At 41.8% G+C, this 118,090-nt stretch overlaps 2 protein-coding genes across 4 annotated transcripts; one reads left to right on the forward strand and one right to left on the reverse strand.

Annotated features, from left to right (window-relative positions):
- The first annotated feature begins 239 nt into the window (after positions 1-239).
- cep152 (centrosomal protein 152) lies at positions 240-70,729 on the forward strand. 3 transcript variants are annotated; one of them, XM_080214312.1, is made up of 28 exons: positions 240-390; positions 8,672-8,737; positions 13,501-13,612; positions 19,466-19,569; positions 21,428-21,539; positions 22,166-22,294; positions 28,269-28,437; positions 30,260-30,400; positions 31,284-31,423; positions 35,651-35,851; positions 36,832-36,979; positions 37,696-37,787; positions 38,323-38,486; positions 41,794-42,001; positions 42,938-43,066; positions 43,182-43,312; positions 43,739-43,867; positions 44,448-44,583; positions 46,104-46,295; positions 47,538-47,828; positions 50,322-50,453; positions 50,863-51,504; positions 54,169-54,307; positions 57,626-57,725; positions 59,334-59,437; positions 66,233-66,389; positions 66,663-66,769; positions 69,363-70,729. In XM_080214312.1, the coding sequence occupies exons 3-28, from the start codon at positions 13,526-13,528 to the stop codon at positions 70,526-70,528; spliced, it is 5,250 nt and encodes a 1,749-aa protein (XP_080070438.1). In that variant the 5' UTR covers positions 240-390; positions 8,672-8,737; positions 13,501-13,525; the 3' UTR covers positions 70,529-70,729. The 3 variants fall into 3 exon arrangements, with proteins under 3 accessions (XP_080070438.1, XP_080070439.1, XP_080070440.1); XM_080214313.1 differs by lacking the exon at positions 8,672-8,737; XM_080214314.1 differs by lacking the exons at positions 240-390; positions 8,672-8,737 and adding an exon at positions 11,517-11,599.
- A 2,752-nt stretch (positions 70,730-73,481) lies between these two features.
- LOC145359435 (protein FAM81A-like) lies at positions 73,482-116,614 on the reverse strand. The gene is made up of 8 exons (XM_080213983.1): positions 116,514-116,614; positions 102,669-102,909; positions 90,419-90,537; positions 86,591-86,720; positions 78,679-78,785; positions 77,432-77,567; positions 76,351-76,546; positions 73,482-75,507 (listed from the first exon to the last, which is right to left on the reverse strand). Exons 1-8 carry the CDS (start codon positions 116,612-116,614, stop codon positions 75,368-75,370), a joined length of 1,170 nt encoding a protein of 389 aa, XP_080070109.1. The 3' UTR covers positions 73,482-75,367.
- Positions 116,615-118,090: the final 1,476 nt, after the last annotated feature.

Here is a 118,090-nt window from a genome sequence, read left to right on the forward strand (position 1 = left end):
GGGGCCACGTGACGGCCAACGGGGCGGCCGCGCTCTTCCCGCCTTGCTCGAGCGCCAGCTTTGAAAAAACCGCCCTCGCGCCTGTAACGGACAGGTCGGACTGTCGCCGGATGTCCCGCCTCCCAGCCTCTCCATTGGAGGGTGGCCTCATTCGGATCCCACTTCCGGTCTCTCTATGGTTGCGTCGCCTGCCATTCAACATACGTCACCCGGTTTACCTTATAAGGCTAGGTGGGATCAGTGGCGGTTGCTCCTATGGTGGGCCGTTGAAGGGAACGGGTAAGCTAGTGGAGTCGGTTATCGGATTCGTTATAGCATCTACACACCAGGGCAGCTGCTTAAGTATCAGTATGAAACGGACACAGGTTCCGGCGTTAATTGCAACATTTGGTAAGTTACAGTTATTTGCAGTTTTCCAACTTCCTACTGTACCCAAAACCAACCACCATCACCTCCAAATCAGCTGGAAAATAAGTGCTCGTTACTTGAGAGCGTCTTCATCAACAATTTAGGCGCCATTTCACTATTGCGATTCGTTCTGTTTCTTAGCACCATCGTTAGAATGTAAAACGAGGTTATTCGGCCCATTCTATTCGCGCTAGCTCTCCAAAAGAGCAACTCCCAGAGTCCCACTTCTCTTACCTTTTCCTGTAATCCCAGATGTACTGTAGGAAATCATCAAGCACCTTACGCAGCACCTTCCAAACTCAACCATTATCTTCTAGAAAGATGAGGTAATCTTCTACGGTGGCACAGTGATCAGCACTGTTGCCTCAGTGCCAGGGACCCAGGTTCAACTGTGGCCTTGGGCCACTGTCTGTGGTGTTTGCACATTTTCCCTGTGTCTGTGTGGGTTTCTTCTGGGTGCTCCAGTTTCCTCCCACAGTCCTACAGTTGGTTGATAGACCATGCTAAATTGACACTAGTGTCAGGGGGATTAGCAGAGTAAATATGTGGGTTTATGGGACTGTGGCAGGTACAGACCTGATGGACTGAATGGCCTCCTGCGCTCTAGGGATTCTATTGACAGGGGCAGCAGATATCTGGGAATACTACCACCTGGAGATTCTCCTCCAAGTCTCTCACCATACTGACTTAGAAATATACGACTGGTCATTCACTGTTGCTGCATTAAAACCCTGGATCCCTAACAGTATAGTGGGTATACCTACATCTCGGGGATTGCAGCCGTTCAAGAAGGCAGCTCATCGCCACTTCCTCAAAGGCAATCAGCGATAGATAAATAAATGCTAGCCTCGATAGCAACATCCGTTGAATGAATTTTTAAAAACTCACCATCCCACTCCTCAGCCTTTTCTTGCATTTTTTTACACATTGAATCTGCACTGATATGTGAAACAACTGACAAACCACCTAACCCATTTACCAGCATTTTAATCTTGAATATTGTGATATGCCAAGTGCTCATCCAGGTATTTTTAAAAGGATGTGAAGCAACCTTCCAGCACTCGTCCAGGCAGCACATTCCAGACTATCACCACCCTTTGGGTAGAAAGATTTTTCCTCTCATCCCCTAAACCTCTTGCCCCTCACCTCGGACTTGTTACCACATGACTGTTCAACTGAGGGGAACAACTGTTCCTTTCCACTCTACCCATGCCCCTCATAATCTTGTACACCTTGATCAGCCCCAACCCCCCCCACCCCGGCACCGTCTGCTTCAATGAAAATGACCCAAGCCTATCTAACTTCTCTTCGTGACTTGGATGTTCCATCCCAGACAACATCTCCTATGCCCCCTCTCCAATGCAATCATACCCTTCCTATAATGTGGCAACCAGAACTGCACACTGTACTCCAGCTGTGGCCTCACCAACATTCTGTAGAACTTCAACATGACCTCCCTGGTTTTGTAATCTATGCCTCGATTGATAAAGGCAAGTGTGCCATACTCCCTTTTCACCACCCCACTCATACCCTTCTGCCATCGGAAACTTATGAACAAACACACCAAGGTCCCTTTGTTCCTCAGAACTTCTAAGTGTCATTCCATTCATTGAATACTTCCTTGTCATATTACATCCTTCCAAAGTCTATCACTTCACTCTTTAGGTTAAATTCCACCTGTCATTTACCTGCCCATTTGACCATCCTGTCTTTTTCTTCCTGTAGCCCAAGACAATCAACCTCATTTAGCCACCTGGCCAATCTTTGTTATCTGCAAACCTACTATACCTACCCCGACTCTCCCCTCCCCATAGTGATCTATATCGTTTATATAAACAACGAACAATAGGGGACGCAGCGTAGATCCCTGTGATAAACAAAGAACAACCCAGCACGGAAACAGGCCCTTCGGCCCAACGAGCCCGCGCCGCCGCATCACCCTACACCTATTCTACCCTGTGTGTCTACGAATGGAACCCCTAACTTAGCCAGATTCAGGGGACAATAGTGTCAATTTGGTAAAACCAATCAGCCTAAGAGCACATCTTTGGGGTGTGGGAGGAAACCGGAGCGCCTGGAGGAAACCCATGCAACCACAGGGAGAATGCACAAACTCCCACAGACACAGGCCCAAATCCACGTATCTGCACAGCTAGCAGTGCTAGTCACCGAGCTGTTGCGGCGCCCGTCTACCGGTCCAGGATCAAGCACACGCACCGACACGAAGTACTAGGCCACTCCCGGAACCTCCAAGAGCAGCCCACGCACGACCCACTGTGTGCATGCCCCTCGTTTGACACGAGGTGGACCTCCACCTGCGGAATAAAAAGACAAAAACGTTAATCTTACAAGTCTGCTTTTCCGGTGTCTCCCGAGGTTCTAACCTTATTTAATAGCCCCTACCATAACCTCCATCCTCGTTTCACTCATGTGTCTATGTGATATGCCATTGAACACTGGCTTCCAGTCACTAAAGCAGTGATCTGTCATCACACTCTGTTTTAGGCCTCCCCACTCTTCTGTAGATTTCTTCACAAGTAGCTGTTTCCACCTTGGCCAGATCCTGCCTTATTTTACTAAAATTGGCTCCCCCCACCCCACCCCAATCCAAAATTTTTCTTTTGAAACTTGTCTATTTCTTTGTCCACAACCAGCTTAAATTGCACCATATTCTTGTGGTCACTATTGCTAAAATACTTCCCCAAAACCACCTCAACCTTCTGTCTAAGTTCATTCCCCAGAATTAGGTCCAGCACTGCGCAGTCCCCTGTTGGACCCTTCACAGATTGACCTAAAAAGTTCTCCTGTGCAACTTTCAAGAAATCCACTCCATTCAAGCCCTTACCACCATGTCTATCCCAGTTAATGTTGGGAAAGCTGAAATTGTCTAAAATAAATTACCCTATTGTTGTTTTTACACACCCCTGCGAATTGTGACCGTAATTGTTCTTCAATTTCCTGTTGACTATCTTGGGTCTATAATAACACCTAGCAATGTGACTACACATTTTTTTATTCCTAAGCTCTACCCACAAAGCTTTATTCAATGCCCCCTCAAAGATATTGGCTGCGATTCTACCATCCTACTGCGCTAATTTTCAAATGCAGCTGGCCAGGAGAATCCTGCAGCAGCCACTCGCAGTGTTTGTGCAAGTGTTAATGCCCAGCTTGCATCTCCCAGCACAGGATTTCTGGTAGCGCCTGCTCCTTGCTGGAAATCAGTGCTGGGATGATTTAACTGGTCATTTTAATATTATTTGAATATGTTTAATGAGGTCTGTGGGCCCGCTAGCGTCTCCCAACCTGCCCGTGTTTCAGTCCAGTGGACATTACACTAGAACCATAGAAAATTACAGCACAGAAACAGACCACTTGGCACTTCTTGTCTGTTGCAAACCACTTTTTGCCTAGTCTCACTGACCTGCACTTGGACCATACCCCTCCGCACCCCTCATCCATGAACCTGTCCAAGTTTTTCTTAAATGTTAAAAGTGACTCTGCATTTACCACTTCATTCAGCAGCTCATTCCACACTCCCACCACTCTCTGCGTGAAAAAGCCCCCCCCCCCTAATATTCCCTTTAAACTTTTTTCATTTCACCCTTAACCCATGCCCTCTGGTTTTTTTCTTTCCTAGCCTCAGGCTAGACCTGCTTGCATTCACTCTATCTATACCCATCAAAATCTTACATAACTCTGTCAAATCTCCCCTCATTCTTCTACGCTCCAAGGAATAAAGTCCTAATCTATTCAATCTCTCTCTAACTCAGCTTCTCAAGTCCTGGCAACATGATTGTGAACCTTCTCTGCACTCTTTCAACCTTATTTACATCCTTCCTGTAACTAGGTGACCAAAACTGTACACAGTACTCTAAATTTGGCCTCACCAATGCCTTATACAACCTTACCATAACACTCCAACTTTTATACTCGATACTCCGATTTATAAAGGCCGATGTACCAAAAGCACTCTTTGTGACCCTATCCACCTGTGATGTCACTTTTAGGGAATTCTGTACCTGTATTCCCAGATCCCTCTGTTCAACTGCACTCTTCAGAGTCCTACCATTTACCCTGTACGTTCTACTTTGGTTTGTTCTTCCAAAGTGCAATACCTCACACTTGTCTGCGTTAAATTCCATTTGCCATTTTTCAGCCCATTTTTCTAGTTGGTCCAAATCCCTCTGCAAGCTTTGAAAACCTTCCTCGCTGTCCACTACACCTCCAATCTTTGTGTCAGCAGCAAATTTGCTGATCCAGTTTACCACATTATCATCCAGATCATTGATATAGATGACAAACAACAATGGACCCAACACTGATCCTGTGGCACACGACTAGTCATGATGTGGAGATGCTGGCATTGGATTGGGGTAAACACAGTAAGAAGTCTGACAACACCAGGTTTAAGTCCAACCAATTTATTTGATAGTAAACTGTCAAGCTTTTGGGGTTTGCCTCTTCGTCAGGTGGATGGAGAGTTCTGGCCTCAGACAGAGCATATAACAGCACAGACAGTTTACAGATTACTGATTAAAATGTGAGTCTTTACAACTAACCTGCTATTCAAGTCTTAAAGATACCGACAATGTGAGTGGATGTATCTGTAACCCCCATGACTTGCCTGGGTTTGCAAAACCTCACTTACTGTACTGTCTGGAGGCAATACACATCTCTTTAACCTACGCATAATGCTCTTTCCACTCACATTGTCGGCATCTTTAAGACTTGAACAACAGGTTAGTTGTAGGGACTCGCATTCTAATCAGTAATCTGTAAACTGTGCTGTTATATGCTCTGTCTGAGGCCAGAACACTCCATTTACCTGACAAAGAGACAAACCCTGAAAGCTTGTGAGTTTACTACCAAATAAATTGGTTGGACTTAAACCTGGTGTTGTCAGACTTCTTACTGTGCACACCACTAGTCACAGGCCTCCACTCAGAAGCAATCCTCCAAAACCACTCTCTGGCTTCTTCCATTGAGACAGTGTCTAATCCAATTTACTACCTAGCGACTGAACCCTCCTAACTAACCTCCCATGAGGGACTTTGTCAAAGGCCTGCTGAAATCCAGGTAGACAACATCCACCGTCTTCCCTTCATCCACTTTCCTGGTAACCTCCTCGAAAAACTCTAATATGGATTGGTCAAACATGACCTACCACGCACAAAGCCATGTTGACCCTCCCTAATAAGTCCCTGTCTATCCAAATATTTGTAGACCCTATCCCTTATCACACCTTCCAATAACTTGCCCACCACCGACGTCAAACTTACTGGCCTATAATTTCCCGGATTTCTTTTGGAACCTTTTTTAAACAACGGAACAACATGAGACACCCTCCAATCATCCGGCACCTCCCCTGTGAATACTGACATTTTAAATATGTCTGTCAGGGCCCCTGCAAGTTCAACACTAGCCCCCCTCACGGTCTGTGGGAATACCCTGTCCAGTCCTGGGGTTTTATCCACTCTGATTTGCCTCAAGACAGCCAGCACCTCCTCCCCTTTAACCTGTAAAGGTTCCATGACCTCCCTATCTGTTTGGCCTATTTCCGTATACTCCATGCCCATTTCCTCAGCAAATACGGACGCAAAAGACCAATTAAGTATCTCCATTTCTTTTTGTTCCATACACAGTCTACCACTCTGGTCTTCCAGAGGACCAATTTTATCCCTCACTGTCCTTTTGCTCCTTACATACCTATAGAAGCTCTTTGGATTTTCCTTCACTCTGTCTGCCAAAGCAACCTCATGTCTTTTAGCCCTCCTGATTTCCCTCCTAAGTAGCTTCCTGCACTTTTATATTCCTCGGGCATCTAATCTGTTCCTTGCTGCCTATACATTTCATACAATTCTCTCTTCCTCTTAATCAGTGTTACAATCTCCCTCAAACCAAGGTTCCTTACTTGTATATACTTTGCCTTTAATCCTGACAGGAACATACAAACTCTGCACTCTCAAAATTTCTCCTTTGAAGACCTCCCACTTTCCATTTACGTCCTCACCAGAGAACAGTCTGCTAATCCACACTTCCCAGATCCCTTCTTATTTCATCAAATTTGGCCTTTTTCCAGTTCAGAACTTCAACCTGAGGACCAGATCTATCCTTATCCATGATCAGGTTGAAACTAATGGCATTATGAGCACTGGGTCCAAAGTGTTCCCTCACACTCACAGCCATCACCTGCCCTAACTCATTTCCCAATAGGAGATCCAATATTGCATCCTCTCTAGTTGGCACCTCTGTATACTGATGTAGAAAATTCTCCTGAACACATTTTACAAGTGCTACCCCGTCTAAACCTTTAACAGTATGCGAGTCCCAATCTATGTGTGAAAAATAAAATTCCCTACTATCACAACTTTGTGTTTCTTGCAGTTGTCAGCTATCTCTCTGTTGATTTGCTCCTCCAATTCTCGCTGACTATTGGGTGGTCTATAATACAACCCCATTAATGTGGTCATACTTCTCCTGTTTCTCAGCTCCACCCATAAGGCCTGTGTAGACAAGTTCCCTAATCTTTCCTGCCTGAGTACCACTAACATTTTCCCTGAACAACAATGCCAACCCCTTCTTCCCCCGCACCCCCCCCCACCCTTACTCTTTATCCCTCTGCCTCTATAACGCCTGAAACATTGGAACCGTGGGACATTGAGCTGCCAGTCCTGTCCCTCCTGTAGCCAAGTTTCACTAATGGCTATAATGTCATATTTCCACGTGTCAATCCACGCCTTCAGCTTATCTGCCTTCCCCACAATACTCCTGGCATTGAAATACACACATCAAAAGATTATTTCTACCACACTCCATTTGTGATTTTGCTTGAACTAACCTATCTTTTTTACCCCTGCTCCACTATCTGCTCTGGCACTCTCATTCCCATCCCCCTGCAAATCTAGTTTTCCTGAATTAGACGGAGGTCATCAAGCTCCTTCTCCAGTTCCCTAACACACTTTGCTAGCAGCTGCAGCTGGATGCATCTTTTCTGATGTCATCCGGGATACTGGAGGTCTCCCTGATCTCCCAGATCCTGCAAAAGGAGCATTCCAACATCTTGCCTGGCATTTTTTTTGTTATTTTACTCTGGGGGAAAAACAAGAATAAACTTTCTGAAAAGGAAAAAAAATACCTACTTGCCTCTGCCTGTTCTCGCCAAAGCCCGTTTTGAGCCAAAGCCCTTCAGCCTTCACTTTGCTCCCTCTCACTCTGCAGCTTTTGGGGAGCCAGTGTCCTGACCCCACTGGACTGAAATGGACCATTGGGGCCCGCAGGGGGTTGTTGCCTCAGGGCATTTACACCCTGGCAGTGCCAGCCTGGGTCCCCTGTCACTGGGAGCACTTTGGTACTGTCCATTGGGAGCTGGCGATGCGATGGTCGCTAAGCTGGCCAGCAATCAGGAGGTTGGCAGTGCGGGGCCACTGCATGCGCCAATCTCAGCACTGACAGATCGGCATATGCACAATGACCCATTCAGTGTGCTGATTTCAGCCTCTCCCGTGGGAATAGGTCCCACCCTCTGAAATCTAATGATATTCACACTGCTGGCCTCTGCAGTGCAGAGTATGGGAGATTCTTCTCTGAACTCTCACTGAAAAGTCAACGCAAATTACTCCAGTTTTTATGTGAATTCGACACTTAGAATTTTTGGGGGCGAATTCTGCCCAACGTGTCTCCTTATTGCAGTAACTGACTCCTTAACTAATAAAACACTGACTCCTCCCCTTTAACCTCCTCCCTTGTAACCTCCTTCCCTGTCTAGCCTGAAGATTGTATATCTCACTGTTGAGCTACCCACAACCACATCTCTGCTGTTCCTTTTATTCCATTGCCTTTAACTTTGCTGACAAGCCTGATCTGTGGCATTTGATCAAAATACTTTATCTAATGATATTAAAATCCTAATAATAAGTGTGATATTGGCAATTAGTTCCATGCTGGTGGTTGAATGTACTCAAATTTATAAATATTCTGGCAATCAAGTTGCAAAATTCAGCGACATAAGCATTTTGGAAACAAACCCGTGAGCTATTGATTCATTTATAGTTCTCATTTTGGTTTCAAATGTTATTTAGATGTATGGCAGCCTAAAAAAATAAAAGTAACCCCATGTTTGTGACATGATTATAATTTGAAGAGTATTAAGTGTTGCATTTTAAACCAAGTTTACAGTGGTCACTTCAGACTGAGTATCATAAGTATCAAATCTAACATTTTCCCAATGTTTACACCTCTCATTTTAATTGTTGTACCTCATCAGCCACAATTGAAGACCATTGCTCGTGCAGAAAAAAACCTGTGACTGCAATCTGAACAGTGACCACCAGTAAGTGGAATAGAACAGCTTGGTGTTACTTTTCTGGGACTGGTATCCTGTTAGGTAGTACTGATCTGGCAGCACTGCTCTATGCAGGTTATAATTTGTGACGATTTGAATAGTTCCATATGGTAAATATTCAAAAAATGTACTGGTGGTTTATTGATTCAAGTGGCATCACCCAAGCTTGGCTCCCTTTCTGACAACCTTGAACCACCATTCACACCACTTCCACAAAAATTACCCGAAATGGTGAATGAATATCAAAAGGCAAGACAGCAGTCCCTGTAACAAAATTCCTTAAAGCTGACATGCCAAGCATGGAGACTCAGATCATGTGTAAATGCCTGAACAAGTATTTAAGATGGATTTTTTAAATAACCTTTATTGGGATGCAAGCGCTGCTAGCAAGACGAGCATTTATTGCCATTCGCGATTGCCTTTAAGGTGCTGGTGAGACACTGCTACTTTGTTACAGAGCTTTAATGCAATTGAATAGCTTGCTGGGCCATTTCAGAGAGCAGTTAAGAGTCAACCAACCACATTGCTACAGATCTGGAGTCATGTGTAGTCGGCCAGACCAGCTAAGGATGGCAGATTGATTTCCCTGAAGCCAATTTTCTTTTTAATGACAATCTTAGTTTCATGATAATTACTAGCATCATGAGAAATAGACACAAGAGTTCACCAAAAAAGCCATAGAAAAGCTAGTGTGCAGGATGAGGCTTTCAATCCATCTTGTCCACACTGGCCATAGCTTGGTCCACAGCCTAGCAGGTGCAGCACTTCAGATGCAGATCCAGGTACCTTTCAAATGAGTTGAGCATTACAGCCTCAACCACCAGCTTAGACATTGAATTCCAGATGCTCACCACCATCTGGGTGAAAAAGATTTTCCTCGTGTAGGGTCTAAACATTTTACCAATCACCTTATATCTCTGTCCTGGCAATTGATCCCTCTGCTAGGGGAAGCCAGTGTTTCCTAGGGTCTATCCTAACTAATTGTCCACCTCAGTTAGGGACTCCTTAACCTCCTCTGCTCTAAAGAAAACAGCCCTAGCCTATTGAATCACTCCTCATAGCTGCGTTTTCAAACCCTGGCAATATTTTTGTAAATCTCTGCACTTTCTCCAGAACAATCCTGTTATCTCTCTAATATAGTATTTAAAATTTCAACAATGGCCTGACCAATTTTTTGTACAGTTCCATCATTGCATCCTTGCTTTTGTTCACAATACTTTGTTCAATAAAGGAAAGCAGTCTCCATGCTTTCTTGACCACCCTGTCCACCTGTCCTGCCAACATCAAGAACCTGTAAAGTGTCTCACTTTCTCAACCTTTCCCAATAGCTTCCTGTTTATTGAGTATTCCCAGGTTTTGTTTACTCTTACCAAATGCATAACCTCTCTCTTTTCTGGATTGAATTCAATTTGCTGCTTCTCCACCCATTCAGCCAAGCCATTAATATCATTCTGGAGTTGATGACTATCCTGTTCACTATCAACTACACAGCCAGTTTTTGCCATCTGCAAATTTCTCAATCATGCATCCCATACTTAAGTCTAAGTTAGTAATATGTACAACAAAGGCCCTGTGGAACACCACTGTAAACCATTTTCCTTTTGTGAAAACATCCATCGACCATTACCCTTTGTTTCCTGCCACTAAATTTGGATCTATCCTGCCACCTTCACCTGTATCCCATGAGATCTCACTTTCCAGGGCAATCTGCCATTTGCCATCTTGTCAAATGTCTTTTAGAAATCCACGTAGACAACATCCACTGAATGACCCCCATCCATCTTTGCTTGTTCAAGAAGTTCTATTAAGCCATTAAGATGTGATCTTCCCCTTAAAAAAAAAAGTGCTGGGTATCCCTTATCAATCTGTGCTTTAAGTGACGGTTTATCCTGTCTGTCAGAATTGTTTCCAATAATTTGCCCACCACCAGAGTCAGACTAACTGACCTATAATTTTCTAGCCTATTCCTTGTACTCTTTTTAAACAATAGTATAACATCCAGAGACCTCCAATCCTCAGGGGCTTCACCGCTATCAAGTGAGGATTACAAAATGATCCTTCGAGCATTCGTTATTTCCTCTCTGACTTGTGTCCCTGGGGCACAATCCTTCTGACCGTGTTGATTTATTTACCTTTCAAAGATGCCATTTCTTCCAGTACTTGCTCTCTCTCTGTTTATTTCACATTGCTCTTTAACCAGAATGTCATCCCTCACAAAGTGAGGGCCTCAAGCAAAGTGCTGATTGAGAACCCTGCCCACATCTGCATCAAGTTGCAATGTACATCCAATAGGCCTTACCTCTTCCTTTGTTATTCCTTTGCTCTGAACATACTGCTAAAATATCTTGGGATTTTCTTTGGTTTTTAATTGTCAATATCTTTTCATATCCTGTCTTTGCCTTCCTAATTACAGGTTGAGGTTGGAAAGATAGATTCTGTCACAGTTATTATTAACAATGTGTACCGTTACACTATTACATCATTGTGAAATAGTTTGATTTTGCTGAAATATTTTAATTGCAGCTTAATTTGAGTTAGTGCAATCTGCCACCAGTGTGAGGTAAAGTGAGACTCAACTATTACTTGCATTTATATAGTTAAGACGAGCAACAATTTTTCTGATAGGGATTCTAATGCTAGAGAAGGTGACAGAGATAAAGTAGTGAGGCAATGGATAAATTAAATTCAAAAATGCTAATTAAAAATTTGAGAATTGGACAGTGCAGAAAGAGTTATTTAATTGAGACTGTTTGCAGGATCGAATATGGGTAATAGTAATTGGACAAGCTGAGGATTATGGAGAGTGGAACACAAAAGACTGGCTGTACAAGCATTGAAGTTGTGACCAAGGTATGGATGGTTTCATTGGATGGGCTGAGATAGTGACGGAATTGGCCTATGACGCACAAATGATTCTAGGCACTTTGTGATGGAGGAGATCATAGAATCATAAACCCTACAGTGCAGAAAGAGGCCCTTCAGCCCATCAAATCTGCACCGAGCACAATCCCACCCAGACTCTACCCCCATATCTCTACATATTTTACCCACTAACCTATGCATCTCGGGGGCAATTTTTAGCATAGCCAATCAACCTAACCTGCACATCTTTGGACTCTAGATGTTGGGTGAGATCCTCATTTCCAGACTGAATGGAAACAGTATTGGTAAGACTGAGGTGGCTGATGGAAAGGGTAATGCAGTTTATAAAGGGAATATGGAATTTGCATTGTGAGCTAAAATAGTTAATTTTCCTAATGATTACTTGAAGAAAAAAATCCAATTCATCAAGGGCTGAATTTTAGACAAAATGTTAGCAACTTTGAGAGAAATGATGGGAGAAGTTGGAGCTAGATATTATCGTGATCTCATGCCTGCAGATGTTATGTCAAGAAGTACGTAAATGAGAAAGATGGAAGTGAATGGTAATGATGGATTCTTTGAGGGAATTTCTTTGTGATGTGGAAGCTGGAAAAACTATGGCTGATGAGGCATGTTAATGATTTGAGTAGATCAACTGAGGGCCTCTGAGGCTTTGGAAAAGGAGGATGTCTTTAACCATATCAACTTCAGGGGTTGTGCTATGGGAGCACAGGAAACCCAACTAAAGAGATTCAAACAGAGTTTCCTTCCTCCCTGCTTTGAATTCTACTTGGGTCTTTTAATTTGTGACTTGCACTGCATAAGCTTTGCATGAAGCCCACTTTGCACTGACAAATCTATGATAAAACAAGAAAAAATTTAAAGGGATACATTTATATAGCATTTTTCCATCAAACATCTCGAGTGCTTTGTGCTTTACAACTGATAGAGTTATAATGTGGGAACCCAGGCATAAACAAGTGTGATAAAGACCAGGTAATCTGTTTTTTATGGCTTTAATTGACTAATATGAAATAAAAGTGGAAAATATTAAACAGATTACTTGGGATAAATATCCTGTTCTTTGAAATACGAACATACAAATTAGATGGAAGAGTAGGCCACTTGCCACTTCGGCCTGCTGTGCCATTCAGTAAGATCATAATTGATCTAATTGTAACTTTTGCCTACTCCTGATTACCTAGTACCATGGAATTTTTTACATCCATGCCCGCAAGCAGGCAGAGGGGGCCTCAGACTACTTCCATTGACTGGTGGTGTAGTAGAGTCCAGAGACCCCGGTCAGTGCTTTGAGGACCTGGCTTCAAATTCCACCACGGTTGATGGCAAATTTTGTATTCGATATAGACCTGGAATTAAAAGTCCATGAAACCGTTATCAATTATCATAAAAACCCACCAAGTTCACCAAATCTGCCATCCTTACCTAGCCTGGCCTATTTGTGACTCCAGATCCACAACAGTACCCTCTAAAATTCCCACTCCATTGAAGAGCAATTCAGGATAGGCAATAGATGCTCAGCCAGCAGTGCTCATATCCCATGAATGAATAAAAATATTAAATTAACAAAAGACAGCACCTCCAGTGTACACTACTCCTCAATGCATCGCTAGAGTGTTAGCTTCAATTTTTGTGCTCAAGTCCTGATGTGGGACTTGAACCAGAGGTGAAAATGCTACCAATGTGCAACAGGAGTTCAAGTCCAAATAACTGTTTTTTGTAATAATTTACAACATTTTGTAATAAAGTTGTAATCAAAGTGTTAATATTACCATAATTTTAAAAGTTGAAATTGTTCCCAAGAAGTCAATGATGTAATTATAGTTTGAATTTTAAATAACAATTTAAATTTATCGCATTTCTGTTAGGGTTGTTTCTCTAAATCCTCTGAAGATGTCCATGAACTTTGACAATGTGGCTTTGCCAACCCAAGACGAAGATGAGGAGTATGACAGGGAAGATTATGAAAGAGAGCAAGAGGTAATGCCAATTTCCTTCTCTCCCACCGTTCCTTTTTTTGTGTGCTGAGAAAAAGAAAAATGTTGGCCAGGTCAGAGGTTGTCCCCCTTTTGATGAGTTTTTAGATTAGCTGGCATTTCCTTCTGCATAAATTGTATAAACTTGATTGTGTGTTAGACTGGGTGTTGTACTGCAATGTTTGGTGTAGAGTTGTTTTTTTTGTGCTGTGACAAAAGCCTTTAATTAGTAGAAGTTCTTCCTTTATACCCACATTATACACAAGGGCGCCATAGGATAGGAGTAGGGATTTAGCTGCACAATTTGTTTTGGTAACAAATTAGTAATTAAGAAAATACTGTCTGTAATCCAGCATTTACAATATCATAGGAATGTTTTATTAGAAGGATGGTAAGTTGCTTCAGGTATGGGACTAGTATCGTGAATTTCATCTTAAGAGGACTTTTGGCACAGTTTAGTGTTTGTTTATTAAGTGCTCATTTTGCTTTGCAAACAGTTTTTAGTTTCATTTGGAAGTCATCATTCATCTTGTACCTCCTTCTCACAGCATTTTCTATATTTGGGATATTAATGGGTGAGCAAGATGAAGTTCCTTCACAACAGAGCAGGTGTTTTGAATCTATTTCTCATACAAATCTTTTCTCTGTTTTGCATTTTCTTCTCTCATTTTGGTTTTTTATTTGTTTTATTGAAGAATGACAGGATTGTCACTTGCTGCTGATTTTAAAAAAAGGTACTGAAAATCAATTTCAATTTATTATTAAGGTTCATCTTGGCCTTATGGCCATTTTTACGTTGCTGTTGCAAAGAGAAGCATCAGTAAACAAATGACATCTCAGGACATTTCACCTGGTGTGGTGAGATTGACTGCCCTTGACATCAAAGCAGCATTTGACCAAGTATGGCATCAAGAAATCTTAGCAAAACTGGAGTCAATGAGGATAGGGAGATAACTTTGAGCTGGTTGGAATCATTCCGAACACAAAAGAAGATAATTATGGTTGTTGGCGGTCAGTTAGCTCAGTTCCAGGACATTGCTTCAGGATTTCCTCAGGGTATTGTCCTCGTCATTGCTGTTTTCAGTTACTTCATCAATGACCTTCCTTCCATCATAAAGTCAGAAATAGGAATGTACGATGAACAATGTTTAACACCATTCATAACAGCTTAAGTATTGAAGTAGTACATGTCCAAATGTAGCAAGACCTGGACAATATTTAGGTTTGGGCTGATGAGCATTTTTTGTACCATACATGTGCCAGGCAATGCCTCCAACAAGACAATCTAATTATTGCTCCATTGACTGCTGAGACTCAGGAAGGTAACGCACCACCACCTTCTTGAGGGCAATTCAGGATGGGCAATAAATGCTTGCCGAGCCAAAGACGCCCTCATCCCATGAATGACTTTAAAACAAAACCTGGACAACAGATCAACACATACATGATTTACTATTCAAAATGAATTCAAAGACTGTACAGTTCTGTTAAGGTATATAATGAGATGTTACATTCGGGTACTAAATTAACTGCAATATTACATTGTAAAAATTATTTAACTCTTGTTCGGACACGGTGGGGTTATTCTTATCAAAGGGTGTAAACAGGCACTAACTGGGTGATGTGCTATTAAGACATTCCTGTTTGAAACTCTGGCGGATGGGGAGTGGGTGGTGGGAAAGGTGTACGACTAGCAGGGAGAAGAACACCACCTGATCCTCTTTCTTTTATTTTCCTGCTGGCGTTGCAATGTTTGACCTCAATTCCTGCTCTAGAAATAATTGCTGAACCAGAAAATTATGTGCATAATGAGATGGAGTGGCGAACGCAGGTTTCATGTAGACAATCTTGTGGAAAATTTAAATACTGTCACACCATCTGACATGTGGCTGACACTAAAGTCGGAGGAGTTGTAGACTGTGGATGAATATTACAGTTTACAGAGGGACATAGGTAAGCTGCAGAGCTGGGCTGAGAGGTGGCAAATGGAGTTTAATGCAGAAAAGTGTGAGGTGATTCACTTTAGAAGGAGTAACAGGATTGCAGAGTATTGGACTAATGGAAAAACTCTTGGTAGTGTGGATGAGCAGAGAGATCTCGGTGTACATGTGCATAGATCCGTGAAAGTTGGCACCCAGGTTGATAGGGTTGTTATGAAGGCGTACGGTGTATTAGCTTTTATTGGTAGAGGAATTGAGTTTCGGAGCTGTGAGATCATGTTGCAGCTGTGGAAAACTCTGGTGCGGCTGCACTTGGAGTATTGCGTACAGGTCTGGTCGCTGCATTATAAGAAAGATGTGGAAGCATTGGAAAGGATGCAGAGGAGATTTACCAGGATGTTGCCTGGTATGGTGGGAAGGTCTTATGAGAAAAGGCTGAGGGACTTGAGGTTGTTTTCGTTAGAGAGAAAAGAGTTAAGAGGTGACTTAATTGAGGCATACAAGATGATCAGAGGATTAGATAGGGTGGACAGTGAGAGCCTTTTTCCTCGGATGGTGATGGCTAACATGAGGGGACGTAGCTTTAAATTGAGGGGTGATAAATATAGGACGGATGTCAGAGTTAGGTTCTTTACTCAGACGGTAGTAAGGGTGTAGAATGCCCTGCCTGCAGTAGTGGACTCGCCAACTTTAAGGGCATTCAAATGGTCATTGGATAGGCATATGGATAATATTGGAATAGTTTAGGTTAGAGGGCCATTAGATTGGTTCCACTGGTCGGCGCAACATCGAGGGCTGAAGGGCCTGTACTGCGCTGTAATGTTCTCTGTTCTGTGTTTGCCAAGATTCCAATTGTCTGCACTCAAAGTTGGTGACTAGTTATTGGCTAAGATTGACCACAGGGGCAAGTGCAAACATATTACCACTGTGAATTTGGAAAGACATATATCCACGGCCATAGAAATCCATGGTAAAATCTACAGCGGCTCACTAATTCTGTGTGCAAGTTCCATAGTCCTGGAGTGCAAGTACAGTCAGTCTTCCAAGATATAGAGGCTCAACTTCATTGGGAGCAAAAGGCCTGGTGATTGCAGGTACTTAGCTCTTTGAAAGTGGAGTCACAGGTGGACAGAGTGGTGAAGAAAGCATTCAGTGTGCTTGGTTTCATTGGTCAGAACGTTGAATACAGGAGTTGGGATGTCTTGTTGAAGTTGTACAAGACGTTGATAAGGCCAGACTTGGTATACTGTTAACAGTTCTGATCACCCTGTTATAGAAAGGATATTATTAAACTAGAAAGCGTGCAGAAGAGATTTACTGAGATGCTACTGGGACTTGATGGTTTGAGTTATAAGGAGAGACTGGATGAACTGGGAGTTTTTTCTTTGGAGCATAGAAGGTTGAGGGGTGATCTTATAGAAATCTTATAAAATAATGAGTGGCATAGATCAGCTAGATAGTCAATATCTTTTCCCAAAGGTAGGGGAGTCTAAAACTCAAGAGCATTGGTTTAAGATGAACGGGAGAGATACAAAAGAGTCTAGAGGGTGGTGAGTGTCTGGAACAAGCTGCCAGAGATGATAGTAGAGGTGGGTACAATTTCGTCTTTTAAAAAGTATTTAGACAGTTACATGGGTAAGATGGGTATAGAGGGATTTGGGCCAAATGCAGGCAATTGGGACTAGCTTAGGGGTTTTAAAAAACGGGTGGCATGGACAAGTTGGGCTGAAGGGCCTGTTTCCATGCTGTAAACCTCTGACTCTACAATTACTGGTATGCCATGATCGTGCACTACTGTCAATCCAAGGAATCAGTTAGATTTCATATCGGGCAGATCAACCTCAATTACGACTTCAACTGTTTCAGTTCATGACCTAAAGTGAAATGTCCAGAATGTTTCAGAAATTGGCAATCTCAAGGAAGCTGAAATGTTTCACTTGCAGGTGAATGCAAGTTCATCAACTGATCTGGTACATTTCCACAACAAAAGTGCCAGCAGCTTTAAGAAGAAACAGTAAAAGATTCCACGCTATGGAAGTTGTGGAAAAACTATCATTGAAGGATGGGCTGATGCAATTCAGCATGTCCACGAACAAGTGAGACTATTTTATCTTTAACCAGGACATTAATAAGGAGTCGTTTTTAAAGACAGGCAGGTCATCATGCCAGAATCTTTGCGACCTGACGTTCTTCAACATTTTTTATCACTCTCGTGAGAAAACACTTAGAAGAAACATCGAAGCCGCCGTCTAGAGGTTTAAGGCATTCCAAGAACATATGTCAAGTCAGCACAAAGCATCACTGATAGCCATATGAAGTGCCTATCTTTCTTTGGCAACGGTAGCCTGGAAAGAGTTCATAAAAGTGCATACGGGACAGTTTCTTGGATCGATGCGTTATCGAACCAAACAAGAAGCAGGCAGATCTAGACCTAATAGTGATCAATGAGACGTGATTACTCATTAGTGTCTGTGGTAAAGGAGTCTTTAGATGACAGCAGTCATAACATGGTTGAAATGTTGGTCTAAATGTTGATGTTTTAAACCTGAGCAACAGTAATTGTAAGGGTGTGAAAGCAGAGCTAGCTAAAGTGAACTTTCTCTTATGAGAGAGTAGGAATGAAGGGCATAGTTTAAGAATAAGGACTCTCCCTTTAAAGGTGAAGATGAGATTTTTCATCTGAAACGGTTGTTATTCTGTTGAATTGTCTTTGACAGAGAGGAGTGGAAGCTGGGTTATTGCATTTGTTCAAGGCAGATTTAGACATTTTTGAGTTAAAGGCTATAGGGGGCAGTTGAAACCTTGAGGAGAACAGCCATGGCTGAGCAGGCTGATGGGCTGAATGGTCTGCTAATAAACCCCATGTTCCTTGGCTTGAAATCCACATTAGTGTTGGATTTAGTCCAAACAGTTGGCTGTTTTTAGAGGGCATTACGACATGGGATAGCTACCAAAATGCTGTGCAGCTTCCTTATTACTGAGCACTAGTAGACGTTTTAAGTGACAATCAACTCCTTAACCTCTGAACAATGTTCCTAAGTTAAACTCTTGCCCAAAATGTCAAGTTCAATTCAGAATCCAATCTTTGCCACCTTGGAGGACCGTTAGTGCTGTTGAAAATTACCTCCTGTTTTTTGAAATCCAGATAGAATAAATTGGGAGATTGGGTGCTTCAGTTTTCACAACATGCTATAATGCTAAACAAATTAACCTATTTCAAAATTTCAATTTGTGCCCCTTCCTGTAGAGGGGAAAGATTACAAATGGGGTTTATATCTGAACCCCTTCCTACACTCTAATGTTTATTTAGTCAAACATGAGAAGTCGCAAATGTACACAATGTAAAGATAAGTAAAATTGTTCCTTAAAATCATTGTATCTGAAAGTAATAATTGTAGTTGATGTTAGGCTGTTCCTGACAAATGACTGGAACCTACGAAGGAAACCATGTATCATCTTCAAATGGGGAAAATCTCTTTAATCTCCATTTCAGGACTGTTTCTTATACTTGAAAAGAAAATATGCTAATCAATTGCACCAGCCTGTTTTGAAGAATTTCAGTTTCTCCCAACAAATCTAACTAAGCACAGCTGATGTGCAAAGTACACAAAACCCAGTGTCAGTTTATAGTGTCAGAGGAACGTGCAAGTTGAGGCCGTGATTTTGTTGGCATTTTGGAGGAAACTTTGCGTATCACTGTACTATTGGTTAATAAAGCTTTATGGGGACAACAGATGCAAATTAGAAAAAAATTCCACTCTAAACATTGATCTTTCTAAATTAACAGAATAAGTTAGAAATCTGTTTTTATTTGGAGGGAGGTGCGAGAGAGAGAATTGATGGTGTATTCTTTGGTGGAAATTAGAAATGGTGTCTGATTGTAGTAACACTATTATTTGGTGATTCTTTATTTTCAGCTGCACCAATTACTGTTGACTGGACTTCCAGATGACATGCTGGAGGACAGCAGAGACGTTTCTTCTCCAGAATTGAATTACTCTCGCTGTAATGTCATTAATGGGTATGAAGTTATTTTTGTAAACTTCACATGCTATTTGGTGTAATTGATAGGACTAGTAGTACAATAGACAGTATTTTACTAGGTAAAAAAAAGTATGAAGGGGAGGAGAGGAAATAAGTAATAATTGTCAAGGAATGTAATGATCATAAATGAAACCTTCAGAAATTAATTCTGACATCAACATAAAAATCAATCAGTCTCTGAGTATGTGACTACTTGCTCAATCCTTAGAGAATGAAATGTAATCCTGTAGGAACATGTCAATTTTGGCAAAAAGACCCCTTTTAGTGTCCTCTTCACTTTGTAAATAGCCAAATCCTGTCAAACTCCCACCACTTAAAAAAAATCCATCTCTTAATTAGGTTTGTTACAATACTACATAAGCATTAATACCTGGGCAGGGCTTCTGATAAATACACATGCACACTAATTGTAATTTGGTTGATAGCTCAAGAGCAGTGAATTGTTAAATTTGATCCTTACGCTGTTGTATTGCACAGAATATAGGGTGGGAAGTTTTAAAGCAGATGCCCCATAAAGTATATATTTTTCCTGATTACAAGGTACAGAGAGGAACGGCTTGGTGAAGGAGAGAGGTAGAGGGACTAGAAAACACCATTGGCTTATCCAGGCTGAAATTAGTCAACACCTCTTGTCTAGATTGAGAGATTGGTTGAAGATTCATCTCTGGAGACTGTTTCTGATGACCATTAATTGTTAACTCCACTCATCTTCAAAGCCTCTTCATTTTTGTCTGTTCAATTAAGTGTCAAATTGATAACCCACCTTGTCAGGCCTGGGATTTTGCCCTGATCCTGCAGTATCTTGGCCCTTATCTTCTGGTCCCCAGATAGTCAGTGACCCCGCAAAGCCCCTGCACAATGACTTTGTGGGAGTAGCCTGAAAAGTTTGAAGTTCTAATAGACAATCCCCCTGCTCTCTGAGATCCTCCAAAAATGTCCCCAACTCTTGATTTAGAGTCAGAGACTTCAGACAGTTCTAAATTGCTTAACTGGATAGTTATCCAATAATTGTTAGACAAATGAAAATCCTAATCTATCTTCTAACAACCCCTCCAGTCACCACCAGTCCTGACTATCCTACCTTTCAACCACCTTTACTCCTTAATTCATCTCCTCCCTTGGCTACCCTTACATACTATCTGTAGGTTTTCAGCTAAGCATTGGGACATGTAAATTATGAACATGGCAAGAAACTGTTGTATCTCACGTAACCCCCACGTTTCTAGAGAATCCAAGATTGGAAGTTCTAGCTAGAAATGCAGAGCTCTGGCATGGTTCAAAAAAAGTAGGAACGTGAATTTCTTAGACAATTCAGGCTCTTATGTAAACTCAGTTACCGAATTTGCATCATGACACAAGCATACTACTGTACAAACCATTTTATCTAAATTGTTTGAGACACTGATATTTAATAAATTGCTTGAATGCACATTTATAGCTAGCAAAGCTAATATGTGTTCCCTGCAGCATCAGTCTTTTAAGTTTTGTTTGAAAAGAAATTTCTCTGAAGAAGTCATATGGTCACAAAACATTAAACTGTTTCTTGATCCACAGTTGCTGCCTGTCCTGCTGACTTTTTCCAGCATTCTTTTTTTTTCAGACTTCAGCATCCACAGTATTTTGCTTTCATTTTATAATTTTGTGTTATTACACTCCTAGAAAGATAGTCTGTTCTTAATACAGCTGTTCTACCAGTAACACTTTGATGTCTCCATGCATTGTTGCTGTAACATATGTATGCTGCACAACTAAATAATAGGGGATGAAGCTTTATTATTTTGGCTGAAAATATTAATTAAACTTGTTGTATTTAACTAATTATTACCTTGTCCTAGTCAACAAACCTGGGAACAGAAGGATGATTGGACTGAACAGGAAGGAAGCAACAGGCCAAGGGATAAAGATAGTTATTCCACTGAATATCCCTTACAAATTGGGCAGAATGGAGTAAGTTGTTTATTTTCAGTAGATTTGTATGTATTTTAATGTACTAAATTAAACAAATCTTCAACTAATTATAAAAGCCTTTATTCTTTGTAGAATCGATGTTATGCGTTGGCACCATACAAATCTGCAATACTTAATGTGCTTAAAAAGGTTGCAGCAAGTTTCTGCCTTATGTTCGAGAGTGCAAGTATTTTTCTGGTGTGAATTAGTTGCTGAGGAATAATAATACTGAGATGCTCTGTGTGTATTACGGGTGATTTCAAGTGTGTGTTATCAGAGTCCAACACTCTGATTTCCCTCATAATGATTGATATTTGTTAAAAATGGCAATAGAAATTCTGTACTTGAATCTAACTACCTAATTGTCCATAGAATTACAGTGAAGATTTTGTCTGTAATATCAAAGGGACTATATGTACAAAGCTGACGATCAACAAATGAAAGATCAGGCTGAGAACAAATCACATCTCAATGGGTGGAATCAAAACTGCATGAGCATCTGTGCATGAAAATTAGGGCTATTGGTTCCCCTGTGTGCAGGCTGTTGAGGGTGTTATTAATGTGAATTATATTAATAAGAAAATATTTGATTCAGACCATTATCAACTGCTAATTCTTCCACTCAGCCAGCAAGCTATCGTGGTTACATTAGTGGACTGACTAATTGTAATGGACAAAATGAAGAGTTCCGTGACCAACTGGGGAAAATGCCAGATTACTCTCCTAGTAAAAGGGACCAACGAGAACATTTACAGGTAGCTTATTTCTCAAATATTTTGTTCATTAACTTGGTGCTTTAGATGATTTGATTTGCAACTAAGATCCAGCCATATCTTAATAAATTTAAATCTAATAGTCCATTTTGTTTGCATGCTTCTTTCAATATTTCCAAATAAAGTGAAACAGTGAGTGAGAGCATACATATATACAAATTAGAAGCAGGAGTAAGCTATTTGGTTCTTTGAGCCAGCTCTACCGTTTAGTAAGATTATGGCTGAACATCAACATTGTCCCAACTCCTCCTCAACCTGAATTTGAATCATGCCCAAGAATGATGGGTCATCAGTATTCCTTCTAAAATAGTTTGTTTTTTTCAGTCAAGCCCCTCGTTGGCACAAGACTGCAACCTTGTTTGCTGGAGCAGACGAGGAAGGAGCATCAGAGAGAAAGCTAAGACTTTACCTGTTAAAAACCTGTTTAAAATAAGTTTAAAGCACTTTGTTCTTTGTAGGACTGTTTAAAGCATTTACTTATTGTATTTACTGCTTTAAGAATTGTGAGGGAGTGATTATCAGGCAGTTGTGGCCCATCAGCTTTAAATCAGCGCCAAGTTTAAAAGGAGGCCTGGTGTAGATAGCGGGCAGCGTCGGAGCGGGCAGCGGAGTGAGAGGGAAGCAGAGTGAGCTATTAGGGCTTAATATCAAAAAGGGCTGGAAGGTAAAAAGGCCAGGTGGAAAGAACAAGGAAAAAAAAAAAAATTTTTTTTTTTTTCAAAACTACTACAGCAAAAAACAAGGAAAATATTTTTTTCCCACAACAAATTATATTGAATAATGGAGGGGCATGTGATGTGCGGTTCCTGTATGATGTGGGAACTGGTGGACCCCAGGGTCCTTCCCAGTGCCCATGTCTGCAGTAAGTGCAGGTTGCTGGAGGAGCTCCAGCTCAAGGTGGATGAGCTGGCCTCTGAGCTACAGACACTGAGGCTCATCAGGGGGAGAGAGGGTGTCATTGTCAATGGGGTGCAAGTGACATCCACCCCCCCTAGACTGTCTAAATCTAAGGGTCAGGAACAAAAGGGGGCTGCTGGGAGGAGGAAGGGGGGTGAGGAGCGGAGGCCTCAGCCTCTTAATCTGCATAACAGGTTTGAGGTTCTTGCTTCCAGTCTGGAAGAGGACGAGGCAGGTGAGGTTGGTGAGCAAACTGCACACGGTACAGTGATGCAGCAGGACATAGGCAAAGAGAAGGGGAAAAGGAACGTAGTAGTGATTGGAGATAGTGGGGTGAAGGGTATTGACACTGTCCTTTGTCACAATGACAAAGTGCACAGAAGGGTGTGTTGTCTGCCTGGTGCTCGGGTACAGGATGTCGCAGCTGGGCTGCAGAGGAATCTGGAGTGGGAGGGTGAGAACCCAGTTGTGGTGGTACACGTGGGTGCCAGCGACGTAGGCAAAGTGCGGACTGAGGATCTGGGGAGGGAGTATGAGAAGCTGGGAATGGAATTAAAAAGTAGAACCGACAAGGTGGTCTTCTCTGGGCTACTGCCTGAACCGAGTGCAGACGGGCGTAGGGTTGACAGGATAAAGGAAGTGAATGGGTGGCTCAGAGATTGGTGTGGGAGGAATGGGATCGAATTTATGGGGCATTGGCACCAGTATTGGGGTAGGTGGGACTTGTTCGGGCGGGATGGGGTTGGTCTGAATCGTGCTGGGACCAGAGTGCTGGCGAATCGAGTAAAGAGAACTGTAGACAGGGCTTTAAACTAATTAGGGGGGGGGAGGGTGCGAGGGTAGGTGATGTTAGGAGGTCTACAGTTAAGGATAGGGTACAGGTAAGGGAAGAGGCTGAGGATGTCCCAAGTGGTGGCGTTACGGCAAATAGGGTCCAGAAGAAGGCTGGGATGAAAGCGCTTTATCTGAATGCACGAAGCATTCGGAATAAAGTGGATGAGCTGGTGGCGCAGATCGACACAAATGGATACGATCTGGTGGCCATTACAGAGACGTGGCTGCAAGGTGACAGGGACTGGGAGATGAATGTACAGGGCTATCAAGTGTTTAGGAAGGATAGGCAGGAGGAAAGAGGGGGTGGCGTAGCTCTGCTGATTAAGGACAGCATCAAGGTGGTAGCAAGGGATGATATCGGAGCCAAAGAGCAGAAAGTGGAATCGTTGTGGGTGGAGATTAGGAACAGCAAAGGGAGGAAGACGCTGGTGGGTGTCGTCTATAGGCCCCCGAATAATGATCTGGAGGTGGGGCGGGCTGTTAACGCGCAAATAAGTGCGGCGTGCAGGAATGGGACGGCAGTAGTTATGGGGGATTTCAATCTGCATATTGATTGGTCGACCCATGTTGGACGAGGTGGGCTCGAGGAGGAGTTCTTGGAATGCTGCCGGGATAGTTTCCTGGAACAGTGTGTGTTGGAGCCGACGAGGGAGCGAGCTATCTTGGATCTGGTGCTATGTAATGAGGCGGGTAGAATTAGGGACCTTGAGGTGAAGGATCCTCTTGGAGAGAGTGATCATTGTATGGTGGAGTTTCTGTTGCAGATGGAGGAGGAGAAAGTGGGTTCCCGGACACGTGTCCTTTGTTTGAATAGAGGGGAGTATGGTAGGATGAGAGAAGAATTGGCGAATGTGGACTGGGGGAGCGCGTTGGAAGGTAGGTCTGCTGAGGAGCAGTGGAGGATCTTTAAGGAGATCTTTCTTGGTGCTCAGCAGAAATTTATTCCGATGGTTAAAAAGGACAGTAGGAAGAGAGGTAATAAGCCGTGGATAACGAAGGAGGTGAAGGAAAGTGTTAAATTAAAAGCGGAGGAATTTAGAGTAGCTAAGAGCAGTGGGCGAGAAGAGGATTGGGAAAGGTTTAAATGTCAACAAAGATTGACAAAAAAGTTGATAAAGGAGGGTAGAAGAAGCTATGAAGCTGGGCTAGCACTTAATATAAAAAAGGATAGCAAGAGTTTTTATAAATATATAAAAAGGAAGAGGCTGGCTAGGGTGAACGTTGGTCCCTTAGCGGATGAGAAAGGGGACCTAGTGGTAGGGGATGGGGATATGGCTAAGGTCTTGAATAACTTTTTTGTTTCTGTCTTCACGGAGGAGGACGTGAATAATTTGCCGGGTGTTAGCGATGGAAAGGTGGTAGGACTGGAGGGTCTTAATGACATTACTGTTACTAGAGAGGTGGTGCGCGACAGACTGGAGGGGCTGATTGTGGACAAGTCCCCAGGACCGGATGGAATGCATCCGAGGGTTCTGAAAGAAATGGCGGAGGTGATAGTGGATGCCTTGGTGGTTATTTTCCAGACGTCGCTGGATTCCGGGGAAGTGCCGGAGGATTGGAAAACGGCTAATGTTACGCCGTTGTTTAAGAAGGGTGCCAGGCAAAAGGCGGGGAATTACAGGCCGGTTAGTTTAACGTCTGTGGTAGGTAAAATGTTAGAATCCGTCATTAAGGAGGAAATTGCGAGGCATCTTGAAGGGAATTGCTTGATAGGGCAGACGCAACACGGTTTCATTAAAGGGAAGTCGTGTCTGACCAATTTACTGGAGTTCTATGAGGATGTGTCTAGGGCGGTGGATAGAGGAGAGCCGGTGGATGTGGTCTTTCTGGATTTTCAGAAGGCGTTTGATAAGGTACCTCACAAGAGGTTACTGCAGAAGGTCAGAGGACATGGAGTTGGGGGTAGGGTGTTAGCGTGGATAGAGGATTGGTTGTCAAATAGGAGGCAGAGAGTGGGGGTCAATGGGTGCTATTCGGATTGGCGGTTGGTGACTAGTGGGGTGCCCCAGGGGTCGGTGCTGGGGCCTCAGCTATTTACCATTTATATAGATGATCTGGAGGAGGGAACCGAGTGTAGGGTGTCGAAATTTGCTGATGACACCAAGATTGGGGGAAAGGCAAATTGTGCGGAGGGTGTGGAGAGTCTGCAGAAGGATCTAGATAGGCTGGGCGAATGGGCCAGGAAATGGCAAATGGAATTTAATGTTGGCAAGTGTGAGGTGGTCCACTTTGGTAGGAAGAATGGTAGGAAGGACTATTACTTACGTGGCGAAAAACTGCAGCAGGCGACGGTGCAGAGGGACCTCGGGGTCCTTGTGCATGAGTCGCAAAAACCCAGCCTGCAGGTGCAGCAGGTGGTCAGGAAGGTGAATGGGATGCTGGCCTTCATAGCGAGGGGGATTGAATATAAAAGTAGGGAGGTCTTGCTGCAGCTGTATAGGGCATTGGTGAGGCCGCAGCTGGAGTACTGTGTGCAGTTTTGGGCGCCGCACCTGCGCAAGGATATTTTGGCCTTGGAGGGAGTGCAGAGGAGGTTTACTAGGCTGATACCGGAGTTGAGGGGGTTGAGCTATGAGGAGAGGCTGAATAAACTAGGCTTGTACTCGTTAGAGTTTAGAAGAATGAGGGGAGATCTCATTGAGACGTATAAGATGATGAATGGGATGGATAGGATAGAGGTGGAAAGACTCTTCCCGCTCAAAAAAGACAGTAGGACTAGGGGGCACAGCCTCAAGATAAAGGGGGGGCAGTTCAGAACGGAGTTGAGGAGGAACTTCTTCACTCAAAGGGTGGTGAATCTCTGGAATTCTCTGCCCGTTGAAGTGGTGGAGGCTACCTCGCTAAATATTTTTAAGAAGCGGGTTGATGGGTTTTTGATAAGAGAGGGGATTAAGGGTTATGGGGAGAGGGCGGGAAAGTGGAACTGAGCCACGACAGATCAGCCATGATCTTATTGAATGGCGGGGCAGGCTCGAAGGGCCAGATGGCCTACTCCTGCTCCTATTTCTTATGTTCTTATGTTCTTATAACAGCATCAATACCATTAACTCAGCACTAGTAGCCAGTTTCATTTCATGTTGAGAATGACTAGCTGATTTAGAAATAGAATTGATAGACTAATGTAGAACAAATCTCCTCAAATGGTGCAATTATATTGTCAAAACAGCTTAAATCAAACTTTGATCCTACATCTGATATTTTAAGTTTTGTAGCACGGACTATGTCACTGTCTAAGTATTGGCAAACCTTGCATTCAGCAATCATTAATAGAATTCTCAAAAATTTAAAACTGGAGGAAAAATTGCAAAAGCTAAGTTGCAGATAAGGAACGTCTTTCAAGATTGTAAGTATAATAAAAGTCATCATTTTATATATTATTTAATGAAATATGGGTGTTGCTGGCTAGGCCAGCATCTATTGCCCATTCCTAGTTGTGGTAGTGAACTGCTGCTCAAACCACTACAGTCTACGTGAACTATTGCAGTTTAAGGAGGCATCTCGTCATCACCTTCTCAAGGGCAACTGGGGATGGGTAATAAATGTTGACTTAACCAGCGATTCCTGCATCCTGCAACTGAACAAAGAAAGAATGAAGATACATTCACAACGCTGTTAGGGAAGGAATTCAGGATTTCGACCCAGTGACTGTGAAAGAATGTAATATAATTCCAAGTCAGGATTACATTTGGTTTGGACTGTTACTTGAAGGGATTGTGTTCACAAGCATCTGCCGTCCGTGATCTTCCGGGTGGTAGTGGTCACAGATTTGACAGGTGCTTTCGAAGGAGCCTTGGTGAGTTCCTGCAGTGCATCCAGTAGGTGGGATACACTGTTGCCACTGTGCATTAGTGGCCGAGGGAGTGAATGTTATGGCTGGCGGATGGGATTCCAGTCAAGTGGGCTTCTTTGCCCTGAATAGCGTCAAGCTTGAATGTTGGAGCTGCATTTATCCATGCAAGTGTAGTGTATTCCATCACAGTCCTGAATTGAGCCTTGTGGATGGTGGACAGACTAGCGCAGCTGATTGGGAGTATTCCCCCCAACCTGGTTTCTAGCATGCTGTCCACTTGAACCACAGTTGTTATTTCTGGCATTCTCTAAGTGCTTTGAATGAGTTCAATTTTGTTCAAATGTAGTCAACTTTGTGTACTAATATTTATATAATCAGTTTTTATAATGAAAAATTATTGATTATTTCATTATTTTTCCTATTTGCCTCCTGCAGCATTTTAGTGCGAATGAACATATTTCTAATGATGCTGTGGAACTATACAAAGTGAAGTATAACCCTTATTCAGCTACTCATCCACCTAAAGGGCCTTTTAAAGCAGATGAAACAAGTTTGGACAACAGATTTGAACAAATGCAAAGCGAGTTCCTGGATAGCGGTGAAGGTAAGTAATATTTTTGGGTTCATATTATCTCCGCATTTTATTTAATGATTGTAGGGCTTAATGCATTGAATTATGAATCAGAGTATACCCAGTATTGGCAGTTAGGTTCTTGCAAATGAATTCTGATAAGGACAATGGGGCATGTAGGGATTTATTTATTTTACACGGTTCTATTTGATGTGAATAAGAGGAAAACAATTTACCAAGGAACGTTCAAAAGCCAATTGTTTCACTACCTTTGTAGAAACTTTTGCAAATATATTTCCTTTCAATGGAATTGCATGCTTCCAATAGTGTAACATTCAACCCATCATCAAGGATTTGTTATAGAGTGGAACCTTGTCAGCAACAAAATACAGGTACATGCTGCTGACCTGGAAGAAAGCTACCTAGCAATCTCTGGTGGAAATTTCTACTTTCCCGATTGCAGTTTAAATTTTACACAAAGTCAAGGGGATGCCTTGTTTTTCAGCAAGCAATCTGACAAGCAAGCAAATTGAAGTATTCACCCACAGAAAATCTGGAAGTTTAAGTTATTTAAACTTTTAACAAGCTTGAAAATTAAATTATTTCTTTTAGAGCAGTTGTTAAAATAAAGTTAGAAGAGGTGATTCTCCCAGCCCGCTGTGCTGCTAGAGCCGGGGGACATCAGCTGTGTTACGGGCTTCCCGCTGGGTGCTAGCGTGGAGCGAAATAAATTATTTAAATGGAATGTTTCATTCCACCACTTACAAAGGTTCCCCACTAATGGGGAACTGGCAGCCTGACCCTGCTGGAGTGAAGGGGGGCCATGAAAGCCTCCAGGAGACTGGGGGTAAAGAGGGTGGTGTCCCTTGGCCCTGCCCAAGGGGCAAAGTGGCAATGCCCAGGGTGCATTTTGACACTGCTAACTGGGCATTGGGCTGTGCCAGGAGAGTGGGCAGTGGATATTGTCTACATGGACTTCAGTAAGGCCTTTGACAAGCTCTGTCATGGCACACTGGTGTAGAAGGTGAAGTCACTTGGGATCAGAGGTGAGCTAGCAAGATGGATGCGAACTGACTCATCCCCACTCTGTGCCCAGTGCCCCTTGGGCATTGTCACTTTGATTTTCCAGTGACAGGGGGCTTAGCTGGCAGTGCCAGGGGCACCCTCTACCCCCTGTAGGGCCTTGATGGCCCTCCTTCACTCCAGCAGGGTCTGCCACTAGCTTCCCACAGTTGAGGAGCTTTGGAAAACACCACTGGAGTGAAACACTCCTGCCAGGGTGAGTATGTTGTGGGGAGGGGATGGCCAGCAGGTTATGAAGACTTCAGTCCAACATCCACTAATGACATGGAAACCATAATTTAAATATATTGTAGAGCTCCACTCTGATTTCTGGCATGGAGTTGATGGCGCTGGAAACCTGGTGGCCAGTGACTTGCGGTGGCCACAGAATTCAGTGGGAAACCTGCTAAATGGCCTCCGTTTGAGTCTCCCGGCCTGCTGCTGAAACAGCGCAGCAGGCTGAGAGAAACTCCACCCTGCTATTCGTTTATACTTGTACTAGGTCCCAAGAGTCGTTGTTGTACCATTCATTTTCTGTTCCTTGTGTTGTTTTTTGTGATATTCTTAGCTATGATATATCTTGTTATCCTATAAATATTTGCGCAGCACTGCAACTAACATTTGTTGTAGACATTACATTGCCTGGAAAAATATTCAATATATTCCATTATTAATGGATATAATTTTATTTAATTAATAAGCCATTGCAATACATATTTGCAAAAAGCCAACAAACTTATTCAGCTTTGTCTTATTTATTTTTAATTGTTAGAATATTATTTTTGTTCTGCAGCTTCTACAGAAGCTCATCAGTTTGCCCAGTTACAAATACTTTACAATGCACGAGGAAGGCAGTTGGAGGAAATGCAACACAAACAGGAGGAGTTTGCCCGTGAGATCAGATATTTGAATCACCAACTTGCCATGACCAAAGGTAAGAGTAACCTTATATTTCAGCAGATGTAAGTTACGACTGTTACTACTTTATTTAAGAAGAGATTAAGTGATATTCTTGATTAATTGGTGATATTTTGTTAATGATTTAATATTTCATGGACATGCTGTATCTTAGCCTGTTGTTTCTGAAATAACTTGAAATTTGATCCTGAATGTTAGTAATCAATTTGAGTGCTGTCAGTATTTGCTAATTTTACTACAAGTGTCTTTACTCAAAATTGGTGAGGAGAATGTTACATGAGCAGTTTATATATTTGTGTATGGAGCCACAAGTAAAATAGTATTTCTGTGAAATGTAATTGTGCAAGACAAATTTGTCAAAATAAGATTTTTGCTTTGCGCTACTGTAAAGAAAATGAAGAATGTTGGGTGTGTCTGTGTGGACTGAGTGAGTGTCTGTGTCTATTTCTATATGGTACTTATCTGCATCATCAGCACATTCAAAAATTTGCTATCAATTAATTACTCCTGAAGTGGTATAACTTATTTATGAAATAGTGACCAATGCACCAGCCAATTTTCATGTGGTAAGTTATCACAGATCAGTGACGTAAGTTTTTTTTTGTTGCTGGTGTTGGTTGAAGGATAAATTTTTGCCAGAACACTGGAAGAAATGCCTACCTCTATGAATAGAAGTATAGGAGCTCATTTGCTCACTAGAATAGGTACAGCATCAATTTAACATCTCAAAACATTTCCACAATACTGCACAAAAGTGAATAGATTATGTACTCAAGCTCTGGGGTTAAGCTGTTGATCTGTTTGCTTTATAGTTTGAGGTCAGTTGCCACGCATGCTACAAATTGTAATGTAAATAGCTAAGAAGTAAAACATTTTCACTGAGCTGTGTTGCTTTACAGGAGAAAAGGATGGTATGGCTATCAGTTGTCAGGAGTTGCAGAAGTTACTTCAAGATGCAAAAGAGCATGAAGTTCATCTGGAAGGCCAAATTAAAGCATTGGAGTCCAGGGTTCAGGATCTGAGTGTCAGCGAAGAAGAGGCGAGCATAAAAGAATATTGATTTTCCTTAGAACCACAAATCTGTACACCCTTCAGGATTTCAAATGAAATTTAGCACTCACTGTAGACATCAAATCTGTTTAACTGACTAATTATAGAATTGCACATTTTGCCGACTTTAGTTTTTTTAATGCATAAAAGCATTTTTTGGCACGTTGAAGGAACATATGCTTTACCTCAAGGCAATGGGACTCATCAAATAATGTAGCATAAAGGCTTGACTCAATATTTACACCAGAAATTAGGTCTAGAGATGTTGTAAGATCCTTGGCATAATGAAGCTTTACCCATATCCCATACCCATATCAAGAAGGAATCTGCCTTTTTTTTTTCATTTTTATGAATTCAGATTGTTGCCCAACAAGTATGTGCTCCAACCTTTTATATTTTCTGCACCCAGATGATCAAGTATGGCTGGACACAACTAGGAAAATTTCCCATGATGTTTAAAAGAATGCATTAAACGATGCAATTAATGTAATAATACAGTCATGCTGCTTGTTACAAAACTCAATTATATAATTGTGTAAATGGAATTCATTGATTTCTTGAATGTTGTATGAGCTATCCAAACAGCTAAGAAGTGCAAAATAATTTAATTCCATTGCGTTAATAATTGGCCTTGCTTATTCAGAAGCATTGTAGTTTCTGTTTGTGTTCAAGTCTCACTCCAGGACTTGAGTACATAATGAGGGAATGTTACATTGTCTGAAATTTTTTGAGAAGTGACATTAGGCTGAAGCTCTGACTTGTTCATGTGGATGTTAAAAATCCCATTACACTATGCAAAGAGCAGGCAGTTCTAGCAACCTTATCGTCCATTAAAAAAATTGGTTTTCTTAGCTATTAATTTCATTGCAACAGAAGAATCCAGTAAACAGCAAAGTAATTGCTCCTTTCACCTACTTGGCAATAATATCAATGCTCCTTTCACCTACATGGCAATAATATCTGTATTACACGGTAGTTAATTGTTTCCTGGTGCATTTTCCTTGGCAATGCCTGTACCAATCAATCAGTAGTCTCTTTTCCTGCAGTATAAATTGTTGTTCACTTTGCTACTGGCACTCTTGTGAACTGTCCTGATGCAAGATGAAAAGCTTCTACGGCATGTCTTTTTTTTCCAGCTATAGCAAAATGAAAATTAGGGCATATGTGTGAGATTATTGTGGAAGCTGAAAGATCATAAACTTGTATTAAAGGCCGTGATAGGAAAAAACTTTATCCCAGTATAGAATTGTTTTTCAGGATTAGAGCAGCTGTTCAGCAGCCTTGACACTGTTAATAAGCCCAGCTATAGCTCTTTCAATGAGACTTTACTTTTTCAAGGATTTATAACATACAGGTTCTTGTCATTTTAGTAGTCACAATAGATCATGAGCTATACGGAGTTCCACTGCGTAGCCTATGGAGAAGCATAGAATCATGTACAGCAACTTGTGGACTTCTGCATTTGTCCTCTTGTGCAGTTCCAGAAGTTGCTCTTCCAAGGAGTAATGATGGCAAATGCTGACAGCACCATTGCTATCATTGTAAAATCAGACCACTTAATCGTATAAAGTTAGATGAATTTTTGTCTTTGGTTCACAGATGTCATGTAATTACCACATAGTGCTCACAACTCTTTGCATTAATTTAATTCTATTGAGTGAGGTTTGTTAGTGCTGGGGAGTGGAACATTTTTCATTGTATTTTTCATGTTGTTAATTTATTAAATATTAGCGACACAAGTAGTCTTACATTAACATTGAGGTGAAGATACTGTGAAAATCCCCTAGTCGCCATACGCTGGCACCTGTTCGGGCACTCTAAGGGAGAATTTAGCATGGCCAATGCACTTAACCAGCACGTCTTTCGGATTAATGACATAAGAAATAGGAGCAGGAGTAGGCCATCTAGCCCTTTGAGCCTGCCCTGCCATTCAATAAGATCATGGCTGACCTGAAGTGGATCAGTTCCACTTTCCTGCTTTCTCCCCATAACCCTTAATTCCCCTGTCTATCAAAACTTATCTACCCGTGACTTAAATATATTTAGCGAGGTAGCCTCCGCCACTTCAACGGGCAGAGAATTCCAGAGATTCACCACCCTTTGAGTGAAGAAGTTCCTCCTCAACTCCGATCTAAATTGGCCCCCCCCCCCCTAATCTTGAGGCTGTGTCCTCTAGTCCTGCTATCCTTTCTAAGCCGGAAGAATCTGTCTACCTCTACCCTATCCATCCCCTTCATTATCTTATACGTCTCTATAACATCCCCCCTCATCCTTCTAAGCTCCGAGTACAGACCTAATCTATTTAGTCTGTCTTCATAGGCCAACCCCCTCATCTCCGGTATCAGCCTGGTGAACCTCCAATGCCAATATATCCTTCTGCAAGTGAGGCAACCAAAACTGCACACAGTACTCCAGCTGCGGCCTCACCAGTACCCTGTACAGCTGTACACCTCCTACTTTTATATTCGATCCCCCACGCTATAAAGGCCAACATTCCATTCGCCTTCTTGATCACCTGCTGTACCTGCAGACTGGGTTTTTGCGACTCGTGCACAAGGACCCCCAGGTCCCCCTGCACCGTAGCATGTTGCAGCTTTTCGCCTTTTAAATAATAATCCCTCCTACCGTTATTTCTGTCAAAGTGGACAACCTCACACTTGCCAACGTTATATTCCCATCTGCCAGGTCCTCGCCCACTCACTCAGCCTATCCAGATCTCTCTGCAGACTTTCCACACCCTCCACGCAATTTGCTTTTCCACTCATCTTCGTGTCATCAGCAAATTTCGTCACTCTACAGTCAACCCCTTCTTCCAGATCATCTATATAAATGGTAAACAGTTGAGGCCCCAGCACCAATCCCTGCGGCACTCCACTAGTCACCAATAGCACCATTGATACCAACTCTTTGCTTCCTATTAGACAGCCAATCCTCTATCCGTGCTAACACCTTACCCCCAACTCCGTGCACCCTAATCTTCTATAGCAACCTTTTGTGGGTTGAGAGAAAACTGGAACTCCCAAAGGAAACTCAGGCAGACAGTGGGCAAGCATGCAGACTGCACAGACAGTGACCTAAGCTACGAATTGAACCTGGGTCCCAGGTGCTGAAAGGCAGCAGTGCTAACCACTGTGCCACTATGCCATCAGTATGATACTTCAAGAAAGACGCTAGATTTAGTGCATCATTTTGTGCATCAGCTCACCCTCTGGACAGCAGCCTTTACTATGCTAGTAAGAGGTTTCTTTCCATTTACTACGTCACTATGCTTTTAGAAGGCTTTTCTAGGTGAGACTGCCAACAAATATTAATTGAGGTAATTTTTGCTATACTCCTATGTCCCCAAGAAACAGGATTGAGTTTGATAAAATCCATTCTACATGGAACCCTTGCACCTGACTTTTGAAGCTGACAAGTTGAGCCAAGATTCTGCAGTTGAAAATTCTTAACCCCATATGCCACTCTGAACAGTACACTTTGGAAATATTTTGTATGCTTTTATTAATTTGCTGATATTGCTAGTACTGATTTCTCTATTGCTTGCAAAATGGTTGCATGTGAAGCAGTCGTTTTTAATGGACTATTACTTGGCCAATTATTTGGTCCACTTGCAATTGTTTATCTTACTTGAAGTGGAATGGACATAATTGGGGCGGGGCGGGGGGCGGTGTGGTGATTCTCCCATCCTGCTGCGCTGATTTTTTAACACAGCAGGCTAGGAGATTAAAGCGCTGGCCAATACACACTGGCTGTCCTGCCCTGAGTGCACCTGATGTGGGTATGCCGGCGTTGGATTGGCGTAAACACAGTAAAAAGTCTGACAACACCAGGTTTTAGTCCAACCTATTTATTTGATAATATACTCACTAGCTTTCGGGTTAGCCCCTTCGTCAGGTGAATGGAGAGTTCTGGCCTCAGACAGAGCATATAAAGCATATGCTCTGTCTGAGGCCAGAACTCTCCATTCACCTGACGAAGGGGCTAACCCGAAAGCTAGTGAGTATATTATCAAATAAATAGGTTGGACTAAAACCTGGTGTTGTCAGACTTTTTACCGAGTGCACCTACCAGCCCTGACGCAGAGCTGCATCCCATGTGCAGAAGCTGATTTTCATATCATTTAAATCCAGTTTGCAGACCTGGGACTGAAATCTCTGGGACTGTTAGCCTCTTCTACATTCAATTTAATTATACATGTTTGTGGGTTTCTGTGCAGGCATTGAAGAACCAGAAGATTGCTGAAGCAGCCATGGAAAGTATGCAGCAGCAACTGTCAGAACTCTGTCGCTCAGAATCTCTCACTCGTGCCAGAGAACAGCATGAAACTGTCATTAATGCACTTAAACAAAAGCATGAGGAATCACTGTTAGTTATGCAGCAGACTCTTGATGCAGCTAGCATTGCTTTGGAAGAACAGGTTAGAATCTGGTATTTTTAATTATGAATAGTATTGATTTTTTTATACTGCATTGATGCTGCAGTTATTGTTCTGCCGGATGTACCTGTTGGCTACTTAAAATTATGTAGGGTGGAATTCTCCCAAAAAAAACTCTGTGCCAAATTCGCATAAAGACTGGAGTAAATCCCACTGGTTTTTTTCAGCGGACTTTCAAAACAAATCTCCCACACTCTATGCATCACGGAGTGCCCAGCATGAATCCTATTTAATGTGTGGGCGAGCCTCCTCAATCTCCCAATTTTCCCCTTCCCTCTGCTAGTGATCCGACTGCACAGTGGCAGTGGGGTCCCCCTTAGCACTGCCTGGTGTCTGGTCAGCAGTGCCAAGGTGCCTCTGGCATTGCCACTTTCCCCTTGGACACTGCCAAGCTGACAGTGCTTGGGGGGGCACCCCCTGACTCTCTGGAGACCTCCATGGCCTCCTTTCATTACAACACATTAGTGCTGTAAACACTTGTGGCAGTGGGGGTGGGGCTAGTGGGCTTGAAGATTTCAGTCCTGGGCTCACTAATGAGATTGAAATGATAAATAATTTATTCAGCTCTGTGCCAGATCCCAGTAAGAAGCTCGCTAAATGGCCTCCATTCATGTCCCCTGGCCTGCAATGCTGCTAGAGCACTGCAATGGGCTGGGAGAATCATCACCTTATTCTTTGGAGTAATATGTACATACAATTGCATAAAACAATTGAAGGAAATACATTCCTGTATAAGGCCTATGGCAAAAGAGACCATTTTGGCAAACCTGAATGATGTCAACTAAAGCATAATGAAGTCTTTAATTTCAAAAGATTGCATTATTTTTGGAAAGTTTAAAAAATTGTTTTAAACAAATACTTTTTATGTATTGTGTAAATCACCAGCACGGTTCAAAATGCAAAATGGCGAATAAACTTGTTTCTTTCTCCCCTTTTTCTTTCTCCTTATCCTCTTCTGTCAGAAAGACAATTCTAAGCGACTTGAAGCGCAGGTTAAACAGTTGCAAAGGCAACAGGAAGAAACCAAAGTAGAGAAAGCGGAAATAATTAATGGGCTAACGAAAAGTTTAGAAGCAAGTCAGCAGCAGTGCAGGGATTTACTGCAAACAGGTTAGAAATCTACTTAAGTACAAGATTAAAGTTGCATTATGATTTTTTTACTTAGAAAGGAAGACACACTCCTTCATATCAGCTGCAACTTTTGATTATTCGTATAACCAGACCACATTTCCTAGTCGTAGAAAAATGTAATACCTTTATCATAGAAAAATACATAGAAAAATGTAATACCTTTATCATCACAAGTATGCCAAGCCTGACCCAGAAATGATGTGAAGTTTGTTTGGGATAATTAAGTCTCACGAAGCTCAGACATGTTTTTACTTGGTGCCACTATAATCTTATAGATCCTAACCTCTAGCTCATTATAGAGTAAGTACTTGCTCAATGTTAAATTCTAGCACCATAAACCTGTAAGTGGGTTGGCATGGTAGTTAGTACTGCCGTCTCACAGCGCCAAGGACCCCAGATTCAATTCCCAGCTTGGGTCACTGTCTCTGTAGAGTTTGCACATTCTCCCTGTGTCTGCATGGGCTTCCTCCAGGTGCTCCGGTTCCCTCCCACAGTCCAAAGATGTGCAGGTTAGTTGGATTGGCTATGCTAAATTGCACCTTAGTGTCAGGAGGAGTAGCTGGGATAAATGCATGTGGTAATGAGCTTAGGGCCTGGGTGGGATTGTGATCAGTGCAAACTCGATGGGCTAAATGGCCTCCTTCTGCACTATAGGGTTCAATGATTCTAAACTATATTATGTGTGTGTGTTTCAGGTTCAATGCAGGAGATCACACAACTTCAGATCCAACTTCAACAAGTCCAATCTGCCAAGAACATCAGTGACAGCATGAACAAAGCTTTACAGGTCATTGCTATATTAAGTACAAGTAACGATGTGATGCTTTCTAGAATGCTTGAGAATGTTTTCGATTACTAGTGCTTTGGGTAAGCTTTTACATCAATAGCATCAATTTGGTTTTCGATATTTGACTGATCAAATTGAACAAAATTTCAGGAAATGAGAGACTGATGGAGTAAAGGATGATACTGATGAGTAAAAATATAAAGAAATTAATAACATGAGAAAAATTGTATCTGATAATTGTACTTGTTTCTTTCTACTTGAAAAGCCCACATGGTTACACTTCGGCTTGAAAGCATGGCAAGAACACAGTGCCCTTCATTGATGTAACCATGAAATATAACTTCCTGATATTCAATTTAGGCTATTTTGGAATACTTTTGTTTCCATGCTGAAACATGACAATTTTTAATTAATCTTTGCTTTATTTCTGCTTTGGACTATATTCTTCCCCTGTACCTGCTTTACTATCCTCTTTAATGCAAAATCTCTCCCCTCAAATTCTGTAAATTGAAATAACTTAATTTATTTTTTTCAGGAAGAGCTGACTGACTTGAAGGAACAGATTACTTTTTATGAATCTGCTGCTAAGATTGATGCTCTTACTAAAGATGTGCAGGGAGAATCTGAACTTCCCATGTCAGATTCTTACATGGACCTTGGTATCAGGAATGGGAACTGGAAAATTCTCAGGTTCCAAAGGTAGAAATTGCAATGAACCCTAATTATAGCAACTGTGAAATTCTTATTGCAGACATTATACGTCATTATCCATTTTTAAAATCTTTTTCCACAATATGTTTCAAATTTCTTGTTTAACCTCTGAAGGATTCATTTTTCTATGGAGTGTAACAGTGTAAAGATATGATGTTTATTGAACTTGTTTATTTGCTCCTTTTTCAAATGGTGCATTTGCCTTACCTTGTGTTATGAAGGCAATGTGTTGCCATCTTTACAATGAACAAAGGCTTATTAATGGTCTGTAAAATTTGGTTCCTCGCATCCTTTTTTCTGGTGCTATAGATGTCACTTTAGCTTCGTAGTAGCATTTAACATATGAACAAAGGGCCTCCTCTCGTTTAATAAGATGTGATAGTAAACTTAAATCTGTGTCCTGCCTATCCCTATTAACTTATCACCCTCCTTACCAAGAATCTATCCACCTCTGCCTTAAAAATACTTTAAAATATTCACCCTGAAACCAGAAAATCCCACCAAGGTCAACAGACCTTTCCATGGTCCGCCGCTCGTCTGCTACAATTCCTGTGGCAGGTTTAACAGAAAATTTCGTCCCTCTGCTTTCACCCCCTTTTTGAGGAAGTGTTCCAAAGACTCATGATCCTCAGAGAAAACATTTTGTTTTAAATGGATGGCCCCTTATTTTTAAACAGTGACCTGTAGTTTTAGACTAAGTCTTGTAAACCTTCTCTGAATCCAACGCATTTACATCTTTATGGCACCAATTATGCAGTTCTCCAAATGTGGTCTCCATAATACCCTGTACAACTGAAACACAACCTCACTACATTTGTGTTCAATTCCCCTTGCAATACTGATAATGTTCAATTAGCTTTCTGAAGTACATGCAGTATCTGCACGTTAACCTTTGTCAATTCATGTACTAGGACACTTGGGTCTGTCTGCACCTCAAGAGCTTTGCAATCTTTCACCACTTGGATAATATGCTTTTTTACACTTCCTGCCAAAATGGACAATTTCACATTTTCCTTTATTATACTCCATTTGCTAGATCTTTGTCCATTCGTTTATCCTATCCATGTTTTTTGTAGCCTCTTTGTCTTCTTCACAACTTGCATTCCTGCCTGTCTTTATGTCATCAGCAAATTTGACAACCATCTCTGCTCTTTATATCAAGGAAGTGTTTGATGTGTGTTGTCAAGGAGATCTAGTAAAACTGAAGTCAGTGGAAATTGTGGGGTGCAGGACCTAGGGATGCAGAATTGGAGGGGTGATGGAGGTGAAATGCTCCATCTAGAGTCGTAACTATCGCAAAGAAAAATGGTTATAGGAGATGATCATTTTGGCCCTAGCAAGAGTCTGTACATCCACTCATTTCAGCTGCTTTGTCATTGACCTTGCCATCATCATAAGGGCAGAAATGAGATGTTCACTGATGATTGCAGTGTTCAATTCCATTTAGAACTCTTCAAATGCTGAAGTAGTCCAGGCCTGCATGCAGCAAGACATGAACAATATTCAGGTGTGGGCTGGTAAGTGGCAAGTAACGTTAATGCCACACAGCAAGGAAATTACCATCTCCAACAAGAGCGTCTAACCACCTCCCCTTGACATGCAACTGCATTACAAACCCTGTATTCTCTACAATCAATACCCAGGAGGTCACCAGAAATCGAACTGGACTGCTCACATGGCTATAACAACAAAAGTGCTGAGAAAACATAGGTCTGGCAGAACTGTGGAGAGAGAAACAGTGTTCGAGTCCAAGGTGAAGTCAAGTTAGAGTCATGTTGGATTTGAGATGTTGCTTCTGTTTCTCTCGCCGCAGATGCTGTCAGACTTACTGAGATTTTTCAGCACTGTTTTCATTTCAAATTCCCAGCATTCACAGTATTTTGCTTTTTTCTTGCCGCATGAATGCTGTGACTATAGGACTAGGCCAAAAGCTGGGTTTCCTGTGATGTAAAGCTTCTAAAAGCCTTTTCACGTCTACAAAGTGCAAGCCTGATGCACTTGCCTGGATGAGATTTCCAATAGCACTCAACTCTACACCATTCAGGACAGAACAGCCCACTTCACTGAGACCCAGTCCACTACCTTAAGCATTCATTCCCTCCACCAATGGCACACTGACTGCAGTGTTTCTCGTTTACAAAATGGACTGCAGCAACATGTAAAGCTGCCTTCTACAGCACCACCCAAAAAGGATACGTTGGCTCTCATAACTTGGGTTATCTGCTGAGATATGTGTCCATTCAAAAGCACATGTAGAGCTGACTGGGTGTTAGCAGTCAGCAGAAATTTGAAGCATGGTGTCTGGATTCATTGCGCATCATAATCCCTGTTCCTGTTTTCAGGCGCAGTCAAATCCTGCTCCCTTATGCTGTTTATTCTCCCTTGCAGTGACAAGAATTGTAGAGTCCCTACAGTGCAGAAGGAGGCCATCCAGCCCATTGAGTCTTTACTGACTTCAGTGGAGTACCTTCCAAGTCCATTCCCTCTCCATCCCCGTAACTCCACATAGGAAGTTAAGGAGTAAGGAGTGTGACATGTTTGAGATAGATCTACTCTGTGGGTGATTACTGGGTTCTAATGACCATTGTGACGGTAGATTTTGTTTCAGAAAAGGTTGAGGTCAACAATACAGATCTATTAGATTAGAAACTTCTAGCTATGAGATTTGGACATGCCTAATAAGACCCTTGTCAGGCCTCATTTGGAGTACTGTGCGCAGTTCTGGTCGCCTCACTATAGGAAAGACGTAGAAGCTATTGAAAGGGTACAGAGGAGATTTACAAGGATGTTGCCTGGACTGGGAGGCATGCCTTATGAAGTTAGGTTGAGGGAGCTGGGACTCTTTTCCCTGGAGAGACGAAGGTTGAGAGGCGACCTGATAGAAGTTTATAAAATGTTGAGAGGAATAGATAGGGTGGATTCTCAGAGGCTATTTCCCCGGGTTGAAATGGTCGCTACGAGAGGACACAGATTTAAGGTGCGGGGAGGAAAGTACAGAAGTGATGTTAGGGGTAAGTTTTTCACTCAGAGGGTGGTGAGTGAATGGAATCGGCTGCCGTCAGTGGAGGTGGAGGCGAACTCGCTGGGGTCTTTTAAAAGACTTCTGGATGAGTATATGGGGTTTAATGGGATTGGGGGTTATAGATAGGTCTCTAGATTGGTAGGTGTTGATGTGATCGGCGCAACTCGTGGGCCGAAGGGCCTGTTTGTGCTGTAATGTTCTATGTTCTAATCAAGATACCTGGGTGTGTCTTTTTTAAACTTGCCTTTTCTTCTCTGCTTCCATCCCTTGAAGTACAATGCGACATGGTTGTTCTGATAAGATGTCTAAGGATGAGATGATAATGGAACTGAAGGCTGAACTCGAGCGATCACTGAGCAGCATCAGAACAAAACGTCATCAAGTTACTCAGCTTCAGAATGAAACTAAAGAATGTCAAAAACAAATTGCTGAGCTAAAGGAGCAATTACAAAATGCAGAAAAAATGGCAAGAAGTCATGAGGTCAGCTATACAATTAACTATTTTAAATGTTATGTTTTATGAAGTAGTGTTGAAAATAAATCCTTATGCACTTAATTTAGTTGACCTACTTTGAACACAATGAGGAAAGTGTAATCACTTCAATCCACTGGCCACCAACTCTGCATTGGCACTTCTGTGACTAAATGCATATGTTGGTTAACATTTAAATTGTTTTTTCCATTAGTTCATAAAAGGGGTTAGATATCTTCAGTGTACTGATTCCCTTGTGAGCTCAGTTGTGGCAGAAGACTCCCTGCAGGACAAAGCAATCACCTTAGAGATTCCTGAAAGCATTGCTGAGGTGGTCAGATATCACCTCAGACTCTCAAGTCCCTGGATTGTAACCTACCAAAATGGGGAAAGTTCATTTGGGAAGGCATCAAACCGACAGAGACTCTTAATCGGGAACATACAGGGACAAAGTCAAGGCATCCAAACAAATGTGCAAACCTCCCAAAGTTCATCCATTTGGCCCTTCAGTGCTACCTGCCCTACTTGTGCTAAAGTCTTCAGATCACTTATTGGTCATCTCCTAAACATTGAACCAGAGTGAAAGCAAGTCAATCCTGAGGGACTACCTGAAAAGAGTCAGATGGCTATATGCACTTCACACAGAAAACTGATTTCTTATGACTGCTTGAATTATTTACTTTCATTTTTCTCTTCAGCATTCTGTTATGGCAACTTAAAGTATTTCTGTTTTGCTCTTCAGCATTATTGAGTAATAAAGTTTTTCCTCTGTAAAGGTCAATTAGACCAGTTGAGGGCACAGAAGGATGTAATTTCAATTGGAAACAAATTAATTGTGAAATATTAGTGTATTAAAAGTGAGATTTTTAAAAATTTTTGTTTTCTCAATCAGCTGCTGTATGAAGACTTAAAGCTGCATAATTGAATTTATTTCTTTGTATTCAGGTGAGAGCCAGCACATTAGAAAAGCAGCTGGAAGCAGCAGGACCCTGCTCATCAACCTGTGAAAAGGCACTCAGAGAAGAAGTTGAGAAGCTCCAATGCAAGATGCAGGTTCTACTCAAAGAAATTGAGGTGAAAATTGAATTCTAGCTCAAAATATAACTCTTCAATGGGTGCAAAACAAGATAATGGCATTTCTTGATTTAATATTTACTTTAAAAGCAAAAGCTTCTGCTTTCTTATTTAGGATAAACAGCAGCAGATTGAAAAACTAACTGATAGTGAGAAGCAGTTTAAAGAAGCAAACCAGGAGTTATACAGTGAAATGCGTCAGATGATTCAGGACTTTGACCAGGATAAGCAAGAGGCGATTGACAGGTACAATGTAAAACTATTGATTAAATGAAGTGGACATTGGCATACAAGATGAAGTACAGTAAGAAGTCTCTCAACACCAGGCTAGAATCCAGCAGGTTTATTTGGTAGCAAATGCCACTAGCTTTCGGAGCACTGCTCCTTCATCAGGTCAGCTCCTTATCTGACGAAGGAACAGTGCTCCGAAAGCTAGTGGCGTTTGCTACCAAGTAAACCTGTTGACTTTAACCTGGTGTTGAGATTTCTCACCATGCTTACCCCAGTCCAATGCCAGCATCTCCACATATAAGATGAAAGCATTTAATAGCACGCTTCAGGTCGATTTCAAAGAGAATTTGTGCATCTGTCTAATACATTGATGTGAATGGTAACAATAAAAAAAAACTTGTTCTTGTATGTTTGCTTCTTTTATGTGATACATCACTGCAGATGTGAGCGAATTCATCAGCAACATCATGAAGATTCCAAACGCCGGCTTCAACATGATCTGCTGGAACAGCACGAATTGGAGAAAGCTCAACTAACTGAATTTTATAAACAGCAAATCTCACAAGTAAAGTGAGTTTGTGATAGAATTAACTCCGTAAAATCTTTGACTAATTAAATTGAGTTAGGACTCCATCAAATGTTGTTCAGTTGTATGAACCAGTGTTGACCAATAAAGTTTGTTAACAGGTGTGGCTGTGGCAAAGCATTTTAGTCACTTGCACTAATTTAGTGTAAAGTGCTTTACATACACTGGCACAATACAGATAAATATACTGCACCAGCATTTTACATCATTTTGTAACCAAGGAGCAGAGCACTTAATGATCAAAAGACATGCATACACTGCTTCATTCTTGCCATTTTGCAGCTCACTAAGTTTGAAGTACACATACAAACACCATCCAAATAGGTGTATTGAGATCACCAACATCATTGCTTTTTTCATTTGCTATTGCAAGGACATGTAGCATATATTCATATTGGTTCATTCAGGTTTTGTGTCTGAGCAACACAATATAACTAGAACTGGCTGTGGGTGGTTTTGTGCCTAATGAAATGATACTCAAATTTCTTAATGGATTAAGGTATGATGAAATTGTATTATTTTTCTGGACCAATATTTTCCCCTAAATCCTTTTTCATGCATTAGTAATCATCTGGAGCAGCTGAATCATGAGATGTCCGGAGTGCAGGAGTGCTACATTACCATCTGTAAGGAAAAAGACTCCCTGGAGAGCAAATTGAGAGAAGAAATGTCCCTCAAGTTATCAACAACTGAGCAGGAAGTTAGTATTTAACATGAAAAAATATTTATCATTCATGTTCAATAGATGTTTTCAATGTCATAATTTTGGATGAGAAATCATAAGGTGCCTACTCATTTTGTGTTTCGTAATGTTCGTCATCCTACTTTTACATTTACAAGCCTCATACTTGTGCCACTAGTTCTTAAGTCCAGGCCTTGCCCCAATGCCTGAATGGCGAACGTAAAATGGCTGACTCTATGTAGCTTTGGGAGGAGATATTTTTGTCAGATCTTCTTGCTGGGTGGTTGTAAGTTTTTCACTTGATGTTCATATGTTTCTCAAAGCATGTGGTTTGGAATAGAGTGGCTCTAATGAGGTCTTATACAATATAAAAACAAATTTTCTCTTTGGTCAGTTGAGTATCTTAAATAATTTTTCTCCTACCAGTAATGCTAGTTGGAATGTGCTCAAAACAGAGGGAGATCCCGAGTTCAGCATGCGTTCAAATCTGTTACTATTTCACAACATTGCTTTAGGTGTGTTCCATTTTGACCATAAGCCAAAAAAAGCCTAGTAGTTTAAATAAAATTCCAGAGTGTATAGTTATTGTCATTATTTGCAACACTTTCACCATTTAAAAGCGGAGTTCAAATTCTGCCTTGTTTGATGAGTTTAAATTCTTTACAATATTATGACAACCTCATAATATTGTGGAAACTATAGTTCAGAAAAAAGCACAGAAAATACCCAGCAAATCTGGCAGCGTTTATCACTGTTTTCTTCTGGTTTATTAACTAGGGCATCAATTATCAATACTCTCTCATGGGCGATGTCTGCTGTGCGAAATAGAAATGTCCCATTTGAGCAGTAGGGCAGTGTTTTTTAAATTTTTAAATTTTATTTATTAGTGTCACAAGTGGGCTTACATTAATACTACAATGATGGTACTGTGAAAATCCCCTAGTCATCACATGATATGACCGCCATACCTCAAGAATTCAGTACTGGCACCTGTTCAGGTATGCTGAAGGAGAATTCAGTATGGCCAATCCACCCAACCAGCAAGTCCTACAGACTGTGGGAGGAAACTGGAGCACTGACAGGAAACCGACATAGACCCAGGGGAGAATGTGTGAACCTCACACCAACAGTGGCCTGAGGCTGAAATCGAACATAGGTCCTTGGAGCTGTGAGGTAGCAATGCTAACCACTGTGCTGCCCACGGTAATTAACTGTGCAGGATATCTGTGCACGAGAATCCCCAGAAAATGTTGAAATACTCCTTGTCTTAACTTCTAAAATGCAGTGTCTTTCATTCAAAGCCAACACACCCTGATTGCAGAAGTAATGGACCAAGAGAAAAATGTAGAACTCTTGAGGTATGACGGTCATGTCATAGTGAGCCCAGATTCAAATAGCCAAAAAATTAATCAGCTTTTAAACCTTTCAATAAGGTCTTTTTCCATTCTCAATGAAATTACTGCTTGTAGAAAAAATAACATTTGCTCCTCACTATTACTGTGTTCTAGATTAAGTATTTTGAGGGTAATTTTTTTCAGATGAAAAGGGCATTTTCAGAAGAAATGAAAGAGCATTTGAATGAGCTGCAGGCTGAGTTGGAAGAAAAGCACAAAGCTGAAATGGTAGCTGCAAAGGACCAGTGGATGATGGAAAAAGAAACTGATATTGAGCTACAACTTGAGAGGCGTGTTGTACTGGCCAAAACACAGTGGCAAGACGAGCAACAAAAGGTGATAGTATATCTTGCTAATAATATCAGTGGTCAAAATGTAGTGCTCTATTGATCCTTTGTTATCACCACCATCTTTGTAATGAGGAGCTTGTAGATTTATTCTCAGCCTAAGAGAATAAATCTGTGTGTTCGGACTTCATTAGTGAAGTTAAAGGTTGCAAAGATTTTTTTAAATGCTTACTTTTTGAGTTTTACATTAATTTATGTTCTGATAGTTGTATATGTTGCTTTGCATTTGTAATTTAGTTTTGCCTTGAACTATTTGCTTTATTTTATCACTGTAGTAAACTAATCCCAAATACAAATTTTATTCTAAAAGATCACAAAAATGTTGGTACTGTTGCCATCTTGAGTTTTCTCTGAATCGCTGGAATTATGCAAGTAACTCGTTAAATGTGAAATTGAGGATGCCTGGGATCCTGAAGATGATAAAATTATGTTTGTATAGCAGCAATCAGAATCCCTAGAGTGCAGCAGGAGGCCTTTTGGCCCATCGAACCTGCACTGATAACAATCCCACCAAGGCCCTATCCCCATAACCCATGTATTTATCCTGCTAGTCCCCTGACACTAAGGGGCAATTTAGTATGGCCAATCCACCTAACCCACACATCTTTGGACTGAGAGGAAACCGGAGCACCCGGAGGAAACCCACGCAGACCCTGGGAGAATGTGCAAAGTCCACACAGACAGTGACCTGAAGCTGGAATTGAACTCGGAGCCCCTGGCACTGAGAGTAAGCAGTGCTAATCATTGTGCCACCATGCTGCCCATAGTCCCCATAATGTATGGACATGTGGCAGCCAATTCATGCACAGCACAAACCCTCAAGCAATATTGTAATAATCGCCAGCTAATTGTTTTTCCAGTTTTTGGGTAATTGGGTAAAATATATTGGTCAGGGCACTGGAAAACCTTGCTACTATTCTTTCAATAGTGTCATCTGGTCTTTTGCATCCACTTGAGAGGGAAAATAGTGCTTCACAGAATTGATTACTTTTGAAAGATAATGAGGCACATTTTCCCAGCCCGCCTGCCAAGGGGATCATAGTGGGTGGGGGGCAGACCATGCAAAGGTTATCGGATGGGGAATTTTCTAGTTTTGGAGCGAGTGCAACCGGAAAACCCCACCGAATGTGAGATGTTGTTTGCATATCTATCACCTAGATGCAGAAATCACCTAGATGTAAAAGATACTTTAATTTCAGGCATTGTTATTGAATGTTTCAATTTTTCTTAGCTTAAAGACCAAGCAATGTGTGCAATTGAGGCAGAATGGCAGCTTCGTCTCCATAAGACTGTAGAAGCAATCGAGCAAAAGACTTCATCTAAGATGGACCAAATTTGTCAAACTGAGCAGCTCCCTGGCTCAGGAGTTTGTACGTACGAAGAATTAGAAGCTCAGCTTGCTAGTTTAAAAATGACATTGGAGCACCAAGCTAAGGAGGAAAAGATAGTGGCAATTGGAGAAGCCTCAAAACAACTTGAACTGGAACTGCAGAAAAAGCATGAAGATAATGTTGCCAAATTGGTAAGATATCCAACAATGATGCCAATACAATATGAAAAGCAACGACTAGTAATCTGTAAATATTGACCTTTCCAAAGCACTATTAGTCATTGAAAGGCTTGATGCACTTTTTTTCCATACAATGCCTCACCAAAGTGTTTCACAAATTAATTACTTTTGAACTGTTAGCTTCTTATAAAAGCAAATGTGGCAGCTAGTTTTGCACAGTGCACCATCCCATAAACAGCAATTGGGTGAATGAGTGACATTATTTTGTTATTGGTAATGTTGGATTGATGGATGAATTTGGTCCACAAGTGCTTACAATCTTTAACATCAGCCTGATATATTTGACTTGAAGTGTAGTACTTTCTTATTCACGCTTGTCACTCTTTTAATGCTTTGATAGAACATTAATGAATGCTGCTTTTCATAAATTATCATAAAGCCCCAATGTCATATGATGGGTGCATTTGTTAGTGTTGCTTTCTAGCAATTTCACAGTATTTACAAGTCTAATAATCTCAATGGCTGGCTGATTATTCCATGTTTGACAAGAACTAGGAGCAGGAATAAACTATATATCCCATCCTCTGCCATTAAATATGAGTGGCAGATTCTGGACTTAAATTCACTTTACTGCCTCATTCCCTGATTGACCAAAAATCCGTGTATCCCAACCTTCAAAGTATTCCAACAATGTAGCATCCACAATCTTTGGGTAGAGAATTATAAAAATCTTTGAGTGGGGTAACTTTTCCTCAACCGATGCTAAATGATCAGCCCCTTGTACTGAGACTATGCCCCATTTTCAATTTCCCTGAGGAGCCAAATTGATTTTCAGTGTCTCTCTATCACGCTTCTCAGAATCTTTTATATTTCAATGTGATTGCCTCTTGTTTAATTCTAATAGGGGCCACGTTACAGTGACAAATCTTTGGCCATTGCTGGTAAAGATTTAAATCTCTACAACAATGCATCATTTCTCCCTGATAACTGTGGGACTGTTTTTGTATTAACTGTTGCACGTAGCTTTGAGTGCCTGGAGTTTTTCCGTTTCAAAGCAGATACTGTAATTTTCTGTAGGTTTCTACTGACCTTGTACGTATCTGTCAATTGAGGGGAAACCTTAAGCAGAAGCAACTTGCTTCTGATTGATAGCATGATGCCATATCCCAAGTTTCTCAAATCCTTCCTCATTCCCATCACCACCTGGCCTGTGCTCTGAGTGATTCCTCATCCTCTGAATTTTCAACCTCAATCTTAGCTTCCTTCTTCTAACTTCATTGTTCCTGTGCTTTCTAAGCATCACCCTCTTAAACTTGCCTGCCCATATTTGTGACAAGCCCTTCAACCTTGCCATCTTCCAGATTGTCTCCATTCCAGCTGAGGCTGTCATAAGTGATACTTAGCAGCCATATTCTGTATCCTTTAAAAACTTACTTCCTTCTGCATCTGTTTTTAAATAATTCTTTCCCCTTGTATTCACAGCTGCAATTTAAAATTTCCAACTGCTGAACTTTGGCCTTTCATTTACTACAATACTTCGCAGCTGTCAATTTTCACAACCATTACGTTGTGTCCAGCTTTTGATGTCCTCATCACAAGAAACGCTGCCATCCTATTTATTTCCCCCAAAACAACTCCACTCTTCAGTTCCTTGCACTTAAGTGACAGCACACAACATCACCATACACCATTGGATTTGACAGGATCACATCAAACTTTTCCACACCTTGTTCTCCTTTGCCAAAACCACTCTATTTTCAGATTGTCCTGAAGATCAAAGATAAATCTCAGGCTAATTTCCCAACCATCAGCCATCTCAAAATTCCATCACCTCCACCAACAAATGGAGTCCATGGGCCTCTTTATCATTTTGATTGAGATCACCCATTCACTTGTCACTGTGCTTCTGCCCCTTTCTGCCCATCTACCAGTCAAGCCTTTCCTTGCTGTAGCCCTGAATTAATTTATTTCTTTCTACTTGCTTCCCATCTCTGCTTCCACCGCTGCAAGTTCGTCTTATCCATGAGTCCTAAAAATATAGATTAAATCATTAATGCTTCTGCTTCAGAACTGAACATCATTACTGAGATAAATACACCTGAGTAATATCGCCAGAATCAGCTAGTGCTTATAAAATTGTGATTTCCATTGTAATATGATTTGCTCTTGCTCCTTCATTTACATTGTTTAAAGAGCACCATCCTTCTCTTCCTCTGGGTTATCACCAGCACAGTAGTAAAGTACTTCAAGAAAGCAAGAGGAAATGTACTCCATGATCCTATTGAGGAGATTCTTCAGAAGTAGGTAATATTGCGGGGAGTACAAGATGTTCCAACAACTGTTTGCCCGGACATTGGTCAAAAAGATGTCTGAGCCACAGCTTGATTATGAAGAAGTGATTCAATTGCTAAGCAGTGACTTGTATGTTTGTTCTAAATATGCGACCATCTTATTTTATGAAGACTTTTAATTTTTTGTTATGAAGTAACGGTCCTGATCTTTCAGGTTGAAACGACATTAACAAATGCACGTTGTCGTTGGTTGGAAGAAATGACTAGCCTGCCTGAATACAGGGCCAACTTACAAATTGAGGAGAAGAAATGGGAAAGAAAACATGAACAAGATATGGCAAAGCAGGTAAGACTTTGAAGGGGTAGTCATTTTGTACAAAACATTTGACTGTCTCGTTATAAGTGCATTCTTCTAAATTCTTGTATACTAAAATTAATAAAACTAAGATACAATGTAAATCTTTTGAGTATTTATTATGTACAGAGGTTTTCTTCTGTGCAGCATCTGCAAAAAGTGATTTTTCTTAACCCTGTTAGCATATAATTCCATATAGGAAAGCATCTACAGTAATACCATTATATGTTAAATCATAACAGAAAATGCAGAATAAACACATCAGGTCAGATGTGAAATGAGCATTTTTACTTTCAATCTTGTCATTGCTATATTAATTTAATTTGATCAGTTTGGTCCAAGAAGATGTTTATATTTCTTGAATTAGTTTGGTAAATTGATAACTGCTTGTTATTTACAGGTGGCAACAATCATTAAAGCAAATGATGAAAAATGGAAGCGCACTTTGAAAGGGATTGAGAAAGCTGGGTCCAGTGTTAAAATGGCAGAGCTGCAGGAAAATATTCTTGTTCTAGAACGCAAATTAGAACTTCAGAAAGAAGAAGCAGCAGCAGTAGCTAAAGCTGAATTGGCAAAAGTTCGAGCTCAATGGAATAAAGCAAAACAAGAAGAGATTAATAAAATTCATGAACTAAATGAAAAAGATTATCAAGCTTTCTTGGCTGAGCATCGAAATAAGCTCAGTGAAGTTCTTAAAGAAACTAAAGAGGAATTTATTCGGCAGAAAAATGAGATGCTTGCGCAAAAGGAGGAAGAATTAAAACTGTGTCTCCAACAGAAGCAAAAAGAATGGTCAACCCATCAAGAGGAACAGATGAGTTGTGAAAGACAGCAATATGAATCTGAGCTAGTTACTGAAATTGAACATTTTCTGAGTGAAATCTCAAAACAGTTTGGAAAATCTAAACCTGCACGTTTCAGAACCGAGGAACGTTCTAATATGGCCAAATCCATGCATCAGCAGGTTGTTAAAGTGAGGGACCGTCTCCAGATGGCTTGCATAAAAATATTTGAAGAGATCCTTGAAACAATCCAGAAAGAGGTAATAGAAATTAATTTTGTGCTGACAGTTCAAAACTATTGTGGCAACTTATCTTGATTATATATTCCACACTCATACTAAATTCGTGTTGGAAAATTTTATGGAGGACTTGATATTGTTGCATACACCTCTCTTCAGCAAATATATAAAGAGATAATGCTACAAGGTCTCCAGTTGAGAGAAGTAGCTGCATAAAACAATTAAAAGGCTGAATTATATTAAGACTTTCCTTCATGCTCTTGTGGGAAAACTAGAGCTATGTCCATGCATCACCACTGCCTTCTGAATGACTATTCAAATTTACGAGTAGCTTTATTTTATAGGCAATGTTTGATTATACAGAAATTGGTATCTATCAATCCTCTGTCATGCTCATGTTAGTTGAACTCAACCTGTGTCTTGAAGAGCGCTCTATTAGAGTTTAGCCTGGAACCGTTAGAAGAAGATAAAAAGTAAAACAGGAGATTTTGATCAACACCTAATGACAACTTGAAAAGGTGTGTGCATATGAGCTGGAAATGGAAATTGGCCAAATTGTGATAGCTAACTCACAGCTGTGTAGGTTTATAGATGATGACTAACCACCATGAAAATATACCCAATATGAATTTGTGCCTTTAGAGAATTGGTCCTACCAACAAAAGTAAATTTTCAAAAATAATCCATGTTTTGTAAGAAGCTGACATGTTAAGTTCTCATCTGCAGCACCCGTGATGGATTCTGATGAATTCTCCCATTTCCTCGTGTGAGTGTCCAGCTAAAAAAACTTAAATTGATGTTGGGCTCATGGGGGAAGTGAGGCCAAGTCTGTTGATTTACATACTTGGTTGCAAACATTGCATTCTAAATCAGTGTTGGAAGGATGGATGGTATAATTCGCATTGCTTTGTACTTGTCCTGAAGGGACTTGACTGTTCTCCAGACGTCAAAATTGCTTGTTGACGGAGACTTCTCCACTTGGATTTTGAGGTTGCTTTCTCCCCATGTATCAGGATCCAGCTCATATGCACTCACAAGCTCTGTGGTTGGCTTTCAGATTGACTTTATATGGAAGTTTGGGATATGCTGTGGTGCAAGTTTCTGTGCTCAGCTGCATTAGAGTATTGTCTTTGGTATGTGGGAATCCTCCATGCAAACAACATGATCCATCCAGCAAAGCTGAGCTCTGATCATACTCTCCATGCCATGTGTGCAGCACTTAGCAAGAACCATTGCAAATAGATCTCAGACTATGAAGATGCAATGTTTCAAGTCACTTTGTGATGCCAGTAGGTTGTCCACGTCTAGCACCTATAAGAAGTGATGCAAGAACCACTACCTCATAGACTTTGAACTTTCTGATACAAACTGTGCTTTTTTCAAAATCTGAGTGAGTCTACCAAATACCAAGCTTGTTTTTGTCAGGCCATAATTGATTTCTTCATCCAGCAAAGCATTATTGGAGAAGAGACTCCTAGTTTAGCTAAACTTCAGAACAGAGGGCTGTGCTATTGATGGTGACTGAGAGATCTTGAGTACATTGCCAAGGAACAATATCTCTGTCATCTTGAAACTTATTGTGAAAGTGTTCTGAGGCTATGGCAAAGCAATAAACAAGCAGCTGAATGTCCTCCAGAAATGTGCTGTGAGAGCACAGTAGCCCACAAGTAAGAGTTCACTCAGTAGCTGTTCAGTAACTTTTGTGCAAACCTTGAGCCTTTGCAAGTTGGAAGAGGTTGCCATCTGTCCTGAACTGAATGTATGCCCCCCTGTTGAGATCTTTTGAGTATGCACTCAAGCATGGCTGAAAAGTTTATGGCAAACAAAGATGGAGCCAATATACAGACTGGTTTCATACCATTGGTGACAGGAAAGGCATCCAGTGGCATACCACAGAAAAAAGTGATATTCCATGATTGTCACAGATGGGTTTGCTTCCTTTGCATTTGCAGTCTTGGGGCGCAGTGCCCTAGTTCCAGATTAGGTAGAAGAGCTTATTGAGTTTCCTAACCATGTGAGCCCCCCCATGCTTGGAATACTTCAGGTATTCCACTTCAGGTGGGATGCCATCATGTTCTGGCAGCTGCCTGTAGATAGCTGTTTTACAGCCTTCAAAGACTTCTGCTTCAAAAGGATCAAACATAAACTCTTAAGAGTATGGTGCTGTGGAAGTCACTCACTGACATCATTGCACACTGTTGACAGTGTAGATTGCAGGGTTACTCTGCCCAATGAAAGCAAACCCTTGTCTAATTTGTTAGGAGTTGATTGCCATCTGTTCAGAGGATCACACCATTGGTTTTGTATCATAGGCTTATTGCAGACCTTCATGTAGTCTTCAGATAACTTGCAGCAGCAGCTGCTGGAAGCTCAATCGCCTCATTTTCCCACAATAGTATAGCATGAATTTAAGTAGCTCCATTTCAATATAATTGTGGTGTAATGTAACACATTCCTGCTAGGGGAATTAGTCATATTTGTTTGGGGTCAAATTTGGTCTCCTTTTATATTAAGTGGATTTTGGATGTTTTCTTTACCTTAATGGCCTACTCGTATTTCTCAATCAACATATTTCTGATGACAAAGAATTTTGTGGTGTTTGTCATTCCAATCAGATTTTGGTAAATTATTTTGACTGGCTTGTTTCATATGCTCAGTGCAGAGTTTTTCTTTTCTCTCTTTCAGGAGGGCAAATTGGATCTGCAGAATGCATTAAGAGAATCTGAAAGGCAACATGAAAAATACAAAACTGAAAAGGAAGCACAGCTTAGAAAACTTGAATTATCTGAACGTCAGCTTAAGCAAGAACTGGAGCATTTGCAGCGTAAGTTGAAGGCTTTTGCACAGCAAAGTGAAACCAAATATGGTATATGTTATTCTTTCCAAAAAAAATTAGAATAGTCACTGTTTCAATACAACAGTTCATATTTCCAAAGTAGAACCTGTCTCAAACTCCACCAGATAATTCCGACTATGTACGTGTTATCAGTTTGAGTTTTCTTTTCATTAAATTTTTGTTCGGCAATTGAGTTTAATTTAAGAAAATTATGCACGTCAGCAAATTTTCTTAACTCCTTTTGAACTGTTAATTATAGATGATAACCAGCAAACAGATAGAAATTGAGTTTTCTCTTCTTGGGGAACAATTACAGGTTTACAATCAGTGAAATCATTTCAAGCCATCAAAAACTAATCTTTAATGTTGTCTATTTATTTTGAATGTGTTTTGTTTGAACCTTTTCAATTTACATTGGTCATTATTGAACTTTCATTCATTCCTTGAATGAACACTTATAAAAAGTTGGCTCTGTAGATATTAAGTTTTCCTTTTTTCCAACTATCTTGCGTTAAATCTACCATGCGACTGCATCAGCTAAAGATAAAAGGAATCATTAGCTTTTATCACTTTAGAAATTAATTCTATTTTTACCTGATATTTTTAATCAACCCAAGATTAGGAATTCATATCTTGAATAAAGAAGTTAAATGTAATTATTTTCTTCAACTGAACAGAAAACGTGTATGAAAATGAAGGAAGTAGAGGTGGCCTCGCTCATCATTCACCAGACTCTAAAATGGCTGCTGTGTATTTATTTAGTGTATAGGTTATATTATTGATATGTACAATATTAATACTTGTCATCTCTGGCTTCATTGTTCAGCCCTCTGGTCTGCATCCTATTTTTTCTTCAGCTGGCTTTGCACCGTCTACCATATCCATGATAGGTGCAAGAAAATAGACCAGGCAATAGGAAAACAATTGCGAAGTGGTTTTACCAGAATTGAAACATCATACATCTCAGCTAGCCTCCAATTTGACTAACCCAATAAATATTTAGTTAAATCTCCTTCTTCTATGGCTAATTGGCTAATTTTGCTTCATTAAGAAATGGATAGGGATAGCAGACAACTCTTGATTTCCCCACTTTCCTAAAAAGGTAGCCAGGATTAACAGTACAAAGCAAAATTGTATCATTTTCCCAACACTTCAGGGGTGCAACATAAAACATGATTACTATTTCACTTCTGTCCAGGCAGGCTTGATTGGCTTCATGAGGCAAAGATTTGCAATGCATATTGCTGAAAATGAAAAGGTCTCTTCCAGTACCTGAGTGTCTGGAGAGCAAGGGACAAGTTCTACAATGTCAGCTGTTATCAAATACTTTATAACAAGGCATTGGGATAAATTCAAGGTAATCAGGCATAGTCAAAGTGATTCTGCGAAATTTATCCAATTCATTGGAGCTGTTTGAAGAAATAACAGGTGCTGTGAATAAAGGGGATTTGGTGGATGTACTGTACTTAGATTTTCAGAAGGCATTTGATAAGGTGCCTCATCTAAGGTTATTGCAAAAAATAAATAAATAAAAGCTCATGGTGTAGGACAGTGGTTATACTGTGAAGACTCCTCAAATGTGCCATGAAAAAAGGTTCAAAATTATTTTTAAAAATATTTTGCTGGAGTACTGTTCAAAGAAAATAGGTGTTTCAAATTTCTTTATATAGCATAAGGGACATTAAAGTGTGGGAACATTGGTGTAGCAGATATCATATTAGCATGGATAGATTGGCTAGCTAACAAAGAACAGTAGACTTAAATGGCTCGTTTTCCAGTTGGTAGGATGTGATGAATAGTGTGCTATCACTGTTAATGCGGGGGCCTCAACTCTGATTTGTTTAAATGATTGGGACAAAGGGATCGATGGTATGGTTGCTGAATTTGTTGATGAACATTGATAGGAAATTAAGTTGTGGGAAGGACTTCAGGAAGTTTCAAAATTATGAATGCTTCCCAATGGTCAACATACACAACCCCTGTTTACACTAATAAAAACAAAATATAGCAAATGTGCAGCTGTACTCTCAGCATCTGTGCGGTTAACATTTTTGGATTGACTATCTTTAATCAGGACTCATAAAGGTTACAGATGCAACCGGTTTTAAACAAGGTTTTTACTGCACAGTAATTAGCACTGCTGCCCCTTTGTACCAGAGACCTGTGTTCAACTCCAGCCTTGGGTGACCTTCTGTGTGGCACTTGCACCTTCTCCCCATGTCTGCGTAGATCTCCTCTGGATGCTCCAGTTTCCTCCCATAGTTCAAAGATGTGGAGGTTAGGTGCATTGGCCATGTTAAATTGCCCCTTGGTATCCAAAGATGTATACATTAGACGATTTAGCCACAGTAAGTGCGTGGTGCAATGGGGATAGGGCAGGGGTTAGTCCTATATTCTTTCTAGCCTGAATGTTCTTCAGTGAGTTGATGCAAACTTGAGGGGCCAAATGGTTTCCTGCACTGTAAGAATTCTATGATTCAAGTACAGAGGTGGTAGCAGATAAGAGAAAGTCTGAAATGGGATAGAAGGTAGGAGAGCTCAGATGACTAAAGGGATGGTAGTGCATGGCAAAATAGGTGGGAAAAGAAACAAAGGTGCAAATATGAAAAGCTACTTATCACCAAGATCTGTGTTAAAAAAGCTGAAAGTGGGGCAGAGATTGTGATTTGAAACTGCTGAACTTAGACCTCTTGAAGTTGTAAAGTACCTAATTGAATAGGGAGGTGTTTGTTGGTACTATGTTGCACATATAACATTCGAGGCTTCTCTGCTGCAACCTCCAGTTTAAACAAAATAGTAAAGATGTATTTGAGAACTACCCCTTAATGTGAAGTGGGGAAAAGGTTACCTAGTTATAATGGCCATATGCTAAGGATGTAGTAGGTATTGACCATGGGGCAAGGCATAACTTCACAGAATGAGGATTCTTGTGCCTGTGGTAGGAAATGCCATTTTCAAGAGGTCAATGGCATTGACTTCTTGAAGATCAATCAGTTGGGTTTTTTATTTTGATTTTAATAAATTTTCCACTCTTGTGATCAAAAATGGTGTTCAAACCATCTTGTGCATTCAAAAATGTCTGAAACGTGAATTCTGATGTAGATGCTATCCAGCAAAAAATCTATCAATACATAACTTTATGCCAGCAAGAGCTTGTGTGATGTGATTTTCTGAGATAAGCTAAATTTTTCATGTCTTTGGAGCTGTGGAAGTTCTACTTGAGGCCTTTAGTTCACAAAAGCAAGAATTCTCTTGAATTCCATTAATTGGAAAATTTTCAAATTCTTCTATCACTATATTTCCTAGAGGAACATGAAAGAACCATAAAGATTATGCAAAATGAAAAGGAGAATCTTGTAAGAAGATTGAAAGAAAATGAATCAACTAGCAGTAAAACAAAGGCTTGGTATGTTCATATTCTTAGTCTGATAACTCTGCAAAGATTGCAGTGCATATTATTTTGTATCTCATAGGTTTGCTTTCTTTAAGTGACATTAAATCTCACTTACCTGTTCATATATAATTAAGCTTGCGATCCTGCAGTGTATTCCCAGGAGACAGTTTCTTTAATGGTTTTCATCATGAGCCAAACAGTACAGGAGTCCCACCTTTGCGGTTTTTCATTACAATATTTTGTTTTCATCTCAGAATAATATAAATCCTTATTTGTGTGGATTTTTGCTTTTACGTTTCTTGATATTTCACTGTGTTTTTGGCACCAGTTTTCCAGAAAAGAATATTTCATGTTTTTCTTGAGCACATAGTTGGGTTGTATCACACCTTTCTGTGCTGACTGCATGGAATTAACTTCTTATATCCGGTAGGGGCTGGTGTCAAACAACAATGGGGATAGATAAACAAACACTCAATGAAATAAACTGAATCAGGTGGACTTGAAAGGATCCTGGTTTGTCACATTGTAGCCCTGATTTTCCCCTGCATACTTCCATTAGTATGACTTCTTCAATGGACTGTAGAATTGCAGAATTATGGCTACTGTAGTATATGGCATAAGTGACACTTTTGTGTTTGTGTGAGTAGGAAACCAGGCATGACACGGATGGCACTAATGCTCCACTATTCCTTTGCTATTCTGCATATTTATTTTTATAAAGTGACCTTCTCCAAGGGTATCAAAGTCTTGCTTTCTGTAATTGAGCATAGAAAACTATTTTTTAGCCTTACCTTGTTGTTTTATTCAATTTTAACATATTGCAGATTTGAATACAGGCCCTGTGTTGCACAATATTGAATCTGTCTCTTTTGCACTTCATGGTTCTATCTCTGCACAGGAACATTACTGAAATGAGCAAAGTGCCAATTTGTGGTGTAAGTCCCTGCCTATCCCAGATTAATACAGCTGTTTCAATTGTTGCTCATGCCATTTTAATGAACAAATACTTAAGTAACAGAATTCCACACCCTCCACACACATACGCATGCACACTAGCTAACCTAATAGGCCGGAACAAATGCACGTGGAATCAAAAATTGTAAATGTTCAAGTTGATGAGGTAAGATTACGCTCATTCAAAATTATAGTGATGTTCAATTTGCCTATGAATGTTAATCTCCAGATATACTTTATTCTGGCTAGTTTTTAGTTTATTTTCTAAAATTTGGGTAATCCTGCTGCAGTAATATACAATGAATGGTATTGGGAGCGGGCCTTCAAATTTTGGGATACAAAAAGCTCATTCAAGTATCTGCCTAGAATGTCCCTATGAGGATGCCACAAGGAACAACCTCCATATATGTCAATCAGTCACCAGACCAAGATTTGGTCACTATTCACAGAATGTGAAAGTAGAATAAATGTAAATCATTATGGTCCCGGGCAAGTAAATATTGAGTATCAAATTTAGTTAGTCACGGTAAACAAGATGAAGTCCAATAAAATAAGTTCTCACCTATGGAAAGTTCCCTAACGCAATCTGTTGTTCTAGGACTTTGCTATTTCATGTAATATCAATTGTGCTTTTAGAATTTTCCTTTCTTTCCCCTCTCCTTTCAGTTTACAAGAAAATTGGACCTCTGAAAATTCATGCAAGTTAATCCCTACAAAAGGATTAGAAGAAATTCGGCATCAGTATTTGAGGGCTGTGGACAAAATTAAGGGTAACTATAGCTAATTTGATTGTTGCATGCAAGATACCATCACTAAGTGGTACTGTGAAGACAAATTTCGTCCTCTTAAGTTGTTAACCAGAATATTTCCAATTCATCCTTTGTGACTGGATTCCTCATTTTGAATTTGCTGTCCAAAGCATATTGTCATATTTATCTATTTAATGAATTGCATAAAGATTATTATCAATATGCTAGCCAGCATCTATTAAGTTGTTTGAGAGTGGTACAAGAACCCAAATGTTTTTCTACACAATTAGCTGTATTGTGTCTTCTCTCCTATGGTTAAAATTAATTAAGGATGTCCATGTTGGAATGTGAAACAACTACCTTTATATATAGAATGAAAATCTGGAGATAGGTAATGCGGTTCTGATTGGAAAAAGATTTAAAGGGACAGACATCCTAAGTGGTTCTTCAATTAATAGGAAAGCTTAATCCTTCTCCTTAGTATGTGATGACTAATTTGATTCAAACTGCCAGCAAGAGTTGATGCATTTTGGTAGATCGAAGCAGGACGGAACTTACTCAGTTAATGGTAGGGCATTGGGGAAAGGTATAGAACAAAGACATCTAGGGGTTCATAGCTCTTTGAAAGTGGAGTCGCAGGTGGACAGGGTAGTGAAGAAGGCATTTGGCATGCTTGGTTTCATTGGCCAGAACAATAAATACAGGAATGAGATGTCTTGTTGAAGTTGTACAAGACATTGGTCTGGCCACACTTGAATACTATGTAAGTTCTGGTCATCCTATTATAGAAAGATATTATTAAACTAGAAAGTGTGCAGAAAAGATTTATTTGGATGCTACCTGGACTTGATGGTTTGAGTTATAAGGAGAGACTGGATAGACTAGGACTTTTTTCCCTGGAGCATAGGAGGCTTGGGGGTGATCTCATAGAGGTCTATAAAATAATGAGGGGCATGATCAGATAGATAGTCAACATTTTTTCTTGGGTAGGGGAGCCTAAAAACAGAGGGCATAGGTTTAAGAGGAAAGGGGAGAGATACAAAAGGATCCAGAGGGGCAAATCTTTCACAGAATGGTGAGTGTCTGGAACAAGCTGCCAGAGGTGGTAAAGGCAGGTACAATTTTGTCTTTTAGAAAGCATTTAGACAGTTACATGGGTCAGATAGGTATAGAGGGATATTGGGGCAAACACAGGCAATTGGGACTACCTTAATGGGAAAAACTGGGCAGCATGAGCAAGTTGGGCCAAAGGGCCTTTTCCATGCTGTAAACCTCTGACTGTGTATGCAAACAAAGACGTTGGGGGCAATTTTCTCACCTTGCTGTGCCTGGCATGAATTGCACTGATCCCGGAAAATAACGTGGGCCTAAAGTTTCCAATTGTCCCAGTCCCTTTCTAATGGCATGAATCAGATCATGTCCAGGAAAGGTGCGAGGCTAATTAACATGAGATTGGCAGGATTTCAGACTCATTAACAAGTTTAACTCAAGATTGTAGGGCCATAGGAAAGGGACAAGCAAGAGTGGATCATGTTGAAGGATGGTGGGGTTGGAGATGGTGACATGGCAGGGGTCATGATGGGGCTGGGGAGCAGATTCCAGCTACTCATGTTGGGGTGGGAGAATGTGCTGCCAGTGAAGTGATGGGGTGCTCTCCAGTGCACTGTATTAAACAGCATCTGAGCACTCTGAAGCCGGGCTGACCATCATGTTTTGACCAGTGGGACTGTAGGCCATTGAAACTCCGAGTTGTTGGGGACAGGGCCAGGCAGTGCCCATGGGACACCCTGACACTGGTGGTGCCCACTGCAACTCTGCCAGGGGTGGGGGAGGAGAGTCAGTGCAATGATGCCCCAGAACTCAGCAGGGTGAGCTGAAGCATTTTCTCATTCATTTCCTGAGAAAATTCTGCTCTAGTTTTTTGGGGGGGGAAGTTCTTGCATTTAGTAATTTTTCTCTAGTTTGCCTGTTTGATGCATGGTACAATGATCATGGACCAATCATAGTAATCAAATGGATTGAAATTGGTAAAAGCAAATTACTGCAGATGCTGGAATCTGAAACCAAAAGAGAAAATGCTGGAAAATCTCAGTAAGTCTGGCAGCATCTGTAAGGAGAGCAAAGAACTGACATTTCAATTCCAGATGACCCTTTGTCAAACTGATGTTTGTCTTTGGATATGATTTTTAATCGCTGCTGAATGCAGTTTGTTTCCATAGCTGTTTTCAAAGCAATGTCTAACTTAATCATGTTCCTGTGTTTTTGATGCAAGACTTTTTAAAAATTTTGAATGTTTTCTTCAGATGAGTTTTAATACATTACGGCAGTGTAAGTTGTTACAAATTTCCAATTATACCATTTAAATCCATTATCTGTTTCCAAATGTATTTATTTTATGGGTGTCGATTAGAATTCAGAGGAGGATATGTTCACATAGAATTAGTCGATGAAAGTATTTGCATTTTAGATATATCTTTTACCTCCCAGTTTTTAGAATGTGTATCCATTCTTGTCAATTGTTTTGGGGAATGGTAGTGGCTAACTGAAGTTGTTCAAAGGGCAACACTTTGAAGCATATTAACAAGTAACCTTGAACTGAAAGTTTTCAAAATTTCAAAACATGATTTGTATGTCAATTCACTTTGGCAGCATTCTCTTATCTAGATCGGGTTTGATTCAGCCTTGGGTGACTGTCTGTGGAGTTTGCACATTTTCCCCCCCCCCATGTTTGCGTATTTTTCTGTGCTACAGTTTCCTCCCACAGTCTCCAGTCTCGTGCTTTGTGAGCCTCGTTATGTACAAAAACACTGAATTCGGCATTCCAGCCAAAACCCCATTCGCTTGCGGTGGCACTGAAACATCCGAGCGTGAATGAGGACAGATTTCGGAAGCTATCTCTGGCATCAATCCTTTTATGATCCCCAGTTGGACCTGGGGCCCTGTTAACCTTTAGATCTAATAGTTTTCCCAGCATCTTTTCTCCCCCTGGTGATTCTGATTGGTTTAAGTTATTCCGCAATATCACCTCTTAATTATCAAGTACCACTTAACTTTCAAGTATCTTTGGGAAGTTCTCCAAGTAATTTACAGTTAAGATAGATGCAGGGTGGAATTTTACAAGAATGATTCCAAATGTCCAGCTGGCGTGAAAACGGGAGAGTTCCTGTTCCATTTTTTGGGCAAGCTTTCACACCCAATCTTACGGACTTAGACATTGAAAAAATAGTCCAGACCGTTTCTAGTGGTTGCAAACAGTGAGCTGGGTTTAACTCGCCAGCCAGCCTGCAGAGAGAGCTATTGCACATGTACAGACTTCTAATTCTGCACACGCACAATTCCAACAACAGCCCATTTCCAGTGAGAGGCTGACCTCACCGGAAATCCAGCTCTCATAAAATCACAAAAGCTGAGAAATCGGGTCTAATCATGTAAAATCCCAGCCAGATTGCTAGTTCAACATTTCCACCATTTCTTTGTTTTCCATTATCAGTTACCCAGACTCTGAGGACGAGCATTAGCTCTGATTACAGTTCTTGTTTCTATTTAATATTTACAGAAACTCTTGCCATCCTGATCTTTTTATATTCAAGTGAGCTATTTCCTTGTACTCTTCTTTCTGCCTCTTTCCAATCTTTTAATCATTCTTTGCTTCTTGAAATTTGTCCAATCTTTTGACCTACCACAAATTGCTGCAGATTGTACAGTGGTTCTTTCAATTTCTTTAACGTAGCAAAGACTGAACAAAATGTTTAACTTTATTTTACCTTCACTGGTCTAAATCCTTGAGAGTTATTAAATATCTCCTTGAAAGCCTACCACTACAACTATACTGTCCTCTATTGTCTACTTTTGAACTAGTTTTCCAGTTCATTGTGAACAGCACTGTCTTTGTACCACCATAGTTACTTTTATTTAGGTTTAAAACACTAGTTATGCAGTCATAGTTCACCCTTCCAATTGAACATGAAATTCTATCATGTTATGACCTCTATCACTTAAAAGACTACTTTATCATGAAAAATTGATTAATCCTGATTCATTGCATGTTACCAGGTCTAGGATAGCCTGCTCCCTGGTTGACACTAAAACCTACTCCTCTAAGAAATTGTCCTATAAACATTAACTCATTTTCCAGGCTAACTTGCCCAACCAACATTTTGATTAAAGTCTGCACACTCTGTTAGGGGGCTTACAAACTACTCCCAGAAGTGATCTTTTTCTTTACTCAAGCCAAGGTCATTTCTTAGTACTGAACTAATGTCATCTTTAACAGAGCTACTCCACCAGCTTTTTCTAGCACTGTCATTCCGATGTATCAAATCCCCTTCAGCATCCAGCCTTGATCACCTTTCAGCCATCTCTCTAATGCTTGTCAGGTCATACATATTTATCTCTATCTGTGCTAACAATTCATCCTTTTTGTTACAAATGCTATATGCATTTGGTTACGGGGCCTTAAACTCTTTTACAATTTTTTTACGATCTCTGGCCTTATCTGCTGGACATTCTTGTGATTTCATAGCATCTCTACAGTACAAAAAGAGGCCATTTGGCCCATCAAGTCTGCATCAACCAAAATCCCACTCAGACCCATCCCTGTAACCCCATCTCTTTATCCTGCTAATCCTTCTGACACTAAGGGGCAATTTACCATGGCCAAACAACCTAACCCTTGTGACTTTGGCTGTGGGAGAAAACCAGAGTACCTGGAGGAAACACATGCAGACATGGAGAGCATGCAAACTCCGCACCTATATATGTTGTATGTTTTATCCCTTCCTGTCACACCCTGGTACTTACAATCTAAATTGCTGCCCTGCTGTATTACTTCATTGTATCCCTTTACTTGTATTTTATCTCATAATCCCTTTTCTCTACCACCCTGGTTATACAATTTGCCCAAACAGTGGTCCCAGCACAGTTCAAATGTAGATGGTCCCAATGGTAATGCTCCCACTTCCCCATGTACTAGTGCCAGTGCCCATGAATTAGAACCATAGAATCTCTAAAATGCAGGAGTAGGCCATTTGGCCTATCAAGTCTGCACCACCTCTCCAAGAGCATCTTACCCAGGCACCCCCCTGCTGTATTGCTGTAACCTTGCACATTTATCCTGGTTAATGCACCCCACCTACAAATCTTTGGGCACTAAGGGCCAATTGGCATAGTAAGGGATGTGATTACCTTCTGGAATAAAGTTTCCAGGTAACTTCACCCTCCCTGATGTATCGCTGTATCTACAGCTCACCCTTTGGTGACTAGTGGGGTGCCCCAGGGGTCGGTGCTGGGGCCTCAGCTATTTACCATTTATATAGATGATCTGGAGGAGGGAACCGAGTGCAGGGTGTCGAAATTTGCTGATGACGCCAAGATTGGGGGAAAGGCAAATTGTGCGGAGGGTGTGGAGAGTCTGCAGAAGGATCTAGATAGGCTGGGCGAATGGGCCAGGAAATGGCAAATGGAATTTAATGTTGGCAAGTGTGAGGTGGTCCACTTTGGTAGGAAGAATGGTAGGAAGGACTATTACTTACGTGGCGAAAAACTGCAGCAGGCGACGGTGCAGAGGGACCTCGGGGTCCTTGTGCATGTCGCAAAAACCCAGCTTGCAGGTGCAGCAGGTGGTCAGGAAGGCGAATGGGATGCTGGCCTTCATAGCGAGGGGGATTGAATATAAAAGTAGGGAGGTCTTGCTGCAGCTGTATAGGGCATTGGTGAGGCCGCAGCTGGAGTACTGTGTGCAGTTTTGGGCGCCGCACCTGCGCAAGGATATTTTGGCCCTGGAGGGAGTGCAGAGGAGGTTTACTAGGCTGATACCGGAGTTGAGGGGATTGAGCTATGAGGAGAGGCTGAATAAACTAGGCTTGTACTCGTTAGAGTTTAGAAGAATGAGGGGAGATCTCATTGAGACGTATAAGATGATGAATGGGATGGATAGGATAGAGGTGGAGAGACTCTTCCCGCTCAAAAAAGACAGTAGGACTAGGGGGCACAGCCTCAAGATAAAGGGGAGGCGGTTTAGAACGGAGTTGAGGAGGAACTTCTTCACTCAAAGGGTGGTGAATCTCTGGAATTCTCTGCCCGTTGAAGTGGTGGAGGCTGCCTCGCTAAATATTTTTAAGAAGCGGGTTGATGGGTTCTTGATAAGAGTGGGGATTAAGGGTTATGGGGAGAGGGCGGGAAAGTGGAACTGAGCCACAACAGATCAGCCATGATCTTATTGAATGGCGGGGCAGGCTCGAAGGGCTAGATGGCCTACTCCTGCTCCTATTTCTTATGTTCTTATGTTCTCCAACTCCGTGACTCTGAGCTGAAGCTGTTCAAGCCACAGACACTTAACTGTAAACATGCATATCCTGAATCAGTCTTCCAGAAGCGCGCTCATTCTATAATTACAATGCATTACATGCACTGCCATCCTTTTTGATTTAATTAATTTTCCTTTTTCATACATTCTATTTAGTGCCCTTTCTTACCACCACTTAACTGTACTAATTTAAATTTTTGTAATAGAATAGACTTTTACTGTTTAAAATATTTAATTTTCAGTTATATACAAATGCTTCCCATAATTAGTTACTCAGGTTGTGGGTTTAAATGCCACTCCATAGATTGGAGCACGCAACTTAGATTTACACTTCAGTGTAGGACTGATTTAATTGTGCAGTCCTAGGCTTTGACTGTCTTCTCCATAGTGTAAATTATTTCTGTCACAGTTGAACGTCTTTACCTCCTACCAGAGAAACAAAGTTTAATGCTGCAATTTTAAGCTCTGGCATAATTTAATTGTGTATCCTGAGATCTTTTCCTTTCGTGCAGGAGATATGATGCGTTATATTCAAGAGAGTAAGAAGCGAGCAGCTGAAATGATTCGTACGGAAGTATTGAGGGAACGACAACAAACCGCACGAAAAATGCGAAAATACTACTTGACCTGCCTCCATCAGCTCCTAGCAGACAATGGGCAGAATGATGGGTAAAAATCTTTATGGTGCAGTTTCTATTAGACCATTGTTTACTGTGATTTCCAATATATTAATGATATTTCTTGGTGTTGAATTACCAGTTTGGGATTTTAACAAGCATATTTTTGTTATTAATCCCTATAAACCCTTACTGATAATCTAATCAGAAAAGCCCAATTACAGAAACTGAAGTTTATAATAATTTGACAGTTGTGGGCTCAAGAACCAAGTTATTTATACCAGCAGTATTGATTTATATAAAAATTTTTGTATTTGTTTCATAGTGCTGAAAAGAAGATTATGAATGCTGCTAGCAAGCTGGCTGCAATGGCCAAGGCTTTAGAAACCCCTCTTCCAAATCGTAAACGTGATAAAACTGAAACTCTGGCTGGTATGTATGTTATTTTGGAAAATTGAATCTTCAACTTTTTGTTCTTATATTCATTGCTTATTTATAAGGCTGCTTCTGTGAGTGATGTGTTTTATGTTTTGACTTTATTTGAAATATATGATGTAAGGGAGTCAACTATACTCATAAATATAATTTTGCTGATTTTCAGTGACATGTTGGTCCTGTGCTCTTATGCCAGAAAGTAGTAAGGTATTTACCATTGGTTTCAAGGTACAAGTTTTGAAGCATCTGATCTAAAGAATACTCATTCCTTAAAATTCCCGTGCATCTTCACAAAACAGGCTATACGTACTGCTTAATCTCTTGCACCGTGTTATAAGTTAGCAAAACATGTGTTTCGGTATGAATCATAAACCCCAAGGTATATTGCAAAGTTAGACTAAACAAATGGGCACTGTGTAAAACAGCTGAATTTTAAACAACTGTCGGAAGGGCAGCGGAGCCAGTTCACAGGCCTGACCAGCGATTGGGAGACCACCTGTGCAGGGCCACTGCGCATGCATCGATATCCACCCTGACAGATTGGCATGTGTGCAGTTGTCTGCTCAGCGCTATGCTGCCGGCCTCTCAACGGGAATAAGCACTGATTTTCAGCGTGAATCTCCCGGAGGCACGTTGCAGTGCTTAGTGTGGGAGATTCACTTTGAAAATCCTGCTTAAAAAACCAGCGGGAGTTGGTCCAGTTTTATGCGAATTCAGCACTTCGAATTTTTCTGGGAAAATCCTGGCCATGATTTTTCGGGCTTTAAAAAAATAGGGTTTTTAAGTTAATTTAGGGGACATTGATGTCACTTGCTAGACGAGTTATATTCCCCGTCTCTGGTTCCCCTTCAGCAGGTGGTGATGAGCTGCCACCTTGAACCACTGGATAGATAAATTTCTGAACAGTAAAGGAATTAAGGATTATGGTGAGTGGGCAGCCAAGTGGAGCTGAGTCCACGAAAAGATCAGCCATGATCCTATTGAATGGCGGAGCAGGCTCGAGGGGCCGGATGGCCTACTCCCGCTCCTAGCTCTTAGGTTAATCTCGGAGATGTTGGTACACCCACTGTGCTGTAGAATGAATGCAGTTCCAACAACACCAAACCTTGATGTGCAGAATAAAGCAGCCCACTTGGTTGACACCTTATCCACCGCCTTCATCATCCACTCTCTCCACTACCGATACAGAGTGGCAGCAGTATATACCATCTACAAGATGTGCTGCAGCGGCTCACCAAAGTTTCTTTGAGAGCACCTTCCAAACCTGTGATTTCTACTGCTTAGAATGACAAAGGCAACAGATGCATGTTTACACCACATATGCAAGTTCCCCTCCAAGACGTTCATCACTCACTGACAGAACTATATTAATGTTACTTCAACATAGTTGGATCATAATCCTGGGACACTCTTCCTAATAGCACTGTGGATATACCTACAGCACACAGTCAAGAAGGCGCCTCACCACTACCTTCTTGAGGGCAATTAGGAGAGGCAATACAAAGCTGGCGATGCTCACATCCTGTGAAAAAATGAAAAAATACTATGCTGGGTCAACTTGTATACTGCAATTTATTGTCTATTTTCCCAAACGAGAATAGAAAAAAAGTAGATAAAAAGGGAGCTTTAAATTAAAACAGATGCTTGTTTTATACTTTAAATTATAATCAAATGTCAGCATTGATTCAGTAGATTAAGTTGGATTATGCGTAAGACTGTCATTATAGAAACTTTAACCCATTAACTTTAAAGCGAGGAGTGTGTATTTGATAATGTAGTGTATGGGTTAGTAACTGATATTAAAATGCACTATATGTATAGATAACAAATGGCATGGTAGTTGGCTTTGATTAAGTGTGTGTTAAAATGTATGAAGATTAAACCTTCAGACCCCTGTCTTTTAAAATTTTAATGTCTGAAATATAATAAAAGGACATTGGGGGCGGCACGGTGACAGTAGTTAACACTGCTGCCTCTCAGCACCAGGGGCCTGGGTTCAATTTCCTGCAGGTGTTCGGGTTTTCTGCAGGTGCTCAGATTTGATCCCACAGTCCAAAGATGTGTGGGTTAGATGGATTGGCTGTGCTAAATTGCCCTTTCGTGTCAGGGGGACTAGCTAGGATAAATGCATGGGGTTATGGAGATAGGGCCTTGGTGGGATTGTGGTCAGTGCAGACTTGATGGGCCAAATAACCTCTTTCTGTAGAATTCTATGATTCTATAATGGCAACAGTATTTTAATAGTTGTGAAGTACTTTGGTCCAGCCTGTAGTTGTGAACAGAGCTGTGTACTGCATGTTGTTTTTCTTATCTGAATTGTGGCTGATTGCTCTTATCATTATTGTGATCTATATAATGAAAATTGACTATTGCAAAAAGAATTGTCATTTGGTGTTTGCAGCTCAGGCAGGATAATTTCCTATGTCAGCTTTTGTATTGTGTATGGCTTTCACTAATACCTGATGCTATGACTCCCTTTTTATTCTGTGCCAGTATTAGTACTTATTGCCCAATATTCTAAATTTTCATGTGGATGCCTTTTTTCTTTTTCTTTGCATGTGTTTTATCATTTGTTTTCTTCTACCTAAAGCACCTCCAAACGTGAAAAGTTCAGGACAATCTCCAGTCATTTCTGAAAATAACCGTGAGGCCACTGGATCCGTGCACATGCAGACAATCCATGTTGAGAAACCACCTTCTAGTGAAGACCAGATCCGGAAATTCAAAAAACATGGAACAGGCAGTGAAATTCATAAGGCACGTGTGGTCCGCTCCATGAACAAGACTTTGTATGGTCCAACTGCAAATAATGGCACTCCAGATGAAAACTTCTTTACAAATCAGAAAGAAGTTAACATTCATAAGACTGAAGGAAAGTCTGGCATTTTACAAAAGGATATTATCTTGTTGCACAAGGTGAAGACTGGCCAACAACTGAATGGTGCTATGTCAAAATCAAAGCTTCACAAAGCTGCTAGTGTTGCACATTTTCAGAACTCACCCAAGTACCTTTCCCAAATGTGTCTGAGCAAAGCGCATAAGTTCAACTCTACTGATAGTCTTACAGACAGGGAATCTTTGCATATGGCTCACAATCAGGATGGCATTTCACCCTCAAAATGTTTTGTACATTATTCAGAAGAATATGTCTGCTCCAAAACTATGACCGGGGCATCAAATGATGTGCGAGAAACCCCTGAAAGAGATGATGATTATGTTTCCAATCTTGAAACTATTATGTCCTGTAAAATGGGCACATACAATTTTAGACAGGCTGAAGGAAAAACATGCCATCTACAAGATTGTAGCACTCCTATAATATGCGCAGGATCAGGTGGCATTTCTAAGCCATCATCTACAAATTTGCCACATAAAGCTATAATGGCAAATAATACTGCGCAAGTGTCACCTTCCATTTCCCCTGTAGCCTCTGAAATGAGCTCTCTTTCAGACAGAGAACATGCTTGCATTTCAAGTAAAACATTCCCAGTTGTGTCAAGGATGCATGGAGAGCAAACACAAGAAGTTCCAGAGAACAGCCTTTCTACTTTTAACACAGACCAGTTTAATATGAGGACAAAACCTCATCAATATATTGCATGTACTGAGCCTGAACTGAAACTGAACGATGAAATAGTAAAGACAAGTAAGCCATACCACGTGAAAGAATATTCCCATAAGAAATATCCATCATGCGTGTTCTCCAAAGTAGACATGGACAGTGGATTTGACAGTCCTTTTCTTAACGCATCTTGACTAACAAAAATGATCTTGCAAGCAAATCCTCTAATCTTTGACACCTTTGTACGGAGTAATTGTATAGGTTTCTTTGAATAACTTGTTAATGATTTGTGATTTTGCTAAATAATGCTGTAATATATTTGCACTTATTTATGTTTCTAAAATCTATTTTTGTACCACAAACCAATTTGTTTTGCTGTTGGTTTCTATGTTCAAATGTTTTTAGGGACAAAATGTTTATTTTAAGATATCATGCTAATAAAGTGCTCTTTTTAATAAGAATTTGTCTGAAAGTAGTTTAAATACTGAACAGTAATTTAGTGTTTCTCCAATTCCATAGCAAGTGTTTTTAGTTGCCTAATTCACTTTTAAGTGGGTTTGTTTGTTTTTGATCTGATTTTTTTTTGTGCTTACCCCAGTCCAGTAAGAAGTCTCGCAGCACCATGTTGAAGTCCAACAGGTTTATTTGACACTAGCTTTTGGAGTCTCAGGCTCCTTTATCGGGTGAATGAGGACTAATGTTCACAAACAGGTCATATACAGACATATAGGGCCTGATTTTACCATTTTCATTCTAAGTGCTGAATCTGGGCATAATGCAGATCAGACTTAAAAATCTGCTTCCAGGTGCCCCCATACATACTCACCCTGAAAAAAAGCCACCAGGCCCATTCGCGCGGCCAAAATGATCGGAGCTGTGCATGTGCAGTTAGAAGAAACAAGTTGAAAAGGTGCACCCGTGTCAGATCAGTTCCAAGTTGCAGAAAGTGGAGAAAGCTGCTTGGGAGCAAAAAGCAGGAGCGATGATCCCCGTACTCATCACTGTCCCCCTTATCCACTCCCTGCTACCCAGACCGATTGCCACCCCCCCGCCCCACCAGAGATACATCTTACCTGCCTCTCTCCTCCTCCTCCTCCTCCTCCCTCCCCACCACCACCACCACCTCCACCACTGATCTGAGTCAGAAAGCCATTGGAAGCACTGAATGTGCACTTCAGCAGCTGGAGTGCCCAATACAGACTTTTATTTAGCAGGTCCATTACAACGCGGTTCCAGATTGGCATACGTGGTGGTAAAGGAGGAAATGCTGATAAAGTTGGGTGGGCAGTCCATTAATTCAATTGAAATGCATGCAAAAGCATTTAAATTGCCATTGCACCCATTTTGGGTACGAAGTGGATCACTGTCATTCTTGGGTTTTGGTAAAGTGGCAATCTGAGCGTTAATGGCCTTACACACGATTTTACCACGTTTTCACACCCGAAAACAGGTACGACACAATGGTAAAATCGGGCCCATAGCGTCTTCAATAGAGATGCATAAAGTAGTTGAAGCATGCTTCCTCTTTTATTTTTCGAAAAACTAAATTGATACTCTGCAAGGTTATTTTACTTTCTTACAAATCCTTTTTAAATGTATCCCATGCAACATTAATGGCCTCGTTTTCAATTTCCTTTTTTTATTTTGTCATAATCCTCCCATTTTACCTGCTTTTCCCTAATTGTTTAGCAAATTAGGTTAGCAACTATGTGGTGGGGTGGATTTAAATTTATTGCAATCCTCATGGAGGCTACTATCCTGATGAATTTCTCAATGTCAGAAATCAAAAGACAAGATTTCACCATTTTACATTTCAAACAAACTAAAATCAACATGGCTGCCTGTTAATTAATTTAATCTAATTCATCCAACTAAACAAAAAAAGTGTGGGAGCAATATGACATTTCTTTGGAACTGAGGAGAGGTAGGAATGGGATTGGTTTTGTGCACTTGGGGGAAAAAAAATAGTAGGTTAAGGGCAGAGCAGATGTAGGAAAAGAGGTTAGAGAACAGGGACCTAAAATGACACAGACGTCATGGAACTTGGGTAAAGGGAGTCGTAATGGTTCTAAGGACACAGCTTGGTCAGAGTAGTGTTAGTAGCAAGATGAAGGACAGCACTGTCTGAAACCAAAAACTTGAGAACGAGGTACTGTTAGAGAATCAGATCAAAAACCCCCCAGCTATATTATGAAGCCAGACTAACCTCAATGACTTTTCTATTTTGGCTTAAGGGTAGGATGTTTCAGTCCAGATGTGAGTCTACTGACTAACCAGGGAACTTTTATCAAAACAGACTTTATTTAAAAACACCTTAACCATAACAAATGAATTGGCTTAACTGTTAACAACTGAACAATTATTAAGATATTAGTTGGCAAAATACAGGTATACTTGCTTGTAACTTAGGTTTCAGAAAGCCTCTGGAGGGAGAGAGAGAGAGACATTTTTTCCTTGCAGCTCCAGACTGCAGGTCTTTTTTTAAAAGAAATGAAAATGAAATTGTTAATTCTTGCAAGCTTAGCTCCTCCCATTAACCATATTAACTGTCTGACCATCACTGAATGGTTTGGGTTCCACCTGGGCCACTCGGCTCTTGACCCTCCATCAAAAGATTATAAGTGGCAATGTTTGTTGATCATTGCACAATTTTCAGCATCATTTGTGAGTCCTCGGATACTAAAGTCATCATGTCCTATTACAGCAAGACCTGGATAACTTGGGCTGACAAAGGGCAAGTAAGATGTGTTACACAAGTGACAGACAATGACCATCTCCAGTTGTAACCACCTCCAATCTACCCATCATCCCTTGATATTCAATGGCATTGCTATCACTGAAGAGGCTCTGATACATTTATTGCCATTGAGGCACATGCTAGTGCCCTTGCACATTGATGCATACCTTGGTTACCTGAGCCTATTTGGGTGAAATAATATCCTACCAGTCTTAGTCTATCCCAGTGCTGCTGAGCCACTATGGTGGCTTGAATTCCATTGTTCTTATGATAGAAAATATGATTAAAACAAAACCGATCCAAAATGGTCTGTGTATGTTGTGGATACAAACCATAAATATTAACAAAACAAAGAATAACTTTGAGCTTTGAATTTTGTTTAATTTTCATCAATAACAGCACATATGGGTTAATTCAAAGCAAGCCTAAAACACATTCCTGATGGTATTATGAACACAAGAGGATATATTCCTCCATACAGCTCAAACATGGTACTCTAAGCTTGGTGTGGATGTCATGCAACATTTAAAATTGCAAAGCGATTTGATTTATTATTGTCATTAGTATACAGTAATAACTATTTCTTGTGTGCTATACAGACAAAGCATACCATTCATAGAAAAAGAAAGGAGGGGCTACAGAATGTAGTGTTGCAGTCATAGCTCGGGTGTAGAGAAAGATCAACTTAGTATGAGGTAGGTCCATTCAAAGTTCTGATGGCAGAAGGGAAGAAGCTGTTCTTGAGGTGGATGTGACAAAACTTTCTACTTGACAGGACATGGGAGCATAAATATAAGATCATCACTGACAGATTCAAGAATGTAGGACAAATATATTTACAGAGTTTAAAAAAAATGGGAAACTTGCTATTGCATGGAAATTAACAAGACAGCATTGATGCATTTAAAGACAGGCATTCTGGGGTATGGGCCAAGATGAGGAGCAGAAATTAGAGTGGGAGAAAATTTGCGTAAAGTATAAGTATCAATGTTAATTACAAGGTTATGTTGGAAAGGCTGGGGTTCTTGGAGCAAAGATTATTGTGGAGAAATTTGATAGAGTACAAGATCATGACAAGTTTAGATAAGAGAGGCAACAAAATACTCTTCCCAAGACTATGGAACACCTTTAAGACATTGGACAAGAGTTGCAGGGGCAATGTGAGGAAGAACTATTTTACATAGCAAGTGGCAATGATCTGGATGTAATTTGCTTCCCACAGGCTGGTGAGAGGGGAAATTTGATGGACACTTGAAGGAAATAAATTTTCAGGACCATTGGAAATGGGACTGAATGCATTGCTCCACAGGGAGGCAGTATGGACTTAATGGGCCAAATGGCCTGCTTTGTTGTGGCTTGGTGACTTCATAAAAGTGGAAAAGACATTTCACATATAGTAGCTAAGAAATGAGACATCAGGCGGCTGCTTTCACTGTGCAGGCTGATGGTAGGCAAACAGAAACTGTGGTACCTCCTTAACAGACTGCTGGGCCCATTGAGATGCCCCCATAAAGGTTTTCCCTCCCATTCTGTCTAACCTCCTCCCTTTGTACCCCTTGATGGGGTTCTTTTGCCCCCTTTGCTTGGGGTCTTTCAGCCTAGTCTCAACAATATCTTCCCCATTACACCCATTCACTGTTCACTTTGTTCCTCATCATCGCCCTAGTGGACCAGAACGCTATCGGATGTTAGATTGGCCAGTAGCTCTGTTACACTGGCTATCCTGCTATCAGGGAAATGAAGGGGTGCACGAATCTTCTGTGCTGCCCAACTCATCTCCAATGAGCATAGGCAGGTTGAGGATTATGACTCCCACACTGAAATGTTGGGTAGATGAATTTTCAACACTGTGGGTTGGTATAAGTTGCTAACTGATTAATTAGAAGTTTAAAGTACAACTTTCAGAACTCCTGTACTTTTCACAACTTGCAACCTGGCTCTGGAATGATGTAATAATGTTCATCCATATTGTGGACACATTGATTGTTTTTCCAACTGGTTACACTCTATCAGTCACATGTCCATTAAAGCATCTTCTGTACAGAAAATACACACACAAATGTCATTTTATTGGGGTAAAGGCTTACACTGACTTTGATGTACAACGTTCAAACCAGTATAATTTGCTAACTTGGTTAACTTGCACACAAGGATATAATGTCTTACCAAGGCCCCTTCTTGATAAACAAAGGCTGTATGAAATAGTTGCAAGTGTCTACCAATATAAACGTAAATGTAGTATGATGCTTGGACAGTGTGTAAAAGATGACATAGATCATACACAATGATTCTGTTATTAACTAGGCTCCAGAGGACTAGAATCCATCATGTGCTGCATCTGACGAATCTGTTTCTGCAACTGCTCTTTATCCTGCTTCATTTTTGCCTCCAGTATGTGTCTTAAGGATCCAATGCTATCGTAAATAGCTGAAAAGCCTTAATAGCAAAGACAAATCATCAGAAGTGTAAATCACGGCATCGAGTGTTGTAGTTACAAAGAACATTAGAAGAAGTTCTAAATTATACATTGGATTTAATACCAACAAAATACTGCGGATGCTGGAAATACTCAGTACGTCTAATTGTAACTGTGGGGAGAAAAACTGAACTAATGTTTCAGGCAAAAGGTCCTTGACCGAAAACATTAACTCTGTTGTACACAGATGCTGCATTCCAACATTTTCTATTCTTTTATTTTGTATTAGATTTTCCAGAGGAGATTCCAATAAACTAGATTAGTAGGAATCTGGTTCAATGACCATTGTGGGAATAGATCTTCTCCGCAAAAGTGAAAGGCAGCTAAGCTTTCAACTTGAACAAATTTCCGATGCCCCAGAGGATATCAGCACGCCTTATCCCATCCAGACACACAGACCTGGAGATCCTGAATCTGGTCTTGTAGGCTGAGCTACATTAGGTGATCTCAGCAGGATTGCAACCGACTTCCTTGGCTAGGCAATAGGAAAGTCACTGTGGTTTCTCACTCCTCATTGCTATCCAGATATGTCCCTACTGGAAAGCACCAGCATGTCAATAATATTGTATATTGTATTGAGCTGGATTGTGATGCTACACAAAGTCAAGCAGCTTCTTCTCTAGGTTTGCACATTGAGGAATTTGAACAAAGTACAATATGCTTGCTAGAATGTGACCTGACAATTTAATAACAGGAAGAGAGGATTTGGAGAACTTTCCTTTTTGAAACAAATCCTTATACATGATATCAAGTTGGATTGTGTGTAAATTATGATGCCATAAAAACACTGATTTTTATCTTACCAACATTAGTTTCAACTTCAATGTTCTCTATTTCTTTCCATATTTTTTTCTCCGTCTTAATGATGACATGATTCAGTTTCTTTTCCACATGTTTTATGTCATGGAGCTCCGAGTTCATTTTCTGTCCTGCTTCTAATTTGTCAAGTTTCACGGACAGCTGGTTAATCCTCTCCTCAATTGATTTCTCGCTACTTTCCTAACACAAACAGAAAGTCACATCTCCATTACAGAAAACAAACTGACAGTTAATCACAAGAATACATCCAGATCTGGCACGAAGGAAGATGGCTGTGGTGATTGATGGTCAACGATCTCAGCTGCAGGACACCACTGCAGGAGTCCTTCAGGGTAGTGTCCTAGGCCCAACCATCTCCAGCTGCTTCATCAATGACTTTCCTTCCATCATAAGGTCAGAAGTAGGGATGTTCGCTGATGACTGCACGAAGTTCAGCACCATTCTCAACTTACATACTGAAGCAGTCCATCTCCAATTACAATTAAAGACAGGCAATATCCTGGCTTCGGCTGACAATTGGCAAGTGGCATTCATACCATAAAAATGCCAGGCAGTGACCACCTACAATAGGAGAGAATCTAACCATTGTCCCTTGGCATTCAATGGCATTACCTTCATTGAATTCCACATTATCAACATCCTGCAGGTTACCATTGACCAGAAACCGATCCGGACTATGAATATAAGTATGCACGGGGATCAGTTAGCTCAGTTGGCTGGACAACTGATTCATAATGCAGAGTGATGCCAACAGCACAGGTTATATTCCTGTGCCGACTGAGGCTATTCATAAAGGCCCTGCCTTTTCAACTTTCCCCCTTCTCAACTTTTCCCCTTCCCTGAGGTGTGGTGATCCTCAAGTTAAATCGCCCCCAGTCAGCTCTCACCCTCTAAAGTGCCTCTGGTCGTCTGGAGCTATGGCGACCTTAGCTTACATATGTATATGTACATAATTGTTGTACTTAATAAATACATACAGTTAACCTACTTTACATATGAAAAGTTCGACCAAATGGCATCCAGCCCCCTACAACAACTTTTTCTGCACTTTAATGTAATACTTACAGTTTTATCTTTCACATTTAAGGAGATTAGTTCTATTTGATGCAACAATTCCTGCTCCTTTTTAGTTAGTTTCTGTTCCAAGTGGGAACAACTGGTCAAAACCTGATCCTTGAGGTCTTCAGTTATGCTCTTCATCCTTTGGAAGATAATTTGTGAGATTTTCAGGCAACTTAGGACAAAAGAGCAAATAAAGCAGAGTTGTGTATTGCTATGAGTTGTACCTGTCTGACTTACGACACATCCATTGCAATCCTCACAGATCTACTCAATGGGGATATCTTGATCGGCAGGGGGTCCCAATGTCGATGGTGGCAGGGTGACGGTGACAGGAGATCTCCCGATAGACTGCACAATGACACTCCAAGATCTCAGCAGCTAGTTTCACCAGTGAGATCAGGCTCTCTCTTCATCCCCCCACCAGCAAGAATCACGCCCTGTCTCTTTTTAACTAAGTGCCACATCATTGCAACAGAGCTCGCCCAAGCGTTGGTGCAATTCTCTCCTGTTTCACATTCGTTCAGCACTTAGAATCTTTTTCATAAAATTCCACCCAACCTTTCCAATTAAGTTTATTTGTTAGTGTCACAAGTAGGCTTACATTACCTGCAATGAAATTGCTGTGAAAATCCCCTAGTTGCCACGTTCCGGTGCCTGTTTGGATACACTGAGGGAGAACTTAGCATGGCCAATGCACCTAACCAGTATGTCTTTCAGACTGTGGGAGGAACCTGGAGCACCCGGAGAAAACCCAGGCAGACATGGGAAGAACATGCAAAGTACGCACCGACAGTAACCTAAGCCAGGAATCAAACCCAAGTCCCTGGTGCTGTGAGGCAGCAATGCTAATCACTGTGCCAGGTACAATGAGCTGAATGCCCTCCTTCTTTGCAGTGTGGATCTGTGATAAATTAACCCTGTATTCACCTTTTTCTAAACTCAGAGTATGTCTTTTCATTGTGAAATCCCTCCTAAACCTACATGAACAGAGCCTGTGGGCTATACAGCCAGATCCACCAACACAGCAACTGGAGAACTTGGAGCACAGGTGAGGGGACAAACTGGCTTCTCTGAAAGAGAGCAGGACTACTGGGGACTCTCAAAGTAAAAGGGGAGGGCGGGAGAGGATAGGCTGTTTGGAGGGCAGTCAGGATGTTCATTGCCTGGTTACCATATGGCCAAGTGCTTGTAGATCACTCACCCCCGAGGCTCGGTGAGTTACTCTGATGGAGTGTGAAGTGGACACTCACCTAATATCCAGCAGATGGGGCTGTTCACTGTTCTGTTCCCTTGTAAGCTTGATCTTCATTTGTTGCTCTCTAATAGATTCTTCAACTCTCTTTAAAAGTTCTGAAATCTGTTGAAAAATCGATACAGTGCAAAATAAACATAATGGGGTCGGAATTGTGCCATGCTCACTTAAGGCAGTACAGTGGCACAGCGGTTAGCACTGCTGCCTCACAGCTCCAGGGACCCAGGTCTGATTCCTAGCTTGGGTCAGTGTGGAGTTTGTATATTCTCCCTGTGTCTGCATGGATTCTTTCTGGGTGCTCCGGTTTCCTCCCACAGTCCGAAAGATGTGCTGGTCAGGTGCATTGGCCATGCCAAACTCTCCCTCAGTGTATCTGAATAGGTGCTGGAGTGTGGCAAGTAGGGGATTTTCACAGTAACTTCATTGCAGTGTTAATGTCAGCCTACTTGTGACTAATAAATAAACTTTAAGGATGCTGAATATAACAGCTTGAATATATTAAGTAGAGAAATCGGTCCCTTGTCTCATTAATATTGAATATTTGGGATACCAGCTTTAAGTTGTTCACTGGTACGTCCTCTAATCAGGACCTTGAGAATAGTGTGTCTGTGATGCTATTTAGAGGCAGCCTTGCATCTCTTAAGAGGGAGGCAGTTTGATTGCAGCTCTCTTGAGCCTGCCTGGGCACTGCAGACATGCCTGAAACAGATGTTAAATGCTGCCCATCCCTCCGAATGCTCAGATGCTGCCGCAGTGTGGGGGTGGTCTTATCCGGTGGGAGAGGCAGGCACTGTTCCCACTGCAGCTACTGACGAGGATCCAGATTAGTGGCCTGGTAGCAGAGGTCAGGTTGGAAGTCAATGATCGAGGACTGCAACCAGGGCAAGAAGATCAACAGGCTGAGAAGGTTGCTGTGCTCGGGCTCGGGACTCAGTCTACCCTGCTCTCTTGTTTTCCCCTCTGTGCTACCTGTAGCCCCACAGCTCACAGACCTTCCCTCTCTGCTTGTCAATCAGTATACTGCACCTCCTCCTGATTCTATTCACACAGTCTGCCTCTCCCACTCTGTTGCATCCATCATTTCCCACATCACTGCCACCATTCTTACCGTTCACCCATGATGTGCACAGCATCAAGACATCTCATTCAGCAACAACCAGCACACCCGCTTCCATCCCCTGTGGCAAATGGTGCATAATATGAGGAAGCAGATGGACACAGGAACAGGGGCAGCCTACATCCACATCCTGTGTCCACATTAGGAGGACATCCTGGACATTATGGGCAATGGTTGAGTCAGACCTGTCCACTAGTGAGTTTGGAGGATGGGTCGCACAGATATCTTGTTCTCTTACTCTCTTTTTTATTTCCTTCCCCCACTAATATCGCTTTGCACATTCTCCACAACCTTCAGCAGCTGCTTTCATCTCTCTCTCTCTCTCTCTCTTTCCTGCATACTCTCAGCAATAACACAACAAGTAGAAGCAGGAATAGGCCACCCTGAGGCCCTTCAAACCTGCCTTGCCATTCAATGCGATAACGACTAATCTATGTCAGCTTCAACTCTTTTTCTGCCCCAAAGCCCTCTATTCCTCGATCTATCAAATATTTATCCACCTTCACTTTAAATATTTCCAATGATCCAGCCTTCACTATCCTTTGGGGCAGAGAATTCCAGAGATTCACCACCCTCTGTGAGAAGATATTTCTAAGCATCTCAGTTTTAAATGACTGGCTCTTTATCTTGTAGACGGCCCCTGCTCCTTTAATTTAGGCTCAGAAGTTCTACTGGGACCCCAGCAGCAGAGGAGGAGAATGGCATTATGAAAGAGGCATCATTCAATCTTACCCTGGCAGATACCAGCACAGATACTAGTGCACCCAGCCTAGTTCACAATTAGGTCTGATGGACCTGGGCAGAGATAAACCGAGCATTCATGAATCTAAGGGCAGAATCAATGCAAAAAGCAGCCTCCTCCAAAGAAGCACTAACTGTGAACTAGCACTGCTGCCTCACAGTGCTAGGGGCCTGGGTTCAATTCCTGCTTAGGTCACTGTTTGTGTGGAGTTTGCACGTTCTCTCCGTGTCCACATAGGTTTCCTCTGGGTGCTCCAGTTTCCTACCACAGACCAAAGATGTGCGGGTTAGGTGGATTGGCCATACTAAATTGCCCTTTAGTGTCAATGGGACTAGCTAGGGTAAATGCATGGGGTTATAGGGATAGGGCGTGAGTGCTAACCAACCACTACTGGGAATGTACTTCACATATAATTAATAGCTCTTTAGCAAGGCACCAGAGAACGGTCTGTGTGACAAATCTCAGCATGGGTTCAAAGTAATCAAGAGAGGGAGGAAATTGGTGCAGAAAAATAAATCGCAATGAACCTCTCCAAAATGTTGAATGATTCTTGGGGACCTCAATAAGCTTCTTTTTTAATGCAAATACTTTAAGCAGTACTCACGATTATAATAAACTGACTTGAATTCTTTCTTTCCCTGGTAATTACTATGTAACACTGGTAATGCACCATGCAGACACTGAGACACAATTTCCTCGGAGCATTCTGCTGTTTCTGTGGGATTCTGTCAATTCCACTGGGATCAGCAGTGGCTCAGTGGCTGACATCCTGTCCCTCGGCTGAAGGTTGTTGGTTCACGGCCCACTCTAGAGCATCGAACGCGTAATCAAGCCTGACACTCCAGTGCAGTACCAAGGGAATGTCGCACTGTTGGCGGTGCCGTCCTGTAACTGAGATGTCAAATTGAGGTTCCACCTCCCCTTGCAGGTGGAAGGAAAAAATCTCACAGCTCTATTTCAAAGGAGGAGTTCTCTTCAGTGTCTTTCAGCCAAAATCGGGACAAACCAGATGACCTGGTCTTGATCACATTGCTGTTTATGGGGCCTTACTGCGTCTCCTACATTACAATGCTACTGTACTTTGAAAGTATTTCAATGGCAGCCTTGGGGATGTGAAAGGTGCTACATAAATGCAAGATTTTCTTGTTTACTCCTGCTGAACTTACAGTGGGAATCACTGGCAAAGCTGTCAGATTCTGACACATACCTGTGATTTAAAGCTGTGTTTTCCTTTGCAGCACCACACAAATCTCTGCAATTTGCACAGACTTAAGTTTTGGAATAAGGACCCAATCTGAAGACTTCCTTTATGCTCATTAAATAAACAGTAATAATAATTTATGCCCCAGCGTTAGAACCGTTCACCAACAATAATGTAATCATTTCCTTGTGTTAAATATTTACACAGAGTTGCTGAACAATGCGCCATTCACAGAAATTGTAAATCTATACGGATGAATTCAAAACTGCGCTCTGTACAAGGTTAAATGGCGCTAAAATTCTCAAAAGGTTAGTTAGCAATCCTGGAACCAATGTAACCTGGTGCGAGAAGAGGGAGACTTCCGTGCTTAAAAGTGAAACAGAAAGTCAGTTCCAGGTGAGTTGTGGACTTTGACTGGGAACAGTTTCAGCACAATATAAACGATGATTAGTTTTTAAAGAGACATTTCAGAAAAAAAGTACAGTTCTCAATAGGCAAAAAGTTCACATGGTGACGATATCTTGGTTCTGTTTAAACATTTTATGAACGAAACTTTGTGTTTCATTGCACATTTTCAAAATAATTATTGTAGATTTTTATTAGTGGCCAAAAGGTCAAAATTGTTTCCTTTATGAAAGGAACGTCACCTTTAAATGAAAATCTTTCGGGGTTACATACAAATATAGAGAAACTAGAAGCAGGAGTAGGCCATTCGGCCCTTTGAACCTGCTCCACCATTCATTTTGATCATGGCTGATCATCAAATTCAAAGGACGGGAATTTCCAGCCACACTCACCTCAAAACCGGAAAATCCCACTAGAGGTCAATGGGTCTTTGCATGGTCCACCCTCTTTGCCTATTACGATTCCTGTGGCGGGTGGGACAGAAAAATTCCATCCAATATCTTGAACCCACCTGCACCCCCACTGATATTCCTTGATCTCTTTAGCCTCAAGGCTTGCATTAACACTGTAATGAAGTTACTGTGAAATTCCCCTAATTGCCACACTCCGGTGCCTGTTTGGGTACACTGAGGGAGAATTTAACACGGCCAATACACCTATCTAGCATGTCTTTTGGACTACATGAGGAAACTGGAGCACCTGGAGGAAACCCATGCAGACACAGGAAGATTGTGCAGACTCCACACAGACAGTGACCCAAGCTGGGAATCAAACTGTGAGGCAGTAGTGCTAACCACAGTGCCACCCTCTAAAACAGGCAGATGGAATCTCAGTTTAATGTCTAACCCAAAAAATGCCAACTCCAGCTCCCTCAGTACTGCAGGGAAGTGAGAGCCCATGTGTACAACTCCCAGTTGTGGGACCGGAATGAAATCTTTATTTTGCCTCTTTTATGTGTTCCATCCAGGTGAATTCTTTACTCACAATGAGGCTAATTTTGACTTTGAACATTTGTGCATAATGGACAGCTGGTAGGATGTTGGCCCAAGGTAAAATTACCACCAATATGCCCAGGTCCCCCCAGAGACCTTCATACAAAAGTATTGTCTAACAACAGGGTGTTAATTACATTTTTCTAATATGAAATAAATATAACAATTCATAAATAGGACATGTGGATTAGTTACATAGTCAGCATGAGCCATGAAAGACAGAACCGGTTAGCCGAGTGCAATAGCAATACCACAAACAGTGTTAGTGACATCGAAACAGTCAATTATCAAATTAGTGAAATACTGTTTTACTAACAGAAAGCAAGATCTTGTTTGGAAAAGCGATTGAAAATGGAATTCTTTGCCAATCAGCTACCAAATATTCACAGGGCAAGAGCTTGACTTTTAATTAAGAATACTGTGGCAACATCACTTGGATTGTGACCTAGGTGCTAAATTCCTGGAGCGATGGAGGATGCAGAAGCCTGCAGAAGAAAAAGTCTCACCACTTAGATAGTGACCGCAGGATGTCTCAAAGCGTAACATCAGAATGTAAGAAAGTGTGGAGAGGATTTGGATACTTGTTCTTTGTGGCTCTTACACAGTTCCTGACACTTGCAGGGGCTGGCTTGTGAAATTACCCCAAAAATTTGGCCGGTGCTTTATTGCGGAATACAAATAAGAAAAATATGTCAGAGCCCATTTTGCAACTAGAACTAATCGCAGAGCTGAGGTGAGCAAAGCAGGCACCAAGATATTTAAAGCAGACTGACTCTGGGATTTCAGATGGGGTCAGGGTCAGCATTCTGTGGGTGATTGGAAGACCCCCACCCTCTTCCCCAACCCTCCCACCCCCACCCCACTCCCCTCTCCCTCACCCCCCGCCCCCCACCTCCCCACCACCGCCCCCACCCCACCCTCCCCATTCCCCATCCCCAATGCCTTCCCAAGAATTTCAGGATCAGTGGCTCAGATTTTCCAATAAATGATGAAGGAATGGTACCCGACATTCCGTACGCTCGCACATCCAACCCATTTTGGCCTAACATTTTTTGCAGGGACCTGGGCCTTTCTGATGAAGGGTCAGGCAGGAACTTCCATCCTCGCGGGGCCCCAAATTCCAGAAATTCCCACCCGAGCTCAACGCACCTATAACTGGGGCTGCCGAGTTCTCCACCTCGCCCGTTACGATGCCCCCGGCCAGCGGGACGGGGAATTTTCGACCTCTGTTCCTCCACAGACACTGCCTGACCTGTTGAGTATTTCCAGCTGTTTTTATGACAGCTGCTTTCCTTTGTGTGCTTTGCAAGGCTTTCATTTATTTATCTTTAGTGAATGAGTCAAACAGCAGCTAGTCTGGTTTTTATTGTTGACTTCACTATTGTGAACATCCACAGCGTCAGATGATTTCCACAGGAACAATTATCCCATGATCTCCAAGGAGCCTAAAGGCTGAAGATTGGGGTTTTAACTGAGGCCAATGAAAAATAGCTCCAAAAATAAGTCTTGTCTTCGAAGCACGAGCTCTGTAGGTTGAGTGACATTTGAGTTTTCCAAAGAATGAACAGCCAACATGTCATAAGTGATATTTATAAATCAGTGCGATGGCACTTATAGCAAATTTAATTAAACAGATGAAGATATTATTGGGTATGATGCTTGTTTTACATTAGAATTGCAGTGCTGGTATGAAGCTCATAGAATCATAGAATCCAGCAGTGCTGAAGGACTCACCCCTCGAGTCTGCACTGATCACAATCCCACCCACACCCTATTTCCAAAACCTCACATAATTACCCTACTGATCCCCTAGCACGAGGCTCAATTTAGCATGCCCAATCAACCTAACCCACATATCTTTGGACTATGGGAGGGAACAGGAGCACCCGGAGGAAACCCATGCAAACACAGAGAGAACATGCATACTCCTCACCAACAGTGACCCAAGGCCAGAATTGAATCCGGGTCCCTAGTACTGTGAGGCAGCAGTGCAAACCACTGTGTCACCGCGCCGCTAGTTCACTTTTCACTGACAAGTAGTCTTAGTATAAGTCCCAAGTCAGAGTCCAACTCATTTCTGAAGCAAAGCAGAATAACACCCACAGGAAGAGGGAATCTCAGCCCACTTCACCCAATGTCTGCTCAGTCTCCTGACACCAGATTTGACAATGAAAATTATCTCTGCTCAGCTTTGGGTCCTTGGAACGTATTACAATAAATTGGGTGAGTTGCCACAATGTCCTGAACTTCCACAGGCAGCTCACACATTTGACAGAATAAACATTGGTTCGTTTTTCTTGATGGCCTTGTTGCATCCATTTTATGCCAGTCCATTCTGAAGCCTAATCTCTACACCATAAAGTACAAATTTATGGCACAGCAGTTAGCACTGCTGCCTCACAGTGCCAGGGAACTGGGTTCGATTCCTGGCTTAGCTCACTGTGTGGAGTTTGCACGTTCTCCCTGTGTCTGCTTGGGTTTCCTCTGGGTGCTCCGGCTTCCTCCCACAGTCTGGATGACGTGCTGGTTAGGAGGATTGGCTTTGCTAAATTCTCCATCAGTGTATCCGAACAGGCTGACGGAGTGTGGCGACTACGGGATTTTTGCAGTAATTTCATTGCAGTGTTAATGTAAGCTATTTGTGACACTAATTAGTAAACTTTAAACTTTAAATTCTTAGCATCAGTGCGGAGTGAATGCTCACACTATGATTCTGATAGAAATTGTGTCTACGGATAATACATCAAAATATCACCATTTTTTATGAGCCAGAATGTGCAATTGCCACTCTTGATAAATGGTGTTTGACAGGTTGGGTACCATAACTTCAGGCCAGTACTTATTGGCAATGGAATTAATCTAATAGTCTTCACACTCAGGCTGCTCATCAAACTCATTGAAAAATCTACAGTATCTTTTATCATCTGTATAAGTTTTTAGAAAAAGATCTCATAAAGCCTAACACAACTGCTCAAGAAATGCAAGGGAATATCCCTGCAAGACAAAATTAACACTCAACAGAGAAATCATTTGGATTGTTAATTCTATAAACTGTATGTTTTCAATTGCTTTTCCAAATATGCTCCTGCCTTCTATTATTTTACACATTCAGGAAAATATATGATCAGTTTTTTCAAAATATATTCTTTCATGCGATATGGACAATCGTGGCAAGGCCAGCATTGTTGCTCATCCCTAATCGCCCTTAAACCAAATGGACTGCCACACCAGTTTGAAGAGCATTTAAGAGACAACCACATTGCTGTGGGTCTGGAGTCACATGTAGGCCAGACCAGGTAAGGACGGTAGATTTCCTTCCCTCAGAATGTTCACGAATCAAATGGGTTCACATGTTTCATGGTCACCATTGTACAGTGACTCAGGAGCTAATGGTGTTTTTTTTTATTTAGCATACGTTCTACATTAAATGTAAAGGACCATATTTTGTTTAACCTGCCCTTCAACATCCTTTATTTTTGCTTCCAAGGTCAGTTTTGCTTTTTGTTGCTCTTTGCTTAGGTCCTGAATTCCTTCGTAGATTGACACCAGGTCAGCTGACAGTTTGACAATACTTGCATCACACCTAAGGGAGGAAGCAGGGATAGAGTCACAAGACATCCCTCATCAACTGTTAGACATTTGAGACAAGTACCTACAGGGAAATGGTTAATGTACTGTCGGGATAATTTTCCATGTTTGGGATGATTTGTGTACGGAGCCTCATTGTCTCCAGTGATTTTCCACAGCATGCAGCTGGGCAGGCACAGTTTTCCTGGTACGTACACAAGAAATGTAGATACAGGTCAGCTTGTTCTGCTTTCACCTTGGCACTCTGGCCAGGATGAAAGGTTCCACCCTCCGATAGCTAATAGGGCTCAGTAAGCAGAACAAGTTTGGACCAGTTTAATACAGTTCCTCGTCAACAAAAGAACCACAACATAACTATGTCTCTACTCATTACTGCCAGAACAAAAATTTAATTCTAATACAACAATGAACCCTACTCTTTAGTTGTTAGTTTGTTTAAATGTTTTAATCTTTCCAATATAAATGTCACTGGTGTCCTTCCATCTATGAAGTATGATGGATACACAGCAAACAATCCATTTCAAATGGGGTGTCTTCACTGTGGCGTGCCTTTGCTGATGGCTGAAGAGGAATCTCTCTGAGAGGCAGCTTCTGCCACAAGGGCTACACATGAGGCTTACGAATATCATTGTAGGCTGTGGCACTTGCAGCCACTGTTCATTGTGATGATGCATCAGGTGTCACTATTTTTCAATTCTTTCAGCTAGTGGCTCCCAGGTGCGATAGTCAATGTTTGGGGCCTTCAGATTACGCTTGCAAGCATCCTTAAAGTGGAGCTTTGGGCATCCCATGCTCATCTGGCTCCGACTTCCTCATCAGCAAGGCCTTGGATGTGCAATGGTCTTCCAGCCTGCAGATATGCCCAAGCCAATAAAGCCTCCTTTTAGAATCATCAAACACCTACAGTGCAGAAGGAGGCCATTTGGCCCATCGAGTCCACAGTGACCACAATCCCATGCAAGTCCTATTCCTGTATCCCCACATATTTACCCTCCTAATCCCTCTGACACTAAGAGGCAATTTAGCATGACCAATCAACTGAACCCACACATGTGGGAGAAAACTAGAGCCCCCGGAGGAAACCCATGCAGACACGGGAAGACACGATAACTCCACACAAGGCCGGGATTGAACCAGGTCCCTGGCACTGTGAGACAGCAGTGCTAACCACTGTATCACCATGCCACCCGCATCTTCTTGATGAGTGATAACAAACCTGGGAAGCCCTGCCTTTGAGAGGACTGCTACATGTCCTGCCAGGAGATGTCCATAATGCACTGCAGATGGTGAAGATGGAAATCGTCGAGCTTCTTTTCTTGACAGCTGCAAGTCATCCATGTTTTATAGCCACAGAACAAGGTGCTCAGAACACCATCAGCTGGGTCCTAAGAGTCAGCTTAGTGTTATTCATGTATGTATTGTGAATCAGCCAAAGGTGGTATCTGCTTTATCCAGGTGTGTATCAACTCCTATATCAAGGGTCAGATTGGCTGTCAGTGTGGACCCAAGGATGTAACAACAGGTGGGCTGCTCTTTAGTGCGATCTGATACAGAGATGCAACTTCGTGTCCCTTGAGTACAGTCTTTTGGTGCTCATACCTAAGGAGAACAGTTTGCAGATATGTGAGAGACAGTCGATTAGTCTTTGTAGCTGTGTTTCTGTGTAGGCGTTAGTACAGTATCATCAGCATAGAGGACATCGCCGATCAGGATACAATGTGTTTTTTCTTTCAGTTTGCGTAGAATGCACACATTGCTGTCTGACCCAGCGAGCAAGTAAATTCCTTCCATACCTGCAGGGAAGGCAGAGGTCACAGGAATGCAGAAGAAGATGCCAAACAGAGTGAGGATTAGAACGTAGTCCCTGTATCCATTCTTCATGAAGTCCATTCCTCACTCTGAAATGGTCAGATCTGGAGTCTTAAAACTGCACAGCACAGTGCACATCATCATGGAAGGTTCAAATGAGACTGAAGGAGCTTTGTTGGACATCCAATTCTCCCCAAGATCTTGCAGAGATGCTAATTAAAAATAATATCTTGAGGAAATAAAAGTATACTATATGTATTTATGACCAGCTTCTTATATTGCATGTTCTTGCCATGTGGGTTTCCTCCAGGTGCTCCGGTTTCCTCGTACAGTCCAAAGGTGTGTAGGTTAGGTGGAGTAGCCATGATGAATGCACAGGGATAGTGCGGGGGAGGCTGGGGGGTTGCCGGATAAGATGTGCTTTCTGAGAGTTGGTGCAGGCTCAATGGGCCAAATGGCCTCCTTCTGCACTGCAGGGATTCTATGGTTCTATGGTTCTCTCAGCTGTCCCAATAGTGGAATCTCGGAGTTGAAATCAGACACTTTTACTTGAGGGAGAGGCAAGGGCCCAAGAGGTCACACACAGTTCTCCAAATAACAGCCACAAGCTCTAACAGCATGTGTTCAAAGCCAGAAAGTAGTTACCTGCTTAAACCTTCGCTCCCATGGTGCGAAGACAATAATCTCTCCCTCAAAGTCAATGGAACAAAGGAGCTAGTCATCGACTTCAGAAAATGTAATGGAGAACATGCCCCTGTCTACATCAACAGGGATGAAGTGGAGATAATTGACAGCTTCAAGTTCTAGGTGCTCAGATCACCAGCAATCCGTTCTGGACCCTCAAAGGCTAATTGGTAGGCTAGTTAAGAAAGCCTACCAATGCCTCTACTTTCTCAGAAGGTTAAGGAAATTTGACATGTCCAATTTTTACAGATGCACCACAGAAAACATCCTTTCCAGATGTATCGCAGCTTGGTATGGTTCCTGCTCTGTCCAAGACCGCAAGAAATCACAAAGGGTCGTGAATGAAGCCCAGTCCACTACACAAACCAGCCTCCCATCCACTGACTCCATCTATACTTCCTGCTGCCTCGGGAAAGCAGCCAGCATAATCACGGATATGTTTTTTCTCCTGTTAGGAAAAAGATGCAAAAGTCTGAGATCATGTACCAAGAACATAGTACGACTCAAGAACAGCTTCTTTCCTGCTGTCTTCACATTTTTGAAAGATCCTATCATATATTAAGCAGATGTTTCTTTTCATCCCAGCTATAACTGTAACACTACATTCTGCACCCTATTCTTCACTGTTTACAGTGTGAACAGTATGTTTTGTCTGTATAGTGCACAAGATATAACACTTTTCACTGTATCCAAGTACATGTGACAATAATAAATCAAGTTAAAAATGTTGAGTCAGTGCAGTGAGTAATCGCCTGCTCACCACAGACAACAGGGTCAGCCAGCGAGTGATGCTGACTCAGATCAGTGTAGAGTCCGGGACTGGGTTAACCATCTGCCCTCTCAACTGGAGCTGGGGGCGGGGGGGGATCCAATAGGGGATTAAAAAATGAGAGACAAGTTCTCAAAATTAACCTGGTTCTTTGCATATTTCCTATACTCTCAATATTTTGGGCAGTAAATGGGCAGTGAAAACAGGAAGGGAAGATTTGTAAAGTAAAAATAATTTCTGGTGAAAAGGATCCGAGTTCTGAGGCTCAGTTATAAATATTTGTGATATTTGATTGAATTGTAGGGAATGTAAGACATTTGTCTTCACAATAGGCAGCAGCACTTGTTGATCCATTACACAATACATCAGTGCATAGTTTGCTGAAAGCAGTCAGATAGAGGCAGTCAGGGAACCTGTTTGTCTACTCTTACCTCGCCACCCTGCCCCGAAGCTCCCCAATGCCATTCAGATGACGGAGTTCAAGGTTTTTCACCACAGCATTGGTTTCATGGCTTGTAGTATCTCGTATCCGAATTTGTTCCTGCAGCACCTGAGGTAGATGGAAGGTAATTATTTTGGTTTGGTGATGAAGAAGAACAAGAGAATTTACACTAATGTGCACATGGAGTATATCCTGGATTATACTGCCTTAAACATCAATGCTTTGTGATTAATCCATGCCCAGGTTCCAGTGTCAATTTAATACCGTGGATTGCACTCTCACCTCTTGAGTCAGAACAGTGCGATCAAACCAGGATTGAAGAGTATTACTTGGATAACTGTTTACCTACTTCAGTTCACAGTATTGCAGGATTGTTACATTGTTGGACGTACTCATTTCAGCTGAGGTGTGAAAGCAAATTGCCTCATCTGTTTGCATAGGTGAAGTTCAGTAAGAAGTCTCACAACACCAGGTTAAAGTCCAGGAGGTTTATTTGGGATCACGAGCTTTCGGAGCACTGCTCCTTCATCAGGTGAGTGGAGTGGATGAAGGAGCAGCACTCTGAAAGCTCGTGATTCCAAATAAACCTGTTGGACTTTAACCTGGTGTTATGAGACTTCTTACTGTGCCCACCTTAGTCCAATGCCAGTATCTCCACATCATAGGTGAAGTTAGGATAGCAAGGCATGAGATTGGGCAACACAATGGCACTGCGGTTAGCACTACTGCCTCACAGCACCAGGGACCCAGGCTCGATTATGGCCTTGGGTGACTGTGGAGCTTGCATATTCTCCCCATGTCTGCGTGGGGTTCCTTTGGTTGCTCTGGTTTCTTCTCACAATTCAAAAATGTACAGGTTAGGTGAGCTGGCTATGCTAGTGTTCCAAGATGTGTAGGTTAGATAGCTTAGCCATGGTAACTGTGTGGGGTTACGGGGATAGGGTGGGGGAAAGGGCCTGGGTTAGGTATTCTGTCAGAGAGAGCCATTGCAGACTCCATGGGCCCAATGGCTTCCTTCTGCATTGCAGTGTTTCTATGATTCTATGACTGGCCTTCAGAGTTGGAGGGAAATACGAGAGGCAAAACCACTACCTCGTTACCCTTCACCTGATGTTCCATGGATAAATAATTCATACTTGATGTAGAACAGGATTCCAATTTGCTATCACCCATTTCACACGAAACACCAGGAATAATTTCATAGAATCCCTCCCTTGGAGGAGCCCATTTGGCCCATCAAGTCTGTACCCACCCAACTTTTTAGCATACCCTGGCCCCATCTCTGTAACCCCACATATGTACCCCACTAATCCCACTAGCCTACACATTTGGGGCACTAAGGGGCAATTTGCCATGGCTAATCCACTTATCCTGCACATCTTTGGATTATGGGAGGAAACCGGAGCACCTGGAGGAAATCCACGCAGGCACAGGGAGAACATGCAAACTCCACACAGTCATTGAACTCAGGTCCCTGGCGCTGTAGGCAGTAGTACTACTCATTCCCAACTTTTGGTGAGGGGGACAGAGTTCTCCAGTCAGCCTGACCAACATTCATCTTCTGGCAACATTGCAACCTTCTTGCAAAACCTCATCTTGTGCAATTTGCGTGTCAGGTCTGCCTATAGAATAGTGACTTCACTTAAAAAGAATCAGGTGATGTGAAACATAGTGTCACGTTCAGTGGGCATGAAAGGGAATGATAAAAATCAAAGTATGTTCTTTCCATCAATGGTTCATTTTGTTCCATTTTGAGGTACTCTAGACTGGAGTTCCCACGTGTGAGAGAGAGCAAAGCTGGTCAGCAGGTCAGAAGCAGAGGGATAGAAATTGCCCACATATCTCTGTAACTGTAATGCACATCATGCACTTTGTTGGGTTACGCGGGACTTGGTGCAGGCAATGACTCTCACTGAAAACAGGAGGTGATTTTACTGTAATATCACAATGGACTGATGAAGGACATTCTATGGCAGCCTAAAGAATTTCCTAGGCTCTATTTCAGAAAACAGGTATTACTGGTTTCTGTGTTGAAAGCATTTCAAGATTTTTTAATGTTTCTTAGCCTGTATTTTAAGTGAATCTGGAGTTTTTTTTATGACTGATTTTGGCCTCTTGATAAGTTAGAAATAGTTTCTGCCACATAGTTTGACAGTGCAGTTTTTAGTTGTTTGCACTGGGCTGACAAGTGGCAAGTAACATTCACAGCACACAAGTGCCAGGCAATGACCATCTTTGATAAGAGAGAATTGAACCATCTCTCCTTGATATACGATAGCATCACCATCACTAAATCCCACACTATCAATACAATATCCAGGGACTTACCATTGGCCAGAAATTTAATTAAACCAGCCATATAAATATTGTGACTACAGGAACAGGGCAGAAGCTGGGAAATCTGTCGCGAGTAACTCACATCCTGACTCCCCAAAGCCTGTCCACCATCTACAAGGCACATTGCAGGAGTGTGGTGGAATATTTTCTCCTTGTGTGGGAGTGTGCAGATCTATCAATTCAAGAAGCTTGACACCATCCAGGACAAAGCAGCCCATTTGATTGGCACCCCATCCACTATGTTAAATATACACGCCTTCTGCCATTGATGCATAGTAGCAGCAGTGTGTACCATCTAAAAGATGCACTGCAGCAATTCACCAAGGCTCCTTCGACAGCACCTTCCAAACCCACAACCTCTACCACCAAGAGAAACAGCAGATGCATGGGAGAAAGCTCCCAGGTTCCTCTCCAAGTCACACACCATCCTGACTTGGAACTATATCACTAACCTTTCACTGTCGCTAGGTCAAAATCCAGGAACTCCCGTCCTAACAATACCTTAGGTCTTCCTACAACAACATGGGCCACAGCAGTTCCAAGTGGTGATTGACTACCATATATTCAATGAGAAATGGGTGACAAATACTGACCTTGCCACTAATCCCCAGCATCCCATAACAAAGACAGTTTTAAAAAGTATCTATTTTTAACCATGAGGATTTCCATGGTAATCCTTTTCAAGTTTATTTATTTATTTATCAGTGTCACAAGTCGGCTTACATTAATTAACACTGCAATGAAGTTACTGTGAAAATCCCCCAGTCACCACACTCTGGATCTCATTGAGACGTATAAGATGATGAATGGGATGGATAGGAAAGAGGTGGAGAGGCTCTTCCCGCTCAGGAAGGACAGTAGGATTAGAGGCACAGCCTCAAGATAAAGGGGGGGGCAGTTTAGAACGGAGTTGAGGAGGAACTTCTTCACTCAAAAGGTGGTGAATCTCTGGAATTCTCTGCCCGTTGAAGTGGTGGAGGCTACCTCGCTAAATATATTTAAGACGCGGGTAGATAGGTTTTTGATAGGCAAGGGAATTAAGGGTTATGGGGAGAAGGCGGGAAAGTGGAACTGATCCACTTCAGATCAGCCACGATCTTATTGAATGGCGGGGCAGGCTCGAGGGGCTAGATGGCCTACTCCTGCTCCTATTTCTTATGTTCTTATGTTCTTATGTGCCTGTTCGGGTACACTGAGGGAGAATTTAGCACGGCCAATGCACCCTAACCAGCACACCTTTCAGACTGTGGGAGGAAACCGGAGCACCAGAAGGAAACCCATGCAGACACGGGGAGAACGTGCAGATAGTGACCCAAGCTGGGAATTGAACTGGGGTCCCTGGCGCTGTGAGGCAGCAGTGCTAACCACTGTGCTGCCCTTTTGTTTTGAAAGAAAGAAAAAGAGGAATAAAAAAAATGTGGTTTCACTGGAGGAGAATGTTGCACAATCATCATCTTCTAATTCCCCACATAGACAAGCTAACTCCGTTTGAAAGGAAGTATGATACACCAGGGAAACAGGGATAAGAATTGTGTCACATGCTGGAATCTGACCTCGAGCTAAACACCACCATTTACACAGCATTGAGTGTCTTTGAAGGTTACTTCTGCTTTAAACCTTTATGCCCAAGGCTCTTTCCAAGCTGTATTTCCATTAACTGCAAGGGTTTTCAATCTTTAAGTGTGACCATCAGCACTCCTCTCTTCCCAAGCAGCTGCCCTGATTGGTTTAACCACCACCTCTCCACTTATTCATCCCACAAAGAAATCTTGGCTCCTTGGAGACTGCATGGCCCTGGGTATCAATAGTTCCATGGGAGTGAGTTCCATCTACTAAGACACAAACAACAGGAATACACGTTGTTTATTGTTGCTGGAGAAGTCACAGAAGTGTAGTAAACACCATGCTCTGTCACATCTACCTGCAATGACCATGAGAAACCAGTCGCATAGGCTTCAGATCAACAGGGAGCTGCTGGCAGACTGTGTTACCTGCTCCAACAATACCTGCAGCTAACCTGCACCAGTGGCTCAGCACCGCGAGTGGCAATCGTGGTCAACAGACATCCCCCCCCACCATCCGGCGCACCGTGCTTCGCTCTTCTGGGAAAGGTGGATGCAACGGCCAACATGCCAACACGTGAATTAGGAACAGTAGGCCATTCAGCCCCTCGAGTCTGCTCTGATATCCAGTAAGATCATGGCTGATCTGACTATGGCCTTAAACAGAACAATCTTCCTTTCAATCATCTCAGGCAGCAGTAACACACTCCACCTCACCAGCCCTCAAACAGGACTACAAATGCTTTTCTGCTGACTGGCCTCCTCACTGATAGTGCAGCACTGCATTTTGCCTTTTTTTATACTTTTAGAAAGAGCTACTTTGAATACATTTATAGCCTTTTTAAAGGCTGAAAATCAGATTATTCCTTATGTGCTACCGGTTAGTTTTCAAGTATTTTTAAAAGCTTGCTTATGAGTTGTGCACATCGCTCACAAACTGGGCCAGCATTCACTGTCTGTCCAGAATTGCTCGTGAAAAGCTGGTGTTGAGGCATTTTCTTGAACCACTGCACTGCCTGATTAGATTGTCAGCCAATGGTTTCTATTCTGATCAGGAAAAATAATTACAATAACAAGGGCGGGGAGGGTTTAAAATTAAATGTTAACCAATATTAATCTCATTCTTCAAAAATTTTTGAAAGGAGAAAAGATTATGAATCATAGGTTTAACTTGAAAAATTCACGTGCTTATGAGAATTACATTTTGATTATTGAATAATGGGGTATGTAATAGCTAACAGAAAAAGACTGTGACACTGTGTCTTAGTACAATAAGCATATTGTTGAGAGACCTTGGCTCAGATCCTGCTCAGAAGCAAAGAACAAAGTCAGAACTCTCTCCAATGTTATAGTGACAGGTGCACTGAGTGGGAACAGTATTACAGTTCTGAAAATCCACAGTCCAAACTTGCATCAACATATGACATCAATCTGCCAAGCTGGATTTGAAAAACCATGCGCACAGGCAGTGGAAGCCAAGTGATGTGTCACACCAAAACATTTTCTACGGGTGCAGTTGAGGCAATCTCTGACAACAGTACGCAGAAACTTTGTTTTCAGTTTTCAATTCAGGCTTTGGGTGACTGTCTGTGTGGAGTTTACATGTTCTCCCAGAGCTGTCCTCTGGGTGCTCCAGTTTCCTCCCACAGCCCAAGGATGTGCAGGTTAGTTGTTTAGTTAAATTGCCCCTTAATATCCAAGGACGCGCAGGCTAGGTGGATTGACCATACTAAATTGCCCCTTAGTGTCCAAAGATGAGCAGGCTGGGTGGATTGGCCATGCTACATTGCCCCTTAGTGTCCAAAGATGTGTAGGTTAGGTGATTGGCCATGACAAATGTGCGGGCTTACAGAGATAGGGTGGAGAGAAAGGTCTGGGTGAGATTCTCTTTCTGAAAGTTGGTGTAGACTTGATGGGCTGAATGGCTTCTTTCTGCACTGAAAGAAATTCTATGAATTTACGGTCATCATATGATTCATTTCCAACTCTTCCCATTCTTTCCTTGACATTTCTATCTCCATTTCTGGGGATATGCTGCCAAGCCAATATCTATTGTAAGCCCACAGACTCCCACATTGTCTCTTGGCCTGTGCTGTGCTGATGTGTAAAGAAATGATGTGGAGATGCCGGTGTTGGACTGGGGTGAGCACAGTAATAAGTCTCACAACACCAGGTTAAAGTCCAACAGGTTTATTTGGTAACAAAGCCACAGTGCTTCACTACCAAATAAATCTGTTGGACTTTAACCTGATGTTGTGAGACTTGTTACTGTGTAAAGAAATAGCATAAAAGGCCAGGTGCTTCTGAACACAGAGGCAGGCAAAATCGAAAAGGAAGTTATCCAGGGTCGCTCTTGCACATTTTTCTATCAATAGGAAGAGATTGCCATGCGTGGAGGTCTGGCATCTGTCAGAATATTGTGTGATTTGTTAAACTATAAAGGCAAAGAGAGAAAAGAAGAACAAAATGATAAACTTATAACAATAAAATAAGGAGCCTAATTAATCTGCACTTACTCCAAATTTATTTTTGGACCAATATATAATCTTGATAGCAACTTATAATTCATTCTTGGGATGTAGGTATTGTTGGCAAGGCCAGCAGTTACAGCCCATCTCCAGCACCCCTGGGCTTTCTATCTTTCGTTGGGTTTGTTCAACGAACTAGGTGGTCACAACTCCTCAAAAGCCAGTTAAAGAGTCAACCATGTTGGCAAGTCGTATAAAGGCCAGACAAAGGACATTAATGAACATGTTGGGTTTTATGACAATCCAATAGTTTCATACTCACTTTACCAACAACAGCTTTTTAAAATGTAAAATAACTTTTCAAAATGGAATTTAAATTCTTTAACAAGTGCGATTTGAAAGGAAATTCTCCGGATTATCAATCTAGGTCCCTGGACAGAACCACTCACTACTTTATCATGTCTGTTCATTTTTGAACCTTGCACAAATCTGATGTCTGGAAACTGTCTGGGTCCATTCAACCTGTGAATAGTGATGGATATCGACACACATCGGCACACAGTGCTGAATGTATTTCCTTAAAATTACTCAATGCTGAACTGGAGCAACTGTAGCAATATTGTCAGAACAGGAAGTAGCTCACCTCCTGAATCCTTAACACCTCTACACCATCTGCGAGGCTAAATAAAGTCAGGAGTGGGACGAAATATTTACCACTCGCCTGAATGGGTTCAGTCACAGAAGCGTGACATCATCCAAGATGGAGCAGTTTAATTAATCAGTGCTCTTGTCACTGGGGTCAGGATCCACTCTCTCCACTGGTGCACTGTATAACCTACATGATGTACCAAAGTACTTTGCTCAGATTGTTTGACAGCACATCCATCCTCTGTGGACTTCTGCCAACATCGGAACAACGTACCTGCCAAGCTCCACTCCAAATTGCACAGAATTTAGTTCAGGCCCCAGAGATTTGCCCTCTGACTGGACAGCTTGATCCCTGTGTCTTCTTCATTCAGAAAGGCCCACCTGAACTGAGACCCCAGGCCAGGAAGAACGCACCCTCAGCCAGTCACAGGGCAGCAGCTCTCCTTTATAGTCAATGGCAGCAGCTGATGATGCACCCAGCCACAACCCAGGATCAACAGGGGACCCAAGATCAAAGGCGAGGGGGAGCAGGATGGGGGTTGGAAGGGCCAGGGTGGAAGGGGGTTGGAGGCAGGGATGAGGGGGGTGACTTTCAGTGGGTCATAAGAACATAACAGCACCAGCCAAACCCACAACCACTCCCATTTAGAAGGATAAGAGTAGCAGATGCCTGGAGGTTCCCCTCCAAGTCACTCGCCATCCTGATTTGGAAATATCGCTGCTCCTTCACCGTCACTGGGTCAAAATCCTGAATTTCCTCCCTAACAGCACTGTGGGTGTGCCTACACCTCAGGGACTGCAGCGTTTCAAGAAGGCAGCTCACCACCTCCTTCAGAAGGGCAACTAGGGATGGGCAATAAATGCTGACCTAGCCAGCAATGCCCACATCCTATAAATGAATGAAACACAAAGAAAAATCCTCAGGACCAGATGATTCTTCATCCCAGAGCACTGAAACAGTGGATGCATTGGGTGGATATCTTCCAAATTCACTAGATTCTGGAAAGATTCCTTGTGGCCTGGAAAGTAGCCAACCCAACTCTATTTCAGAAAGAGTGGAGAGAGAAAACAGGGGGAACTACGGACGTGTTAGTCCGACATCAGTAAAAAGGAAAATGCTAGAATCTATGAAAAGAATGTGATAACTGGGCATTAGGGAAATAATAGTAGAATTGGCCAGAATCAATATAGGTTTCTGAAAGGGAATTCATATTTGACAACCTTGTTGAAGTTTGTGGCAACACTACTTGCAGCTTTGATAAAGGAGAACCATCGGATGTAGTGCATTTGGATTTTTAGAAGACTTTTGATAAGATCCCACACGAGAGGTTATTAAATAAAATTAGAGTGTATGGGATGGGGGAAATGTATTAATGTGGTCTGAGACTTGGTTAATGGAAAGAAAGCAGAGAGCAGGAATAAACATACCAACCAGAATTTTACCAGCTCACCCGCCATGGAATTCAAACGGGCGAAGGGAAGCGAATGGGAATGTCTGTTGACCTTGCACTGGATTTTACGGTTTTAGGATGAATGAGGTCATAAAGTTCTATCCATCATTCTCAGGAAGGCAGGCTGTTACAAGCGGCAGGATCAGCACCAGGCTCCCTGCTGTTCACAATCTATACAAATGATGTAGCGATCATTTGTAATATTTCCAAATTTTCTGAAGATACCAGTTAGGTGGGAATGTAAGCTGTGAGGAGGTTGGAAGGAGGCTTCAAGAGAACTTGGACAGGCTAAGTGAATGAGCTAGAACATGGCAGATGGATAATGTGAATGAGAGTGAAGTTATTCACTTTGGTAGAAGAAACAGAAAGACAGAGGCCAGAATTTTATCACCGTTCATGCCAGCAGGATTTTTCAATCCCGGCTACCAAATTCTCCAACCTCGCTGCAGCTGGAGCGTGATGTGAACAGCCGATAAGATCGCAGCCAGAATATTTCTTGAATGGCGAGATCTTGGGGAGTGCAGTTGTTCAAATGGACCTGCATGTCATCAGTCACTAAAAGCTCGCATGCAGGGGCAGGAAGCAATTAGAAAGGCAAACGGTATGTTGACTTTCATCAGGAACGGATTTGAGTACAGGAGAAAATGTCTTTTTTCAGTTGCATAGAACTTTGGTGGGACCTCACCTGGAATATTGTACGTAGATTTGGTACCTAATCTAAGGAGTGATATACTTGTATTGGAGAAAGTCCAAAAGAGGTTCTCCAGATTAATCCCTTAGATGGCAGGATTGTTTAATGAGGAAAATGAGGTGACTGGGACAGTATTCCCCAGAGTTTTGTAGAATGAAGGGTGACCTCATTGAAATTTTAAAAAGTTCAGGGTGACAGGGGGGATGTAGGTAAGGTGTTTCCCTTGGCTGGTGAGTCTAGAACCAGGGGACATAATCTCAGGATAAAGGGCAGGCTATTTAATTCTGAGATGAGGAGGAATTTCATCACTCAGAGGGTGGTGAATCTTTAGAATTCTCTTTCCAAAAGGGCTGTGGAAGCTCAACCATGAACGTGTTCTAGACGGAAATTGATATATTTCTGGACATCAAGGGATATGGAGATAATGCGGGAGAGTATCATCGAGATAGATGATCAACCATGATCTAACTGATTGCCAGGGCAGTCTCAATAGGCCAAATGTCCTGCTCTTGTTCCTATGTTCTTTTGTCCTGTGCTCTAAGTCAGGAGGGTGGCACGGTAGTATGGTGGTTAGCACTACTGTCTCACAGTGCCAGGGACTTCCACCCTTGGGTGACTGTCTGCGTGGAGTTTGCATGTTCTCTCTGTGACTGTGTGAGTTTCCTCCAGTTTCCTTGCACATGTCAAAAATGCGTAGATTGGCCATGCTAATTTGCCCCGTAGTGTTGGGGGATTAATGGGATAAACACATGGGACTATGGGGATAGGGCCTGGATGGGATTCTTGCCAGTGCAGGCTCGATGGGCCAAATGGCCCCCTTGTGCACTGCAGGGAACCTATGAGGGCGAAGGAATACTCTCCATTTGCCCAGATGAGTGTGTCTCCCAACACGAGAAACTCAACATCATCCAGGACAAAGCCACACCCTTGATTGGTGCTCCTTCCATCGCATTAAACATTCCCTCCCTCCACCTCTGTGACATTGGGACAGCAGTGTTTACCCTCCGTCCATAGATCCATTAGTGCAACTCACCTATGCGTCTTCGACAGCACCTTCCAAACCTGCAACCTCCATCACCAAGAAAGGCAAGGCCAGCGCAGCAGGAAACACCACTATCTCCATGTTCCCTTCCAGGTTACACATCCTCCTGACCTGGAAATATATTGCCAACCTATCAATGTCACTGGGCCAGAATACCGGATCCTCCCTCCCTAACAGTTCTGTGGGTGTACGTTTACCACACTGACTGAAGCAGTTGAAGAAGGCAGATCAGCATTACCCACCCAAGAGGAATTAGGGATGGGATATTAATGAGGACCCTGCCAGTGATGTCCATTCCCCATGAATGAACAGACAGAGAGAGTGCTGAAGTGATTCAAGGGTCACCATCTCCTAGAAAACAACTGTTTTAGTAAACATTAAAAAATATCTAATTTAACAAACACATATTTTATACCCACAGTTTGCCTTATGTTAATTTAAAAGACTGAATTTGGTCCTGAGTGGGTTAAATTCTTTTCAATATCATTACTTGCATTTCTTACCTAAGGAAGTAGTTTGACTGGTCAGGATTGCATTTTTTCTGATAAATGGTTAAAAGAGTTTCATTTGTAACATAATAGAGATCTTTCATCGTAAGAATCAGCTATAGTGATATATAGGGGAGGAAAATAGAATCAAAATAAACTGAAAAAGAAGCAAAGAAATCTGATGTAGGAGAAAGGAAGTGATAAATAAAATATTATAGCACAGGTTAAATATTTCTTCTGTTTACTAAAACAGTTGTTTTCTAGGAGATGGTGATCCTTGAACCACGACAGCACTCTCTCTGTCTGTTCATTCATGGAGAATGGACATTACTGGCAGTGACCTCATTAATATCCTATCCCTAATTCCTCTTGGGTGGGTAATGCTGATCTGCCTTCTTCAACTGCTGCAGTCAGTGTGGTAAAGGCACACCCACAGAACTGTCAGGGAGGGAGGATCCAGTATTCTGGCCCAGTGACGATGATAGAATGACTTTCACACTATTTTAGATATGTTTCTGAGGTTACTTGAAGGCCTATTTGTACGAGGCTGCCTATGATTACCTCAACTTGCCAAATTGCTTTTTAAACTTTGAATCATGTTAAATTGACAATGTGACTATAGGAACTTGAAATCTAATTTAGGGATCTGATATTCTGCTATTTAAAGGATATCAAACTGCGTATCAGCAAACTAACTTCAGTGTACATTAAATGACTTCTCAGTTTCTAACATCGAGCATCAGTCCATTGATCATTCTATCTCGCCATAGAATCCCTACAGAGCAGAAGGAGTTCATTCAGCCCATCGAGTCTGCACCAACCACAATCCCACCCAGGCCCTATTCCCATTACCCCACATGTATATCCTGCTAATCCCTCTGGCACTAGGATCAATTTTAATGGCCAATCAACCCAACCCGCAGGCACATCTTTGGACTGGGGGAGGAAACTGGAGCACCTGAAGGAAACCCATGCAGACTGGGGAGAATGTGCAAACTCTACACAGACAGTGACCTGAGGCTGGAATTGACCCTGGATCCCTGACATTAACCACTGTGCCACCGTGCCACCCTGTACTTAACAAACTTTGCAGAGTCGATTAATTATTGAATACTATAGTACAGCTGAGAACAAGATTTTAAATTTGTACTGAGAAATGATCTATTAACACAAACGTTCAAATGCTATCTAATTTAATCTGGATGTGAATCAACAGCACCTCGTGCCCTACTAAAGTGAGGAAGCTTTCTGACTGTTCATTGCTTTCGCACTCAGCTGCACATATGCACTGTTTACACAAGAGACAGGGATCCTGCTTATTTGGCTGGGTTGCCAACAACATCACGAGTGCTAATGCAAGACTGGAGAGTAATGCAAATAACGAGAATCAAAACTCAGTGCAATTGGAGAACAAGCCAGTGGCTTTCCTGGTGGTTAGGGCTCAGTGTAACACTGAGCACTGCTTTTACCAAGCAAACGATCAGGATATCCCAGGCTGCTAATACTTGAGACAGTTTATACATCAATCTGTTGTAACATGGTTGAATCTTACCTCTATGTCCTTGTTTAATTGTTTCACAATGACTGTGATGTATTTTATATGTTCCTCCAAGAGTTGCCGAGCATAAATCTCTCCTTCCACTTTGCTTTGCAGAGCCTGTGAATTTGAATTAATGGTATCCTTGGTGTTCCAGCCCAGTTTCATGATGGTTTTGTCAGGCTGGTTGATGTAATCTTCTAATTGGCTGGCCCACTTAGGAGGTGTACTGGGAAGACCTGGGTCTCTGAGTCTACTGTGAACAGGAATGAGAAGAAAACATTATTAGCCGACAAAAGCTTGAAGCAAAATGATTACGGCTAATGTGGTAACAATCTTTTTTTTCATTCCCGGGACATGGGCATCATTTGCTGGCCAACCCTTATTGCCCATTCCCTTGAACTGAGTGGCTTGATAGGCCAGTTCAGAGGGCAATTGAGAGTTAAATACATCGCTGTGGCTCTGGATTCACATGTAGGCCAGACCAGGTAAGGATGGCAGATTTCCTTCCATGAAGGGCATCAGTGAACCAGATGGGTTTTACAGACTTTTTTATAGACTTATCAACCTGAGATGCTGTCTTTCATGTCCTGTGGATCTGAATCCCAAATCTCTCAGCTCTTCTACAGCACCAAATGTACAGCAACTCAAAGTAAAATTTCTGGGATTTGCTTTTTAGAAAATTATATCTCATACTTACTAGCATTGAATTCCACTTTTAACTCATTCGCTAGCTAATCAATGAATTGACAATAACTCTAATTTTGACATCATCTGTAAATGGTAACATCACTTCCTGTAAGCCTAAATCCAAATCATCTGTGTTTGGATGCCTTATAATGCAATGAGTATCTGGAAATAGTTGAGATTATTCTGAGCAGTGAGCCCTGTGGGGCTGAATGAACTTCAGAAAAAGTATCAATGAAATAATGGTTCTAACAATATTTTCTTCTTTCATGCTATAATCAGCTTTACTTATCAATCCCTATCAATAATTTGCTGGTTGAGGAGGGCATGGTGGCACAATGGGTAGCACTGCTGCCTCGCAGCTCCGAGGACCCGGGTTCAATTCCAGCCTTAGGTAATTGCCTTTGTGGCGTTTGTACATTCTTCCTGTTTCCTCCAGGTGCTCCAGTTTCTTCCCACAGTCTAAAGATGTGCAGGGTAGGTTGATTGGCCGTGCTAAATTGCCTCTTAGTATCCCAACCGACTAGATGGGACTAGTGGAGTTACAAGGACAGGATCGGGGTAAGATGCTCTATTGGAGGGTTGGTGCAGACTCGATGGGCCGAATGGTCTCTCCTGTACTGTGGGGATTCTTGTCTCGGTTGGTAAGGAATGCTGTTTGTCAGAAGAAGATGCAAGAAGAGTGAAAAAAACTAAAGCCGGGAATGAGAAAGAGGAAAGGATAATAGAAACGATATATCACATGGAATTTGTTTGACTATTATTGTTTTTTCCATAGGAGAAATTGTTCTTGGGAAAATTTTAAAATAAACTTCTAAAGGAACAAAATGGCGGATCCAAGACATGGGCAAATGAACGTATTCTGTTGAAGATCTGTGAATGTGCTACTCAGCTGGAGGCAAGTCTGAGAATGAGATGGAAGAATACAGCAACTCAAAGTTGCAAGGAATGATGTTACACACACGTGTGACACACATCTACATATAACGCAGGGGAACCAACAGGTAAAGGGGGCAGTAAACAGCTCTGCAGCATCATTTTAACCTGAAGATTCAGAGTTAAGTGGAAGCTCCTTTAAGTTTACTGAGGTTTGACAGGGTGTGGAATTCACTGGAATGGACAAATCCAGCAATGACAAAGGCACGAGTCAGAGTTTCAGCAGAAGGAGAGCTGAGGAGGGGGTGGAAATGGGTGATGTAATGGATGAAGTAATTTGGAGTGGGAGGATCAACTTAGGGTGGAATGGAATGCAGAGGAGGAAGAAGTGGCTGGACAGAGGGATGGAATCTGTAAGACAATTGCTTCGATCTAAATGTCCATTGAAATTTTGACTTAACCAACAACGAGTGTCGGACAAGCAATCTGACAGTGTAGACGCAGGGGAGGAGTGGTAAAGAGGTGGAGCTGAGTGTCACCAGCATAAAAATGGAACTTGACCCCAAGTTTTAGAATGATGGCTCCGAGGAGTGGTATGTGGATGAGGAAGAATACAGCAAGAATCACGTGGGGACAGGAGAAGCAGCTATTCAGGCTACAAGTGGGTGGGTAAGAGTAGAACCAAGCAAGAAAACTCCACTGAGCCGGATAATGAGTGTGGTTTGGTTGACTTGTCAAAGATTGCAGAGAGAGTGAGCAGAGGAGTTTGGCTTGGGGTGAGGTGTAAACTGGTGGTGCAAAAGGGGGAATCCAAGAACCAGGAGAGGCAGCTGAATAGATAGTTTCAATCTTCGTAAGAAAGAAATCCAGAAACTTGTCGGACTTGTTGCGGTGAGAGTGGATGGAACAAAGAGGGACTTAAAGGGACAGTCATGGAGAAAATAAACTCAAAGTTGGCTATACTTTCCAGGACGATCCCAGAGCAGGGGATGGTTTAGGCAGAGGAGAGTGAGGCCTAATGTGATCCAACCAGGAGTAGTCATCACTGGTTAAGCCAGATCTTCAGAGATCTGCACCTTTCATCGAAGAAGTGAATGTGGGCACCACAGGAACAACAAACAGGATGGGAACAATGATTTTGTTGGGTGAAGATGAGGGAGTGGTTGAGAAGACCGCATGCTGCGGAACTATTGTGTTGAATGGCGGGTCAAAAACTGGGCAGTAGGCAACTTGAAAGTGCGGTAAGTAAATTGGGTAAGTTTCTTTCCCCAGTTCAATTGCAGAAAGAGCTGGGTTTGGAAGGAAGGGTAGGCGGCTATGGATGGTGAGGGGGAAAGAAAAAATCAATGAAAGAGAAAAACAATCTGATTGCTGAAAAATAAATTTCAACTTGCTATTACCCACACTAATTGTTCACTCCAGATATTTCTCCAATTGAAATCTCATATCCTATCTCTGAGTCACTCTCCACTCCCAGGTCATTGTTTCAGCCCCAAGCCACTTCTCCACTCCCACATTCACGTCTCAGTCTCAATTATCTCCCAGTCTCAGCGCCATCTTTACATAGTCTAATTTCAATTGATAACCCTTTAAAATGATTTCCCTGTAACTGTTCAATTCACTTTAAGAAGAATTTATGGCTTGCTTTGTCAATAGTTTGTGGTAGCTTACCACCTTCTGTTTAAAGAATTTGTTCTAATCTCCGCTTTGATTTGTGATTAGCTTCAAATTGTTCTCTCGTCATTATTACTCAGTGGGACAAGTGGCAACAGTTTATCTACTCTGTCTTAACATTGTTAGGTCATCCATTAGCTGCAGTGAAAAGGCCATTAACTCCCCTAACCATTCTTCAAAACCAGTCCCCTCGTCCCCTAGAAATATCCTGGTGAACCCAGACTTTCCGCTGTGGAAACTGGAAGGTGTGCAAGGGCAGTCCAGAGCAGATCGACTCATGATGTGGTTCTCTGCCACTCTGACCCTTCCCCTTCATTTCCTTTAGTAAAAATCCAAAGGTGTGTGGGTTAGATAGATTGGCCATAGTGTCAGGGGGACTGGCAGGGTAAATATGTGGGGTAACAGGGATAGGGCCTGAGTGGTCAGTGCAGATTCGATGGGCCGAATGGTCTCCTTCTGCATTGTAGGGATTCTATGATTCTGTGAGCTGGCCTCCCAGCATAGGACACTTTAGAAACTCAATTGGACGAATGAATCGAACCTGCGTCCAACCAAGTTATAGTGCTCCAAATAGTGTGACCTACTGACTGTGTGATATTAACTTAATCATAGAATGTCTTCCTCACCCATGGAGTTACAAATCAGAAGTGTTACATCCGGATGGTATTTTCTCTCCCTGGACCTGGGAAGCTGAAGCTCAACTTCTTGTTAGCCTGGCTCAGATCAGTAAAGTCTTTGAATCATAGAATTCCTACAGTACAGAAGGAGGCCATTTGGCCCATTGACTCTGCACCGACAACAATCCCACCCAAGCTCTAGCCCATAACCTTACACATTAACCCGCTAGTCTCCCCCTGACACTAAGGGGCAATTTAACATGTCCAATCAACCTAACCTGCACATCTTTGGAGTGTGGGAGGAAACTGAAGCACCCACAGGAACCCACGCAGACTCGGGGAGAACATGCAAACACAGACAGTGACCCAAGGCCGGAATTGAACCCGGGCCTCTGGCGCTGTGAGGCAGCAGTGCTATCCACTGTGCCACCGTGCTGCCCATATTTTATGGTAAATCTGAAGTAATTCTAATCTGGGTTTAAATTAATGTCTATATTTCTCTCTGTACATTTACACAACATGTGTTGAGAAAACCACAGATGATAGTAGTCATAGAAACAAAATGCAAAAGCTAAGCTGGAACATCTGTCAGCTCCACAGGTGTAATAAGCAACATGAATTAAACGTCAACTAGAAATCTCTGTCAAAGCAAGAAGGCCGACCACCAAAACTCATTGTTTCTTCTTAAATGAATGCAAAGTGTTTCACCAATCAAATTATCCTCTAATGTTTTTTGAAGATCTCAAGCTAGTAATACAAAGTCTATTGCATTATCTGGCTTTCAAAAACATTGGCAAAATTCCAAATTCCATACTGTATTCTGGCCTCAAAGATATATTCAGGTACAATGAGTACCGAGAATACCGGTGATGGACTGGCGTCCTGCCCTCTGGGTGTACCCTGCCTAAACCCCAACGTCTGTCAAGATAGGCTCCAACCCCGCCCCCCCTCCCCATGCCTCTGAATTGGAGTAAATGATTAATGAAAGTGAAAGGAAGACTACCTAAGTACCTGTGAATACAGTTTTGCTTTCCCCTCCCTTTGTAAGATGTAAATTGTAAAGTAAATAAAGAGCCGTACAAAGCTGTATAAGTGCACACCCAGTTTCTCTTCAACTGGTGTGTTTAACACATCTATTTCTCTGCATCACTGGGTGGTTGATTTGATTTATTGTTGACACATGAATTGGGACACAGTGAAAAGTATTGTTTCTTGTGCTATACAGACACAGCATACCGTTCATAGAGTACACAGGGGAGAAGGAGAGAAGGTGCAGAATATAGCCTCATGGTCTCTTGCAGCACAGTGGCACAATGGTTAGCACTGTTCCCTCACAGTGCCAGGGACCCAGGTTCGAAACCTGGCTTGGGTGACTGTCTATGTGGAGTTTGCATATTCCACCCCCCTCCGTGTCTGCGTGGGTTTCCTCCAGGAGCTCAAGTTTCCTCCCACAATCTGAAAAATGTGCTGGTTAGGTGCATTGACCATGCTAAATTCTCTCTCGGTGTACCCAAACAGAGTGGCCGGGGTGTGACAACTAGGGGATTTTCACAACAACTTCATTGCAGTGTTAATGTGAGCTGACTTGTGATACTAATAAATAAATAAACTTCAGCTAGGGTGTAAAGAAAGATCAGCTTAATGATGGCAGGTCCATTCAAAAAGCTGATGGCGGCAGGGAAGAAGCTATTCTTGAGTCGATGACAACAGTGAGCAAGAATGGATGTGTGAAGATGATGCAAGACTGATGGGTATGATATAGCATGGCATCAAGTTTCCTGGTATGGGTAGCTCCAAACAGAACCAGACAGGAAGAAGGTTCCTGGATCAGCTGCTGTGAGGATTAGCATGTGTGAAGCATGGCCTCAAGCCAAAATAAATGTCTCAATGGGAATCAATATGGAATGATAGTCTATAAAAAGGTAAAGAGAAGAAAGTGGCACACAAAAGTTGCAGGCCTCATTTTCAGTATTATTCTCACAGGGATCTAACCTCGACGCAGAAGTGCATTAAATCTGGTAGTACAGATCCACCCATGACTGAATAGCTACAGTGCACCCTACAGTGGAAACCATATGGATCACAAAGTGTATACTTGGTCAATGGTTTGTATTAATTTAGCTTAATTTATTTTCAACCAGGGACTACAGAAGGTCGTGAATGTAGTCCAATTCATCACGCAAACCAGCCTCCTACCCACTGACTCTGTCTACACTTCTCGCTGCCTCAGAAAGCAGCCAGCATAATCAAGGACCCTATGCACCCCAGACATTCTCTCTTCCACCTTCTTCGGTTGGGAAAAAGGTACAAAAGTCTGAGGTCACGTACCAACCTACTGAAGTACAGCTTCTTCCCTGCTGCTGAAGACTTTTGAATGGACATACCTTGCATTAAGTTGATCTTTCTCTACACCCTAGCAGTGACTGTAGCACTACATTCTGCACTGTCTCGTTTCCTTCTCTATGAGTGGTATGTTTTATCTGTATAGTGTGTAAGAAACAATACTTTTCACTGTATACTAATACATGTGACAATAATAAATCAAATCAAAAAAAAATCAGGGCAGTTGAGATGCACAATGGACCCCATTCTTTCTGTACCTTGTCTAATGTTGACTGAGCTAACAACTCTCCATCATGTGGTGGTGCCAGATAATCTCAGAATCAGATTCAAGTGCGATGCTCTCTATGGTGAGAAAATCTGTCAACACTCAGTGTCCAGTATCACACCCAAAGGTTCAGTGAGATACTGGAGGATGGTTAGCACACATGGGAATACCGCAAGCAATGGTTAGCTTTTTCAGGAGAGAAGCAAAGGAAATTGATCAACAGAATCTCCTTAGCAAATCACAAGTATAGAAACTAGATCCTATGCAACATTTAGAGTGTAGTCACATTTAAAAAAACATCATTTTTCAAATAAATTTTTCTATCCATAATATTAAATCGGGACCAGGAAAAATACTTTGTCCAGACTCTCTGTAAGGTTAGTGGAATGAAATACAAATTGAAACTCACTGTATTTTAATGCGTAACAGAGAGAAAGAGAGCCAGTTGAAAATAGTTCACAGATGTTATACCTCTCACATACTTTGGAATATGGATCTCAAATACCCAGCCAAATGTTATGGAACTGGGCTATAATACGCCACACCTTTATGGGAAAAGATTAGGCAGCTCCAGGAGTTTGATTATGTTGACAGTCCTGGGTTTCCCATATATTTCCAATCTGCAGTTCCAGATAAATTGCCTCCTGTAATCAGCACTTGGTTGAGGTTATCGAGATGGAGGACCTGATGGTAATTATCACAATGCCTTCTTCACTTGAAACAACCATCCTTGACATAATAAGACTGTTTGTGTCCAGAATTTTGGGTTAGAATGTGAAACTTGCTACAACAAGGAGTAGTTGAGGCAAATAGCACGGAAACATTTCAGGATAAGCTTGATAAACATGGAAGAGAGAAGGGTTATGCTGCTAGGGTCTGATAGAAAGGGGTGAGTGTGTGGACATAAACCCTGGCATGAACTAGTTAGTCTCAGGACCTGTTTCTTTGCTGGAAATTCCATATAATTCTATATAATCTTCTACAAAATACGTATCTTATACTCTCTTATCCATCAGCCCTGATTTTAACTTGGGAAGGAGCTGGACAACAAACCTCTGCAGGAGATTGGAACTCCCAAACCTCACCTTGATTGCCTCATCGAGGCCTGTCTGAAATTGGGGAAGCATCTACTGGCGGGTGGAAGCACAACATCGGGAACAGGGGGCCTTGAGTGGACCAGAAAATTGTTCCTCAGCTCTCAGTTATATTGCAGAGTGGGCTCAGGATGGTAGGGAGGGTGATACGGTGGTGCAGAGGTTAGCACTGCTGCCTCACTATTCCAGAGACCCAGGTTAGATTCCAGCCTTGACTGACTGTCCAGAGTTTGCACATTCTCCCCATGTCTGTGTGGGTTTCTTTCCACAGTCCAAAGATGTGCTCTGACCGTGCTAAATTACCCCTAGTATCTGAAGGTGTGTAATTTAGGGAGATTAGTCACAGCAAATATGTGGGGTTATGGAGACAGGATGGGGAACAGGGCCTCGATAAGAAATCCTGTCAGAGAGTCAGTGCAGACTCGATGGGCCGAATGACCTCCTACTGCACTGTAGGGATTCTATGAAAAGCCTGAGGCAGGAAATTGCCCATTCCTAAAGTGATTGTTAAATGAAATAGTGGCCCAGGGTGTTGAAGCTTATAGTATGTGAAATTTCTGATAATTCTGGTTGTTTTATCTCCACATGGATTTGGAGGTGGCGGTGGGTGTTTATTCCCAACTAGGGAAAAACTTCAAAGATCCGTTGTATCAGCCTTTAGTCATTCCGTTCTCCTGCTGGTTAATTTAAAAGATGAATATGAAACCCAAATAATTGAACACCGTGCATTTCTAACTTTCTCTGGCAGGTTATGATTAGATTAAATATGATTATGTGTTTATTATTCAGAGTTAACTTTTCACTATACCAAATTGATACCTTTAGTAACTGAGTGTTATTCAGTGTGGTCTTTCAATCCAACATCTGTTTCTTTGCTTGCTGAAATAGATACAAATTTGATAAAGACTATTAAGTCCAAAGCACTGTACATCACGATGTATAACTCAACTTGGCGGGTAAGACAACCCCACTGTTTAGCCCCCAAAAAAGTACTTTTTTTGCATATAGCCAGTGTATAAGTCACACCCCCACTCCCCTCAAACATGTTAAGACTCGCATTATTACTCAACCTCAATCTTTCACCCCGCAAATGGATGTTATACTTAAGCGGTACCTTAAAACTGGGGAGATCTTGTGGCACAGTGGGTAATGTCACTGCTTCTGAGCCAAAAATGTTCCAGGTTCAAGTCCCACCCAGGACTTGAGGGGCAAGGGAGGTGTGTTTAGAGTATGATAACTGGTTGAGTATCAACCTGCAAAATCCTTCCAACGGCAGGAGGTAAGAGCGAGAAAGGCTCCTGCTTGAGGCAGTGTGGTGTCCCTCAAGCTGTAAGCCTCTGGTGACAGGCCAGTTCCAGGAAAAGCTAGCCAGGGAAAAAGCTGAAAGTCTGCCTTATTGCACCGCTAGATGTGGGGAGAGAAATAACAAGGACCTTACAACTGGATATAAGGGATCAAGCAGGCAAAATGGGCTGTGTTATGAAGATGTGTGTGAACTTAAAGCCATGCAGAATGGATGCCTCACGGTAAATGGCAAAGGTGGCAACCACCCAAACACATGGCTCACTTTTGTACTTGACATATGAGCTGATCTCCATTTTTGGAGCAATTTTTCAAGGCTTCAAATGCTGGCATCTCCAATATTGTACCAATGTGTCTTTTGACAATGTGCTCACTGACATAGAATGTGTCATTCTAGGACTTTTATATCAATAGGTTATAGCTTAAATCAACAATAGTAGTTATATATTTAATATACAATGATACCATTCAACTCACCAAAGATCACTGCTCTCCGACATTAGCATCAAGTGCTATCTAGAAGAAAAATGCTTTAACTTCAGTCACCTCTGTGCCAAAATGAAACTGACACCACAAGTATGTATGATCGGCAGACTGTGAATGACTGCGGTGTCATTGTACACTCCACACCAGGTTTGCAAGTCACTTTCAATCTCTTCAGTTATGCATATAAGAAACTCGACCCATCCTTGAATGTTGCCAAAATAAAACTCATACCCACATCTGGTCAGCCAAGTATGCCAACCCCAATATTGAAGGGGAGATTCAGGGATGTGTTGAGCACTTCCCATATCTTGGCAGCCTCCTCTCTGAAAAGGCTATCATTGACAATGAATATTCAACACTGCATCGACTGTGTCAGCACAGCCTTCTACAAACTACAGCGGTGAGTACTTAACAACAAAGAATTCCACAAGTCAACGAAAGTCCTGGTGAACAGAGCAGCCATCATCAACACACTCCTGTATGTAGTCAGCCCTGGACTGTCCATCAGCGACATATAGCAGCATTAGAGAAATTCCATCAGCAATGCTTCTGCTGCATCCTCTGGATTCAATGGGAGTAGTGTTGCACAAAAGTGTCCTTCTTGAAGACAACTCCACAAGCATTCAGGCAAAACTCCTGAAAAGTTAACTTTGATGGATTGGATGTTGTGTCCAGATGGGCAAAAACTGTCTTTCCACCAATTTTTTCAACTCTCAAATGGCCAACACTCCAAGGGAGGACAAAAAAATACTTCACAGATGCTCTGAATCTCCAGTTGAAGCGCAGCAACACTAACATTAACAACTGTGTAGAGCTTGTTCCCAACCCTTCAGAATAGTTCATCCATCAAGCTGCATCTCGCTTTGAGTCACTAGGTCTTGCGAAATGAAGCAGAGCAGCAGCAGAGGAGGAAAAAGAGAAAGCAAACCTTGTAATTCAGATAGCATTACTTCATGGGACCTCCTGCCATGTGAACCAAAGGATTGGTGGGTCAAGAATTGACCTGTTTAGTCACACGAAAACCCATGGCAGCAACTTGCAACCCTGAGTCAATGTCCTTCAAGCAACAGCCACCACCATAGATGAAAGCAGCTAAATAAAAGTTAGCATGCAAAGGATATTACAAATAAGACCATATTACACCAGTATAATCGTACATCTCATCTCAACTTTGCCTCCCCTTGATTCTACCATTGAAAGTTCTGTAGATAATTGAAAGAAATTACCTCATTTTAACCACATCACAATAAATCACTACAGAACCATACCTTGGAATCAGCAGCACTGAGGGCTAAATGTACCCTTTGTTCCTTCCAAAAGGTTTCATCTTATATTGCCCGAGAAAGAAATACTGTACGTGTGTGTGTAACTACATTTGGGAATTAAGATTAATATTTTTCAATGCTGGGCAATTATATAAAATATACAAATGTATAGTACAACATTGAATTTTTTTCATCGATTCTTTCCTTCCATTTGTTATGCTTAAATAAATCATGTTCTGCTTTTTTAAGCTTCTTTCTATATTTGCACAACCAATCAGTACTCATCTCTTAATGGAAAACTACATAATCTTCTCATGACAAGGACTGACTTGTATGTTTTTGATTCCTATTCAACCAATTCTAATTAAAATTGTGATCTAATTTGGCATAAACTCCCAGTAAGAGAATTCATTGCAATAATTATGCAATATGCATTCCCTTCAAACCTACCAGCTGTTACTGCTTATCTGAGTCTCCAACTTAACAGTGAATTACAATAAGGATCTCCACAATTAAGTAATGATTATACTGAACATTCAACCTTCCTTGAAAAGTGTTTGTTACTGGTGGGCTCCGTTAACTGTTCAGACTAATGCAGTCACTCAAAGAAACTACTTAATGTAATGCAAGCTTATGCAAGGTTGAAAACAGACAGCCTGAAATATGGGAAGCAGCTCTTTCTCAGCATAATATTTTTATACAATGGGTGAGATTTTACAGCCTCGCTTATCCTGAAACTGTAAAATCCTGCCCAATCATCGAATCATAGGATCAGAGAATCCTACAGTGCAGAAGGGGGACATTCGGCCTATAGTGTCTGCACCAACCACAATCCCACACAGGCCCTATCCCCACAGTCCCATGCACTTACCCTAGCTAGTCCCCCTGACACTAAGGGTCAATTTAGCATGGCCAATTCACCTAAGCTTCACATCTCTGGACTGTGGGAGGAAACTGGAGCACTTGGAGGAAACCCACGCAGACACGGGGAGAATGTGCAAGTTCTGCACAGACAGTGACCCAAGTCGGGAATCGAACCTGGGTCCCTGGCGCTGTGAGGCAGCAGTGCTAATCACTGTGCCACCATGCCACCCTAAGATCAACGGACCTTCCCATGGTCTGCCCCTCACCCACTCCAATTCCCATGGTGGTACAATTCCGGCAATAGCTCTGATGAAATGTCATCGTGATCCGAAACGCTAACTGTTTCTGTCTCCACAGGTGCTGCCTGAACTGCCGAGTGTTTCCAGCATTCTTGTTTTTATTGCAGATTTCCAGCATCCACAGTATTTTACTTTCATCCTACATTTTTATATGTATCTTATTCCAGACACAAAATACTTTATTAGAGCATTTTTTTTGCTGCAAAGAATCAAAGAAGGCAAATGACAGTTGGTTGGGGATGTTAATGCTTACAATTGGTTTGAAAATCTTTAGGTATCACGTAACATCCATAATTGTACAAGGTTTGCTGTGCTGATATCAATGTTCACATTTGGCTTATCGTTTTGCAATGGCTGGACAGAATAATCTAAAATTTCAAGTTACATCAGTAAGTCCTGCAGTAAATGACTGTCCAGCCCCTCACTGTCAAACTAGGTTTCTTTTATAGTAATTATATTGCCAAGAATTTGTTTTCTTAACCACCATTTTCAGAGCGGTGTGAGTGCACAATGTGGGGATCTACTGTCTAGCCTCACTGCTGTCTAAACAGAGAATGTGGAGATCCAATAGGCAGTGGAACGTTTCAAGTTATATATTAAAGAGATAATTGATAAGTAGATTACCACCAGGTATAATTGAGGCTTACAGCGTAGGTGCATTTGTGGGAAGGCTGAATAATAACATGGCCTAGGGGAGGAGGGGGAGGGGGCAGGTAGGATTGGGTCAATTAGCTTAGATGATGAATGTTAGGTGCAGTATATCACCAGCAGCATGGGTTCAACTCCTGTACCGAATGAGGTACTTCTTGTAATCTGCCTCCTCATCTTGCATTAAGCAACCTTCGGACAACGAGGATGCTTAAATAGAGAGATGAACAGAAGTGAGGAAGAGATACGTTGAGTTGAATAGATGATTGGTGAGGTGTGGGGAGGGGGAATTCAACTTCAGCAAGGACTAGTTGAGTCAAACGGTGTATTTCAAAGAATGATGGTACGAAAACAGATTCTCAACAATATAACCATTATGAAAGAAACTTTAACTGAGCAGTGGAAGACTATGTAATTGTGTCAGTGCTTTTCTAACCCAAGAAATTATTTTAAGGTGGTTCCAAAACTTTTCAACATTCAGCTGGGAGCAATTTAATTCAAGTGCATAAACTACCTCACAGTACAATTTCAAACCTTCTTGCTGCAAATTTATTCAACTTATGCTGCCCATTTTACGAAGTTTCATCCATTAGTGAGCGATAATCACTCATTTTTGCATTTAGTCTAATTTGTTCCGAGGCTGAAAGTGAAGCAGTCCCACTTACTTTGTCTTTCAGGCATTTCAATTCTCATCATTTCAGTGGCATTTCCTCCCAGTAAGCAGTTTCCCTTCAGCTTGGAAAATGTGGAAGATTTAACTCAAGCCACTTTTTCTTAACTTCAGAAATGGGACGGGGATGTCTCCTGAACTGGTGGGAAGTGGTTCAACTTCAACATCCACCCAGCCGCATCGTAACCCCACCGCCCAACATATGGCTTGAGCTAGACCATTTCAGAGAGTATTCAAGAGTGGATCTGGACTCACATGTAGGCCAGACCAGGCGGGGACAGCAGATTTCTTTCCCTAAAAGGCATTAGTGAACCAGATGGGTTTTTGTGACAATCAGCAATGGTTTCACAATCATCATTAGACTTCTAATTCCAGGCTTTTTTTTATTGGATTCAAATTTCACCATTTGCCGTGGCGGGATTCGAACCTGAGTTTCCAGAGCATTACAAAAACAGAAAATGCTGGAAAATTTCAGCAGGTCTGACAGCATCTGTGGAGAGAGGATAGAGCCAATGTTTGGAGTCGGGATCACTAATCCAGTGACAATATCGCAATGCCCACTGCTTCCCCTTTTAGTGAGATCTCTTGAGTATTCTCACTGGCATCTATTCCACATGTGAAAGATCTGTTTGAGTTGTGTAAAAGTATTACAGTGATAACTTAAGCTGGATGTGTGACAGAGGGCAAGGTGTAGCAAGTCTGTCCTATTTCCAGTTGCAGAAATGAATGTTGGTTATTTTTGTTTAAACGTTGGTTCAGACAGTCCTCACCACGAAATTGGGGGTAAGCATTGACACAGGAGCTCCTTCCTGTCGCAGCCAGGGATGCTGATGTTGGTCTTCACGTGATCAGGTGGCTCCTTAACAACCATTTCTTCAGGAGGAGGTTGGCCTTCACCGAGAGAATGGACGGTTTTCTGGAATGGAGAGAGTGAAGTCTGGCCACCTTCTCCACTTATACCTCCACCTCCTCTTATATCTTCCACTTTTATACCTCTTCCTCCTCCAGTTCGCTATTTGTATCTGCGCCGATGCAATTGCCATAGCAACCAGGAATTTTTAAGCTAGGTGGGAAGTGGTTCGACTTCAACATCCTCCCAGCCACATTGTAACCCCATCGCCCTACTTGTGGCTGACCCATTCACCCAGATATACAGATGCTCATGAATCGGGAATATTTTCTTTATTCATTCGTTATGGTTGCCTTCCTCATTATGTGCTACAAAGTCCTCAGACCTCTCTCCAGCCACTGAGATCCTAATACAGATTCTCTAACCATTTGGCCATGGTTCCTAACACTGAATGTGGGACAAAAACAAAAAAAATGCTGGAAAATCTCAGCAGGTCTAACAGCAACTAAGGAGGGAGAACAGAGCCAACGTTTGGATTACTCTAAAGTTAATGTGCAGTTAAGAGTTAAGTTCACTTGAGAGTTGATGTTCAGTTAAGTGTTAAAGTTCAGTAAAAGAGTTAATGAATTGCAACAGTTTAGGTTTGAGTTGGTACCTGAAGTTTTAAATGACCCTTCGCCAGAGCTTCCCTGTATACAGGAATCTTACGTAGGCTCTGGGGTGCTCAGCCCACCCCTTAGGACCTCAAATGCCCCTGTTGCCCTTATCTCTATATTTTTGTTTTATTCTTTTTTAAAATTTTTATTCCATTAAAAACAATGCCTGTTCAGGTACACTGAGGGAGAATTTAGCACGGCCAATGTACCTAACCAGCACATCTTTGGATTGTGGGAGGAAACCGGCACACCCGGAGGAAACCCACGCAGACATGGGGAGAACGTGCAAACTCCACATAGATAGTGACCCAAGCCAGGACCCAATCCCTGGTGCTGTGAGGCAGCAGTGCTAACCACTGTGCCACCGTGCTGTCAAAGTATTAATTCTAATGCAGACTTTCACTTTGTTGAATATCTTAAATGTGAGAGAGCGGAAATAAAGGGAGAATCAACAAAAAAGTCTGGTTTGGGAAGGGTTAAATAAAGAAAAGGTTAGACCTGAATAAAAACAGAAAAGGCTGGAAAATCTCAGCAGGAACTCTGACAAAGGGTCACCCAGACTCAAATTATTGGCTCTATTCTCTCTCCACAGATGCTGTCAGAACTGCTGAGATTTTCCAGCATTTTCTGTTTTTGTTTCAGATTCCGCAGTATTTTGCCTTTATCTTAGATCTGAATATATTGGACGTGAAATATTAACCTTAATTTCTCACTTCGACAGTGCTGCCAGACCCTCTGAGAAATTTCCAAACTGTTTCTGTTTTTATTTTAGCTTTCCAAGGTCTACAATATTTTGCTTTTGTTGATATTGGGAGAAGTTTAATGACTTCAAATGGTTGGA

This window comes from Carcharhinus amblyrhynchos, chromosome 28, assembly GCF_965287045.1.
Source record: "Carcharhinus amblyrhynchos chromosome 28, sCarAmb.v2.hapA, whole genome shotgun sequence".
NCBI classification, from domain to species: domain Eukaryota; kingdom Metazoa; phylum Chordata; class Chondrichthyes; order Carcharhiniformes; family Carcharhinidae; genus Carcharhinus; species Carcharhinus amblyrhynchos.

Excerpts from the sequence above, each read along its gene's own strand:
- cep152 (XM_080214312.1), top strand. The coding sequence starts at position 13,526 with ATGTCCATGAACTTTGACAATGTGGCTTTGCCAACCCAAGACGAAGAT. Across the intron at positions 22,295-28,268 it reads ACCAACGAGAACATTTACAG|CATTTTAGTGCGAATGAACA; the intron begins GTAGCTTATTTC and ends TGCCTCCTGCAG. Across the intron at positions 38,487-41,793 it reads AAAATTCTCAGGTTCCAAAG|TACAATGCGACATGGTTGTT; the intron begins GTAGAAATTGCA and ends CATCCCTTGAAG.
- LOC145359435 (XM_080213983.1), bottom strand. The coding sequence starts at position 116,614 with ATGGTTGTTAAGGAGCCACCTGATCACGTGAAGACCAACATCAGCATC. Across the intron at positions 90,538-102,668 it reads AATTAAACAAGGACATAGAG|GTGCTGCAGGAACAAATTCG; the intron begins GTAAGATTCAAC and ends CATCTACCTCAG. Across the intron at positions 78,786-86,590 it reads TAAAGGATGTTGAAGGGCAG|ATTTCAGAACTTTTAAAGAG; the intron begins GTTAAACAAAAT and ends ATTTTTCAACAG.